This window comes from Mastigoproctus giganteus, chromosome 9 (assembly GCF_048544385.1).
Source record: "Mastigoproctus giganteus isolate SK-2022 chromosome 9, ASM4854438v1, whole genome shotgun sequence".
In the NCBI taxonomy this organism is placed as follows: Eukaryota; Metazoa; Arthropoda; class Arachnida; order Uropygi; family Thelyphonidae; genus Mastigoproctus; species Mastigoproctus giganteus.
The window spans coordinates 53,591,634-53,735,812 of NC_143583.1; positions in this window are offsets into that span (position 1 = coordinate 53,591,634).

Genomic DNA, 144,179 nt, shown 5'->3' on the forward strand with positions numbered 1-144,179 from the left:
TTGTCAGGGAAACGGGGAATATTTTTTGTAATAAAGATAGGTGGAGCAGAACCAGGGTATGTCTGCCGGGAGCAACTATTGATGATGTCACCAACAGACTGTCAGATTTTAAAGGGGGTAAAGAAAATATTATTATTCATGTGGTGACAAACGATATTAAACGTACACGATCTGACGATTTGTTGGAAAAATACAGGACCATGCTGAGGAAATATCGCGAGCTAGGCCATAATGTCTATGTGTCTGCAATTCTGCCCAGACACGATAGGAGGGATTATATGTTAAGAGCCTTGTGGATTAACTCAAGACTTGAAGGAATCTGCAAGGCTTTAGGGGGTAAATTTCTATCAGCATGGCCCACACTTGTAGGTAGAAGGAATTTGTTTTGTAGAGACGGGATACACTTAAACAAAGGTGGTGCAAAGGTTTTTGCCAGTATTATTGAGGATACCTTAAAGGCTCAGGGAAACTGCTAGTTAGGGGGGATGTGGATAATACTGACACGCGTTTATCTGATAATATTGGTCAATGTAACTCTTGCACATACCTTAAGAGTTCTTATCTGTTACCCCAACTGGACGTATTATCTAGATGTTCTGGGGGCAAAGACGTTTCACGTGAGCAGGTAGCTAATATCAGGGAAGAGAGCCTAAATAACTTCAAGGGTTGTGTTAGGGTTGTTAAATATACAAGAACAGTAAATCTTAATTGTTTATACAGTAACGTTAGAAGTGTCGTCAATAAAATGAGCGAATTCGAACTGCTGGTTAAAACAAGTAACGCGGACATAATAGGGCTTACGGAGACGTGGTGCCACCCGGAAATTGGGGATGATGAGTTTCAGTACGGCTTGTATAATGTATTTAGGAAGGATAGAGTAGATAGAAGGTGTGGTGGGGTAATGCTTCTTATCAGAAGCAGCCTGAGTGCGACGATAGCTTTCCCAGATTCAGACATTTCACATGCTAGTATAGAGTCTGTATGGTGTGAGATAGTTGGAAACAAAGGTACAATGCGAGTAGGCGTAATCTACAGACCAGGTGATTGTGAAGACTATGACAAAAGCCTCTACATGCAAATGGAATGGGCAAGTAAGCGTCAATGCCTTATTATGGGTGATTTCAATTTGCCTCTAATTGATTGGAGTAAATGGGAAGGAAACTCGACATGGGGAACAAAATTTTTAAATCAACTAGATGACTGTTATTTGTATCAACATGTCAGGGAAAGTACTAGAGAAAAGAATAGTGCTGACAGTAGAGGAACCAGTAGCAGGAAGTGAACACGGAGTTCTACGGTGGATGATGACGAGAGAGGTAGCAGAAGTAAAAGGCAAAGGAATGGGTTTTAATTTCAGAAAAGGAAATTACGATGCCTTAAGGTACGACATGGCCTCTATTAACTGGGTAGATATCGCGCAGAGAATGAATACAATTGAACTGTGGTACGCTTTTAAAACATTAATCACAGATGCCTTGAATGCGTATATACCATTAAAAAAATACTCCACGAGAAGGGTTCCAAGTTGGATGAATAGAGAAGTTGCCACATTACTTGAGCAGAAAAAGGTGGCATGGAAACGTTACAGAGCAATAAAAAGTACTGAAGCCTATAATAGCTATAAGGTGGTGTGTAATAGAGCCACAGAAAAGGTTCGACAGGCAAAGGCAGTTTATGAGAAATCACTAGCAAACAGAGCAAAGAGGGGGGATAAAGAATTCTTCACATATATAAATGCCAAGAAGAGCAGGACAAACCAGATCGGACCTTTACGTAAGGGAAAGGGGATAGTAATAAATACACCAGCTGCCGTTGCAGATGAACTCAACAGTTATTTTGCATCGATATTTACAAATGAAAAGCCTTTTGTGGCAATGGGAAATTGTGGGAGCAAAGTTAAAAAATATGTAATTAATGATATTGAAATTTCGCAAGATTATTTAATGAAAAAACTTTCAAGCCTACAGACTAGTAAGGCTCCTGGAGTTGATGGAATATACCCTATAATCTTGAGAGAGGCGGCAAGCGAGTGCATTGAACCACTGAGGCTGGTTATGCGAGCATCACTAGACTCTGGGGAGATTCCCTTGGATTGGAAAAGTGCAAATGTATCTCCCATACATAAGGGTGGCTCTAAAAGTGAAGTGGGAAATTATCGACCTGTCAGTCTGACTTCAGTAGTAGGGAAAATCATGGAGGCATTGATCAAGGGTGGAATTCAGGATCATTTGGATAGAATTGAAATTCTCAAGGATACTCAGCATGGTTTTGTAAAGGGAAAATCATGTTTAACAAATCTGGTTCGCTATTTCGAAAGGGTCACTCACGAGCTGGATTTAGGGAATAATTTCGACATTGTTTATTTAGATTTCAGCAAAGCTTTTGACTCAGTCCCACATGAGCGGTTGCTTTATAAGCTGGAACAGGTTGGAATCACTGGTAAAATCCTTAGATGGATAGAAGGATGGCTTCAGGGCAGGAGGCAGAGGGTTGTGATAAATGGCTATTCCTCAGATTGGGTTGATGTAAGAAGTGGGGTTCCCTAAGGATCAGTATTAGGACCACTGTTGTTTTTAATTTTCATAAACGACATTGATGAAGGGATAGAGGGCGTGATGTCTAAATTTGCAGATGATGTTAAAATTGGTAGAGTAGTTAATGATCACTGTCAAGCTGAGCTTCTTCAGAGAGACCTAGATAGACTTCAAGAATGGTCAGAAAAATGGCAGCTGTGCTTTAATCCAACAAAGTGTAAGGTATTACACCTGGGAAACAGTAATCCCAAAATAACTTATTCACTTGGTGGAGTTCAACTAAACCCAGTACTGGAGGAAAGGGACTTGGGTGTTACGATACGGTCAGACATGAAATTCTCTGAGCATTGTAAACAGGTTGCAAGGAAGGCCCATGGTGTCCTATCGATGATCTATCGAACTTTTGCAAGTAGAGATAGGGACGTGATAATCCCATTATATAAGGCCTATGTTAGACCACACTTGGAATACTGTGTTCAGGTATGGAGACCGCACCTAAAGAAAGACATCGAGCTTCTTGAAAGGGTGCAAAGAAGGGTAACTCGCCTGGTGAGATCGGCAAAAGGGCGTCCTTATGAAGAAAGACTTCGAATATGTGGGTTGCAGAGTTTGGAAACTAGACACCTTAGAGGAGATTTGATTGAGGTGTTTAAGGCTCTGAGAGGCATCAGTAAAATGAATGAGGACAAAATTTTCAAGATCATAAATGATGCTAGAACTAGGGGACATAAATTCAAGTTACGGGGGGAAATGTTTAGATTGGACTGCAGGAAGTTTTATTTTAGCCAGCGAGTTATAAATTACTGGAATAAGTTGCCTTCATGGGTGGTAGAGGCCGACAGTTTGGGGAAATTCAAGGTCATCTGGATAGTACTTTCGGGTAAGGGAAGCGCATAGGATGATAGGATTAATTTCCTTTTTATTTAATTTTTAATTTCATTTTATTATTTTTATTTCTTTATTAATTATTATTATTTATTTATTTAATTTTTGTTTTTATCATTGTTTTGTTCGGATTTTTTTTTTTTTTTTGGCTGGTGCAGCATAAGCCATAGGCTTTCTTGCACCATACGGCCGTTACTAATACTAATACTAATACTAATACTAATCTTAAGTCCTCTTCTCTTGGTCTTTACTACAAGTGTATCTTCATCCCCATCGTCTGCTATGGTGCTGGCGCTTGGGGCTTCAGAATTCTTAATTCACTGGTCCAAGAATACCTTCTGCAGGCGCAGCGGTCCTTCCTTCTCTATACTTGCAGGGCATGTAGAACTGTTTCTACTGATGCCCTGCTTGTTATTAATGGTCGTCTCCCTATCTACCTGGAAATTATATTGCATTTCTTGTCTTACCATAGGAAATCTCTCTCTCCTGCCTCGGTGAGAGATTTTGCTAATAATTATGAGAACTCTACAAATGTTGATCTGGCCAGACTTTCCAATCTTGTTTTGGAAGAGTGGCAACACTCTTGGGATGATTCCTCTCTCGGCAGAATCACATACGCTTTCTTTCCTCGTGTTTTTATTAAAGATAAAAATTTTAACTGGCTTCAACTTGGGTTATTTCCCACTTTCTTAATCACGGGACATGGAATTAATTCTCGTTTGTATAGATTTGGACTCGTCCCCTCTCCTCTCTGCTCTTGTGGCTCTGAGGAGACGGTTGAACATATTGTCCTACATTGTAATTTATATGTGGATTTAAGACAACAATTGTCTATCTGTACAAATGTATATAATTTAGATGATTTTTGGCGCCTGGTTGGGTCGGCGGACTATCTTTCTGCCTTCTCTTCTTTTGCTAATAGTGTCTTCCGGAGAAGAGCGGCTTTATCAAGGAATAACCATTGATTTCGTTATTTGTTCTTAAAAATGCGGAGATGGGAGAAATCCCAGGTGCCGTCTGACACGAACATACCTTACATACCTTATTTGTTCTTAATATTTATATATATTACTGTATTGATTTTTTTTTTTTTTTTTTTTGAGAGGAGTTTCTTCCTTGCCTAAATTGTCTTGTGTTTTGGACGCAGAGTTTTTGCGTCTTTTTCTGGAGACTTGTTTCAGGTTTTGCCTGGCCGAGTGGGAGAGATGGACCTCCCCTCTCCCACTTCGAACTCTGTCCGGGTTGCCTGAAATGATTTTCTGTGTTAAATTGTATGTATTTTGTAAATACTGTAATTATCTTGTTAATATCATGGTGCTTTTGTTTGATTTGCTGTTTGCTCTCAGAATTGAGAGTAACTGATTTTATTGTTTTTGAATCAGCAGTTAATCTTAAATGTTTGTATTGTACATTACTTGTGTAGTTAGCTCATTATTATGTTGAAGAGACAGTTTTTCTCTTCTTGCGTTGTCTGTTTGGCTCTGAGGAGTGGGATGGACCTCTCCCTGCTCCCTCAGATCCAACCTTCAGTTGGCTGTTATGGTTGAGTAAGATGATTTTCCTCTCTTACTGCTGGCTGCTTCTCTTGCTGCTTGTGTTTTGATTTAATTTTGTTTTCCTGCGGGGCTGATTATTTGTTGTATTTTCTTTCCTGCCTGATTGCAGCTGCAATCAGTTGGGTTTTTGCTAGTACCATATAGTTCTTGGTCTAGCATTTTTAGTTGTAAATGGGTTTTAGTTCTGAGGGGTGGGATGGACCTCTCCCCGCCCTCTCAGATCCAATTGCTTTGTTGGCAATTGCCATCCATTTTTTTTTAATGCTTACCTATGCATAATTGTTAATACTGCGTGTCTTATTTGAAACAAGTTTTGTTTTTCGCAGCTTGTGGTAGCAGCTTTGCACTTGCTGGTTATGTACATATGTTTATAGATTAGATTACTTGTGCAGAGACATTTTCTCTGCATATTCATTAATTATTGTTTAATACTTAACTTATTATTTTGATTTGTTATACTTAGATTTAAATTTAGAATTGCTTTTGATTCGGTTAACTAATTTATTTGTACAGTATTTATTGGTTTTGCCTTTGGCTTGGGTGAGTTCTGTTTGTCTCTTTGTGTTTTGTATATATGTTTCTGCATTTCTTCTGGTTGACTATTTCTGTTAATTTCTTGGTTGACTAATTTTTCAGCCAAGATTTTAATTACTTATTTTGCAAATATTGTATATTTTACTCTCTGCTTATGCAGTGTAATTTGTTAATATGTTTACTGTTATGTTTCATATCGGTGATATAAGTATTTATTATTTATCTTAATTTATTCTTTTAAGTGGCTATCTAATAGCCACTTGTACATTACCTATGTTCTTTCCTTGAGACTTTTCTTTTTCCCCCTTGTCGGTGCAAGTTGGGCTTCCTTCCCGGCTAGGGGAATCTTTCTTTCAAATGTACAAGCCTTCAGGCTTCAAAATTTTACCTCTTCAAGCTCTCGCTTGTTAGATTTTCCAACTAGTGTTTTCCTCTTTCTTCGTTTTCCTGAGAGAGTGTTTTGCTCTCTTTTCTTCTTCTACTTTCTTTTCTCCTACTTTATCCTTCCTATTCCTTATTTATTATAACCGGAATTCCACTTGTTGGAATCCCACTAAGTGTAATTTAGATAGTTCCTGGAGCGCCTCCACGTGGCTAGTCGGGACGCAGGTAGCTTGCTCCCTGTCTCCCGGCTGCTAAGACTCCAGGGCCGGCAAACAACAACCATCACAGAACACACACACACACACACACACACACACACACACACTTGCCGGCTATAAATAATCTACAGATGCTACAGCGGTATATAGGGGGTAATCCTGGAGGCCGCAATCAATACAAGAATACCTTGTCCCTTGAATACCTTGTAGTAAACTAATACGGATATAAGTTACGCCTGGGAGCCGTTTATATAACAAAAATTATTAAAAAGACGCCTGGTGAGTCAATAAAACGATACTCATATGAGGAGAGACATTGAATATATGGACAACACACTTCGTTAACTAGGTGCCTTTGTGGTGGGGGAATATGATTGAGGTCTACAATATTAAATAACATTAGACACGGTGCACTCAAATTCAAAATAACGGGAAAGAATTACTGGCTGTATTACAGAAAGTGTTCATACTTTCTAATTATTGGAATAACTTGATTTTGTACCGGTGCAGGGTGCGATGGCTTAGATAAATTCAACAGCTACTGGATGTATGCATTCGATAGCTGTGGAATTTCCCTAAACCGTAAGAAGCGGAAAGCCCATAATTAGAGGGTTTTTTTTTTCAGCTGGGCCAGAAAAGCATCTGGTTTGTTGTAGTGCCAATACTCTAATAATATGAGGGGTGTGTGAATACCTTCGTATTACAGTGAAAGGGGTCAGTGTGAGTTCCTGGTGTTAGCTTACAGTTCATATATTGCAGCGTGTGGGGCGGCATCCAATTTTAATCCAATATACATCAAGTATTTTGGATTAAAGTATCTATGGTATCTCATCCACTAGTTAATTTTTTGTTTAAGGATTTGCTTGGGAGTCACAGCCTGCCATAAAATTTATTAACAGGAATAAATGTTTTGTGAGCAATTATTTATAGTTCGACGTCGCAGAATTATTTAATTCTTCAAGTACTTGCTCTAGTTCACTAGCACTAAGAGTGTTCGCAGGATGATCCAGTGGTGTGCTCATCCCCCGCCATGAGTCTCAGCTGACATGAGAAATATTCTGCAGTCAGTCGATTAGATGTTTTTTTTTTTTTTTGTTGTTTTTTTCAATCATTGGGGCGGGGGGGGGGGGCAATTCGGCAAAAGGATTTTAAGTAGCAGGCCTTGTGGGGCATATCTCTGCGTAACTTGGGCAATCGGATGCTTGAGCAGATCCAAAAATAATGTTAAAAACACTACATGCGTATTAGGAATTTCACTAAATAGAAAAAATTGATTCCTTGTTACCAAACATTTATAAAATATTGTTTACTAAATACAATAGATAATAATTAAAATTAATATTTATGATTATTCAACTTAAATCAAGTTAACAGCTCCTAAGGTTCAAAAACTCCAAGGCCCCTAACGCATTTTCCAATGCGTAATATCATGTGCATATAGCCCTATAAACAGATTTTGATTGGTTCAGCTGTAGATACTCCCCTTGCTGGCACAAAAAAAAAAAAAAAAACAAAACAGGAATTTCTGACAAATACTGTATATTAACAATCCCTAGGGATCTATTTTTCACTTCTCCCGCTGACTTCAAGACTTTATCATAATATTTTGGTTCAAAAGCGAATTACATCTGATAATGGAATCCAAAATGCTGTCTTTTAAACTTGAGTAACTTTCTTTTGAAAGTTATTCTAGTTTATTTAAATAGACCTGGAGTAGGAAATTATTTCATAATTTAGATACCAATAAACTATAAAAGGTTTGTAATAATACGTGGAGTGAAATATTTTACTTTTGCTTCAAAACTATTTTAAATATCCACATATTTCCTCCCTCTCAGCAATTCAGAGATTAATTCGTACTCAGATCTTTTCATAGCAGTAAAATTTTATTCATACACTCAGATAATAAAATGCACATTGTAAATGAAAAAAAAAAAAAAACAATAACTAAAAACAATTACAGATGAAACATTTACATTAACAGATGTTCCAATCTATGTTTAACAATAAAACTGCATTAAAAATTATGAAATTACTTTGATGGAAAGGTCGCTATGTTAGAAGACATCAAACAAAGTTCTATAAGATGATGTTTCCTCATATTACAACATGGCGGTCTACAAGATCCAACTCTGATCGATTCATTTAAAACATCGAAATGGACTTTTTCGTGTTCCTCCACATTTTTATTCAATACGCTTAACTCCTCGAAAAGCTCCTTTCGATTACGATAATATGAACGAATGTGAAGAATCCTTAAGCTATTCATCATGGCAACTTGAGAAAAAATGTAAGAAGCATTTAGATGTACTGGTTTCATATCACTGACTCGAAGCAGCCTAATAGGTTTTGCTATTAGGCAGAGTCGAAATAAGTTGGGAAGACTACGGAGAGCATTCCATAACAGTTTTGAATTAAGGTTTAGTAGTTCATTCTGCACTACTAAGTTTGATAAAGATTTCATATTAACCAATGCATCCTCAAAGTCTCTTAGCAAATTTATATCACTGCCGCACAATAAGCGTTTGCGTCTATTAAGTACGCTACATCCATGAAAATCACCAACACGGAGGCTTTCTAAGAACTTGCAATGACGGGATATCAAGTGCCAAAAAAATCCAGAACTAACGTTTGAAAAGCGTAGGAGCGTTAAGGACTTCAAAACTCTCAGTTTTGATAAATTACAGAAATCCTCATGTATACACGCAACAGTTTTGGCTATTGTAATATCGTGTTTGATTTCACTATGACGACATCCTCTGAAATCACATTCTTCAACGAGGGAGCAGTTTTCCAGGATGGACACTAAAGAGGATTTAGTGGGAATACCAGACATTCCTTGATCTGTTATACGTGCGCATGCCTCTATGCCAGATGTCTCTTCCGGGGATTCAAAAATTTCTGTAAACGCACATGACGAAATCCCAAGCTTTTTCAAGAATTTCAAATGTGATATAGCAAAACATACTCCACTGTTTTCGAAGTGAGAACCGAGCAGGTTTAATTCAGTAATATTATAACACGCGTGAAAGAATACAGATAATGCATTGAAGTCAAGATTGGATTTCCACACACAATTAGAAACAGAGAGATTACACAGCTTCTCCCCACCAAATCTGGAAATGTCAGTTATAATATGAATAGTAATTTCGAATCCAACAATTTCAAAATACTCAACTGTTGATGGGAGAAATTTATCAAAGATAGATTCTGCTGGATCCTCATCGAACGCAAGTATTGGATCAAAGTTGTGAAGAGAGAAATGGGTGATACTTTCAAGACTTCCCAAAATTATGTCATTGTACGGAAACCCGTTCGTTCCATCTCGAAAAGAAGAAAGTTTCTTTAATTTCACGTCATTATTTTTCGATTTCAGAACGGCATCCATAATACCTCGCAATGAATGTTCTCTGTTGAACAAAGATCTCATTGAAGGTATTCCTTCTGAAGTAAGCATAAAACTATCTATAAAAGGTAAGCGGAATGGCATACAACGCCAATTTGAATATGAATCATCAAAATGAGCCTGTGAATTTTCTGTTACAACATGCAAATGTAAATTCCGTAATTCCTTAAATTTGAAAATAACGATCTCAAGAAATTTCATGTGCTGTAGATCTAGAACTATGTCCAAATGCAAGCAATGTATGTTTCGAAATCTATTCGTGGGTAATCTTTTGAAGGCATTCAGAATTGCACGATTATTACGAACCTCACATTGTACAGTCCATGAAACAGTTGTCAGCGAAGGCAAATCACTTATAATATCCGAAAGAGTTAGTAGTCCCACATCGCAATTAGTAATGTATAAAATCTGCAAGCTTTTGCAGTGCCTTATACACGCTTGCAGCAATGCAGGTTTAATCCAGTAACAGTTTGTCAAGTCAAGCAATGTGATATTCGTTGATCGTGCTTCAATTTTGAAATAGGATCTAAAGTCTTGCAATGATAATCTCCTCGTTGCAGGAAAGACTGTTTCACCAACAAATTGTCTACCACAAACCAAGGATCGAAATCTGCTATTTACTTCTCCGATATTGAAGAGATCGTAAAATTCCAAATAAGCGAAAATGTGGAGAAGTACTTCATCAGAAAAACATATTAATGTAAAATTTTCTTCATTATGTGCCATTCTCTTTCTCAAATCTTTAGTTCACAAATTACGATGTTACTACTAAAAACAGGCCGAAAACTATACCTACGGTTAATAGAATCTAAATGAAAACATTTCTGTATATGCTTAAAAACACTCGTGCACTACAATACGCATTGAAAAGGAAGAGGTGGACCACTAATACTATCGACGAGAACTGAACATTTAATTTGAAAATCCGAGATTACCCCAACACGTATAAATCTGACACGTGATATGGTGCATACTCACTAACATTTGGGGTAATGTTCGAGTAAGGAACTTCACTAATTCCTACAGGAATTCAATTGCATCCAGAAGGGAGGAAATGCTTCAAAATAAGAAGAAACAATCAAACCTCCGAATAATTAAAATCGTGGCTGATCTTGAAATTTTAGAGATATTATCGATCAGTAAAAGAAATTTAACAGTAAAATTCTAGATAATATATTAATAATATCAAAAATTTACGTAATAATGCTTCATTCGTGCGTTAAAAATGCCCAATTTTGACTGAATACGATTCCCCTCTTCAGATTCGTCGAATATATTCTTGTGAAAAGGGTTATTAAAAATCGTATTAAACTAAAATTTAAATTGTATTCAAAGGTGTTGGTACCTATGTTAACTTTGCCAAAAGCGCTTTAATCTAGGCTCTATTCCCCACTTATAATCATGCATCTGAACAGCAAAGGAGACACGATAGTGCTTTATAACGGTGATTATCTAAGAAGTCTATGGTGTATGACCCAGAAGAATACTTTGAGTTGACATTGAGAGTAAGAGCTGTTATATTCTGACAAAACATAATGAATTGAGGTTTACCACGAAACGTAGCAAATAGGGTAATACTGTATTCAAAAGTTTATTCTTCCACTTTTCTACCCTATAAATTGCACGCTATTTGTGGTTTGACGAATTCATGCTTATTCTCCGTGGAGTAAACACAAATGAAGTTGAATAAGCATATTTATTAAACTTGCTGAAATAATTCAAGTTGAATAAATAAAAATAGAGCATATGCAATTTTTTTTCAATTAAGTATTGCATTGTATTACTTTTGTATTTTTAGCACAGTGCATAGTGAGTAATTTTAATCCAATTTCTGTGATCGAGTTATTCGTGTGGGATTTACTTAGGATAAAAGGGGTCATAGATCAGAATTCCTGCCAGGAATATTTTATTTGTATATTATTTTCACTAATTTTATTACAAAAAATATTATTTCTTAAATCGTATAGGATTTAGGGCTGAAAAGCCTCCAACTGCGATAAGAGTTATTATTTACGTCGCTTGCTTCAAACGTTTTTGGGCAAAAAGAATAAAAGGAAACCCTCAGTATTCATACGTTTATTTGAAAATACATATCAAGAAACGCACGAAATCTATTTCTCAACGTATACTATTTGTTGCACAATTGCTAATAACACTCTTATTAAAATGTACTGCCACGACATTATAATGAATTGCCTAATTCAGAAACTTAACAAGAAAATAATTTATATGTTTAACATTTCATTCTGTTTTAAAATCGCCAACTCGAATCCTCGTCAGGACATTTCAAAATGTGTGGCTTGTATTTGCAAATGCAAAACTCAAAGATAAGATCCACGGTACACCCTATGTACAGCTTGTACATAGGGCGAGCCATGGGCCAGTGCGGTTTGACAGAAGTAAGGAGGTTGTTGTGGGTTCGAAATTCGAGATTCTGAAAATGTATAGTTGATTGATTGGGCACATTTAGGATTATGAGGCCATAAAAAGCCAAAAGTCCTTAACAAAAGAATCTCTAGCATTAGTGTTCGGGGTTAACCAGAGTGGGGACTTATCATTAGTATCCACAGCCAGGTTGATGTGCAGTTGTTAAGAAGAGAAAGCGCGCTGTCCAATCATGCAATGTGTGGGCAGATGTCCAGAGAATATTGGAAGTAAGCAGAGAGCACAGTGATTGCCCCAAATGAGACTTCCAAGGTGGTAGCGTAAGACGACAGGTACAGAGAGAGTGAATGCGGGTGACGCTATATCTGCATTCTGATAATGATGTTTGTTGTACTACGCTACCTCGCCTGAGACCGAATAACTCAGCCACGTTGTGAAAAAGGCCGTAAAAATTCTTCCCGTCTTTTTCACCCGGTGTGAGGAGGATGGCGATTTTACCGATTGTGCTACCAACAAAGAAAGCAGGTACAGAGGTGTGCGCATAGCCCAGGCAGTTGTAATACTTCATGACGAGCACAAAATCTCTGAATCTATGCGATCCTCAACCAATGAAGATCTGATCTACAACTACCTCCAATAACAATCAACAGCAATAACCTCCATTGAATATCTTTTTGTCTACACAAAGGTCTACACTGGCCACCTAATTCTCCAGATCTGGATCCAATTGAGACTATGTGATACGATGTAAAGGGCAGCTTGTCTTCGCATTACTCTACCGATTACAATATAACAGTGGACAAATATTCTGATGGAATAATGGTCAAACCTAGAGCTAGACTCCTTCGGATATCTAGTTGAATCATGGTACGCTGTGCACGGGCAAAAGGTGGCCCTAGTAAGATATTAAATAGAGGGTTTAATTTTATCGCCACAGAGAATAGGTTTGAGTTGGTATGGAAGTGGCATATCGCTTTGTTGACCTGGTTCAAGAAAATCAGGAAATGTTGGCAAATTAAGTCAAGTGTAAGAGGGAAAAAGTCCGGCAGATTTGTAGCAAGGATATCTTTGCAAGTGAACTGCCAATGGCTTTCTCAGTTCTTCTACAACTTTCATTTTTTACTGTTCGCGTTATGACTTTAATGATTTTGTTCTTTAGTACAGGCAATTATATTGCTCTGATAAATTTAATAATGCAATCAAAAATGAGATTCCATAACGTCAACGTTATGGAATCCCCTTTTTGCAATATGGAATATTAAAAAAAAAAAAGTTTGTGATCTGTATTTGAACGTATCTGGTGTAGGAAATCATTTACACAAACAAAACTGTCAACAGGCCATAACAATTTTCTTTTCTCACAATACAGCAATATTTAATTTTAAAACACATCTTTGTTACATTATTTCCTTTACACACTCGAATAATAATAAAAGTCACATTCAGATAAAACAAAGGGGATAAAACAAAGGGGATAAAACAAAGGGGATATAAACAAAGGGGATGCAATAATTAAACAAAAACCCTATTACACAAATGTACAATTTATATTAAAATATATCCAAAACCATATAATAAAACAATAAAACTATTCTAAAGATTAAGAAAGAGGTGATTTCGCTATATTACACGACATCAAACAAAGTTCTGTGAGTGTTAAGGACTTCAGTAGTTGCAACCTTGAAAAATTCGAAAAATCTTTATGTATACAAGCGACAATCTTGCGCGTTATAGGACAATTTATGCGTATAGTGTGACTGCATCCTCGAATATCGTATTCTTCAATGAGGGAACAGTTTTAGAGAATGGCTACAAAGGATGATTTAATGGGAATTAAAATCGTTCGATGCTTTTTCATAACTTCACATATTTCGTTGCAAGTCTCCGTTTCTAATATTTCAGTAAATGCACACGACGAAATTCCAAATTTTTTCAAGTATTTCAATTGTGATATAGGAAAAAAACATGCTCTATTTCCTTCAAAGAAATGAGAACCGAACAGGTTTAATTTTGTAATATTACAACATGTGTGAAAGAAAGCATTTAATATATTGCAATTAATCGCCAATTTGCAGAGAGAAAGACAAAAATGACGCAGCTTTTCTCCACCAATTCTACAAATGCTGCTTATAATCCGTGAAGTAACTGTGAATCCAACAAGTTCCAAATATTCAATTGTAGACGAGAGACGTTGCTCTAAGACAAATTTCTCTTGGAGGTTCATAGGTCTCAAGTGGGTATTGAAATCGCTCGAAGTTATAAAGAGAGAGATGGGTAATACTTTCGAGACTTCCCGAAATAGGATCTTCAGTGCGTAGAAACGTGTTCATTCCATCTTGAATGGTAGAATGTTTCTTCATCTTCACGTCCTCATTTTTTGTTACGAAAACGGTATTCAAAATACCTCGCAATGAATTTTCTCTTATAAGCCGTGATTTCAAGGAAAGCATAATTTCCGAAGTAAATGGAAAACTGTCTATAAAATGGAACTGGTACTGATTGATAACACTCTCAAAATGTCTAAAAAATGTTAGGATGATACCGCAGAATTGTACGGGTTCTGTCCCAATATGCAAATGCAAACTCCGTAATTCACTAAATTTTAAAATAAACTTTTCAGAATTATTATGTTCAAAGGATCTAAATTTACTTCCAAATACAAGGAATGTATGCTTCCTATCTTGTCAAAGGGTAATCGTTTCAAGAATGCAACTTTGCGAAACTATCACAAGAAACATCGCATTGAACAGTCCATGAAAGAGTTGTGAGCGAATGCAAACCAATGACAATTTTTAACATAGCTAGTAGTCCCATATCGCAGTTCGTAATGTGTAAAGTTTCCAAATTTTTGCATTTCATTATACATCGTTGAAGAACTTCAGATTTGATCCAGTAACAGTTTCTCAAGTCAAGAAGTTTGATATTTCTTGTTCGCGCTCCAACCGAGAAAAATGAATTAAAGCCTTGCAATGATAATCTCCTCGTTTCAGGGAAGACCGTTTTGCCAACAAATTGTTTATGACAAAGTAAGGAGTGAAACCTGGTATTCACTTCTCCAACATTCAAGAGATCGTAAAGTTCCAAATAAGAGAAAATGTGAAGTAATTCATTAGAAAAGCGCATTAAAGTAAAATGTTCTTTAATGTTTTCCATTCTCTCTCTCAAATATTTAACTTGCAATTTATGTACGTTACTGCTAGGAATAAGCTAAAATCTGTATTTTCATACTGGTTTCATACATTCATTTTCATAAATGAATGCGTTTCTGAATAAACTTTAAAAATATCAGTTCATTGAAAGAGGCGGTGGAAGGGAAAACAATGAAAAACTAATACTAGCCACCGTAACACCATTCAATATGGTAATAACTAGAGATTATCCAAACCCGTATATATTTGAACACGTGACCTGGAGTGGTCTCACTAACCTTTGTGCTAATGCATGAGAAGAGAAACATCCGTCCAATTTGGAGAGGAATTCAGTCGTGTCCATGAGGGAAAGAAGGAATCAAACCTCCAAATAAACGAGGTTTCGAATTGGCTGATCGTAGAATTTTCTATATTTTTTGTGGTTATATTTTAATCTTACTTCTTTGCTGGACGAAAAACCAGGGTTTACGGGGGGGAGGGAAAGGTGTCCAGTGTAATTTTTTTTTAAGTTACAGGGGTCCTAAGTCAGACTATGGATGACCTGCCACTTTTTTTTTTTTTGTATATTACTGTACCCACCCAGGCAGTTCTCTAGTGTTACACATCCGTATTCTGCTTCCATACACGGTATATAATCATGCATAAGTTAGTTACAGAATATACCCATCTATACAGAGTCACATTCAAGTTAGTTACATTCAATATAACTAAGTGACTTTCTTAATTGAAGTTTCGTGCAATCAAGCAGTACACGAAGATATGGCACCGGTCCATGCCTGCAGCACAATGAACTGCACCCACTTTCAGCTCATATAAGAAAAAAAAAGCTGACTGTTTAATTAATGGTCACTTGGACAGTTACTTTCAACTACCCATGTGTATTTTGCCTGAAAATTGCGTGTGTTCTCTGGTCGATTTGCCTGTTTTGCTGTACGAAAACCGATAGTCTTTTTCGGGAGTGTAAACCTTGCTATGTGCGCCTGAGCCGACTAACTCAGCGACGGAGTGGAAAAAAAAAAAAAAAAACCCATAAAGTTCCTCGCATCATCGACGGGATTCTAACCCGGGCATTATTTCATCCGGTATGGGGAGGACAGTGACGATACCACTATGCTACCAGCTCAGACTTTATCACTCCTGCTACAAGCGCATGAGTGATGTAGTTTTTATTGTCTTCGCAGATTTTGTGTTGCTCTTGCAGGGTTGGTATCGTCGGTTCCTTGAAGATTGTGTCTAGAATACTGCCCATCAACTGCTCCCAGGTGGTTGTTAGATTTCCATGCAGTGCTGATGACCTTCCCCCTGGGCAGTTTGTTTGTGGTTACCTTGTAAACCACACCCCAGGGGTCGGTATTTCCAGTAGTGGACACCAGGTTCTCCCAGAATCGCTTCTTACTTTTTTTGTATGGTGTCCGTGTAGTAGTTCCTGGCTTCTCGATAACGTTGTCTCAAAGGTTCTACTTCATTTATAGGCCATATCCTGCGGACTCTTTAGAAGTCTTTTCGTGCTTTGTGCATCTGTCTTCAGAGTACAGCTATCTCGTGAGTCGACCAGCGACAGCTCCAGATCTTTTGTTTTTTTATTTTGATTGCCCGGTCACTGATGCTTAGTATTAACTCTGTGGTTCCCCTCTGCAGATCATCCGTATCGCTCAGGGGGTTTATGCTCGCTGGATTGCTCTCAATAGCCGTGATTAACAGGTCTCTGTAAAGCGTCCAGTCTGCTTTGGCGACTGCTTATCTGTTTTGTGGTTGGTTTATTAGTATTGTTCTTGATATTGTAAAAGTTATTGCACGGTGGTCTGAAGTAGTCCACGCCTCTATCCTCCAGTCAGCCACGAAGCTGGCTATGTTCCTAGTGGCCAGGTCAACACTCTCCCAGAGGGTGTTGCAAAAGTTTTGCAAGTGGTGTGGTTGATTTAGAACTGTTAGCTGGGATCCTATCATGTAGTCTTCGAGGCGTTGTCTGTTTCGGGTTCCTCGCCTGTCTGGGGTTACGCTGTGCCATGCTGGGAAGCGTCAGTTTACATCTTCTCCTATGATGATTTTTTGGTTTGGTACGGTATCCTGCAGGCAACAAAGTTAGTCAATAGCAAAATCTATATCTTGCCCCGATCTACAGTAGAGTGCCACGACGTATAGGGATCCTAACGCTGTGCTGTGTTGGGCACAGGCAGTCCATGCAGTGCAAAGCTGCGGATTCTGGTTGCAGTGATGTTGCTGTTCCTTATCAGGACAGCTGCCCACGGGATATCATCATCCGTTCGTATTACTTTATAAGTGAGTGGGTATTGTGTGACCCGTTTCCCATTTGAGTGTTTTCCCATATGGTTCTTGTAGCAAAATAACATCCGCGTTTTCCTCTTCGGCTTTAACCCGAATCTGATCAGCCACTGCTCTGGCCTGTTGCGCGTTCATTTGGATTATCTTTAGCTTTGTTGTATTATACGTTTTAATTCTCGTTCCCATAGTTGATCCTGCTTTGGTATAAGCTCTTGGCTCGTTGGTACCTGGGGCATTTCTGGTCCCTAATTGAGTGCTTGTGGTCAAGTTTTAAATTCTTAGAGTTGACGCAAGTGGGTTCTCCGCCTTTGTGTGGGCAGGCGTTATACTCATGGCCCTTCTCAGAGCAGTGGCCACATGTTGAGGTAGTTTGTGTGCGTGGTGTGGCCGAACTTGCAGCAACGATAGCATTTCGGCACGACCACACGCTCATGGTAACGGCAGCTTCCCCATTCAGTGAACACCATTGTTTGGCCTTTTAGAGCTTGCCAGGCGTCCAGGTTGAATTCAACCCGGAGGCCTAGGTTGAACTCGACCCAACTCTTGTTAATTCCATCTCTCGCTTTGATGTGGTATTTAGGCGTTGCTATCTCATGTGGCTCTTTGTCTGGGATTTTACTCGGTAAGTTCCTGTGATGTGATAGAGTTTGTATGCTAGTTGGTTTGCTGTGACGTCTTTATCCACGTCGTAGATTATTATAGCTGGCTCTTTTCTTTTGGGTGGCTGAGCAGTTAGACCCAGGGAAGCTATTTTGGGGTTTTCAATTATCCCTTGCAACTTCTGCCTTGTCTCGGTTTCAATCACGAGTCCTGCTCTCCTCATCTTGCGTATTCCTCGAATTCGGGTCTGTTTGAAGTCTTCCTTCATGATACTTATTAGGTTGGACTTAATTTCTTCGCTTGTGCCTATTTCCTAAGCATTTTTAGGTCTTAGTATTATTACGAGGTTCGGCGTTGGGAGGAGTGTCCTTTTCTTTGGTTGTTCCCTTGCTGGTATCTTTCTCGCAGTTGGTTCCACAGTACGTTTGCATAAGTAGGGGCATGCTGTTGCATGTCCCTACACTCCAAGTAGGCCTCTAATTTGGCCGCATTTCTTTCTGACTCTCTGTGGAGGACCGTTTCCAGTTTGGTCCAAATTCCCACAATTTCGCCTCTAAGAACAGCTGTAATTCTACTTGTGGATTCTTTTAGTTTGTTCTCGAGTTCCATCCGAAGGGCCAGAACCTGATCCAGAACCGTGCTTTCTGGCAATCTGGGGTCTATGTTGGGCGATTCAGGCTCCTTGCTTATTTTTTCATTTATATCTGATCTTCTTTCTCGTCGATTTGGGATCTTGTCTCCCTTTCATTTTCCTGGGCGACATATTTCTTGTTCCTCTTTTTGTAGATTGGTTGTGACTGTTCATTGTAACTATATCCATTATATTCTATAATTTGCGGATCTTCATTTGGGTCCTGGTTGTGGTATTGTCCTTTTAGTTGTTTTTCTTTGTCCGCTGTATGGTCTGGCGTTTTCTGTCCAGGGTTGCTAATTTTATCGTAGTTTGGTATGACTTCGGATAATCGGACTGCTTAGGATTACCGAGATCAGAACCTTTCAGTCAGGAAGAGGCTGGGAAATGCTTGCATGTAGTGCCAACAGTAAGTCCGTGGCACAATTTGTTGTCTGGCAATATTCAGTCAACGTTTTGGGCCCTTCACCACTCGCAATTAGGGGGGGAGGGAAACACCCAGATGTGAAAATAGCCCGAGAGAGACGGACTACTTTCTGTGGGGGTTATCAGTAGTGCTAATGACGAAGGTGAACAGTTTTTCAACTTCTCATATAGTTGCAAAGATACGATCTGTTCATAGTAGGTATATGGCAGCGGGCGGGGGCACTGAAAGCATTGTTCCTTGCAGTACAAAACAGAGATAACGCTGAAATTTTTGGGGCAGGATCACTGTCCAAAGTTACACAGTATGGGGAACCTGCCCAGTCAAGTGCCAGGTGGAAACGTAGCAAGTACGTTATATCGGCTGCCTCTCTATTGCCTGTCGTCAGCCACATGATGACCATGCGGTCTGATAACAAAGGAAACAGATATTTACGCTTCAAACTGGCTGTACACCCAATAAAATAGCGAAAGTTTCTCACCAGGACAATCCTATGGTGTTTTCTTCTTGTAGGAATACATTGTGATACTTAAACTATAAATTAGACACATTTTTAAGGTAAAAGTGCTCGGAGCAATGAAACACGTCCAAACTGATCGGTAGTATTACTCCCTCTGGTTGCCGCTCGAACATATTTCTGTAGAAAAGTCATCCAATAAATCCATAAAAGTCTTGCTAGCGTACGAGTCTCCAACCCACAAGTTCCAGTCAATATCTGGAAGTTAAAATCCCCCATTATAAGACATTCTGTTTTACTGGCCCACTCTATTTCTGTGTACAATTGCTCATTATACTCACCAAATTCATTAGGCCTATAACACACACACCTACCCTCGTTTTTCCTTTCCCAGTGCTTACGTCGCACCAAATGGACTCAACATTGCATTGTCCACCAACATCAACTGGATGCACTTCCTTAGATTTAGATTTTATGTGTTTCTAAACTAACAGCATAACCTCTCCTCCCTTCCTGTCGTGTCTATCCTTTCTGTACACATTGCACTCCTCATCCAATTCTGCACTGCTTATATCTATGTGACACCACGTCTCTCATATCCCAACAATATCTGCCTTTGATGTCTTGACCAACACCTCAAATTCATCACATTTATTTACGAAACTCCTAGCATTGGTGTACATGCACCTGTTTCTACTCTTCGTTACCCGAACACAGCCTGCGTATTTACTTGTTCCACTATGACTCCCAGCAGTTCTAGAAATCTCCATTACCTTGCTTTCCAGGCTGCTTTTCAATCTAATCGAAGCACTGCAATAATCATTTTTGCCTCTGCCTGCGGCCACTGTTAACCTTTTTGTCTGTGTATTCCCCTAAGCTAGCAGTTTTCCGACCCACCTAACACTGCCTCGATAGCATCAGCAAATATTTTTGCACCCTCTCTATTTAATTGCACCCCATCCCTGTAGAAGCAGTCTCTCCTGACAACAAGCACAGACGAGGCTGAAAAAAATTCTACCCGTTGAGCCTTGAACAAACTCTCCAGGGCCGAATTGATCCCCAAGGTTCTCATCATATACACCCTCCTATTGTGCCTGGACAGAATTGCAGACACTTTCACATTCATCCGTAACCGCGACTTTTTTTCAACATTGACTTTTAATGGAACCAAAAAGGATATTCCGTAACATCACCCATTAAAAGCAGTTTACGGCATGCATTTAAACACATCCGGTTATTAACATGTGTGAAAACAATGGTCAATTTTATAGAAATATATTTTTATTTACACATTCGAGTAAAAATAAAAGTCACATTGAGTTAAAACAAATTAAACAAAATTACAGATGCAAAATATATATTAAAATATGTCCAAAACCATTTAATAAAACAATAAAATTGTTCTAAAATTTACGAATTAAGACAAAGGTGAATTGGCTATATTACATGACATTAAACAAAGTTCTGTGAGGTGATATTTTCGCAAATTACAACAGGGCCGATTAAAAGACTCAACTGAAACTGATTCATTTAAAACATCAAAGAAAAGCTTCTCGTGTTCTTCCAAGTTTTCATTCAAAACTGTTAACTCATCGAAAAGCTCCATCTGGTTAACACAATTCGAACGAATATGAAGAATCTTTAAGCTATTCATCATAGCAACTTGAGAAAAAATGAAAGAAGCATTTAACAGTACAGGTGACTGGAAGTCACTATTTTCTTCAGGTACTTCTATTATATCGTGACCGAAAATATTTAACAATACATGTGAATCGCTATTTTTTTCTGCAGGTTGTGCTATTAAGCAGAGTCGAAATAGGTTTGGAAGAGTACAAAGAGTACTCCATAACATTTTTGAATTAAGGTCCAGCATTTCATTCTGAACTACCAAGTTTGATAAAGATTTCATATTAACCAATGCATCCTCAAAGTCTCTTAAGAAAATTAAATTACTCCCGCACGAAGAGCGATTACATGAGCTAAATGCACCAACACGAAGACTCTCTAACAATTTGCAATGAAGGGATATTTGACGCCAAAAGTATCCACACTTAATATTGGGAAAGTTCACAAGCGTTAAGGACTTCAGCAGTTGCAACCTTGATAAGTAACAAAAATCTTTATGTATACAAGCGACAGCTTTGCGCGTTATAGAACAAATCATGGGCATAGCATGACTGCATCCTCGAATGTCGCATTCTTCAACGAGGGGACAATTTTCGAAAATGGTCACTAAGGATGATTGAATGGGAATTACAATTGTTCGATGATTTTTCATATCTTCACACATCTGCATGCAAGTCTCTGTTTTTAAAATTTCAGTAAATGCACACGACGAAATTCCAAATTTTTTCAAGTATTTCAATTGTGATATAGCGAAACATGCTCTATTTCCTTCAAAGAAATGAGAACCCAGCAGGTTTAATTCTGTAATATTATAACATGTGTGAAAGAAAGCATTTAATGTATTGAAATCAATCGCGCTCTTCCACTCGCAGTCAGAAAGACAAAAATGGCACAGCTTTTCCCCACCAAATCTACAAATACTACTTATAATTTCTGGAGTAACCGGGAATCCAACAAGTTCTAAATATTCAATTGTACACGAGAGAAGTTGATCTAAGACAAATTCTCGTGGAGGTTGATAAATCTGAAACAGTCCTTGATATCGCTGGAAGTTGTAAAGGGAGAGATGGGTAATACTGTCAAGACTTCCCGAAATAAGATATTCAGTGCGTGGAAATAAGTTCATTCCATCTTGAATCGAAGAAAGTTTCTTTATCTTCACGTTCTTATTTATTTTTTTGAAAACCGTATGCAAAATACCTCGCAGTGAATTTTCTCTTATAAGCCATGATTTCATTGAAAGTATCGTTTCCGAAGTAAACAGAAAACTATCCATAAAACGGAACTGATACTTTTGGACAGCATGCTGAAAATGTCTAAAAAATGGTTGGGCGATACCCCGGATTTGTGCTCTTTCTGTCACAATATGCAAATGCAAACTCCGTAATTCACTAAATGTTAAAATAAACTTCTCGAAAATTATTATATGCAAAGGATCTAAGTTTATTTCCAAGTACAAAGAACGCATGCTTGTTAACTTGTAAAAGGGTAATCTTTTCATGGAATACACCTTTGCGAAACTATCACAAAAAACGTCGCATTGAACAGTCCATGAAAGGGCTGTGAGCGAATGCAAACCAACGATAATTTTTGATATAGCTAGTAGTCCCATATCGCAGTTCGTAATGTGTAAAGTTTCCAAATTTTTGCATTTCATTATACATTGTTGAAGAACTTCAGATTTGATCCAGTAACAGTTTCTCAAGTCAAGAAGTTTGATATTTCTTGTTCGTGCTCCAACTGAGAAGAATGAATTAAAGCCTTGCAAGGATAATCTCCTCGTTTCAGGAAAGACTGTTTTGCCAACAAATTGTTTATGACAAAGTAAGGAGTGAAACCTGGTATTCACCTCTCCAACACTCAAAAGATCGCAAAGTTCCAAATAGGAGAAAATGTGAAGAAGTACTTCATTAGAAAAGCACATTAGTGTAAAACGTTCTTGAATATTTTCCATTTTCTCTCTCAAATGTTTAACTAGTGTTGCAAGTATAATATTACTGCTAGGAATAAGCCAAAATCTATTTTCCTTCCTACGGTTAACAGAATATAAATTAATGCATTTCACCTTACTGTTAAAAAGGGCGGGGGAACAATAAAAAACTAATGTCATCCACCACAACACCATTCAATATGACAACTGGAGATTACACAAACACGTATATATTTGAAAACGTAACCTGGAGTGTACCCACTAACCTTTGTGCTAATACTTGAGAACAGAAACATCCGTCCAATTTGGAGAGGAATTCAGTCGTGTCCACGAGGGAAAGAAGGAATCAAACCTCCGAATAAACGAGGTTTCGAATTGGCTGATCGTAGAATTTTCTATATTTTTTGTGGTTATATTTTAATCTTACATCTTTGCTGAACGAAAACCAGAGTTTACGGGAGGGGGGGGGGAATATCCATTGTAATTTGTTTTTTATTTTTTCAGTTAGGGCGGTCCGAAGCCAGAATATGGCTAACCTGCCACTTTTTTTTTTTTGTTTGGTACATTAATGTCACCAGACGAACAGTTCTGTATTCTTACTCATTCATATTGTCCACACACAGTATATATTCATTCATAAGTTACTTCCAGTCCATACTCATCTATATAAAGTCATATACATTCAATATAACTAAGTGACTTTCTTAATTGAAGTTTCGTGCAATCAAGAGTACACGAAGATATGGTACAGATCCATACGTACACCACAATGAACTGCACCTACTTTAATCATGTAAAAAAAACTAACTGTTCTATTAGAGTCAACTGGAAAGTTACTTTCAACTACCCATGTTTCTGCTAATTGCGTGTGCTCTCTGGTCGATTTTCTTATTTTGCTGTACGAAAACCCCCCGCTTTTTTTTACCGGGGTGAATAACTCAGCCACGGAATGAAAAAAAAAACCATTAAAGTTATTTTGGGGTTGCTGTTCCCCAGGTGTAAGACTTTGCATTTTGCTGAATTAAAGCATATAGCTGCCACTTTTCTGATCATTCTGGAAGTATATCTAAGTCACTTTGAAGAAGCTCTGCTTGGCGGCGATCATTAACTATTCTATTGGTCTTTACATCATCTGCAAGTTTAGATATCACACCCTAATCCATTTATAGATGTCATTTAAGATAATCAAAAACAACAGTGGGCCCAATACTGATCCTTGGGGAACCCCACTGCTTACATTAACCCAACTGAGGAATAACCATTTATCACAACCCTTTGCCTGGTGCCCTCAAGTCATCGTGCTAGCCATCTAAGGATTTTCCCTATGATTCCAGCCTGCTCCAACTTATAAAGTAACCGCTCATGTAGGACTGAGTCAAATGCTTTGCTGCTATCTAAATAAACAATGTGAAATTATTCTCTAAATCCAGCTCACGAGTGACCTGTCAAAATGGCTAACCAAATTTGTTAAACATTATTTTCCCTTTACAATACCATGCTGTGTATTGTACAGAATCCCATTTCCATCTAAATGATCCTGAATTCCATCCACCCTTGTTCATTTCCTCCATGATTTTCCCTACCACTGAAGTCAGACTGACAGGTCGATAATTTCCCACTTCACTCTTAGAGCCACCCTTATGAATGGGAGATACATTTGCACTTTTCCAATCCAAGGGAATCTCCCCAGAGTCTAGTGATGCTCGCATAATTAGCCTCAATGGTTCAAAGCACTCACTTGCCGCCTCCCTTAAGATTATAGGGTATATTCCATCAACTCCAGGAGCCTTACTAGTCTGTAGGCTTGAAAGTTTTTTCATTAAATAATCTTGCGAAATTTCAATATCATTAATTACATATTTTTTAACTTTGCTCCCACAATTTCCCATTGCCACAAAAGGCTTTTCATTTGTAAATATCGATGCAAAATAACTGTTGAGTTCATCTGCAACGGCAGCTGGTGTATTTATTACTATCCCCTTTCCCTTACGTAAAGGTCCGATCTGGTTTGTCCTGCTCTTCTTGGCATTTATATATGTGAAGAATTCTTTATCCCCCCTCTTTGCTCTGTTTGCTAGTGATTTCTCATAAACTGCCTTTGCCTGTCGAACCTTTTCTGTGGCTCTATTACGGATCACCTTGTAGCTGTTATAGGCTTCAGTGCTATTTGTCCGCCTTTGAACAACAAGAGGAACTCGCAATCACGTACCTGGATATTGAAGCTGCCTTTGACACTATCAACATGTTGGCGCTCCTCCACTTAATGGAAAACCACTATCTAATCCAAGGTAATATCCTCTTGTTCATAGCATCACTCCTCTATGATAGGGTACTACAAGTCGATGCCTATGGACAATAGTACAAGAAAGCGATCTCTGCTGGTGTTCCGCAAGGAGGAGTTCTATCCGGCTTATTATTTACAGCTATCATTGCGCCTCTTGTCCGTAACAATGAGAAAATCTTCACCTATGCAGATGATATAAAAATTCTAACGCCTATTCCTTCCAATAATTACCTTGAAGCTACAGAAAGCATTAGCAAATAAGCATTAGCAGAAAGCAAATAATAGTCTCATCAACGTCGGCTCGTACCTCAAACAGTATGGACTCTCGATCAACCCACAAAAAACAAAACTAATCGTGTTCTCTCTCAGACCAACCACTACAATAATAGCCCCAGCGCTCGATGGAATTGTAATATCTGCCACTCCTACACATGCGGATTTGGGAATAGTATTTGACCCAAAACTTAGGTTTCATGCTCATGTAGACAGGCTCACTTCCAGAGCAGCTTCTATCCGATGGGCAGCTAAACAACAACTATTTATTCTAAAGAGCCTCTTTTAATTAAGAAATTCATCAGAACAGTAATCTATTCTCCACTCCTCTAATCTGCTGAAGTGTGGACATCAGCAGCTACTACAACGAAGAAACCAATCCTCGCTGCAGAATTCTGGCTACTTAAATGGGCTAATCGGAAGATAGGACAGAACTACAGCCTTAGCTACTTCGCTGGAGATGCAGCGACTGCCTAATATCATTGAAATACAACGACTGATAGCTACAGTTAAAATGATCACGGATCAGATCTCAACACTGTCCATTTGGAATTCGTCTTACTGGCGAATTCCAAAGCCAGAACTTCGGTCAACCCCGATGCTCTGCTCGATGAATCGGAGGCTTCATATCTCAGACCGCTTCCTCCCAAACCAAATGCTACGGGAGGAACAGCACCTCGACGCTGACTTGCAGAGGTTTTGTTGCAATAAAACCTACAGGAAAGAAGTTTTAGCAGCTCGCTCCAATCCCTGAATCGAATAAGAACAAGTTCTTACGCCCTCCACACCATCTGCCAAGCACTCCTGTGCTACGACAAAATTCCTTTGACAGAGAAGTGCCATTCATGTATATTATAAAATTTTATTGTAAATATAACTATATGATGCAACTTGTAAATATACTCAATACTATGTAATGTGAAGAAGTGTAATAACATGTTTACATTTTTACTTTTTACATTTGTAATTTTACAGTGTGCATTATCTATTCTGATGTGAGCATTATCTATTATCTATTAACTAATTATCTATTCGGATGTGAGCTCCTGGCCATTGGCTGTGACGGGACAATTGCAACTTCATTTAAATATATGTACATTGTATTCCTTTAGTTGCAATAAAGATTTTCTCTCTAACTTTGCAAGTCACATGACCACAGTTGTGGATATAAATGTAGGCAGAACAACCTTTCTAGTATCAGTTAAGCGTACAAACCATAGCAAGAATGGGGAAGTGTAGTGATCTAACGGACTTCGACGGTGGCAGGGTAGTAGGTGCAAGACGTGCTGGACAAAGCATCTCTGAAAGAGCAGTTCTCCTGAACTTTTCACGCACCACAGTTTCAAGGGTGTATCGAGAATGGTGCAACGAACAGAAAACATCCTCTCAACGGCACTCCTGTGGAAGGAAGAAAATCGCTTATTGATGTGAAGTGAAAGTGTGAAAGTGAAGTGAAAGTGTGTTTAGGGTCCAACGGCACCAGGGGTTTCCCCCATCTCCGCGTAGTTTACATTGTGGGTGAACCAGTTGACTGGAAAAGCCAGAGATTTAAAAGTGTGTGGGAATTGTATTTGTGTGGTGTCGTGTACCGTTGTTCATCTGGTCATTTAGCCTCTGGACCCCTATTGAGGCCCAACGTTGCCCCACTTTCGCCCCGTGGAGGCAGACCAGGAACTCACTTGACTTAAGTTACTCTGGCAGGTCCTGCCGCTTAATTTCCTGAGATTTCGGCAGCTAGGACCTAAAAAAAAAAAAAAAAAATTGAAGATATATAAGTGTGTATACACACATGCAGTTGTAATTTATTTTTGAATGTTTGCATACAGCGCATAGCGTCCATGCATTCAAACGGCAAGAGCAGGGCAGTGGATATGATAGGCCGAGACTGGGCGAAAATTATTTTTGATTTGATTAATTTAGGATGTAGGGCGTTTACATCGTGTATAGATAGAGTGGGGGAGGAGAGGCAGAAGGCTGGGGGGTAAAGGTAGAAGTATGGGGGCGACAGAGTAGATGTCCCCAGGTGGTCAGTGAGGCATGTCCATGCCTCACCAGAAGGAAAAGGAGGGTCGGCGGAGAGAGGGGGGACAGGGTGTCTCCCCTCTTCCCGCCTGGGTTTGGGTTTAAAGTAATCGAGTCAGGTGCTCGATTTTGTTCGCCAAAATGGCTTGGTGGCAGTGAACTGCACGATCCAGGTCGGTGTGTTCCTTTGAAAAGTCCAGGGTTGTAGTCATTCTAATGGTTGTAAGCCGTGTCCTTTATTCTTAGTAGAATCCGTTTCCTTGTAGGGTCCACGATGCGGCAGTCATGACACTTTGTCGTTTTCAGTTCTCAGCTTGAATTAGTTTTGTTGCTGTTAGTCACGGTTTGGTTGTTGTACAATGAGGGTACGTCTCCTCTTGTAGAGGTCTTCTGCGAATTTGGAGAATGCAATGTATTGCTCTTTACTGTCGAGTAGGGGCTTTTCTCTGTCTCTGGGCAAGAAGGTGATCCTGGAGATGAGCTGGCAGCGAAGGTCATCGTAGAGCCGGCAATCGTACATGAGATGCTGCCAGCTCTCAGACTCTCCACAGCAGTAGGCAGGGTCCTCTGTGATGCCCAGGGCTGTGAGTTTTGCCTTGAATGCTCCGTGTCCGGTAAGTAGAAAGGTTGTATAGAGGCCCGGTGAGAACCACAGCGGGGCCTTCGGATGCAATTTCTCCACGTTGGGGAGAAATTTCCTAGTGATCTCCCCCTTGGAAGAGTTGTCCCATCTAGATTGCCATATTTGCGTGAGGTGGGCAGTGAGCCTTTTCTTTTCGGTCGCTCGGTTAGCAGTGGGATCTGCATTGAAGCCCATGAAGGTGCAGGCGTTCCCCTTAGAAATTTCATAGAGGATACCGATTCTGGCAACTTCCAGGTCGAGTGGAAGGGTTCCAGCCAGCACCTGCAGCGCATGTGTGCTTACTGTGCTGCAGGCACGTGTGATGGCTAATAGCATGGCTCTGTGAATGGAGTCGAGTAACCTGTGGTTTACTGCCATGGTGACTTTAGAGTACCATGCTCCCGATGCATAGGTTGCTAGCGGTATAAAGGCTGCTTTGTATATAAGCTTGAGGGTTTTGCTGTTTAGCCCCCAGTCCCTTTTTGCGACCCTGGTGATGAGGGCCGTGTAGCCCCTAATTTTCTTCCTGGTGTAGTTGAGATGCGTTTTAAAGGAAAGAGTGGCGTCAAGTATTACACCCAGGTACTTGAGCTCTTTTGATAGTCTCAGTGTGGTGGTACCAATCTTGATCTGAGGGGGTCTCCTCGGATCAAGGAAGCCCCTTAGGAGGATAGAATTAGTTTTTTCTTTGGAGATCCTGAGATTGTGCTTTTCGGTCCATTTCAGAAGAATTTGTAGGGCATGGTTTGCCTTTGTTTCAAGTTGTAGTCTGCTGTTTCCGGCGACCATAAGGATGAGGTCATCTGCGAAGGCTTGCGAGGATGCTTCACCAATGTCCGTATTAAGGAGTTCATCCATTGTGATGTTCCACAGTATTGGTCCCAGTACAGAGCCCTGTGGGCAGCCTCTGTGTATTTGTCTTGTAAGCGTTCTATATGGGGTGTTTATCGTGATACGTCTGTCAGACAGGTAGCTTTTTATTACGTTATATAAATTTTCTGGCATGCTGGTCTCCCGGAGCCGGGCCAGGACGCTTGGCCACCAGAGGGTGTCAAACGCCCCGGCAAAGTCAACAGAGATAGCTAGGAAGTACTTTTGATCAGTGGCTGCTGCTTGCACCAAGAGATTTCTCAGGGCATCCACCGTTGACAGCCCCCCGGATGGTTAGAATTGTTCAAGGAAACAGACGGGCCACAGTTTCGCACATCACGTCAGAATACAACCTTGGTGCGCAGAACAAAATATCGCAACTAACCACTAGTCGCACTTTGTCGTGAATGGGTTGCAACAGCCGACGGCCACATCGCGTATCTTTGTTATCAATGAAGAACAAGAGAGCACGCCTCCTGTGGGCACATCAACACCAGCACTGGACTATCGAGGATTGGAAAACAGTTGCTTGCTCTGACGAGTCGAAGTTTCTGATGCATCATGTTGATGGAAGGCTCAGAATTTGGCGAAAACAACATGAATCCATGGACCCGTCATGTCTGACGCCTACTGTGCAAGGTGGTGGGGGCAGTGTTATGGTGTGGGGAATGCTTTCTTGGCACACGTTGGGTCCATTGATACCCATAGATTCACGTCTGAATGCCACATCGTACCTAAACATCATTGCTGACGAAGTACATCCGTTCATGTTGACAGTTTATCCTCAGTCAGATGATTACTTCCAGCAGGATAATGCGCCGGTGCACAAAGCACGAATCGCTATGGAATTGTTCCAGGAATATGACAATGACTTCTTTGCTGCAGTGGCTCGCTCAATCCACGGATCTCAATCCTATTGAACATCTTTGAGATGAGCTGGAAAAGGCTGTTCGCTGGAGGCCTACACCTCCGTCAAATCTCAAGGAACTGCGTGACTCACTTGTCTGCATGGTACTCTATTCCTGCACAACGATTTCAGCATCTCTTGTTCAATCCATGCCTAGACGAATTCAGGCTGTATTGAAGGCTAAAGAAGGCTCAACACGCTACTAGGTAGGTGTACCTAATAAAGTGGCAGCACAGTGTATTTCATATTGTGAATACCTCCACAACTAGTTGCCAAGGTATTACACTATTTCCAATAAGTAAAGCTTCACCTATGCAGAAGACTAATGTGGAGTTATAGTTCATAACTGTGTTTTAACTATGGCAACATCCAGGGTACCTGCCTACCCACCGATGAGAAGCCAATAAGGTTCGAAACTGTGCCACCTGGAGGAGGGTTTTGTTGGGGCTCTCTTTACACCGAATAGGCAAAAACAGTCTATTCTAATGGGAAAGCGTTGCCGATTAAGTTGATTTATGAGTGGTTTAGTTCAGCGAGTGAGGGTGAAGAGTAACGGTTCCTTTGCTCTTTCAAAGGCATTTCTTCCTCTTCCTCTCCTACAATAATTTTGTGCTTTCCTAATTGGAATAGAGACAGGATGTGGATAACACAGTGATTTGTCCCATACCATTTTTCAAACGGTGTCGTTGGTGTGGTGCTGTCCACAAGGAATAAGTAACAGTAGTCTTCTCCTATGGGTATGTATTCTAGTAATACACATGATCATGGCCACTCGTTGCGAAGTTAATTACAATATGAGATATAATTAAGACGATGCCAATTTAGCTACTTTGATAGATGGCTACGAATTAAACTGATGCAATTGCACTAACCTCTACGTTAGTCAATTCTACCACGTAACGTGCAACTCTTGCCCTAAAATACTGTGTTACTTATTCTCGGCGGATACCACCACACAGACAGCACGGTTTCGACGTTTCTTGGCATTTCATCTGTGGCTGCGCATGTACCCTGGTGCTGCCCTAGTGACAACCCCCTCACTCATATTGCGGAGTATATGAGTGAAGTATTCTCATATACTCCGCAATATGAGTGAGGTCTGATGTGTGCGTGGTTTAACCTAAAATATATTTCTTGGATAAATGGCTAAGTGTATGAAAGAGTGTGCATTGCCCTTGCATAAGTAAACTCCTTCATACTCTTAGGCATTTAGCCAGTAAATATATTTTAAGTTTAATTTTCTATTTCAAGTATTTAACATGTTTTATAAAAAAAAAACCCTGCTAAAGTCAAAAACCCAAATATCTGACTCACCATGCATACCCCAAGAAGACCTATCCACCGCGTACGAGAGGTGGCCTGTTCAAACACAGCTTACTCTTTAGAAGCAGAACCGCGGTCTTTTCGTTGAAAATCTGTAGCATATGTAAAATTTAGCCAATTTGGGAGTTCCTGGTATGTGGAGTGATCGTTGTCCTCAATTCGTTTTCGAGACTCATCACTAACAAATAAACCTAAATCTTGTGCATAGGTGATGACACGTGTTGCTCATATATCACACTAAAAAACTCGTCGAAAACTGTTTCACATAAAAGGCTCGAAGTTCTACCCTGGGTACACTGCTCTCAAGAACAAAGAACTGCTCTTCTCAACGTGGCCGAACCATGAATTTGCGGTCAGAAAATAATCTTTAAAGATGTTAAACAGATCTCTGAGACAGGCGAAACGTCTAGCCTTGCGTAGGATATCACACGGCATCGAACTCACTGCTGAAGTCCATGAACAAACCGAGGACATGATCGCCGCGAATCTTCCAGAACGATTGAAATTAATTTTCTGATTGAATCAGAATGTGATATGTAGTTTTGGGTTGCGTTTTCCTTCTGGCCGTTTAGCACCACAGGGACATAGTGCAAGAATGGAGTTGTTGTTGTTGTTGTTATTTCGTTTTAGAAGCATTAGCAACTAAGGCCATATTGCTCCGGGAATATGCGGTGGTCATTCCCTGACCTTTCTCCATCCTCCGTATTTGGAGGTGACGAGCTCGAACCCCGGTCTAATCAAGAAGCGTGTGCTACGCACTGCTGCTCCTTCCCACCTGGCTACGGAGGTGCCCAAGAAGGGAGTAAAGCTGGCAGAAAGTATAGCGGTTGTAGAGAAGGCAGATGCCCGATTTCGGTGGAGAAAAATTGGTCCATCAGCCGAAAGATAAGGGAAGGGAACAATTCTCTGGAACGTGAAGAAATTCACACAGCAAGGGAGCCGTGTGATAATCGCCAAAATCGCCGGAGTAGCGGTTGAAGACCAACAGAATCCTGCGCTGTCTAAAGATTGGGTCAGCAAATCATATCCCGAGAAGTTCGGGATTAGCATATATATTGAAACTATGATCGGCCGAGTAGAACCTTTGAAGCATATAGTGGAAGCATTCAACTGGCTAAAGTCTAGACATCATCATCATGGTTCACAGTATGATTAGGCGGTAGGGTATTCCTTCTTGAGAACAGAACTTGGGCAAATTTATTGAACGCATGATAGAGCATTTCTTCTTCAATGAGCAAGTATTCATGTCCATGTGGTACATATTGGATCAAATTGTAAAAGCTGTTACGAAGGTCCTCAAAGAGTGAGAAGAGGTATTTTAGATTGTTGCAGTCCTTGATCTGTTTACAAGAACAATAAGGGATATCTATTATGGCCTTGGAAGTCAATTTGTAATGGTGTGTGTATTTTTGTAATCTGTTTGTTTGTGAATTTCTACAATCTCCTTTTGCATTTCTGTAATTTACGAATTTCTTTTGTATGAAAGTGAGAAATAATAATTGGAATTTCTATTTATCCGATTTTAATGAAACGAGATTTGGCTCGAAAAATATTTTTAGGAAGTCCAAATACCAAATTTCATGAAATTCCTACGCGTGGAAATTCCCCCTAGTTCATGCAGACGAACGAACGAACAAGGGGAGGACAAAACACACACTGCGATTTCTGCTGCACGGCCATCTTACTGACACTGAATGAGGCGGTGCTCGAAGGATTCATTACACACACTCACGGCATATCCAAGGTCATTGTTGAGGTGTCAAATGAAACTGAGTGAGTTACCACACAGTTTGCTGCTGCGATCACACCAATGCGCAGATGGGAGAAACCCCTGGTGCCGTTAGACTCTAAACACATGCACACCAATCCATCAAATATTTCCGAAGATAATTAAAAGGGAATTCATAGACACATTTTTCGAAGATGCTGTGTAATAATTTCTAATATTTATAATTGGAAAAGAGGCTGATGATTGCGCAATACTTTTATGAAATCACCAGTACATTACAGTGAGTACTTTTATGAAATCACCAGTACATTACAATTATGAAATCGCTATGTACATTACAGTGAGTGGACAGAAATCATGGGACACCTATCTACTAACGGGTAGGCCCACCTTTCTCCCGGATAAGGGCAGTTACACGGTGAGGCACTGAGTCCCATAGTTCACGGAAGCATTCCACAGGTATTTACATCCATGGTTGCTGCAGTGCTGTCTATAATTACGTCGCATTCCTGGGTGAAAGATCCAAAACTCGAACGGACGTTTACACAGCATCCCAAAGATGCTCCACTGAGTTCATGTCCGATGAACGGAGAGGCCATTCTTTGGTGGTAAATTCTGCGGAATGCTCTTCGAACCATGTTGTAGTCACCAAGGCTCCTCTCCGTTGGGAAGCGATTGTCCTTCTGGAAGAGTCCATTGCCCTGTGGATGCATGATGACCACAAAAAGATGCAGTTTGTCTGCAAGAATGGACATGTAATCTGGACCGTTCAGAGATCCGTCTAGACGTTTCAGAGGCCCCAACGTGTGCCAGTTAAACACGCCCCAGACCATTACCGACCGTCCACCTGCCTGAACAGTTACTTGTTGACATGACGGGTGCATAGCTTCGTGTGGTTTCCGACAGATATGAACCCTGTCTCCAATCATCCAAGGTCCAGTGCCGATGTTCTTTCGCCCAGTTGAGGCGTAGGGTCAGTGTCGTGGTGGTAGCAATGGAACTCTGGTGGTTGTTGTTGTTGTTATTTGGTTTTTAGGAGCATTAGCAACTAAGGCCATATTGCTCCGGGATATGCGGTGGTCATTTCCTGACCTTTCCGCATTGTCCATATTTGGTGGCTCACGGGCTCGAACCCCGCTCTGCTCAAGAAGCGTGTGCTACGCACAGCTGCTCCTGCCCACCGTCAGTAATTATACTGACGCCGAACCACCAGAGTAGGCTACGGAGGCGCCTACTCTGGTGGTTCGGCGATTCCCATAACCTATTGTGGCTAATGATAGCCTGAGGGTCTTGGTGGAGACGTTTGTGGCACCTCCCTGGTTGAAGTCAGCGATGATGTACCGTTTGACCCTCAACACACACACTCAACACTGATTTGTGCCACTGTCGCTCTCCGGTTGACTGAAACAATGCAAGACAAACGTCGACGGCCACATTCGTCCACCACCTTTCTCTGTCCACAGCGTTGTCAACGAGATGTTTTCCGGAAATGGAGTATTCCTGATACACCCTTTATACGGTCGAACGGGGACAGAGCAATTTCTGTACCTCCTCCGCGATAGAGTGATCCATACGAAGGAAATCCACTATCATCCCACTGGCAAAGTCTATTAATTCACGACGTTTATCCATACTGACATCGAATTACCGTCTACGTGAAAGCAGTGATGTAGTGTACATATATACCTGACATGCGGTGGGTTCGTCCACTAGCGAGAGGGCTGACAGCATCGCGTCCAGGAATCAGGTGTCCCACGACCTCAGTCCTGCCAGTGATTATTGGATTGTTATATGCTTGTGCGTAGCCTTTTTTGTCTCTATCTGCAAAAATCTTGCCAGTGTCCGTTGGCCTCTCACGCCAAAGACTGTCTCCGAGTACAGGATCGCCAGCGGCTGGATGTGACTCAGCTCATCGGTGTATATCCATTGAAGTGTTTATGGTTGAAACGTTATTTTTTATTAAATTTAATACTTTTATAATAATGACTTGTTTCTTATTTAATCCTCATACCGCACACACACACACTATAACTTAAGGCATAGCGTCAGTGCATGTTAACTCCCCACACCGCGTAATACGAACTTATGCATCTTGGGTCCTGACGGTCACCGTCATATCCTCCTGTTTACTCTTAGGTCTTTTAAACAAGAGAACTGCTCAGGCTGCGGTGAGACTCATGAGGGAGTTCGTAAAGCATTTATTAAGCTCTTTAAACTACACCTGTCGATAAAATTAACAGAACAAACGGAAACCGTTTGTTACTCGTGCAGCTTGCGAAAAAACAGCACAAATTTTGGTACGCTTGTGTTCCCTGATGAGGTCTCTTTTCTCCAATAAATAGATTCTTGATGTTATTTTATATGGAGGCAAAGATGAGTGCAATTCCATTCTTCTGACGTCAGAGAACAGATCCTCGAACCTTATGCGACTTTTAGGGGTGCAGTTGGTCCTGATTTTCAAAGGCACTTCGTATAGAGCTGAAGTGGTAAAGCAATATCTTGAAACTAAAGACACTGAACGACTGTTTTGGCCAGGATGACCACCAGAAAACTCGATCGAGAATGTGTTTGACTCCGTTTGGCGTCGCATTGCAGTGCGTGAGACAACTCCTCAGTCACTTATACAGGTAAGGTCTGCGCTCGTGGTGGAATGGGATTGGTTGCCACTGAATCTTATAGACACTCTTACATCAAGCATGGTTACTTTTGTCGGGCCTGTTTATTCTTTGGAATGTTCATACGATGTACTAATGTCCTGTGACCCCATTTTCGAGCATCTTGTATCCATTTCTGTAATGTCCCTATAAATAACTGTAACTATAAATATTTCGTATATCTGTCTGAAGTTTCTCACCCTCTCATCATTTCATCGTTATTCTATGGTACACCGCAATTCCAATTTCTTTTCTAGCTATAACGCAAACCGCACGAGGTACACCACATTTTCTTCGAGTTCCTTTAATTTTATCCACCAGTGTATCTGTTGTTGTAGGGTTCAAACGCCGATTGTACTGAGGAGATATTCCACCCATATTTACATGAACTTATTTGTGAAATTAGGAAATGAAAAAACACAGAGCATGCGGTTAATGAATTAATTATTAAGTTGATTTAATTATTTAATAAATAATTGTTAAAAGCTAAATATTATTATATAAATTATTAAGTTAGTCTTCTTATTATATTTGTATCTGCCGGTACACATTACCAAAGATTTCTGTCCTGTACATTTTGTCTGTACATAGTTTCTCTGGATCTATATTTAAATCATTAAAAGAATTCACAGTATTTGCTGGGAAGGATCTAACTAGAGAGTCCGATTGAGTCAATTCTCAATTGACACTTGATTCTTCCCTATTTATTCTTGGTCGTATCATCCGAGTGCGAGTGATCACGTTTCCCACTTTCGGCACATCTATTCTCTCCGTTAGTAGCTTTGCCAGAGTTAAGATGTTTCTGGTTGTGATGATATACTTCCAGGGTGTAATGTTCAGATTGCAGACAAGACCGCTCTAGAAATGGTAAACGGTTTCCCGGCGATCTTATTTAGCCATCTCAGGAGCCAGTATTCTACTCCTAAGAAGGTCTTGATGTTGTTCTCGGGGGGCCTATAACCAGATAGTAGATTTTACAACGGAATCGGTGTAACGCATTTAAGGATGTATTGAATCATAAGATGAGGGCTTCAGAGAACAGCGAGTTCTTGTCTAGTGCTCCAGAGTGCTGCGTATGTCTTTTTCCTAATGTGTTCGAAGTGAGGTATGAAGTTTAATCCTTCATCCCACTTAAGACCAAGGCCGAGATGTGCAGGAGATTTTTGGACTCTGGTATTGTTCACAAAAATCGTAAATTCATTTTTCTTCTTTTTGTTGGTGAAGGTCATTTGGGCAGTTTTATTTTCATTACCTTTCATTAAGTTTAATCCAATGTAGTGTAGATATTCTTTTAGCTTCCTGATTGTCTTGTTTGCTTCCTCTGATATATGGGGTGCAGTTTCTTGTTCCTTTGAGGTTACAAAAAATTTCAAATGGTCAGCATATGTAATAAATTGTTCACAGTTTTGAGTTAAAAATGGGGCTAGTGCTATTGCGAAGAAGGTGGCGGACAATACGCCCCCTTGAGGTACTCCTCTGGAGACACAGTAAGTTGCTGTTTGTTTCCCGTTTATTGCGACAATATGTCTTTCTTGAAGAGTCTTAGTCAGAATGCTTAAAGTGCTTCCTGAAATGTGAAACGCAGGTCCACCATTACCAACCTACTGCAAACCACCAACACCATTCTGGGGGCTCTACAAGGTAGGGCTGAGATGTAAATTGTTTATCTGGATATCCAGTCTGCATTCGACAGCATAGCCATCCAGCCCCTCCTGCAACTTTGTGAGGATAAAAGGCAATATACTGGAATTCTTGAATTCGCTACTTATGACCAGGGTTCTTCACTTGACTGTGAATAAAAAATCTTTCGCAAGGAAAGTTTATGTAGGTGTTCACCAGGGCGGAGTTCTTTCAGGGCTCCTCTTTACGGCTGCCATCCACTCATTCCTATGCCAGCAAACAGAATTCATCAGTTATGAAGACGACTTGAAGCTCCTCTATCGGATCAACGGGACCGCCCGACCTGACGCTGTTTCTGAAACCATTATCAACAGCCTTAAGAATCTGATTACATACTTGGCACAGTTTTCTCTTAAGATAAATCCAAACAAATCTGCACAAATGGTGTTTTCACTCAAATCAAATCCAACGCAACTAAACCTGTAAATTCACGAAACCCACATCACCCCAGTCACCAAGGACAGAGATCTCGTCGTTATATTCGACCCTAAACTCAGTTTCAAACACCATGTTGCAGACATTCACAATAAGGTCTGCAGATCAAGATGGCTTACCAAACAACACCTCCTACATGTCAGAGCCTGAGTACACGCTCCAATACATATACCGCTTTCTGCAGCCAGTCATCACCTACGGTTCAGAAATCTGGGCGTCGGCAACGAAACGACGCTAAAATCCATTGCAACCGATGAGTACTGGTTTCTTCGGTGGGTCCTCTCAAGCATAAACTGCCATCAATCAAACATACTTCAGATATCACCCAACTTCTAAAGTACAGAAAAGTCTCCAAATGGATATTCGCCCTCCGCTTGCTCGTGTCAATTAAAATGATAGCGGGTGAATCAATACGCCAAATGTTTGGCAGATGTGCAATTGGAGGATCCCACCGAAACCCTTAAGAGCCCTCCCCTCTCTGCAGTCTGTGGCGTAGAGGCTCAGGATAGGGGATAGATTCCTGCCCATGGAGATGCCCCACAATGTCCATGAGATGGATGTGGACTACAAATATTTCATAGAGGACAAATCGTACAGAAGACGCATCATCAGGGAACAGTTTCGTCTTCAACCGAATGACTGCTATCGTATTTTCATTTCCCATGTAAATATCAATTTTAAATGTAAAATATGTAATTATATATGTTATGTAATTTTTCCTCTATTAGTTATTTCATGTTAAATCCCTAGCATTGTCGCTGTTGTGGGTATTATTGCATCAGGCAATCATGTAACCAATCACTGCCTGCAATAAAGATATTTAAAAAAAAAAAAAAGAAATACTCCTTGAAGAAATACTCCTGGTATAGCTTGGACTGAGACGTTTTCGAAGGCTGCTGCTACATCCAGGAAAACGATGTCTTACCGTGATGTCCCCTTTCTACACTCTTGTGAGATGGAAGAGGAACGGGGTATTTCGGGGGAGCAATACGATGAAAGGAGAGTCATTTGTTGGCAACTGTACCAACCAAGGGACACCACCAAGCCGGGTTCTGCTGCAGTTTGTGAAGGACAATCGGAAGGGCGTCGAATTTTCTGCAGTGAGTCGTTGATTGCTGGAAGATGTTGCCTTCACATGTAGCTGAGTTTCACAGTTTGAATAAATTGAAAGGTCAACTGAATGGTTATCTATGTGAAGAAGGAAGAAAACAATTTGCATTTTCTTATCTACTACGTTTCTTTTCAGGGAAATGCAGCAAAAAAACCTGTGATTCCTTGCACTCTATGGCTATTTCTGTTATTATTACTATAAAACGGAGTTCAAAAACTTGTTGATGACAAATTTTTAATACTGCATTACAGTTTAAATACCATAATAGTCGCTCGTTGTATAAGATTTTTTATAAAATTGTATTCGAGTTTCTCTGTATTATAGAATTATGAAATAGAATGGGTTTCTCTGAATATAAATGACAAGGGGAAGCAAACAAACACGTGATGAACTAAAGAGGTTCAATACTGCTCCATCGTTGCATAATCCCAATTCCACTGAATGCCTCAACCACATGGTCCTTGGCATCACCATCTTACCAAACCAGGTTCCAATCCCTGCAATACTAGATTTTAAAATGGCTAAATAAGGACGCACGCCTATCACCAACAATCTCAAAATCTGTCATGCTTTCTAATCTAAATATGTATGCCCTGTTCAAACTCTAGATTATATAACTTTGGAGATTCTTTATTATGGACGTATTCTTGTATCTGTGTATCTACGATTATCTATTTATGTTATATTTATGCAATCGGATGCTGTTTTAAGCCATATGTTGAATCAACTCATTTGAGTACTCTGAACATGGATTGTAAATAGTATGGCAATATTTATTCGTGTACCCCCTGTCCTCTCCAGCTTGATAGCTGTAAAGGGACATTTCTTTGGAATTAAATTGATATTAATAAAAATAATGTTGACGTTGCCTTCCTCCTATCGATAAATTGTGTGATCCTACACTGCGAATGGCCAGCTTTTATTAAAAAAAATAAAAAATTCAGTTTTCAAACGGCATGTTCTCCATATTTATGAAGAAGGTATTCGGCGTATGTCAATGATGCTACGAACTGTGACACAAAATTACTTTAAAATTTTATTTATCTTAATCAGTACAGAGTCTTCACAGAGTTATCAAAATGTGAAAAATTAACAAAACAAGGTGAATTCCCCTTTAGGGGCAGCTACAATCAGCATTTCTTCCTTTATTATTGTCCAGTTGTCAAACCACAAAAGTATTACAAACACAACTTTTATTATATCGCATCGTTCGTAGATATGTTCTTCAAAGTCCTGCCCAGAATAAAGGAGTTAAAGAAAGGGTTCCCAAGAGAGGGAACCCAATCATAGAGGAGCTTTCGGAGGGCAGGACTGGAAAAGGGATTTTTATTCTTCACAAGATTAGCGTCGGAATGACAAAATCGAAAGATCAAGGTCCTCACTCAGCCTTCAGACGTCCATCTTGGTGACAGGTCAGGGCGCCCTGAATGTAAAGGTACCTGGGTTACCTGTGGGTGCAGGTTTCAGCTTGGAATTCTTAAAATTAGAACCCATTTGTTTCAACTCATTTTCTTTTTTCTTATCGAAATTCTTTCTTTTTTTTCTTTAAAAAAAAAAAATCCCACTTAAACGTTAACTGTTTTAGTAGGATTGACCCACCTTACGTGTGTTACATATCACCGCAAATTCCACCTTAGAATTCTTAATGAACCGATTTTTTTACTTTGCTTCATGCATGCCTTTTATTTTATTTACTTTTTTCTCTCTCGGGAAACCACCACCAGGATTTGATCCCATTTGTTTTAAATCATTTTCTTTTTTTCTCGTCAAAATTCTTTTCTTTTTTTTTTTTTTTTTTTTACGAGCTCCGCGTTTTTTTTTTGTTTTTTTTTAACAGCTGTAGCAAGGGGTCCCCCTATGAAAAAATGACCACCAGAGCAACCAGACCCACAACATTAAACGGGTCAGAATCAGTACATATATTACTGGGACTGGGCCACCTCACAGTTAGGACAGAAACACAGATTCTTCTCTGCACGTGACTGTTTCTTCTTGTAGCCAAATGACCAGAACACAACAAAAGAATACGCACTCTTCGCACAGAAACATACAGAAGTCACATTTGTGACCCCTTTACACTTGCTTCTATTGATCCTTCTTTTTTTTTTTTTTTCTTAAGAAACCACTACTGGGATTTCATCCCATTTGTTTCAACTCATTTTCTTTTTTTCTCATCATTTTTTTTTTTTTTTTTTTTAACAGCTGTAGCACGGGAAAACCCACACTGGAGGAATGGGCCCCAGAGCAGCCGTGCCCGCCTTCTGACAACACCAAACAGGTCACACGCAGTACCTGTTTTACAGGGACTGGCCCACCCTCTCGTATTGAGGAGAGAAACAGAATGATTTCTCTGCGTGACTGCTTCTTCACAGTTCACATTTGTGACTCGTTTACAGTTGCTTCTATTGATCCTGCGATGCTATTCACAGTGACACGAGGTGCAGTTACACACACGTTCCAGGTGCCTCCCTTTACATACCCAAATGTCACACAGAAACATTTCTCTCACAGCGAGAGCAGAATCTTCAAACGTCTATCATCAACTTGTACAGCAAGAGTGACAAACAGTTTTCTCACTCAATAATTCTCAATTAATTCCCAGCATTTGTCGTACACAGAAATTATAATGTTTAGTCACACGTTCGCCACAGCAATCGTGAATGTTCAAAAACACTTAGACATAAGTGTTTTCCTCCTACAAATGCTGCCATCATTTTCAGAACAGCAGCTATAGATCTTTTCTCCACTTTTCTACTTGTACAAATTATTCTAGTTCGTGTAGAAATATGCAATCATCAGCGTTCAGCACTACTGCAATTAGCAGAATCAGTGAAATATATACGACAGTAGCGATCAATGCTTTGCACTCTCAGAGGTAACTAGTTTTAAGAGATATTCAGTACTCATCTCCATAACGGCATCAACGGTTCATTCTGTAGATTTTGGTTGTGGAAATTGTAATTTGCAGCAGCAGTTCCATTCCGCATTCTATCCACAGTAAATTCCATATAAGTCCAGATCGTCGTGGGCAGAAAGTAACAGGTTCTTTGCGGTATTCGCGAATATAGCAAAGAATGTTCCTCACTCTGACATAACCTTATTTTTAAGACATATTCGGCAGCGACACTTCGTTCTCTAGGTTTCCGATTATGGAAATTGTCCAATTCTGGTGGAAATAGACATTCGCCTTCTTTCATTATAGGTGTCAAGCAGTAGATTCGCACGTGGCTTTACAACAGTAGTAGCAATTCTATTTCCCATTCTCTCCACTGTAAATTCCATATAACTTCAGATGTTCGTAGGAATCCAGTATTAGGTTCATTGAAGTATTTGCGAAGGTAGCAAACAATGATCCCGCTCGATGACGTACCTTTATTTTGAAGAGATATTCGCTAGGCATCTCCAGAATGGCAGCGACACTTCATTCTCTAGGTTTTTGTTAGAGGAAATTGTCCAGTTCAGGTAAAATAGGCAGTCGTCTTTATTGAGTATAGTTTGCGTCCAGTAGATTCGTAGATGGATTACTACCAGCAGCAACAGCAGCAGTCATGGTCTCCTTTTATTGCACAGTGACAGTAGATCAAGTTCAAATGCAGCATTAGGTTAAAAAGATTAAAATGTGAGAAAAGTATATATATAAAATGAAAAAATAAACAAATAATGTCCATTGAAATTTTCTGTATCATGGCAGAATTTTGATTGCAGATATATAGCTCTGCTTCTAAGTGTGTCAGAAGAGAGTTTTGAGCACGCAGGAAAGATGCTCCATTGTATTAAAAACAATTTTAAAATGCGTGCTCGATGCCGAAATCCCAATTTTTCTCACTACTGAAAAATCTTAAAAATTCTAGCAGAAATAAACTTTAGCCAGAACTTGGCCCTTGCCTTTTTCTTCTTTTCTTTCATTACAAAGTTTTCAGCGAAGAGTTCTGCAGGTTTATCCAACGTTGTTACGACCCGATGATCCTCAGATAATTGCTCTAAACATGAGATGTTTTCATCATTATATCTGAAATGGAAATCACCACAATTAAATTGGTTTGTATTTAATAAACAAAACAAGAAAATACATTATAACAAGCGGTAAATGTTTTACAGTGAAAGGCTTCCTCACGAATAGCAAAAGCGGTGCCAACAGCTACCTGTACCACCAACAGTTCGATTACTTCTTTTCTTTCTTTCATATTAGTGTTAGTGGTGGAAACGTGTACATGTATTCCTTGTGTTTTTTGATATTTCTTTGAACCTGGCGAATTTTGATGTAATTTGCTCAGAACAGCTTGGATTAAGAAGGTTTCCGTGCATATTTTTACTTCCAAATCATTTGTTAGATGAGTGTGAGTGTGCTTTATATGGTCTAAGTCTGTATGCAACTCCGTCTTTGTTCTAAAGATAAATAGATAGCTCTTCGCTAATGTCTTGATACGTAAGGTTTTATGTCGTTGTCCAACTTTCCAGAACTAAATCCCTCCTGATTTTGTCCGCAGTGAAAATAAAGGCAAAAGTACCACGAATTTGTTCCTATTTGATTTGTGCAATAAGTATAGCAGTTTCCTTCAGTGAAATGCTGCACCTGTTAGAACAGTAGCGAAATTTAATCTGCTGCTCAACACTACTCGCTCCTATCGCGCCCTCTAAATCCGTATTATAGAGATAGTCAGGAGTCATCACTGCTGGAGACACCATCCGTTGCTGTCTGCAAATTTTGACTCTAGAGAAGATAAAGGTCATTACCTCAGCCCGGTGAAGAAATCTAGAAAGTTTTACGAAAATATAGAAAGCTCTGGATATGTAGTAGATGTGTAAAACCCATGCTATTTTTAATCTGTACCAAATAATAATTAAAAAGGATTAGAAAGAGGTATTCCTTTTTAAATTTCATGTCTTTAGATTAAGATTAAAATGCAACTTTCTTTAAAGTCTCTTTGCAATTATTTCCTGAATTTGATTTTAAAAACTCAAAGTAAACGGATCATTCAATACTTACCCAATGAGATAAGACAGATCGATGACATCGGTATTCAACCTAATAAGTCTGAACTCTGAATCGACAGAGAGAACTTCATCATGGCCTGTTCTAAATTCCCCGTTGTTAAATAAATTTTGTTCCATGATGCTTGGACTATCTGTTATTCTAGGCTGAATTACATCGGCGTATTGGTTGTAACCAGAGGTTCCTGGAACTACTTCCAAAGCTATGTCCCGATAAATAGCTTTATCAGTTAACGTAGTCGGATCCTGTTGAATAGCGGAAATTTCTTTTTCAGAACCGTTCTTGTCCGGTGTTTTCAATAAGATTTCTTTCTCCACAGAAGGAGACTTTTTCCTTACTTCAAGATCTGATCCGACGCTGTTGCCCAGGTCCTCATCTGACAGAGTATATGAACCTCCAGTACGGTGAAAATCTGCAGTAACGACGAAAGTAGTTTCAGGTTTAACTGGAACGTTAACGGAGTACTCCACTTTGTCGTATTTGCATATGCAGTCTTTTCCTTGACTGTCTCCGTGTTCGTCGAACTGAAACTCTGTTTGGAAATCTGCATCTAAGCAGCCACAAGCCCCTGTAAGAAACAATGGAAGAATTACGTTGGTAAAACACAGTTTTGAGTGGGGCAGTTAAACAACAAACGTCGATTGTTCAGAAGGTTAATCAGAAAACTCCTTGCAATTTAACTCCAAAAAAAGTATTCTTTTTAATGAAAGGAAATTCGAGTAAATAAAGAAACAAATCAATTACAACCAGAGGATTCAATATGAATTATTTTGTGCAGTTACTCTGTACAAAATACTTATTCTGAAATAAGTTTCTCGTGATTCCAATTTTTCTCCTCTTTCTGTCGATTCTCTTACCTTTGAGAGCGTTCTTTCCTAATATTTCAAGTGGTTTGAAAACTATTCAGTTTTAAACCACTTGAAATGAAATGTAGAAGATCCCGTAACTCTTAGCGTCTCAGTGACAAACTGAATTTGTTGGCAGAGTGAACAACCCCAGTAAACAAATGTAATAATTATTTTTATTAAACCCTAACGAACAATTCTCTTTATTTCTTTGTCTTGGCAACAGCACTTGGTTTCAGTGTTAGAACGGGAGAATAATGTTTGTTTCACCTGCAGAAGAAATTAATGAAGAGAAATATCTGTAAGACCAAAATCATTCAACGAGTTTCCGCATAACATGTTCGAGAGGAAACCAGAAAGGTAATATACTGGATCTGGTAATCAGCAGTGATTATACGTGTATTAAGAATTTGCAGATAAAGGAACCACTAGGTGGCAGCGATCACAGTGTACTGATGTGGTATTTAATTAAACATATAATTACCATCAGTGATAAAGGGAATTTATAAACTGTCTGAGAGTACAGGGGTCTCAGACAGTTTTTAAATTCTGTACAGTGGGACCATTTGATGATGTTATCAAAATTAAATTAAAAATGGGAAGCATTCAAGGAACTAATCGTGGAAGTTATCAGGGTTTTCATTCCAACTAAGAAATACTGCTCTTGGTTCAAGCCTAGATGGATGTCAGATAAATTGAAGAGACTCCTGTGAGAGAAGAAAAATGCATGGGATGTATATTTAAATATCAGGTGACACAGATGTCTAAGGTAGATTTAATCTAATCTACAATGGATAAAAGGATGGTTAAGTGCGAGAAGTCAGAGGGTGGTAATCAATGGATTCTTGCACAACTTCTATTAGAATAAGTAGCGACCTGGAGCGAGGGGTGTTGGGGGTTTCAGGGACGGATGGCAGTCATCGTGAAACAGGTGGGTATATGGGATGTGTTAGAGTAACTAAGAATAAGAATAGGTGCATGTATACTTGCATGTATACCAATGCTAGAAGGATAGTAAATAAATTTGATGAATTTGAAGTGTTGGTCAAGACATCAAAGGCGGATATTGTTGGGATATCAGAGACGTGGTGTCACACAGATATAAGGAATGCCGAACTGGAATTTGGGGAGTACAATGTGTACAGAAAGGATAGACAGGATAGGAAGGGAGGAGGTGTTATGCTGTTAATTAAGAAAAACATAAAATCAAAAGAAGTGCATCCAGTTGATATAGATGAACAGTGCACTGTTGAGTCAGTTTGGTGTGACATAAGCACTGCGAAAACAAAAATAAGAGTAGGAGTGTGTTATAGGCCTAATGACTCGAATGAGTACAATGAACAATTGTACCGAGAAACAGAGTGTTCTAGTAAATCGGAATGTCTTATAATGGGGGATTTTGAAATCCCAGATATTGACTGGAACTTGTGGGTTGGTCACTCACACACTATTCAGACTTTTGTGTATTTATTGGATGATTGTTTTCTGCAGCAGCATGTTCGAGAGGCAACCAGAGAAAGTAATACTCTTGATCTGGTTATCAGCAGTGATCATTCATGTATTAGGAATTTGCAGATTAAAGAACCACTAGGTGGCAGTGATCACAGTGTACTAACGTGGGATTTACTGAAAGATTTAATTACCATCAGGGGTAAAGGAAAGGGTTTTCGCTTCCGTAAAGGCGAGTACAGTGGTCTCCGACAGTTTTTAAATTCTGTACAGTGGGATCAACTGACGATGTTACCAACAGTAAATTCTAAGTGGGAAGCATTCAAGGAATTAATCGTGGATGCTACTAAAAGTTTCATACCTATTAAGAAATATTGTTCAAGGTTTAGGCCTAAATGGTTGTCAAATGAACCAATGAGACTCGTAACAGAGAAGAAAAATGCATGGGATGCATATAAATTATCAAGCGACTCAGAAGCCTATGGCAGATATAAGCTAGTCTGTAATTAGGTCACAAAGGAGGTTCGGCAGGCGAAGGCAGATTACGAGAAATCCTTGGCAAAAGATGCTAAGAAAAACAGCAAGGATTTCTTTACTTATATAAACTCTAAAAGGAAGGGGATTAATCTGATTGGTCCACTTGATATCGATGGTTCGACTGTGGATAGCAAAGCTCAGATAGCAAACAAACTGAATGAGCATTTTGCATCTACATCTACACATGACGAATTATTAAGGTTTGAAAATGGCAGAAAGTTATCAAATTGTAGCGGGATACTTAATGATTTTGCAATAACTGAGAGCAAAGTGGAGGAGAAATTGTCGAAGTTAAACATAAGAAAAGCAACTGGGGTGGATGGGATCTATTCAGTTATATTAAAGGAGGCGGCAAAGCAACTAAGCAAACCCTTAGATATAATTATGAGGGCATTCTTGGACTCCGGGGAGTTTCCCACGGACTGGAGATGTGAAAATGTATCCCCAATTCGCAAAGGGGGATCGAAGGGTGACACGAGTAATTATCGACAAGTTAGTTTAACTTCTGTTCCGGGTAAAATAATGGAGTCGCTGGTTAAAGATGCATTGCAGGATCATCTAGACAAGACTGCAGCAATAATTCAGACACAGCATGGGTTTGTTAAGGGAAAGTCTTGTCTGACAAATTTGATAGGATATTATGATGTGGTTACAAAGGAACTGGATGCAAAAAATAATTTTGATATCATATATTTGGATTTCAGGAAAGCTTTTGACACTGTTGCGCATGGAAGACTATTGTACAAATTGGAGCAGAATGGTATTAAGGGTAAGTTGCTACAATGGATAAAAGGATGGTTAAGTGGGAGAAGACAGAGGGTGGTAATCAATGGGTGCTGCTCTTCTTGGACTAATGTTATTAGTGGAGTCCCACAGGGTTCGGTGTTAGGTCCACTGTTGTTTTGTATATTTATCAATGATATTGATGAAGGTATATCAGGCTTAATGTCGAAGTTTGCAGATGATACAAAGGTTGGCAGGGTTGTTAATGACAGTAATGGCAATGTGCTACTGCAACAGGATCTAGATAATTTGGGCACATGGGCTAAGAAGTGGCAACTGAAGTTTAACCTTGACAAATGCAAAGTACTACATATTGGTAGAAGTAACCCCAGAGAAACGTACCAACAGTGTGGTACTACACTTAAGGTGGTAGAAAATGAAGAAGACCTGGGAGTAATTGCGCAATCAGATATAAAGTTTTCTGAGCAATGCAGACAGGCTGCCAGAGCTGGTCATGGGGTTTTGTCAATGATATATAGGACTTTTGCTAGCAGGGAAAAGGAGGTGATTATCCCTCTGTATAAGGCAATGGTCAGGCCACGACTTGAATACTGCGTACAGGTCTGGAGGCCTCATTTTAGGAAGGATGTAGATTTACTTGAGCGTGTACAGAGAAGGGCAACAAGATTGGTGAGGGGAATGAAGGGATCCTCTTACGAAGAGAGGCTTACGTTCTGCAAATTGCAGTGGCTGGAGACTAGGCACCTGCGCGGTGATCTGATTGAGGTATATAAGGCCTTGAATGGGTTCAGCACGCTGAATTCTGATGGGATCCTTCCACTTGTTCAGATTACGAACCTAAGGGGGCATAAATTCAAATTACGAAAGAACAAATGTAGAATAGATGTGCGGAAATTTGCCTTTAACCAGCGGGTGGTTAATTGCTGGAACAAACTTCCATCTGTCGTTGTGGAAGTTGATAGGTTGAATAAATTTAAGGAGGAACTGGACAGGCATTTGGAGGGAATGGTGTGATTTTTTTTTTTTTTTTTTTTTTGACTGATGTTGCATAAGCTCATACATTTGCTTTCTTGCATCACATGCCACTACTACTACTACTACTACTACTAATAATAATAATAATCTGTAGTCAAGTCGCAAAGGGATTAGGCAAGCAAAGGCAGATTATGAGAAATGTTTCAAAAGGATGCTAAGAAAAAAGCAAGGGTTTCTTTTCTTATGTAAACTGTAAAAGGAAGGGGATGAATCAGATTGGTCCACTTGATATCGATGGTTCGACTGGTTGATGATCCTGCTCAGTTAGCTGATTTGAGCTAACTGAGCAGGAGTCAATGAGCATTTTGCACCTACATTCACGGATTAAGAGATATTAATGGAGGAAAATTCCAGGAGTTTATCAAACTGTAACAGGGTGCTTAATGATTTTTTAATAACTGAGAGCAAAGTGGAAGAGAAATTGTTGAAATTAAACATAAGAAAAGCACCTGGTGTGGATTGAATCTATCTAGTTATATTAAAAGATGCGGAAAAGGAAGTAAGCAAACCCTTAGCCATGATTTTGAGAGCATCCTTGGACTCAGAAGAAGTCATCACGGACTGGAGATGTGCAAATGTATCTTCAATTCACAAAGAAGGATCAAAGAGTAACACAAGTAATTACAGAAATATTAGTTTGACTTCTGTTCCGGGTAAAATAATGGAGTCACTGGTTAAAGATGCATTGCAGGGTCATCTAGACATGACTGCTGCAATGCAGGATTATCTATACATGACTGCTGCAATAATTCCGACACAGCATGGCTTTGTTAAGGGAAAGTTTTGTGTGACAAATATGATTGGATACTATGATGTGGTTACAAAGGAAGTGGATGCAAAAAATAATTTTGATATCATATATTTCGATTTGAGGAAAGCTTTTGACTGTGCTGCACATGGAAATTACTCTGCAAATTGGAGCAGAATGGTATTACGGGTACCTTGTTGTAATGGATAAAAGAGTGGTTGAGTGGATGAAGACAGAGAGTGGTAGTCAATGGAAGCTGCTCTTCGTAGACTAATGTTATTAGTGGAGTCCCACAGGGTTTGGTGTAGGGCCCATTGTTGTTTTGTATATTATAAATGATATTGAGGAAGGTATATTGATGAAAAGATCTAAATTTAAACCACTTAAATAACGCTAGGAATTCTATTGGGTCTTTTTAGCAATGTAGCTGAGTTCGTCCATCTCAGGCGAGGGTAATGTTGGTTTCTTTCTTCGAAATATCCCGTTTTTCGTCCAGAACAGACGAATCAACCAAAGAACACACGTCATTTTGGTACATATTGTATACGGTGCAACATGGCTCTAAGTTGGTGATGCGATTCTGGTCAACTCTTCGATACCCAATCGACAGTAAAGATTTTTTAATAAATAAATAGATTAATCATTTTTTTTATTTATTAAAAATCTAATAAACTGTGCATCCCAAAAGTATGTATTTCTTTTTTAAAATATTTTATATCGAATATGTCCTTTCTTTCTTTCTTTCTTTCATCTTCAGCGACATCCCTAAATAGACGGCTAATGAACTAAAAATTAAATAAATTAGGAAACGTTAATTAAGACTAAAAAAGGAAAAACTAAAAATAAATAAATAAATACGGGTAGGAAGAAAGAAAGAAAGGGAGACTACTTTTGTCTAAATGATAGTGTTAAATATCACTTAAATGAACGCAGAAGTACACACCAAATGAGAGAATTCAAATTGCTAAATAAATGGAATAATATTAATAATAAGAGCATTGCCTATTGAGAATGAAAGCAAAGGACGAAGTTTTCCTGCTACAAAGATGTGAGGACCAAAATCTCTATTTTACTTTTACTTTTATATTTAATTTGTTTTAATTTAGAGTTAAATCTGTAAAATATAATGCCTTGACAGCTGTATACACATCCCTCCTTAATCTACTGCAATAAATTCAATAAATATTTGCGAGAAACTCATAAAAGAAGTGACCTTTGATTCCTTTCTCAATGAATTAAGCACCATTTAAATCGACCAAAAGGTCGGGGAATTGCCAGTCAGAATATGCACTAGAAGACCGAACTAATAGACAACTCTTTAAAGATTTCTAAAATACCATTTCTTTAGAACTCTTTAAAAGTGAAATTTCTTCTCTCACTCTAATAAGAGAAAAATAAAAATTGACATTCGGGGAATTTCAAAAAAATGGAAGTTCGGAAACCCGAGTGATTTATCTTTCATTTTTATATAGTTTCCGATTGGAAACTATAAATTGATTCGGTCTGTTTACTTCCCTTATTACCGAATAACTGAGCCGACTTCTGTAGAAAGGCCATAAGAGTTGCTCGCGTCATTGGAGGAATTGAAACTCCCGACATTTTCACCTGTTTAGAGGACGATGATTACAATCTTTTGTAATCATCGCGCAAAGACGTCGGAGTGAAACGGTGTGTCCTTGCTACGACACGTTGCATCCATTAGAAATGAATTATCCGACTAGAGAAACATTAAAAACTCTGTAGAGAAAACCTTTAAGAAACACTGGCAGAAATCGATTTGATAAACTGCACTTTTGATTTGGGCGATGAAACACTAAACGTGGATTATATTCACGAATACTGAATTGGTTAATCCTCTCGCAATTTAACTATTAAAGGAAACTCGATTAACAAAACAACAACTGAATTATAATCAATAAATTGAACATTAGTGTTTATTCAGTGAAAAGACTTACTTTGAAAAAATGCTTTCATTTTACGCATCGTCTCCTTTTCTTCTAAAACAGATTGTCCTAATAATTACTTGATGAAAACTATTCAATCTTATTCCCGCTTAAGATAAAGAAGCCTTAACTGATTCAGTTGAGCTGTGAGAGTGAGAAAGTGCGATTGTTGGCAGAGATGAACAAATGAAGGAATTGTTGCTATCAAACCCTAATTAACAATTGAATTAATTCGGATTGTTGTCGTAATAGTGATTGGAGTCATCATTATTGGAATAGGCCAATCATACTAATAGTAATAGAGGCATGTGATTCAAGAAACCAAGCTTACGAGCTTTTGTATCATCAGCTAAAAAAAAAAAAAAAAAAAAAAAAAAAATTCACACAACCATTCCCTTTAAATTTTGTCCAGTTCCTCCTTGAATTTATTTAAGCTATCAAATTCCACAACGACAGATGGAAGTTTGTTCCAGCAATTAACCACCCGCTGGCTAAAGGCAAATTTCCGCACATCTATTCTACATCTGTCTTTTCTTAATTTGAATTTATGCCCCCCTTAGGTTCGTAATCTGAACAAGTGGAAGGATCCCATCAGAATGGTAAGAGAATTCCTTCATTCCCCTCAGCAATCTTGTTGCCCTTCTCTGTAGAGGTCCAAGCATCTCAACATTCTTCCTAAAATGAGGCCTCCAGACCTGTACGCAGTACTAAAGCCATGCCCTGAAGATTGCTTATACAAAGGGACAATCACCTCCTTCTCCCTTGCTAGCAAAATTCCTATATATCATTGACAAAACCCCATGACCTGCTCTTGCATCCTGTCTGCATTGCTCAGAAAACTTCATATCTGCCTGCACAATTACTCCCAGGTCTTTTTCATTTTCTACCACCTTAAGTGTAGTACCACACAGTTGGTACGTTTCTCTGGGGTTACTTCTTCCCATTTGCAGTACTTTGCAATTGCCAATGTTAAACTTCAGTTGCAACTTCTTAGCCCATCTGCCCAACTTTTCTAGATCCTGTTGCAGTAGCACACTGCCATTACTGTCCATTACAACTGTGCCAATCTTTGTATCCTCTGCAAACTTCGACACCAAGCCTGATATACCTTCATCAATATCATTGATAAATATACAAAACATACAAATTGAACCCTGTGGGACTCCACTAGTAACATTGATTCTGCAATGCATCTTGAACCAGTGATTCCATGATTTTATCCGGAACAGAAGAAGTTAAACTAACTGGTCTGTAATTACTCGTATCGCCCTTCGATCCCCCCTTTGTGAACTGGGGATACATTTGCACATTTTTTTTTTATAGTGTTAGGGTCAGGCGCCACTTGTGGTTTCCCACATCTGCGCCATATGTACACTGTGGAGAAATACTGTAGATGCCAGAAAAGTGTTGTGTGTTGAATGCGTAGTTTTGCGTTACGTTCTGTTGTGTGTCCTGGCATTTGGCCGCAGGCCCCCTGGTGGAACCCCACGTTGCCTGCACACACCACTAGGAGGGCTGCCAATAATTCTCTGGCTAGTCTCCGTCAGGGTCGCCTCACCTGCCTCAGCGGAGACCGAGTTAAAAAAAATACAAAAAAATAAAATAATAAAATAGCTGCAGTCCATGCAGACTTCCCCTGAGTTCAAGAATTGACTGCTCTCATAATTGTGGCTAAGGATTTGCTTACTCCCTTAACCGCCTCCTTTAATACAACTGGATAGATCTCATCCATCCCAGTTGCCTTTCTTATGTTTAACTTCAGAAATTTCTCCTCCACTTTGCTCTCACTTATTACAAAACCATTAAGCACCCTGTTACATAAACGTCTAGCATATTCTTCCCTTAACCATTCCTCATGTGTGAATATAGGTGCAAAATACTCATTCGGTTTTTTTTCTTTTTCTTTTTTTTTTGTCTTAGCAGTGTCATCAACAGTCGAACCATCAAGTGGACCAAATCTTTTTCACCCCCTTCCTCTACAGATTACATTAATAAAGAACGCTTCGCTGTTTTTTTTAGCATCCTTTGTCAAAGGTTTCTGGTAAGCTGTCTTCGCATGCCTAATCTTCTTTATGCCTTGATTACAGACTAAATTATATCTACCATACCCTTCTGGGTCACCTGTTAATTTATACGCATCCCATTGGACAACCATTTAGAGTTTAATATTCCTTAAAATCTACAATTTTCACATTCCCCGGTTATGCCAAGGTGTGTCTATTCCTGTGTGTGGAGCAACTTTTTTTTTTTTTTTTTTTTTTGCTAAATCCTTGATTTATGGGCGAGATCTTTTCAAGTTCCTCTGTGCGGTGTGTTTAATTTTGTGGAGCAATCCTTTAGAGCATTTGACAGTAGGGAATTGCAGGAATGCATTTTATTTTCTTTTTTTTTAATTTTATCCACATCAAACACTTATTCCGTGTTTGATCTTCTTCTGTTATGTTTGTCTTAAGTCTGTACACGCACCGATTTTGTTATATCTTCACCCGACATCGGCTAACAACAGCCTTGGCAGATGATTTATGAAATTCCTCCAATCAGAGACACGGAATGCCGGCCTATGGAAACAACAGGGAACATTTTCTTTCTTCTTTTAGCTCCCCTGTTTTCTTTTCGTTTCTCAGTTTTTCTCTTTTTCTGCGATTTTGAATACGGGAATAAAGCTCCTATCGCTTTCACCATGTTCGTCCGTTCGTCCGTCTGTTTGTCCACACGTAAGAACTGAACTCTAGTAAATTGAATTTCATAAAATTCTAAAATTACCGAGATTTATCGAAACTACAGATCAGCCGATACCTATTGCCATCTAAACGGCACTGCTCGCGCCTTATTCTCTCAAGCTTGCAGACATTCCAGGTAGGAGGAAACCAGGCGCACAGAGATTTCCAGAGTAAAAGCTGACCTAGTTAATTGTGGGCATCCAACCCATCTATTAGACAAGCACAACAACATGTGACTCAACCGAGACTGCCCCTTCCGTGGCAGTATCCCAACTCCCTATATTCCTTACAAGCAGTGCACGTCAGAAGAAATTTCTAAGATACTACGTGGGTACCGCATGAAATGCGTGCAAATCTCTGGTTGGAACTTACGTTCTCTGGTCTCGAACGTAAAAAAATATTCATCGCCCCTCTGTTACGTAGTGAAATAGTCTACCTCGTAACATGCCACCCACGACTGGGGCAACTGCTATATAGGGGGGAGCTCAAGACGCCTTTAGGACTGCCTCGCAGAGCATAATAGATCGATTCGCCTAGGTGCCACCGATCACTCTGCAATCGAAGAACATTTCTGGTCAACTCATAACGACCTTGACGCGACTGTGACGTGATCAACCAATCCAAACACTACCGTCACCGCCTTCGGTTAGAACCGTTAAATATATCGAGCTGTCCAAAAGCCTCAAATCGCTGCAAGTACAAGGCTACACGCTGTCTTAGAATCAACAATTTTGAAACTTGATAAACGCTGGAAGCAATCCCACACACGTCCGTGCACGAACTATAAGCGCCGATGTAGTGAATGAATGTTTGCGCAATCTCGCGGTGATGTGCGCGTTCTCAAAGTCAACCGAGCGCGCGCAGCTCATTTAATATTTATTTTTTTCCATCTCTAATGTCTGTATTTTGTTGGTATTCTGTATGCGTTTATTGCACTTGCTGAAGAAGGGATTCGTTACCCTGAAAGCTACTTGTATTAATCTTAACTTACTTATTAAAATCCAGTTACAGTTTCCACTAGATGTGCTGTATTATTCTCTTAAATCATGGAATCGTGTGCGGCAGACCCATCCTCCTTTGTACTTTAAACAATATTTACCATGTTAATTTCAATTAATCATCTTCTCAATCTCTATTTAAAACAATTGGATTGAGCAAGCTCAATATACATAAAAAGAGAAACAAGTCCATTGGCTAAATTGTTCCGCGAATATTTTACCCATACACATTACAACAACAAAAAAAATCTTAAAATTAGGGTGATTTACAAATAAAATTGGTAAATTATCTCTGTCTAGGGTACAGAACCCTTTCTCAAGCTGACTTCGTAGGTGAACATATTATGGACAGAGGAGAATGATATGCATACCAGCCTCCATCTCCACGCAAAAGCAAAGGCCAGAAGGGTACGAGCTCAATTCGTTTAATTACCCTACACCTTAGGCCGTGCTCCATCAGAAGGAAACAGGGATACAAACTGAATTGGTGCCAGGTAGGGCTTACAAAATCGAGATCCCAATATCCCGAATACTGGGATCCTGGTCATTTTTTCCGATATTCAAATATGGTCCTTGAGGTTGTCACAGACATTCTCTCAGATATGACAGACAAGCTGTACTTGTTACCTGGGAGTCTAAATGCTGATGGAACTAATATTCGGGTGACACTCAAGTCAAGTGGACCCAATTTCGGCGATGTCCGGACGGTCTGTGACAGCCAAATCCTCTGTTTCAACTTTCACAATGGTGGGACTAAGGTGTAAGGAATGTTGTTGTCATGCGGCACCAGGGGTTTCCCCCATTTCCGCGTTGCTTTCTTTGTGGGTGTACCAGTTTACTGGGAATGCCAGAGGTTTAAAAGTGTGTGGGTATTATGTTGTGTACCGTTGTTCATCTGGTCATTTAGCCGCTGGACCCCTGCTGGAGCCCAGCGTTGCCCCACCTTCGCCCCGTGGAGGCAGACCAGGAAACACCAGTAGACTAAGATTTACTCTGGCAGGTCCTGCCGCTTAATTTCCTGAGATTTCGGCAGCTAGGACCTAAAAAAAAAAAAAAAAAAAAACCTATGTACACATACACATACATGCACATATACACAACAGTGATACATAATATATACGCATCCATGCAATCGTAATTACTTTGGATGTTTGCATACAGCACGTGTGCATGCATTCATGTGGCAGGAGTAGGGCAGTGCGGAGGATAATTAGGCCGAGACTGGGCGAAGATTATTTTTGGGCTAGATTAAATTTTTTTATCTATCTTCATGGTTGCTTGGTAGGTCCTCTTTGGTGTTATGCATATTTTGGCTTCTAGCCATTATGTGGCTAGCGTGCATTCAGGTCCTGTCTTCTTCTGTACAAGGCTTCAGCGAACTTTGAGAAGGCAATATATTCCTGCCTTCTGTCCAGGAGGTGTTGTTCTCTATCTCTGGGCAAAAAAGTGATCCGGGTGATGAGCTGACAGCGGAGGTCATCATAAAGCTGGCATTCATGCATGAGGTGGTGCCAGCTCTCCAGCTCTCCACAGCAGCAAGTGGGTCATCTGTAATGCCCAGGGCTATAAGTTTAGCCTTAAAGGCACCATGTCCTGTTAGCAGGAAGGTCGCGTGGAGTCCCGGTGTGAACCATGCTGGAGCCATTGGATAGAGTTTTCCAACGTTGGGGAAGAATCGTTTGGTGACTTCTCCCTTTGGGGAATTCTCCCATCTGGTTTGCCAGGTTTGCATGAGATGATTTGTAAGTCTCTTTTCTCAGTCAAACGGTTTGTGGTAGGATCTGCGTCGAAGCCGGCGAAGGTGCAGGCTCTTCCCTTGGAGAGTTCAAATAATACTCCACATTTAGCTACTTCGAGGTCTAAAGGTAGGGTTCCCGCCAGCACCTGCAGCGCGTGGGTGCTAACTGTTCTGCAGGCCCGGGTTATAGCGAGCAGCATGGCTCTATGGATAGAGTCGAGGATTCTGCGATTTACAGCCATGGTGACTTTGGGGTACCATGCTCCGGAAGCATAGGTAGCTATCGGCAGGAAGGCGGCTTTGTAAAACAACTTGAGGGTCTTCTTTTTCAATCCCCAGTCCCTTTTTGCGATTCTGGTAACAAGGGCTGTATAGCCCCGTATCTTCTTACGGATATATTTCAAGTGTGCCTGGAAGGAGAGAGTGGGGTCCAGTATCACTCCCAGGTATCTAAGTTCCTTGGACAGTCGTAATGTGATACCATCAATCTTAATCTGTGGGGGTCGCCTGTAATCTAGGGAACCCTTGAGGAGAATGGAGTCCGTTTTGGTTGCAGAGATCCTAAGGAAGTGGATATTGGTCCACTCTTGTAGGATATTAAGGGCATGATTTGCCTTTCTTTCCAGCTGGATTCTGCTGTTTCCCTCTTTCATCAGGATGAGGTCGTCTGCAAAGGCTTGTGAAGACGCCTCTCCAATATTTGTATTTAGGAATTCATCCAAGACGATGTTCCATAACGTAGGTCCTAAAACGGAGCCTTGTGGACAGCCTCTGTAGATTTTTCTGGTGAGTATTTTATATGGAGCATTCACCATGATGAGTCTACTGGAGAGGTAGCTTTCGATTACTCGATAGAGGTTGCCCGGCATCCCACTCTCCCGGAGCCGGGCCAGGACGCTCGGCCACCAAAGGGTGTCGAACGCCCCAGCAAAGTCGATAGAGATAGCAAGGAAATATTTGTTTTCTGTGGCAGCTGCACGTGCAAGGACGTTCTTCAGGGCATCTACAGTCGACGTTCCCGGTCTAAAGCCGTACTGGTTTGGGGACATTGGGTTTGCCTGTAGGTAGTGAGCCTGTATTCTGGTTAACAGGAGTCGTTCCAAGAGTTTACTGCAGACTGTTAGTAGGGCTATTGGTCTGTAGGAAGTTGGTTGGTCTGGTGGTTTTGTCGGGTTTTTAATTATGAGTTTATTATTTGCTTGTTTCCAGTCCTTCGGTTAGGTCCCAGTTTGGAGACATAGATTGAAGAGGTTCAGTAGCATGTCAGGGGCTATCTCCACCACCTTCCTGATGATTTCCGGCTCCAAGAGGTCCGGACCCGGACATTTCTTACTTTTAATAAGGTGCGCAGCCGCTTGTAATTCCTCTATTGTGAAATCCGGTTCCCTGTCTTCTGTGCGGTAGTCGTCATTCTCTGTGCACATCTTGATTTGTTTGGGTGTCTGTGGGTCTACATGAGGGTGGAAGGTTGCGTCCAAAATATTGTTAACAGATGCCTCCCAAGAATTGGTAGCATCTCCATGTGGTGTTATGGTGGTTGAAATTACCTCTCCCCTGGGGAGTTTATTAGTGGTTACTATGGTGGGACTTACATTTTATTTATACACACAATTCTATATACATTCTCAAGATTTATATACATCCATTTATATATACATGATACAAGATTTATATACAATTTATATACATTCTCACATATATATCCATTCGCGACATGTATACAGATAAAGTGTATTTGTAAGTTATTAGCGGCTTCAAGGGTTTCCCCTATATCCGCCGTTTGTTAGGCTTTTTGCCAAGTTGCCGGCTTAGAAAAGAACTTAAAAGAGCATCAAAATTTCACGTATATATTTAACTCAAAACAAAAACAAAAAAAAAAAAAAAAAAAAAAAAAAAAAAATGCATCTGATAGATGAAATATGTAATTAGGTGTGCATTAGTGTTGTGTTTGCGTTGTGTGTTAGCCGGCACTGGTGGGACTATTTATTATTTATTTTTTATTTATTTATTAACACACAACTGTATATACATTCTCAAGTTATCTTAATCAATTTACATACAATATTAATCAATTTATATACAATATTTATATACAGATTTATATACATGCTCTTATATATACTGTAGTCTTTCTGTACATTGATTGTGTGTGTCCTGATATGAAGGGTGGCTCCTAGACACAAGCCCATCTCCACCTTTTACTCCTGAGAAAGCTCAGAACATCTGCAAGACAGGCCTGAAAAAAAGAGCATTATGTCAGGCCATTTCGCCACCAGGGATTAACTAACACCTGGATCCACCATTCTCTGTGTGCTGTAATGCACAAATCCTGCACCTACCGGAAGTAGTGCTATACTGGTAGGTGCCAGCAATCCCGCCCCCAAGGCTGCCCAAACTTGGAGGCCAGCGAAAAAAAAAATAATAAATAAAAAAAAATAAAAATAAAAATAAAATAAAAAATAAAAATAAAAATTTTCCAACTAAGAACAATGTACACTTGTTGAAAAAAAAAAAAGCAACATTATACGATTATTTACATGCAAATAGCAAATACATACACTTACATTAACTTAACACTTAGAAACATTAACATTAACATTTTCAGATACACTGTTAATGGTTACCTGTTGTGTATCTTTTTATTAATAAAATAAAAATAAAAATAAAATTAACATTATCTCCACTTTAGAGTCCATCCACAAATGCAAGCCTGAATTGGGTGTCCAGGAGCAGAAGATCATCTCGCTGTAGACAAGAAACATCCTATAAAGATGACATTACACGAAGTGTTCTGTCGTCAAATGTGCAGCACTTCCCTTAATTGGTATCCTGCAATAGATTTCTTAGCTCCTGTCTTCTTTTAAAAACTTTGGCCGAGAATTCCTGAAGCAAAGCAAAGATGTCCCACCTCTGAACCAAGAGAGGTAAATTATTCTCCGTGAGGTTTGGCAACCTATTTAGTAATTCCTGCCTGTCTGAAGTATACAGTCCGCATTCAAGGATGACATGTCTCCAAGATTCCACCTCACCGCACGAACAGTAGGGGTCAGGTTCTAATCCTCTTTCAAATAGTTTGGCCCTTAAGCCATGTCCAGTGATTAAGTAACTCGTTGTCATGGTGGGAGCAAACCAAGACGACACCCTCCTGTCCATTGCAAAGCTTACGGCTGGAATGAAGCCTCTTGTAATGGTTCCATACTCACTCAAATCCCAACGTTGCTGCCAGCAATTCACAAGCTCTCCCCAAATTCTACGTTTTTCCTCCTTTATGTTGTTATTTGGATTAGAGGTGATATTCAATATTTGTAACGCCCTTCCCTTCTTTAAGTTATATACAATACCTCGGAAAATAATGTGTAAATCCAAGGGGATGGTACCTGCAATAACCTGTAAGGCATTTGTCGACACTGTCCTTGGAGCGCGTATAACTGTAAGCAACATTGTACGTTGCAGGGACAGAAGCTTGGCTTTAGTTGTAACCTTGGTAGCAGCCGCAAACCAAATACCAGCACCATAATCTACAATGGGAAGAAATATCGTCTTGTAGTACAATACCAGAGTTTTTTTGGATAAACCCCATTCCTTGCGGGAAATTCTAACAACTGCAGCTACGAACGTTTTGATTTTTTCATTGATTTTAGTGACATGTACATGAAACCTGAGACGATCATCTAAAGTTAAACCCAGATATTTGGTGTTCTGTACATATGGAATTTGAGTACCATATAGGGTTACCTTTGGCGGCCTTCCATAATCGAAGTGGTGTTTAAACACCATGAAATTGGTCTGGGTGACCATCCAGGTGTGAACCAATGTAAGCAGGAGTCGAGGTGTGGCGCCAACACCATATGCAGGAATGCCGCCCCTCTGTGTTACCAGGCAATACTAGGTGGTAGGTGGTAGATGACTCTCATCAACAGGTGCAATACCACCACTTTGCTTATTAGAGGCTTGAAGTGGTGGAACCCATGTATAGTCTCCAGAGCTAAGTTCCGGTCAACCCTACCCCATCTCTTCCATCATGCAGTATAATTGATGACTATATTTGAGGTTATGATGAACATCGTGGCGAGATCCAATATTCCTTACATTTCGAGGGTACAGCTCTAAAACGGTGTTCGCAGGCCAGCCGCTAGTTAGTACACTGGACCGAACCTATTGGTAACTCTTTAGGAGGCTTCAGGATCACCTAGTGCTTAATCTTGCTACCTCTACTCTGCCAGACAGTGATTGGAGGGAGTTCGAGTAGTGTGTATGCAGAGGGCATTGTCGAGGCCACGTTATGTCAAGGGTCTGTGTATATTTTTACCATGTGTACACCATATCCAAAAATTTCATTACTTCATACAGCATGTCCCACTACTTTTTCTTACTATTGAATAAACCATGGATTGTCAAACTAATAGAGTATGTTTACCTGCGAAAAGATCTGAATCTCCCAAACACTTCCTAATTCATTTCACAAATATAAATGGTCTCAATTCTAATCCCAACGATGTCCATTTCCACTTGCAGTCTACCAAACCCCATATACCTTTACTGACAGAATCTCAGTTATCGGTTGATTCAACTACTGCTCATCTCAATTTCCCAAACTATTCGCTGTATGATTCCTTTCACCTCAAAGGTGGTACTTCTGTATATATATCCGTTCCGTTATTCCCTGTCAGAGACTTGGTAATTTGGAATCTCCTCTTTTCCATCTTTCTGGCTTAAAATCTCTCAATCTCATTGTGTCAAATTCATCTGTGGTCTCTAACGTTCTCCCAACTTCACTAATCACTTGGAGCTCTTCGACTTCTTCTCTTTACAACTTGACATTCTCCAATCCAACTTTCCTAACAGTGAGGTAATTTTCCTTGGTGATTTTAAAGTTCACAACTTCAGCTGGCTTCCGATTTCTAGTCACACCGACCCAACTTGTCGACATGCTGAGGGGGTTTTGCAATTAGCATTAGCATTAGTAGAGGCATATGATGCAAGAAAGCAAGCTTATTCAGCATCAGCCAAAAAAAAAAAAAAAAAAAAACAACCACTACTCCCATTTCACCCCTCCGTTCGTTCGAAATACCTGTCCAGCTGAGCCTTAAATTTATTTAGGCTATCAACTTCAACAACAAGCGATGGGAGTCTATTCCACAAACCAACTGCCCGCTGGCTAAAGGCAAATTTCCGCACATCTATCCGATATCCGTCCTTCCTCAATTTGAATTTATGCCCTCTCAGGTGATTATTCTGAGCAAGAGGAAGAATCCCATCGGCATTGAGCATGCTCAAGCCATTCAAAGCCTTATACACCTCTATCAGATCACCTCGCCGATGCCTAGTCTCCAGGCTCTGTAATTTGCAAAACTTAAGCCTTTCTTCGTAAGAGCAACCCTTTGTTCCATTCACTAATCTTGTTGCCCTTCTCTGTACTCGTTCTAGCAGCTCTACATCCTTCTTGAAATGAGGCCTCCAGACCTGTATACAGTACTCAAGGTGTGGCCTGACCAATGCCTTATACAAGGGAATAATCACATCCTTATCCCTGCTAGAAAACTTCCTGTATATCATTGACAAGACACCATGAGCTACTCTTGCAGCTCGTCTGCACTGCTCAGAGAACTTCATATCTGCCTGCACAACTACCCCCAGGTCCTTTTCATTCTCTACCACTGTCAGCGTAGTACCACAGAGTTGATACGTTGATCTGGGGTTACTGTTTCCCATATGTAGTACTTTACATTTGTCAATGTTAAACTTCATTTGCCACCTCTCAGCCCATCTGCTCAACCTTTCCAGATCCTGTTGCAGCAGCATAGTATCAGTAGTGTCCTTAACAACCCTGCCAACCTTGGTATCGTCTGCAAACTTGGACATTAAGCCTGATACACCATCATCAATATCATTTATAAATACAGAAAACAACAAAGGACCCAACACTGAACCCTGAGGAACTCCACTAATAACATTAGTCCACGTTGAGCAGTGTCCATTGATTACCACTCTCTGTCTTCTGCCACTCAACCATCCCTTTATCCATAGCAGCAATTTGCCTCCAATGCCACACTTCTCCAATTTGTGCAGCAGTCTTCCATGCGCAACAGTATCAAAAGCCTTTCTAAGATCCAAATATATAATATCAAAGTTATTCCCTGCATCCAGTTCTTTTGTGACTACATCATAGTATCCAATCAAATTGGTCAGATAAGACCTGCCCTTAACAAAACCATGCTGTGTCTGAGCTATAACTGAATTCTTGTCCAGATGATCCTGCAGTGCTTCTTTAACCAGTGCCTCCATTAATTTTCCTGGAACAGAAGTTAAACTAACAGGTCTATAATTACTTGTGTCAGCCTTTGATCCTCCTTTGTGAATTGGGGTTACATTTGCACATCTCCAGTCCATAGGTACCTCCCCTGAGTCCAAAGAAGCTCTCATAATTATGGCTAGGGGTTTGCTTACTTCCTTTGCTGCCTCCTTTAATATAACTGGATAGATCCCATCCACCCCTGGTGCCTTTTTTATGTTTATCCTCAGCAATTTCTCCTCCACTTTCCTCTCAGTTATTAGAAAATAATCTAGCTCACTGCCAATGTTTACTTCACCTACGACATTCCCCTTCCTGAATAACTCCTCATGTGTGAATGTAGATGCAAAATACTCGTTTAGATTGTTAGCCACCTGAGCAGGATCCTCAACTGTTGAACCATCAACATCCAGTGGACCAATCTGATTCATCCCTTTCCTTCTTGAGTTTAAATAGGTAAAGAACTCTTTTCTGTTTTTCTTTGCGTCCTTTGCCAAGGATTTCTCATAATCTGCATTTGCCTGCCTAATCTCCTTTGTGACTTGGTTACAGACCAACTTATATCTATCATAGGCTTCCATGTCACCCATTAATTTGTATGTATCCCATGCATTTTTCTTCTCTGCCATATGTCTCATTAGTTCATCTGACAACCATTTAGGCCTGAACCTTGAACAATATTTCTTGGTTGGTATGTAAAGCCTGGTAGCTTCCAAGATTAGTTCCTTGAATGCTTCCCATTTTGAATTTGCTGTTGGTAACATCATCAGTTGGTCCCACTGCATAGAATTTAAATACTGTCTCAGACCATCATAGTCGCCTTTACGAAAGCAAAAACCCTTCCCTTTGCCTCTGATGGTAGTTACCTCCTTGAGTAAATCCCACTTCAGCACACTGTGATCACTGCCACCCAGTGGTTCCTTTATCTGCAGATTCCTAATGCATGAAGAATCACTACTGATAATCAGATCAAGAGTATTACTCCCTCTATTTGCCTCCCGAACATGCTGGTGTAGAAAACAATCATCCAGTAAATCCACAAAAGCCCTGCTAGTGTGTGAGTGACCAACCCACAAATTCCAGTCAATATCTGGGAAATTAAAATCCCCCATTATAAGACTCTCTGATTTACTGGCCCATTCTATTTCCCTGTACAGTATCTTATTATACTCATCAGAGTCATTAGGCCTATAGCACACTCCTACTCTCAATTTTGATTTACCTATGCTTATGTCACACCAAACTGACTCGACACTGCCCTGTCCATCAATGTCGACTGGCTTCACTTCCTTGGATTTTATGTGTTTTTTAACTAATAGTATAACCCCTCCTCCCCTCCTGTCCTGTCTATCCTTTCTATACACATTGTACTCCCCAAATTCCAGTTCTGCATTCCTTATATCTGTGTGACACCACGTCTCTGATATCCCAACAATATCTGCCTTTGATATTTTGAGCAAAACCTCAAATTCATCAAATTTATTTACTAAACTCCTAGCATTGGTGTACACGCAAGTATACCTGCACCTGTTTCTATTCTTAGCTACCCTAACACAACCCATGTGTTTACTTGTATCACAATGACTTCCAGCAGTCTCTGAAATATCCTGCATCTTGATTTTCAGGCTTCTGCTCATTCCAATAGAAGCAGTGCAAGAATCTCTTTCACCTCTGCCAGTGGCTACTGTTAATCCATTAGTCTTTGTCTCCCCCCAAGCTAGCAGTTTTCCGACCCACCTAACACTGCCTCGATAGCATCAACAAATATTCTTCCACAATTACTAATGACCTTGCACAGATTGTTCATTTACCTACAAGAATACTGGACTATCCTAACCATAAAGCCAGCACGCTTGATCTTTTTCTCACAAACAATCCTTCTAAGTACACGGTCGAAGTGAGTGGTCCTTTAGGCACCTCAGACCACAATTTGGTGATTGTCTCTTCTCCAATGGAGCCTTTATGTCATGGCAATTCCCAACCTCGTGTTGATTGGCATTACAAGAATGCAAAATGGGATGACCTGCGAGACTTCTTTTCCTTGGTCGGACTACTGTTTCAAAACTTCTGATATCGACGTTTGTTTAGATCGTGTCAGTGAAATATTTCTTGTAGGAATGGAATCCTTAATGACATACACGTATAAGTTATAAATCCAGTTTAATGTAAGAATACAAATATATACTAACAGTAGCTTTCGAGATACACTTATTCGTTGTATTTTGTATTTAAATGTCAGTTGATGAAGAGACACGCGTCTCGAAAGCTACTGTTAGTATATATTTGTATTCTTACATTAAACTGGATTTATAACTTATACGTGTATGTTATTAAAAACCATGGACCCCAGTACACCAGGCCCATTCGTTACTAATGGAATCCTTTATTCCACACTCCACTTTAAAATCTCGTCCTTTATCTAAACCTTGGTTTTCCAATAAATGTGCTAAGGCTGCTCAGGAGATGAACGTTGCATATCGCAATTGGCTTGTTTACAATTCTTCAGTTTCATTTTCTACCTGCATCAAAGATCTAAACAATTGTAAAGCAGTTATCAATCAGTCCAAACTATATTTTGAACAGGCTAAGAGTAGAAAACTTGCTTCTTGCCCTAATGGTAGCCGAGCATTCTGGTCTCTTGCCAAAGCTATTGGCCGCAACTTTTGCCCGTCTCTGCTCCCACCTCCGTCCAAACAGATGGTTTTGTTGTCACTTCAGTCAAGGATAATGCTGACCTGCTAGCAATCCATTTTTCTTCCAACTCGTCTATTAATGATCTTGGTAGAGCACCTCCCACCATTCCCATCACGTCCCATTCAATTTTTCCTGTGTTCTTCCGTCGAAAGATGTCAGAAGGATTTTGACGAATCTAGATGCTAAGAAAACTCCAGATTCTGATGTTATTTCTCCACTTGTTTTCAAAACTTGTGCTCCTGGACTTACTCCTATTCTTTGACGCCTTTTTTCACTTTTTTATTCCAAAGGTGTTTTTCCTTCTGCTTGGAAATTTGCCCATATCCAGCCAGTTCCTAAAAAAACGGTGACAAATCCCTTCCATATAATTATCGGTCCATTGTAATTACTTCTACGTTTCCTTCTGCTTGGAAATTTACCCATATCCAGCCAGTTCCTAAAAAAAGGGTGACAAATCCCTTCCATATAATTATCGGTCCATTGTAATTACTTCTACTCTTTCTAATCTAATGGAGAAATCAATTAACCGCCAACTCTTAAACTACTTAGAAACCTTCCGTCTGATCAACGATCGCCAGCATGGATTCCGTCAGTGTCCATCCACTGGTGATATTCTAGCTTATATTACCCATTTATGGACTAATCCAATGGAAAGGTTCGGTGAAACACAAGTAGTTGCTCTTGACATCTCAAAGGCTTTCGATCGTGTCTGGCCTAAAGGTCTTCTAAACAAGCTTCCATCTTATGGTTTGCCAACTGTTTTTTGTAATTGGTTATCCAGTTTTCTTTCTGATCGCTCACTGAGGGTGATGATTGAAGGCTCTCTGTCTTCTAAGTTCTCCACTAATGTTGGTGTTCCCCAAGGTTCAGTTCTTTCCCCAACTCTTTTCCTCTTGTGTATTAATGACCTTCTTCCATTGACCGGAAATCCTATCCATAGTTTTGCTGATGATAGCACATTGCATTCCACTTTCCATTTTGTGAAACCTTGTCCTGCTCAATCAGCTTCAACTTCTCGAATATCCGCTACCAGTTCCTTAAATGGCGATATCCAGGTAATTCTCCAGTGGGGCAAAGCCAACTTTAAAACTTGAATATAAGTAATTACAGCACTTATTTTTACCTTAATTTATTAACTGTCATTAAAATTTATTGAGAAAAACGTACGCTTCTGGAATACCGGTATCCCGGTTACATAAATTAAAAATACTGAAATATCGGTATTACGATTTTGACCGGTATTGTAAACCCTAGGTAGGAGTATCTTCCTCCGGATCGTCTTCTAGAAAAAGCCTTCAAGTAATAGCCTCCACAGTGGAGAACCAGTCAGTAGTAATCAAGCCGTCAGTTTGGACAGTGGTATGTATTTCTGGACAAATTATCTTATCTCGAAAGATTTTATATATTAGTCCACATGGGTTGGAATTGCTTGCTTGAGATACAAGCCTCTGCCATGAAGACTTTTCTTTTTACTTTCAGTTAGAGCTTTAAAATACTCCATATGCTTCAGGCGAAAATGTTCCTTCAAGCGTGCAGCATCGGAATCAATAAGTTATGTGTGCCGTTGAATATTCGTCTGGCACCAATATCCAGGTGTCTTAAAACTTCAAGTTCAGCCGTCCACCAAGGGGTTGAGACCGTTCCCCTCTTTACTTTTCTTTTAGTAGAATTTGACAAAGCCCTAAACAAGGTGTCCTGTAATATATTTGCATATTCAAGAGCAGAGAGAGACAGTTAAGTTGTAAAGTTCTTTCTTCAGCAAACTCAAATTGCAAAGTTTCTTTAAATTTTGACCAATTAATATTTTTCATTGAGGAATCTTAACGGTTCCTCAAAGAGAAATATTTGATTAGTACATATACCTCTGAAGATTAGTAGATATACCTCTTCCTTTGCAATTTACTGTTAAATCCAAAGCAATGGTTGGACGTTTGTAATTAGAAACGTCAGGACAAACTCTCCAATTTTCCACATGTTGGGAAAAACTAACAGAGGTCAGCGTAAGATATACACTGAATTATGACCACCCCTATGAAAATAGAATGCGATCCGTTGACCACGTGAGGTACGAGAATGCCGAGTTAGTGGACCTACTTAGCATAGATAAGGTGTCAGTGGTTCAGTAGGTAGTAAAATTCCAAGCGTAATACGTAAAAGGAAGGATTTATCAGACCTTGATAAAGGACAGATTGTGGGTGCTCGTTCAGTTGGTGCCTCTATTTCCCAAACAGCTGAACTGGTGGGATGTTCGATATCCGCTGTAGTTAAAGTGTACCAGGACTAGTGTTAAAATGGTCAAAGAACAACCCGACGGCAAAACTGTGCAATCTAGCGAAAGGTTGATTTTATAGGTGAGCGCCCGGTACGATGACTCGTACAGGCAAACAGGCGCAGCACTGTTGAAGAGTTGACTACCTAATGTAACATGGGCCAACCCGAAACAATATCTGGCATGACCATGCGTCGCAAGCTCGCACCTATGGGGTATACCAGCAGACGACCCAAACGGCATCCTCTACTGACTAAGTTTCGTCGGCGTTAAAGACTTGCATGGTGCAAAGAGCATGCCAGCTGTGCAAGTTAGACCTTAGAAGACTGGAAGAAGGTGTGCTGTCGGATGATTCACGTTATTTACTCCACACCGTGTATGGTCATGTACTGATTTGGCGTCAACAACATGAGGCTCTTCGTCCATCATGGCATGGAATCAAAGGTGCAGGCCGGTGGAGGCGGTCTTATGGTGTGAGGCATGTTTCACTGGCAGGAACGTCGATCCCTGGTGCATGTGGAACAACGTATCAGTGGTCTCCGCTATCGTCAACTGCTTGCTGACTGTTTACAGCAAGTTCCTCTCAACTACATGGATACACTAACCTCTCAACTACATGGATACACTAACCTCTCAACTACATGGATACACTAACCTCTCAACTACATGGATACACTAACCTCTCAACTTCCTCTCAACTATATTGATACACTAAATGCATTCGAAATCAACCAAGCAGAATTATTCAGCACAATCCACAGAATGAAAAAGGACCTCACACGAGGCCCGGACGGTATCCCTACTGTCATATGGAAAAAATGTGGAACCACACTTGGAGAGCCAATACTTCACTTAATAAAATTGGTATTTGAGAGTGGAATCTATCCAGCTCAACTGAAAAAGGCCTTTGTTACCCCTTTTTTACAAAAAAGGAGACCCATGTTCACCCAACAATTACAGACCAGTTTGTCAATTGAATACACTCTCAAAAATAATTGAATCCATTGTAATGAAGCAGCTATTTAACTTTATGAAACTTAATTTGTCAGATTACTCACACGGATTTCTCAAGGGTCGTTCCACCTGCACAGATATGATTTCGTTTGTTTCGAATATATCCCAGGCGCTTGACGAAGGGGAACAAGTCGACTCCATCTTCCTTGATTTAAGCAAAGCCTTCGACAAGGTAGTCCATCAGAGACTGATAAACAAACTGTATCACTATGGTCTCAGAGGACAGGCAATAAACTGGATTGAAAACTACTTTGAAGGTAGAGAAATGTCCGTGACATTTAAAGGTAAAACCTCATATCCTTTAAAGCCTGAAATTGGTGTCCCACAGGGTTCATCCTTAGGCTCGCTATTATTTCTTATCTACATCAACGGCCAGCCAAGCACCCTTGGAGACTACCAAATCAAAATCAACATATTTGCAGTCGACATAAATATCTATAAAGCAATTCGCGGTACCAATGACTGCATCATCCTAAACGAAGCTCTTCAACGAGTTATTCAGTGGCTGAAGGAGAACAAAATGGCAGTCAATGAAAACAAGTGTGAGCTGATGAGCTTTGCTAATGCACACAAGAAAAACAAACTAAATTTTTGTTATTGTATCAACAACAAGGAAATCAAAAAAGTCAGTACAGCCAAAACATTTATGTATCTTTATTAAAGAATCATTTTCCTTTGATGTCCATGTCTCTAACATCGTGAAGGCAGCTAGCAAAAAACTAGGTTTCCTGAAAAGAATTATCCGAGACTTCAATCAGTTGGCACTTTTCATCTTTCTGTACAAAATCTGTTAGGCCAGCCCGAGAATTTGCCTCACAGGTCTGGTCCCCACATGTTGCTTACCAAAAATTAGAAATTGAAAATATTCAGAAAAGAACAATCCAGTACGTTTGCTTTAAAAGTGGCCTTGACTACAATGGGAAATCCTACCAAGAGTCGTGTGTATTCTTTGGACTCGAAACGCTGGAAAAAAGAAGAGATAAAGACGACTTACTCCTTCTTAACCAGCTGTTAAATGGTACCCTGAATTGCCCTCATCTCGTCTCACAAATAAATTTAAACACACCGACAAGAGCGTTAAGAAACCATCCTATGCGAGAACAAATTATGGATACTACAACTTCTAAAACAGGACTGCAAGATCAATGAACAAAGGAAATGTGGAGATATTTGACACCTCTGGACACTTCAAGAGGCAACTTAAATTGCTAACCTCATCCGTTACCTGACTTAAAATGGACTCTCCTTGCAAGTTCTAAGACTCTGATTGTGTAATGTGTGTGAAGAAATACCAGTGCTCTGCCTTACCGCTACCTGTTCACTTAAATAGGACGGAAGAGTTCTACTTTTATTTATTTAGTTTTATTTTATCTGTACATTTACTTTTTTCTTTACTTTGGGAAATGTATTCTCCAAGCTTCTGCTTTGAAGCTGTGTAAAAATGCTTTGCAGCTGCACCCTCAGGCACGTTTCTTTGCTGTTTTGTAGCTGTTAACAATAATAATAATACACCCCGCTATGTTAAACGTTTTCCCGAATGGCGATGGTGTCTTCCAAGATGACAATGCACCGAGCCATCGGACACTTGTTGTTCAGGAATGGTTTGAGGAACACAGTTCTCACTTCCAGAATATCAATTGGCCTCCGAACTCGCCCGATATCAATCCCATAGAGCACTTGTGGGACACTATGTAAAGGTATATCAGGCGTTTGGATACACTCATCACCTCCATACCTGGATTGCTGACCGCATTACACACAGTTTGGTTGGCCGAACGCTTCCGACATCTCGTTAAATCAATGCCACTTCAGATAGCTGCGGTACTGAGGGCAAAAGGAGGACCTACGATGTATTTGGTAGGTGGTCATAATTCACTGATCACTCAGAGTATATCAGACTGTCCGTGAGCGTTCCAACAGGTCAAGGGCATATGGGAACAATTTTCCCATATGTTCCCCGAGAACCCCGAGCGTCGTTTCCATCTCTGAAGCAAAGACGATATTTTGAATTTGAATCAGTGGAAACCAATACATTTGAATTACGAAAGGTGTTGTTAATTTCCTCCAATAAATGCATCGAGTTCTCTATATCCTCCGGAGGAGTATAGAGTAGTGTAATGGGACTAGGTAAAAGTCCAAAAATTAAGTGTAAATATGGACGCAAGAAGAGAAAGAATTAGAAAATCGGGTTGTGATTATTACTGTAAGTCCACGATTGAAAACCACAATGGCGGTTTTCGGCTGTTTTTACTCAAAAGCGACAACTCTGGTGACCAAAGGATATTCGACCACGTGATAATTTGTCCGTATGCCTAAGCATCGTATAAGGCTCTTGCAAAACTGAGATATCATATTTATCCTGCAGGCAGGAAACCCTCAACTTGTCCGCGACACATCTGTAACGCTGTGCTTTCACCTGCATTATTTTTAGATAATACTTATTTTCAGAACCGTTGTACAAAATTTTTATTACTCATTTATAATTTTCTGACTTGCAATTTCAACTGCCCTCAGATATTCAGGCACGCGTGGGCGTCTGACCGAGTGGGCATTGTCCCTGTTTCTCCTCTTACAATTTATACACTTCGGAGATTCTGCCTTATGAGGACATTCTGCATAAATATATCCGCCTTTCGCGCAGTGACCGCATGTCATGGACTTATGAGTGCAAAATTGTGTAAGATGGCCAAAGGTCAAAAAACGGAAACATTTTGTTACAATTGTAAATTGCTTAAATTTATGGGCTGAAAATCCCAAGAAAATCCTGTCGTTCTCTATAACACGTGTAAGCACTCTTGGCGAAAAGCCTATAAGCGGATTGGTGACCCTTGTCTTATTCCCAAAAAAACTGCATCACTGGTGAATTTTGCAAATAATGTGTTTTGCGCTGCATTGTGGGATGCAGAAGTGTTAGAAATGCATTTCTTGGATGAGATGTATATCTCTGTGAACGAAATCCAATGAAATCACTCCATCTGGTATACCTAATTGCCATAAATATTTCTCCAAAGGGTAAAATGCGTAATAATTGAAATATGAGAAATCATACAAATAGCAATCATGACAATCAAACATACATTTACGTGTACAAACTGAAATGACAAGTTAACGTAATAGTATTATGTACTGTAAATCAGAAAAATAAGTCCTCAATATTTTGTTGTTTCTCTTCGAGCTGCAATTACAGCCTTGCAACAATCTGGCATACAGTTAATCAACTTCTGGATATACGGTTGCCCAATGTCGTGGTATTACACCCCAGCAATTCTGTCCTGCAGTTGAATCTTGCTTGTTAGCTTCTTCCGAGCAAATTTAGACGATATCAATCCCATACTGCATCTTAAGGAAGAAATTCGAGGAAAAACATTGATATAAGTACGTTTTAAGCCTTGTGAGTCAAGAAGAAAACCTCTTCTTTAAATCTAAATAGCATAAAACAAATTTTGCTGTGTGGTAAGGTGCTGAGTCCTGTTGAAAAGTGCAGTTTTGGACGTCTGCGTGGTGATCCCTAATAACGTGTTTTAGGCATTCCTCCAAGATAGCAGTGTAGGTTTCTTGCATTCACCGTTCCATTAATAAACTTAATTCGCCCCATGCTTTGCTTTTTGTGCATCCCCAGACCATCTGACCAGCGGGGAATTTTACAGTCCGTGTTATGCAATCAGGATGGTATGCCTCCGATTTTCGTTTTCCATTTACATATCGCTTCCCATCCGAGCCAAGCAGGTTGAATTTCGATTCGTCAGAAAACATGACGGCGTCCCATCGGTCTTTTGTCCATGAAAAATGGGTTTTAGCCGAAGCAAGTCGCTTCCTTCTCATTTGTTGGGTCAACAAAGGCTTCTCGTGGGCCGATAGCCATGCAGACCACATTCCGAAAGCCTCTATGGACAGTTTGTGCATTTGTTTCAACACCAGTGGCCATCTCAAATTCCGGTTTTAGATCAGGAGCACTAGTATGGCGATTATGAAGGCCTAGCCGTTTCAAATATCGATCTTGGGAAGGCGTAGTCACTTTCCTACGACCTGATCCAGGTCTTCTCTTCACGTCACGGGTTTCAAGCTTTAATTTCAGCATACGGGATACTGTTGACTGGTAGCAGCTTATTTTATCAGCGATCGTACACGTAGAAAGTCCTTCCTGGGACAAAGCAACAGCTACACTTTTTTTCTTGGTGTCAACTGAACATATGGAGCCATGCCCTCTGCAAAAGAGGATACTATTGAGCATGTATACCCTTCCAACGCTGTATTTATAGAAATGGCTGATTCGATTCCTTCCAATTACTGTCTGATGCAATAGAAGCGTTATCTGACGCAATACCTTTGCTTTGCGACAAACAAAATGACTGTAATCAAACAATACCTTATAGGTTTCACTATAAATGTTACTTTTTTAAGTTGATAAAGTTTTTTTGTCGGCCACTGCAAGTCCTTTGACCCGTCATATACTAGAATTGCAGGGAAAGTCATTTTAGGTTTATCTGACTGCAATCCGACAACACTAAAAGTAGGAGATTGTCTGAGAAAACCTAAGTACTTCCTTCCTTATTAGTAGTCTCGACTAAAATTCCATCGTTATGAACTCTTCTGACAAAAATTTTGATTTTTAAATTTTTATATTCTGATCGCAAAGATTTATTTATTACATCTTTTATATCCGAATCAGAGGACAGCTTGAGTCCTTCCACCGGTCTGAAGACCGCCATGTGTTGAGGGATAGTGTACTGTGTTGAAACAAGTCTAGCCTCTTTAGGAGCCTCTCAGCAGTGTCAATAGCATCAAAATCCTTCTTGCGTTCTATTCTATCACCCTCAAAAAATGACTGCTGCTGTCGATTCAACCTTGACTATCAGCATAAGATGTCTGTATTAGTGGTATAAAGCCAACATTTCCTTTCATAATCTTGTAAAACATGTTGGCTCTCACTTGCAATTCTTGCAATTCCTCTGTTTTAACTTTCAATTTCTCATTTTCTATAATCAGTGATGTAGTGATCGTTTCCAGATCAGCCCAGAGGCTGTGCATAATATTTGAGGATGTCTTGGTTGTTTTATTAGACTCGACCGCCATAAATTCGCTCAACGGTTTCTTAATTTTCGTCATGGCAACACGTACAGTTGTGCCCTTAACATGACATTCTGCTTCTATCTTAATAACCGGATCTGAATTCGGTTTGACTTTATTACCTTTTTCACTGCATCACACGAGTTAACTTGCAAGGATGAGGCAGAAAGCTCAGAGTCACTATATACAATATTTACAGCAGAAGCTATATTATCAGCTTCAGGATCCTTTTCACTAGACTCCAGATTTGGAATTTTACGTGAGCAGGAAGTAGATTTCATTCCTTCCTCAGCCAAGTTCTGATTAACTCTAATTAGTGTAAAATTTAACTTTTTCCGTTTAGTTTTAGACGGTTGCAATGAACTTCCTGAGTGTCTAGTCGACTGACTGACTACTACACTGGCTTGAAACGGTTGCCGAAATTGGAGAAAAGTCCGATTCAACCTCATGTCCGGCTGACGATGAATGTGATAAGTATTTTTCCTCGTGTATTGAATACAGAACTTACCAGTTCTGTATTCAATGTTTTCTTGTTTCTGCAAGTGTATTATAAACTACAGAATACAAAAAAGTCTGCTGACGAGGCAACTAGAGACGGTCGTGTTCCAAGCCGCTAAGTGGATTTTTCTTATTTATTGATTTGAAATTATTGTTTTTCTAAAACTTTTGATTTAAATTTAGTAGTATAACATTATTTTGTGATTTTCTGATTAATTTGGTGTATTTATTCTTTACTCGGCCTTGTAATTGCATAAACGTATCGGTAAAGGTTTCCACGTGTTTCAACTCCGCTACCGTTCGTAATTTTCCCCCCTTTGTGATACGATAGTTATATACCGTACTAGATAGCGATAGTTGAACTCCGTTAGCAGTTAAATTGTACGTTTAAATAAATACATATAACGACTTAGATTACAAACGTAATATAATTAATTATATTTAACATAATTAATAACATAACATAATTAATTAATAAATTAATAAAATCATGATTCAGACCAGAGCGGCAAAGCAAAAGGCTCAAGCTAATGGAAGTGCTGTGGCTCACAGCAGAACTGAGGGGGGCAGTTGTCCTCTGACTCACAGCCTTATAAAATGCACTGTTTGCTTGATGTTTGCTGAGCAATCGGGTACGGGACATGATACTGCCAAGGGGGATGTCTTTGTGTGTGCGCGATGCAAGGAGTGTATCGATATCAAGGAACAACTCGGCGTTCTTGTGGGCCTATATGAGAGCTTGAAGGACAGGGTGGATGCCCTCGAAGAAACTAAATTGAGGGGCCCATCAAGCTCTCAGCTGCCCACATCAACGCCAGAGCTTGCACTTGGGCATCGCGTGACACAGAGACAACCCCCAAGGCAGAATGCGCTGGTCCCGAAGGAACTAGTAGTTGTTGGTGACTCTATTGTCAGGGAAACGGGGAACATGCTTTGTAAAAAGGATAGGTGGAACAGGACCAGGTTATGTCTTCCAGGGGCAAAGGTTGATGACGTTGTAGAGCAGATATCATCTTTTAAGGGCACAAAAGGTGATATAGTTGTACACGTTGGCACTAATAATATTAAGAGTAGGAGACTGGCAGAATTACTTAACAAGTACAGGTCACTGTTGAACAAAAGCCGAGAATTAGGGTTGAATTTGAAAGTGTCTGCAATTCTGCCCAGACACGATAGGAGGGAGTATATGATGAGAGCCTTGTCGATCAATTCGGCCCTGGAAAGATTGTGCAAGGCTCAAGGGGTAGAATTTTTTTCAGCCTGGACTGTACTTGTTAACAGGAGAGATTGCTTCTACAGGGATGGGATACACTTAAATAGAAAGGGTGCAAGAATATTTGCTGATGCTATCGAGGCAGTGTTAGGTGGGTCGGAAAACTGCTAGCTTGGGGGGAGACAAAGACCAATAGATTGACAGTAGCCACTGGCAGAGGTGAAAGAGATTCTTGCACTGCTTCTAATAGAATGAGCAGAAGCCTGGAAAACAAGATGCATGGTATTTCAGAGACTGCTGGGAGCCATTGCGGTACAAGTAAACACATGGGTTGTGTTAGGGTATCTAAGAATAGAAACAGGTGCAGGTATACTTGCGTGTACACCAATGCTAGGAGTTTAGTAAATAAATTTGATGAATTTGAGGTATTGCTCAAAACATCAAAGGCAGATATTGTTGGGATATTAGAGACGTGGTGTCACACAGATATAAGGGATGCAGAACTGCAATTTGGGGAGTACAACGTCTACAGAAAGGATAGACAGGATAGGAAGGGGGGAGGGGTTATGCTATTAGTTAAGAAACACATAAAAACCAAGGAAGTGAAGCCAGTCGACATCGCCGGACAGTGCAGTGTTGAATCAGTTTGGTTTGACATAAGCATTGGGAGATCAAAATTGAGAGTAGGAGTGTGCTATAGGCCTAATGACTCTGATGAGTATAATAAGGAACTGTACAGCGAAATAGAGTGGGCCAGTAAATCAGAGAGTCTTATAATGGGAGATTTTAATTTCCCAGATATTGACTGGAATTTGGGGGCTGGTCACTCACACACTAGCAAGGCTTTTGTGGATTTATTGGATGATTGTTTTCTACATCAGCATGTTCGGGAGGCAACTAGAGGGAGTAATACTCTTGATTTGATTATCAGCAGTGATTCTTCATGCATTAAGAATCTGTAGATAAACGAACCACTAGGTGGCAGTGATCACAGTGTGCTGAAGTGGGATTTACTCAAAGAGGTAACTACCATTAGGGGAAAAGGGAAGGGTTATTGCTTCCGTAAAGGCGACTACGATGGACTGAGACAGTATTTAAATTCTATACAGTGGGACCAACTGATGATGTTACCAACAGCAAATTCAAAATGGGAAGCATTCAAAGAACTTATCTTGGAAGCTACTAGGCTTTACATACCAACTAAAAAATATTGTTCAAGGTTTAGGCCAAAATGGATGTCAGATGAACTAATGAGGCATATGGCAGAGAAGAAAAATGCATGGGATACTTACAAATTAACACATGACACAGAAGCCTATGATAGATACAAGTTGATATGCAACCAAGTTACAAAGGAGGTTAGGCAGGCAAAGGCAGATTACGAGAAATCCTTGGCAAGGGATGCAAAGAAAAACAACAAAGAGTTCTTTACTTATGTTAACTCTAGAAGGAAGGGAATGAATCAGATTGGTCCACTTGATATTGATGGGTCAACTGTTGATGATCCTGCTCAGGTAGCTAACAAACTAAATGAATATTTTGCATCGACATTCACACATGAGGAGTTATTCAGCAAGGGGAATGCCAGAGGTGTATCCAACTCTAGCATTAAGCTACAGAATCTTGAAATAACTGGAAGTAAAGTGGAGGAGAAACTGTTGAAGATAAACACAAGAAAGGCACCCGGGGTGGATGGGATCTATTCGGTTATAATAAAGGAGGCAGCAAAGGAAGTAAGCAAACCCTTAGCCCTAATTATGAGAGCTTCCTTGGACTCAGGGGAGGTACCCATAGACTGGAAATGTGCAAATGTAACCCCAATTCACAAAGGAGGATCAAAGGCTGACACAAGTAATTATAGATCTGTTAGTTCAACTTCTGTTCCAGGAAAATTAATGGAGGCACTGGTTAAAGAAGCACTGCAGGATCATTTAGACAAGACTTCAGTTATAGATCAGACACAGCATGGTTTTGTTAAGGGGAAGTCTTGCCTGACCAACTTGATTGGATATTATGATGCAGTCACAAAAGAACTGGATGCAGGGAATAACTTTGATATTATATACTTGGATCTTAGAAAGGCTTTTGATACTGTTGCACATGGAAGACTGCTGCACAAATTGGAGCAGTGTGGCATTGGAGGCAAGTTGCTGCTATGGATAAAGGGGTGGTTGAGGGGGAGAAGACAGAGAGTGGTAATCAATGGACACTGCTCATCGTGGACTAATGTTATTAGTGGAGTCCCTCAGGGCTCAGTGTTGGGTCCATTATTGTTTTCTGTATTTATAAATGATATTGATGATGGTATATCAAGCTTAATGTCCAAGTTTGCAGATGATACAAAGGTTGGCAGGATTGTCAAGGACACTACTGACACTATGCTGCTGCAACAGGATCTGGAAAGGTTGAGCAGATGGGCTGAAAGGTGGCAAATGAAGTTTAACATTGACAAATGTAAAGTACTACACATGGGAAACAGCAACCCCAGAGCAACGTATCAACTCTGTGGTACTACACTGACAGTGGTAGAGAATGAAAGGGACATGGGGGTGGTTGTGCAGGCAGATATGAAGTTCTCTGAGCAGTGCAGACGGGCTGCAAGAGTAGCTCATGGAGTATTGTCAATGATATACAGGAATTTTTCCAGCAGGGATAAGGAGGTGATTATTTCATTGTATAAGGCAATGGTCAGGCCACACCTAGAGTACTGTATACAGGTCTGGAGGCCTCATTTCAAGAAGGATGTAGAGCTGCTGGAACGAATACAGAGAAGGGCAACAAGATTAGTGAATGGAACAAAGGGGTGCTCTTACGAAGAAAGGCTTACGTTTATCAGAAATGACGTATTTCTGATACACACTTCATACGGTCGAACGGGGACAGTGCAATTTCTGTACCTCCTCCGCGATAGAGTGATCCATGCCAAGGAAATCCACTATCATCCTACTTCCAAAGTCTATTAATTCACGACGTTTATCCATACTGACATCAAATTACCGTCTACCTGAAAGCAATGATGTAGTGTACGTATATACCTGACATGCGGTGGGTTCGTCCACTAGCGAGAGGGCTGACAGCGTCGCGTCCAGGAATCAGGTGTCCCACGAACTCAGTCCTGCCAGTGCATTTTATTGGGTTGTTATATGCCGGTGCGTAGCCTTTATGTCTCTATCTGCAAAAATATTTCCAGTGTTCATTGGCCTCTCACATCAAAGACTGTCTCCGAGTACACGATCGCCAGGGCTGGATAGGACTCAGCTCATCGGTGTATATCCATTGAAGTGTTTATGGTTGAAACGTTATTTTTTTATTAAATTTAATACTCTTTTATAATAATGACTTGTTTCTTATTTAATCCTCATACCGCACGCACGCACACACACACACACACACACACACACACACACACACACACACACACACACACACACACACACACACACACACACACTATAAATTAAGGCATAGCGTCCGTGCATGTTAACTCCCACACCGCGTATTACGAACTTATGCATCTTGGGTCCTGACGGTCACCGTCATATCTCCTGTTTACTCTTAGGTTTTTTAAACATGAGAACTTCTCAGGCTGCGGTGAGACTCATGAGGGAGTTCGTAAAGCATTTATTAAGCTCTTTAAACTACACCTGTCGATAAAATTAACAGAACAAGCAGAAACCGTGTTGTTACTCGAGCAGCCTGCGATAAAACAGAAAAAGTTTGGTACGCTTGTGTTCTCTGATGAGGTCTGTTTTCTTCAATAAATAGATTCTTGATGTTATTTTATATGGAGGCAAAGATGAGTGCAATTCCATCCCTCTGAAGTCAGAGAACAGATCCTCGAACCTTATGCGACTTTTAGGGGTGCAGTTGGTCCTGATTTTCAACGGCACTTCGTATTGAGCTGAAGTGGTAAAGCAATATCTTGAAACTAAAATATCTTGAAACTAAAGACACTGAACGACTGTTTTGGCCAGGATGACCAACAGAAAACTCGATCGAGAATTTGTTTAAGTCCGTTTGGCGTCGCATTACAGTGGGTGAGACAACTCCTCAGTCACTTATACAGGTAAGGTCTGCGCTCGTGTAGGAATGGGATTGGTTACCACTGAATCTTATAGACACTCTTACATCAAGCATGGTTACTTCTGTAGGGCCTGTTTATTCTTTGGAAGGTTCACACGATGTACTAATGTCCTGTGACCCCATTTTCGAGCATCTTGTATCCACTTCTGTAATGTCCCTATAAATAACCGAAACTATAAACATTCCGTATATCTGTCTGAAGTTTCTCACCCTCTCATCATTTCATCGTTATTCTATGGTACACCGCAATTCCAATTTCTTTTCTAGCTATAACGCAAACCGCACGAGGTACACCACATTTTCTTCGTGTTCCTTTAATTTTATCCACCAGTGTATCTGTTGTTGTAGGGATCAAACGCCGATTGTACTGAGGAGATATTCCAACCATATTTACATGAACTTATTTGCGAAATTTGGAGATGAAAAAACACAGAGCATGCGGTTAATGAATTAATTATTAAGTTGATTTAATTATTTAATAAATAATTGTTAAAAGCTAAATATTATTATATAAATTATTAAGTTAGTCTTCTTATTACATTTGTACCTGCCGGTACACGTTACCAAAGATTTCTGTCCTGTACATTTTGTCTGTACATAGTTTCTCTGGATCTATATTTAAATTATTAAAAGAATTCACAGTATTTGCTGGGAAGAATCTCCCCAGAGAGTCCAATTGAGTCAATTCGCAATTGAGACTTGATTCTTCCCTATTTATTTTCGGTCGTATCATCCGAGGGCGAGTGATCACGTTTCCCACTTTCGGCACATCTATTCTCTCCGTTAGTAGCTTTGCTAGAGTTAAGATGTTTCTGAATATGATGATATACTTCCAGAGTGTAATGTCCAGATTGGCAGACAAGGCCGCTCTAGAAATGGTAAACGGTTTCCCGGAGATCTTATTTAGCCATCTCAGGAGCCAGTATTCTACTCCTAAGAAGGTCTTGATGTTGTTCTCGGGGGGGCCTATGACCAGATAGTAGATTTTACAACGGAATCGGTGTAACGCATTTAAGGATGTATTGAATCATAAGATGAGGGCTTCAGAGAACAGCGAGTTCTTGTCTAGTGCTCCAGAATGCTGCGTATGTCTTTTTCCTAATGTGTTCGAAGTGAGATATGAAGTTTAATCCTTCATCCCACTTAAGACCAAGGCCGAGATGTGCGGGAGATTTTTGGACTTTGGTATTGTTCACAAAAATCGTAATTTCATTTTTCTTCTTTTTGTTGGTGAAGGTCATTTGGACAGTTTTCTTTTCATTAAGTTTCAGGCCAATGTAGTGTAGATATTCTTCTAGCTTGCTGATTGTCTTGTTTGCTTCCTCTGATAGATGGGGGTGCAGTTTCTTGTTCTTTAGAGGTTACAAAAAATTTCAAATGGTCAGCATATGTAATAAATTGTTCACAGTTTTGAGCTAAAAATGGGGCTAGTGCTATTGCGAAGAAGGTGGCGGACAATACGCTCCCTTGAGGAACTCCCCTGGAGATACAGTAAGTTGCTGTTTGTTTCCCGTTTATTGCGAAAATATATCATTGTTGAAAGGTGTTAATCAGAATGCTTAAATTGCTTCCTGAAATGTGAAACGCAGGTCCACCTTTACCAACCTACTGCAAACCACCAACACCATTCTGGGGGCTCTACAAGGTAGGGCTGAGATGTAAATTCTTTATCTGGATATCCAGTCTACATTCGGCAGCATAGACATCCAGCCCCTCCTGCAACTTTGTGAGGACTGAAACCAGATAAAAGACAATATAGTGGAATTTTAGGCGCCTCAGTAGCCAGGTGGGAAGGAGCAGCAGTGCGTATCACACGCTTCTTGATTAGACTGGGGTTCGAGCCCGTCACCACCAAATACGGAGGATGCGGAAAGGTCAGGAAATGACCACCGCATATCCCGGAGCTATATGGCCTTAGTTGCTAATGCTCCTAAAAAAAAAAAAAAAAAACTGGAATTTTTTAATTCGCTACTTACGACCAGGGTCCTTCACATGACTGTGAATAAAAAATCTTTCACAAGGAAAGTTTGTGTAGGTGTTCCCAAGGGCGGAGTTCTTTCAGGGCTCCTCTTTACGGCTGCCATCCACCCATTTCTGTGACAGCAAACAGAATTCATCAGTTATGCAGACGACTTGAAGCTCCTATATCGGATCAACGGGACCGCCCGACCTGATGCTGTTTCTGAAACCGTTATCAACAGCCTTAAGAATCTGATTACAAACTTGGCACAGTTTTCTCTTAAGATAAATCCAAACAAATCTTCACAAATGGTGTTTTCACTCAAATCAAACCCAACGCAACTAAACCTGGAAATTCACGGAACCCCCATCACCCCAGTCACCAAGCACAGAGATCTCGGCGTTATATTCGACCCTAAACTCAGTTTCAAATACCATGTGGCAGACATTCATAACAAGGTCTGTAGATCAAGATGGCTTACCAAACAACACGTCCTATAGTCTGCGCGGGTTGCACAGTGGTATCGTCATCGTCCTCCCCACACCGGGTTGAAAAGGCCAGGGTTCGAATCCCGACGATGACGCGAGGAACTTTAATGGGCTTTTTTCACTCCGTGGCTGAGTTAGTTGGTTTCAGGCCTAGATAGCAAGGTTTTTCTCCTCAGTAACTGGGGTTTTTTCGTCCAGCAAAACAGGCAAATCGACCATAGAACATACGCAATTTACAGACACAAACACGGGTTAATGTATTTAATTACGGACAACCCTAAAATAATAATAATAATAATAACACGTCCTATATGTCAGAGCCTGAGTACACGCTCCAATACATATACTGGTTTCTGCAGACAGTCATCACCTACGGTTCAAAAATCTGGGCGTCGGCAACGAAACGATGCTAAAATCCATTGCAACCGATAAGTACTGGTTTCTTCGGTGGGGCTTCTTCAAGCATAATCTACCACCACCGAAACATACTTCAGATATCACCCAACTTCTAAATTACAGAGGAGTCTCCAAATGGATATTTGCCCTCCGCTTGCTTGTGTCAATTAAAATGATAGCAGGCGAAGTCAATACGCCTAGTTTTGGCAGATGTACAATTAGAGGATCCCTCCGAAACCCTTAAGAGCCCTCCCCTCTCTGCAGTCTGTGGCGTAGCGGCTCAGGACAGGGGATAGATTCCTGCCCATGGAGATTGTCCACAACGTCCATTAGATGGATGTGGACTACAAAAATTTCACAGAGGACAAATCGTACAGAAGTCGCATCAACAGGGAACAGCTTTCGTCTTCAACCGAATGATTGCCATCGTCTTTTCATTTCCCATGTAAATATCAATTTTAAATGTAAAATATGTGATTATATGTTTTATGTAATTTTCCTCTATTAGTTATTTCATGTTAATCCCCCAGCATTGTCGCTGTTGCAGGTATTATGGCATCAGGCAATCATGTAATTATTCACTGCCTTCAATAAAGATATTTAAAAAAAAAGGAAAAAAAAGAAATACCCATTTGAAGATTACTGTTATAGCTTGGATTGAGACGTTGTCGAAGGCTGCTGCTACATCCAGGAAAACGATGTCTTACCGTGATGTCCCCTTTCTACACTCTTGTGAGATGGAAGAGGAACGGGGTATTTCGGGGGAGCAGTACGACTAAAGGAGAATCATTTGTTGGCAACTGCACCAACCAAGTGGCACCACCAAGCCGGGTACAGCTGCAGTTTATGAAGGACAATCGGAAGGGCGTCGAATTTTCTGCAGTGAGTCGTTGATTGCTGGAAGAAGTTCCAGCAATCAACGACTTCACATGTAGCAGAGTTTCACAGTTTGAATAAATTGAAAAGTCAACGGAATGGTTATCTATGTGAAGAAGGAAGAAAACAATTAGAAGTTTCTTATCTACAACGTTTCTTTTCAGGGCACTGCAGCAAAAAACCTGTGATTCCTTGCACTCTATGGCTATTTCTGTTATTATTACTATAAAACGGAGTTCAAAAACCTGTTGATGACAAATTTTTAATACTGCATTACAGTTCAAATACCATAATAGTCGCTCGTTGTATAAGATTTTTTATAAAATTGTATTCCAGTTCCTCTGTATTTTAGAATACAGAGGAACTGGAATACAATTCCATATTCCATTGAATACCTCAACCACATGGTCCTCGGCATCACCGCCTTCCCATACCAGATTCCAATCCCTGCAATACTCGATTTTAAAATGGCTAAATAAGGACGCACGCCTATCACCAACAATCTCAAATTCTGTCTTGATCTCTAATTTAAATATGTATGCCCTGTTCAAACTGTAGATTATATAACTTTGGAGATTCTTTATTATGCACGTATTCTTGTATCTGTGTATCTACGATTATCTATTTATGCAATCAGATGCTGTTTTAAGCCGTATGTTGAATCAACTCATTTGAGTACTCTGAACATGGATTGTAAATAATATGGCAATATTTATTCGTGTAACCCGTGTCCTCTCCAACTTGATAGCTTAAAGGGACATTTCTTTGGAATTAAATTGATATTAATAAAAATAATGTTGACGTTGCCTTCCTCCTATCGTTAAATTGTGTGATCCTACACTACGAATGGCCAGCTTTTATTAAAAAAAATAAAAAATTCAGTTTTCAAACGGCATGTTCTCCATATTTATGAAGAAGGTATTCGGCGTATGTCAATGATGCTACGAACTGTGACACAAAATTACTTTAAAATTTTATTTATCTTAATCAGTACAGAGCCTTCACAGAGTTATCAAAATGTGAAAAATTAACAAAACAAGGTGAATTCCCCTTTAGGGGCAGCTACAATCAGCATTTCTTCCTTTATTATTGTCCAGTTGTCAAACCACAAAAGTATTACAAACACAACTTTTATTATATCGCATCGTTCGTAGATATGTTCTTCAAAGTCCTGCCCAGAATAAAGGAGTTAAAGAAAGGGTTCCCAAGAGAGGGAACCCAATCATAGAGGAGCTTTCGGAGGGCAGGACTGGAAAAGGGATTTTTATTCATCATGAGATTAGCGTCTGAATGACAAAATTGCAACGTCAACGTCCTCTCTCAGCCTTCAGACGTCCATCTTGGTGACAGGTCAGGGCGCCCTGAATGTAAAGGTACCTGGGTTACCTGTGGGTGTAGGTTTCAGCTTGGAATTCTTAAAATTAGAACCAATTTGTTTCAACTCTTTTTCTTATCGAAATTCTTTCTTTTTTTTTGTTTTTTTTTTAAAAACAAAATCGCACTTAAACGTTACCTGTTTTAGTGGGATTGACCCACCTTACGTGTGTTACATACCACCGCAAATTCCACCTTAGAATTCTTAATGAACCAATTTTTTTTTTTTTTTACTTTGCTTCATGCATGCCTTTTATTTTATTTATTTTTTTCTCTCTCGGGAAACCACCGCCAGGATTTGATCCCATTTGTTTCAAATCATTTTCTTTTTTTCTCATCAAAACATTTTTCTTTTTTTTTTTTTTTAACAGTTGTAGCAAGGGGTCCCACTCTGGAAAAATGACCACCAGAGCAACCAGACCCACCTTCTTACAACATTAAACGGGTCAGAGTCAGTACATATATTACTGAGACTGGACCACCTCACAGTGAGGACAGAAACACAGATTCTTCTCTGCACGTGACTGTTTCTTCTTGTACCCAAATGACCAGAACACAACAAAAGAATACGCACTCTTCGCACAGAAACATACAGAAGTCACATTTGTGACCCCTTTACACTTGCTTCTATTGATCCTTCTTTTTTTTTTTTTTTTCTCTCAGAAATCCACTACTGGGATTTCATCCCATTTGTTTCAACTCATTTTCTTTTTTTCTAATCAATTTTTTTTTTTTTTTTTTTTTTTAACAGCTGTAGCACGGGAAAACCCACACTGGAAGAATGGGCCCCACAGCAGTAGTGCCCGCCTTAGAACACAACAACAGAATATGCATAGTTCGCAAAGAAATATACACAGTTCAGATGACTCGTTTACAGTTGCTTCTATTGATCCTGTGATGCAATTCACAGTGACACGAGGTGCAGTTACACACACGTGCTTCCCTTTATATACACAAATATCACACAGAAACATTTCTCTCACAGCGAGAGCAGAATCTTCAAACGTCTATCATCAACTTGTACAGCACGAGCGACAAACAGTTTTTTCACTCAATAATTATCAATTAATTCCTAGCATTTATCGTACACAGAAATTATAATGTTTAGTCACACGTTCGCCACAGCAGTCGTGAATGTCCAAATACACTTAGACATAAGTGTTTTCCTCCTAAAATGTTGCCATCATTTTCAGAACAGCAGCTATAGATCTTTTCTCCACTTTTCTATTTGTACAAATTATTCTAGTTCGTGTAGAAATATGCTTTCATCAGCGTTTAGCACTACGGGCAATTAGCAGAATCAGTGAAATATTTACGACAGTAGCGATCAATGCTTCGCACTCTCAGAGGTAATTTGCAGCAGCAGTTCCATTCCGCATTCTATCCACAGTAAATTCCATATAAGTCAAGTTCGTCGTGGGCAGAAAGTAACAGGTTCTTTGCGGTATTCGCGTATATAGCAAAGAATTTCCTCACTCTGACATAACCTTATTTTTAAGACATATTCGGCAGTGACACTTCTTTCTCTAGGTTTCCGATTGTGGAAATTGTCCAATTCTGGTGGAAATAGGCATTCGCCTTCTTTCATTATAGGTGTCAAGCAGTAGAGATTCGCACATGGCTTTACAACAGTAGTAGCAATTCTATTTCCCATTCTCTCCACTGTAAATTCCATATAACTTCAGATGTTCGTAGGAATCCAGTATTAGGTTCATTGAAGTATTTGCGAAGGTAGCAAACAATGATCCCACTCGATGACGTACCTTTATTTTGAAGAGATATTCGGTAGATATCTCCAGAATGGCAGCGACACTTCATTCTCTAGGTTTTTGTTAGAGGAAATTGTCCAGTTCAGGTAAAATAGGCAGTCGTCTTCATTCAGTATAGTTTGCGTCCAGTAGATTCGTAGATGGATTACTACCAGCAGCAACAGCAGCAGTCATGGTCTCCTTTTATTGCACAGTGACAGTAGATCAAGTTCAAATGCAGCATTAGGTTAAAAAGATTAAAATGCGAGAAAATTATATATATAAAATGAAAAAATAAACAAATAATGTCCATTGAAATTTTCTGTATCATGGCAGAATTTTGATTGCAGATATATAGCTCTGCTTCTAATTTTCACAAGAGAGTTTCGAGCACGCAGGAAAGATGCTCCATTGTATTAAAAAGAATTTTAATATGCGTGCTCGATGCCGAAATCCCAATTTTTCTCACTACTGAAAAATCTTAAACATTCTAGCAGAAATAACCTTTAGCCAGAACTTGGCCCTTGCCTTTTTCTTCTTTTCCTTCATTACAAAGTTTTCAGCGAAGCGTTCTGCAGGTTTATCCAACGTTGTTACGACCCGATGATCCTCAGATAATTGCTCTAAACATGAGATGTTTTCATCATTATATCTGAAATGGAAATCACCACAATTAAATTGGTTTGTATTTAATAAACAAAACAAGAAAATGCATTATAACAAGCGGTAAATGTTTTACAGTGAAAGGCTTCCTCACGAATAGCAAAAGCGGTGCCAACATCTACCTGTACCACCAACAATTCGATTACTTCTTTTCTTTCTTTCATATTAGTGTTAGTGGTGGAAAAGTGTACATGTATTCCTTGTGTTTACTGTGTTTTTTGATATTTCTTTGAACCTGGGCGAATTTTGATGTAATTTGCTCAGAACAGCTTGGATTAAGAAGGTTTCCGTGCATATTTTTACTTCCAAATCATTTGTTAGATGAGTGTGAGTGTGCTTTATATGGTCTAAGTCTGTATGCAACTCCGTCTTTGTTCTAAAGATAAATAGATAGCTCTTCGCTAATGTCTTGATACGTAAGGTTTTGTGTCGTTGTCCAACTTTCCCGAACTAAATCCCTCCTAATTTTGCTCGCAGTGAAAATAAAGGCAAAAATACCACGAATTTGTTCCTATTTGATTTGTGCAATAAGTATAGCAGTTTCTTTCAGTGAAATGCTGCACCTGTTAGAACAGCGAAATTAAATCTGCTGCTCAACACTACTCGCTCCTATCGCGCCCTCTAAATTTGCAGACACCATCCGTTGCTGTCTGCAAATTTTGACTCTAGAGAAGAAGGTCATTACCTCAGCCCGGTGAAGAAATCTAGAGTTTTACGAAAATATAGAAAGCTCTGGATATGTAGTAGATGTGTAAAACCCATGCTATTTTTAATCTGTGCCAAATAATAATTAAAAAGGATTAGAAAGAGGTATTCCTTTTTAAATTTCATGTCTTTAGATTAAGATTAAAATGTAACTTTCTTTAAAGTCTGTTTGCAATTATTTCCTGAATTTGATTTTAAAAACTCAAAGTAAACGGATCATTCAATACTTACCCAATGAGATAAGACAGATCGATGACATCGGTATTCAACCTAATAAGTCTGAACTCTGAATCGACAGAGAGAACTTCATCATGGCCTGTTTTAAATTCCCCGTTGTTAAATAAATTTTGTTCCATGATGCTTGGACTATCTGTTATTCTAGGCTGAATTACATCGGCGTCTTGGTTGTAACCAGAGGTTCCTGGAACTACTTCCAAAGCTATGTCCCGATAAATAGCTTTATCAGTTAACGTAGTCGGATCCTGTTGAATAGCGGAAATTTCTTTTTCAGAACCGTTCTTATCCGGTGTTTTCAATAAGATTTCTTTCTCCACAGAAGGAGACTTTTTCCTTACTTCAAGATCTGATCCGACGCAGTTGCCCAGGTCCTCATCTGACAGAGTATATGAACCTCCAGTACGGTGAAAATCTGCAGTAACGACGAAAGTAGTTTCAGGTTTAACTGGAACGTTAACGGAGTACTCCACTTTGTCGTATTTGCATATGCAGTCTTTTCCTTGACTGTCTCCGTGTTCGTCGAACTGAAACTCTGTTTGGAAATCTGCATCTAAGCAGCCACAAGCCCCTGTAAGAAACAATGGAAGAATTACATTGGTAAAACACAGTTTTGAGTGGGGCAGTTAAACAACAAACGTCGATTGTTCAGAAGGTTAATCAGAAAACTCCTTGCAATTTAACTCCAAAAAAGTATTCTTTTTAATGAAAGGAAACTCGAGTAAATAAAGAAACAAATCAATTACAACCAGAAGATTCAATATGAATTATTTTGTGCAGTTACTCTGTACAAAATACTTTTTCTGAAATACGTTTCTCGTGATTCCAATTTTTCTCCTCTTCCTGTCGATTCTCCTACCTTTGAGAGCGTTCTTTCCTAATATTTCAAGTGGTTTGAAAACTATTCAGTTTTAAACCACTTCAAATTAAATGTAGAAGATCCCGTAACTCTTAGCGTCTCAGTGACAAACTGAAGTTTTTGGCAGAGTGAACAACCCCAGTAAACAAATGTAATAATTATTTTTATTAAACCCAACCCTATCGAACAATTCTCTTTATTTCTTTGTCTTGGCAAGAGCACTTGGTTTCAGTGTTAGAACGGGAGAATAATGTTTGTTTCACCTGCAGAAGAAATTAATGAAGAGAAATATCTGTAAGACCAAAATCATTCAACGAGTTTCCGCATAACATGTTCGAGAGGAAACCAGAAAGGTAATACACTGGATCTGGTATCAGCAGTGATTATACGTGTATTAAGAATTTGCAGATAAAGAATTTGCAGAACCACTAGGTGGCAGTGATCACAGTGTATTGATGTGGTATTTAATTAAACATATAATTACCATCAATGATAAAGGGAATTTAAAAACTGTCTGAGACTACAGGGGTCTCAGACAGTTATTAAATTCTGTACAGTGGGACCATTTGATGATGTTATCAAAAGTAAATTCAAAATGGGAACCAATCAAGGAACTAATCGTGGAAGTTATTAGGCTTTTCATTCCAACTAAGAAATACTGCTCTTGGTTCAAGCCTAGATGGATGTCAGATAAATTGAAGAGACTCCTCTGAGAGAAGAAATATGCATGGAAAAATGCATGAAGAAAAAAATATAAATTATCAGATGACACATATGTCTAAGGTAGATTTAATCTAATCTGTAATCAAGTCGCAAAGGGATTAGGCAAGCGAAGGCAAATTATGAGAAATGTTTCAAAAGAATGCTAAGAAAAAAGCAAGGGTTTCTTTTTTTATATAAACTGTAAAAGGAAGGGGATGAATCAGATTGGTCCACTTGATATCGATGGTTCGACTGGTTGATGATCCTGCTCAGTTAGCTGATAATCTCAATGAGCATTTTGCACCTACATTCACGGATTAAGAGATATTAATGGAGGAAAATTCCAGGAGTTTATCAAACTGTAACAGGAGGCTTAATGATTTTGTAATAAGTGAGAGCAAATTGGAGGCGAAATTGTTGAAATTAAACATAAGAAAGGCACCTGGTGTGGATGGAATCTATCTAGTTATATTAAAAGATGCGGAAAAGGAAGTAAGCAAACCGTTAGCCATGAGTTTGAGAGCATCCTTGGACTCATAAGAAGTCATCACGGACTGGAGATGTACAAATGTATCTTAAATTCACAAAGAAGGATCAAAGAGTAACACAAGTAATTACAGAAATATTAGTTTGACTTCTGTTCAGGGTAAAATGATGGAGTCACTGTTAAAGATGCATTGCAGGATCATCTAGACATGACTGCTACAATGCAGGATTATCCAGACATGACAGCTACAATGCAGGATTATCCAGACATGACTGCTGCAATAATTCAGACACAGCATGGCTTTGTTAAGGGAAAGTTTTGTGTGACAAATATGATTGGATACTATGATGTGCTTACAAAGTAACTGGATGCATAAAATAATTTTGATATCATATATTTGGATTTCAGGAAAGCTTTTGACACTGTTGCGCATGGAAGACTATTGTACAAATTGAAGCAGAATTGTATTAAGGGTAAGTTGTTGGAATGGATAAAAGTGTGGTGTGGTTGAGTGGATGAAGGCAGAGGGTGGTAATCAATGGAAGTTGCTCTTCGTGGACTAATGTTATTAGTGGAGTCCCACAGGGTTTGGTGTAGGGCCCATTGTTGTTTTGTGTATTATCAATGATGTTGATGAAGGTATATTGATGAAAAGATCTAAATTTAAACCACTTAATTGACGCTAGCAATTCTATTGGGTCTTTTTAGCAATGTAGCTGAGTTCGTCCATCTCAGGCGAGGATAATGTTGGTTTCTTTCTTCGAAATATCCGGTTTTTCGTCCAAAACAGACGAATCGACATATTGTATACGTACATATTGTACGTATACAATATGTACCATCATTTTGGTACATATTGTATACGGCGCAACATGGCTCTAAGTTTGTGATGCGATTCTGGTCAACTCTTCGATACCCAATCGACAGTTAAGATTTTTTAATAAATAAATAGATTAATCATTTTTTATTTATTAAAAATCTAATAAAGTGTGCATCCCAAAAGTATGTATTTCTTTTTAAAATATTTTATATCGAATGTGTCCTTTCTTTCTTTCTTTTATCTTCAGCGACATCCCTAAATAGACGGCTAATGAACTAAAAATTAAATAAATTAGGAAACGTTAATTAAGACTAAAAAAGGAAAAACTAAAAAGTAAATATATAAATACGGGTAGGAAGAAAGAAAGAAAGGGAGACTACTTTTGTCTAAATGATAGTGTTAAATATCACTTAAATGAACGCAGAAGTACACACCAAATGAGAGAATTCAAATTGCTAAATAAATGGAATAATATTAATCATAAGAGCATTGCCTATTGAGAATGAAAGCAAAGGACGAAGTTTTCCTGCTACATAGATGTGAGGACCAAAATGTCTATTTTACTTTTATATTTAATTTGTTTTAATTTAGAGTTAAATCTGTAAAATATAATGCCTTCACAGCTGTATACACATCCCTTCTTAATCTATTGCAATAAATTCAATAAATATTTGCGAGAAACTCATAAAAGAAGTGACCTTTGATTCCTTTCTCAATGAATTAAGCACCATTTAAATCTACCAAAAGGTCGGGTAATTGCCAGTCAGAATATGCACTAGAAGACCGAACTAACAGACAACTCTTTAAAGATTTCTAAAATACCATTTCTTTAGAACTCTTTAAAAGTTAAAAATCTTTTCTCACTCTAATAAAAGAAAAATAAAAATTGACATTCGGGGAATTTCAAAAAAATGGAAGTTCGGAAACCCGAGTGATTTATCTTTCATTTTTATGTAGTTTCCGATTGGAAACTATAAAATTGATTCGGTTTGTTTACTTCCCTTATTACCGAATAACTGAGCCGACTTCTGTAGAAAGCCCATAAGAGTTGCTCGCGCCATTGGAGGAATTGAAACTCGCTGTCATTTCTACCTGTTTAGTGGACGATGATTACAATCTTTTGTAATCATCGTCCTTTAAGAAACCTTTAAGAAACACTGGCAGAAATCGATTTGATAAACTGCACTTTTGATTTGGGCGATGAAACACTAAACGTCGATTATATTCACGAATACTGAATTGGTTAATCCTCTCGCAATTTAACTACTAAAAGGAAACTCGATTAACAAAACAACAACTGAATTATAATCAATAAATTGAACATTAGTGTTTATTCAGTGAAAAGACTTACTTTGAAAAAATGCTTTCATTTTACGCATCGTCTCCTTTTCTTCTAAAACAGATTGTCCTAATAATTACTTGATGAAAACTATTCAATCTTATTCCCGCTTAAGTTAAATTAGCCTTAACTGATTCAGTTGAGCTGTGAGAGTGAGAAAGTGCGATTGTTGACAGAGATGAACAAATGAAGGAATTGTTGCTATCAAACCCTAATCGACAATTGAATTAATTTGGATTGTAGTCGTAATGGTGATTGGAGTCATCATTATTGGAATAGGCCAATCATACTAATAGTAATAGAGGCATGTGATTCAAGAAACCAAGCTTACGAGCTTTTGTATCATCAGCCAAAAAAAAAAAAAAAAAAAATTCACACAACCATTCCCTTTAAATTTTGTCCAGTTCCTCCTTGAATTTGTTTAAGCTATCAACTTCCACAACGACAGATGGAAGTTTGTTCCAGCAATGAACTATCCGCTGGCCAAATAAAAATTTCCGTACATCTATTCTACAACTATCTTTCCTCAATTTGTGTCTGTGGCCCCCCCGAGGTTCATAATCTGAGCAAGAGGAAGAATCCTATCAGCGTTCAGCTTGCTGAACCCATTCAAGGCCTTATACCCCCTAAATCAGACCACCTCACAGGTGCCTAGTCTCCAGCCACTGCAATTTGCAGAACTTAAGCCTCTCTTGGTAAGAGGATCCCTTCATTCCCCTCACCAATCTTGTTGCCCTTCTCTGTACACGCGCAAGTAAATCTACATCCTTCCTAAAATGAGGCCTCCAGACCTGTACGCAGTACTAAAGCCGTGCCCTGAAGATTGCTTATACAAATGGACAATCACGTCCTTTTCCCTGCTAGCAAAATTCTTATATATCATTGACAAGACTCCATGATCTGCTCTGACAGCCTGTCTGCATTGCTCAGAAAACTTCATATCTGCCTGCACAATTACTCCCAGGTCTTTTTCATTTTCTGCCACCTTAAGTGTAGAACCACACAGTTGGTACGTTTCTCTGGGGTTACTTCTACCCATATGCAGTACTTTGCATTTGTCAAGGTTAAACTTCAGTTGCCACTTCTCAGCCCATCTGCCCAAATTATCTAGATCCTGTTGCAGTAGCACACTGCCATTCCTGTCCATTACAACTGTGCCAACCTTTGTATCCTCTGCAAGCTTCCACACCAAGCCTGATATACCTTCTCAATATCATTGATGAATATCATCAATATCATAGAGTTTAATATTCCTTAAAATCTACAATTTCCGCACTCCCCGGGTTATGCCAAAGTGTGTCTATTCATGTGCGTGGAGCAAGTTTTTTTTTTTTTTTTGCTAAATCCTTGATTTTGTTTTGCTAATCCTTGATTTCTTTTTTTAATTTTAGACGCATCAAACACTTATTCCGTGTTTGATCCTCTTCTCTTATATTTGTCTAAGTCTGTACACGCACCGATTTTTATATTGTCTGCATTGAAAATCCTGGAATATTTCTTGTTACATCTTCACCCGACATCGGCTAACTACAGCCTTGACAGATGATTTACGAAATTCCTCCAATCAGAGACACGGAACGCCGGTCTATAGAAACGAGAGAAAGTGAAGAAACCACTTTAATATCACAGGGAACATTTTCTTTCTTATTTCAGCTCCCCTGTTTTCTTTTTGTTTCTCCGTTTTTCTCTTTTTCTGCGATTTTGAATACTGGAATAAAGCTCCTGTCGCTTTCACCATGTTCGTCCGTTCGTCCGTCTGTCTGTCCACACGTAAGAACTGAACTCTAGTAAATTGAATTTCATAAAATTCTAAAATTACCGAGATTTATCGAAACTACAGATCAGTTGATGCCCCTGCCATCTAAACAGCACTGTCGCGCTGTATTCTCTCGAGCTTGCAGACATTCCAGATAGGTGAAAACCAGGCGCACAGAGATTTCCAGAGTAAAAGCTGACCTAGTTAATTGTGGGCACCCAATCCATCTATTAGACAAGCACAACAACTTGCGACTCAACCGAGACAGAAATCTCCAACATAGGACTGAAGGCGGAAACACCAAAACGAAAAGGACCTTCCATTATCCTCTTCGGTCTGGACAAGAGTACTACTCCTCAAGAGCTAAAGGAGGAAATATACTACAAAAACCTTAGCGCGCATACAGCAGAGGACGAAGTTGATGCTGACCTTATACAAAAACATATCACGAAGTCTAAGTCAGCTGCTACAGTTAACTGGGTAGTCGAACTTTCTCCCAGAGCGTGGAAGGTTATTAGCCAACATGAGAGAATCTACATCGGATGGGGAAGCCACCGATTCAAGGAGTACGTTCCAGTTCACAAATGTTTCAGGTGTCTGCAATTTGGGCACACATCGCACACCTGCAACCAACGGGTCCCAACGTGTGGTCACTGTACCCAGCAGGGACATGAGTTCAAAGACTGCCCTAAAAGGGAGGAACAAGCAGCTTGTGCACACTGCAAACGGTCTAAAATACCCCACCTGCACTCCGTCAGGGATGCAAACTGCCCTGTATATATAAAATTTAAGGGAATATACCAGGATAGAACCAATTATGGATAGACGGTCCACCCAACCACCAACACAGAAGAAGCTGAATTTTTTGCAGATTAATGCACAGCATGCCAGAGCAGTGGTTGAACAAATTAAATTAAAAACAGAGGAAGAAAATATTGACATAATTATGCTCCAGGAGCCTTATGCCTACAAGGGTAAGGTCACAGGTTATCCAGCTTCATACAAAATCGTTCAAGGTACTACAGATGCACCACGGGCCGCAATCCTAGTCAGTAACACTGAAATCTCTGTAACTAAAGTAGCTCCACTTTGTACATCCTTTAGTGCCTGTGCTCAAGTTCTTACTGCCATGGGATCCTTACATCTGCTCTCACTCTATAGCAGACCTGGTGAAGACATCTCAATTGCGATCGCCATAATACAAACAGCACTTGACCTACTCCCAGGGGGTAAGCTACTCATAGCCATGGACGCGAATTGTCGCTCCCCCCTGTGGCATAGTCAAACACCTGATCGTACGGTCACTCGAAATGGGGAGGAACTTGAAAACTTCATCCTTGCCTCCAGACTACAAGTACTCAACCAGCCTGGAAATCTCCCCACATACAGTAGCACCCTCTGGGGAAGTACCATCGACATCACCCTGACCACGCCGACTATTTCTGGAAAGTTCAGCAAATGGAAGGTTAATAACCAGAGCAATCACCTATTCTCTTGGCCGCTCCGTGGATCGCAATCCCCCAATACCAAGGGATGTAGTGCGATTCTGCACAAAGAAAGCTGACTGGCCACGCTTTCAAGCCGAACTTGTAAGAAGACTTCATGAAGATTCTTCACAACTGAATCACATCACCTCTGAGGACTGTGCAGTTTCCCTCTCCAAGACCATCAAAGAGGCCTGTGCTATGGCAATCCCCAAGAGAAGGCCCTTCAAAAACGCAGTCCCTTGGTGGAATGCTGAACTACAAGATATGAGGAAGAGAGTCCACCAAGCTCGTAAAACTTTTCAGAGAGCCCGTGCCCACCTCCCACCCTTGGAGGTCGAAGCCGCAAAAGACAGTTACCGATTCTTAAGGAACAGTTACACTGCCATGATTAGACGCTGCAAAAAAGCCTCATGGCAGAATTTGGTCTCGATCACAGGAAATGATAATCCCTGGGGAGTTGTCTATCGTATCGTTGTGAACAAACTCCCTAGAGGTGAAGTCCTCAGTACAACTGTAAAGCCTGATGGTTCTTCCACCTTCACGTGGGAAGACTCTGTCCATAACATGCTAAATGCCCTCTTTCCAACAGATGATGAAGAGCACTACAGCGCAGCTGTAGAGCACAGAAGAGCACAGCTAACTGAAGAGCAACTACAGATTGTTACCGCTAACGATTCTTATACAACAGAAAATACTGAAGAACCATTTACAAATGACGATCTAAAAGCTGCACTGGACAAAACTAAAGAAAATAAAACTCCTGGAAATGACCCTCGAGGTGGATGTTATCAAGAAATTTGCAACCTACTTCCCTAACACCATGCTCGCCACTTTCAACAGATGCCTAATGGAAGGCCACTTTCCTGCTATCTGGAAGGAGGCATGCCTTAAACTCATCTTGAAGAACCCAGACAAACCACCTGAAGAGCCAAAATCTTACAGGCTAATTGCTCTCTTGCCAGTCCTAGGCAAACTTCTGGAAAGGCTTCTGCTCAGCAGGTTGTCAAAATGCTACTCTAAAGAAAACCTCATTTCTCCACTTCAGTACGGTTTCAAAGCTGGTTGCAGCACTGAAGATGCTCTTCTTAAATTAATATCTACTGTTTCAAGCACTCAAGGCAAGTATGTGCTAGCCATCACAGTTGACTTTGCTGGAGCGTTTGATCGGCTGTGGTGGCCAAGTATTCTCAGAAGACTCCGACAAGCCAAAGCACCACTCAACCTTTATAGCTGTGTCAAGGAGTACCTGAGACACCGCACTGGCCATGTTAGTACCAGGTACAAATCTGTCAATAGCCAGGTCTCCCGAGGCTGTCCCCAGGGCTCGGTCCTGGGGCCTTTCTTTTGGTCCATCGTCCTGGACGAGTTCCTTGGGATGGACTTGGGGATGACTCAACCCCTTGCGTTTGCTGACGATTTGGTTTTGGTGGTGCATGGTGACACAAGAGCTGATTTAGAGGAGAGAGCAAATTGTGCACTAACTAAGCTCCAGGATTGGACAGTCATTCACCGACTAAAGATCTCGGGAGAGAAAACCAAATCTATATTGCTCAAGGGAACGCTCCAACTACGAAGACCACCGGTTATCAAAATTGACAACACCTCCATAAAATTATACCTAGAAATCAAGTATTTAGGAATCGTCTTAGATATGAAGCTAAACTTCCATCCTCACTTGAAATATATGTCACAGAAAATAAAAAAATACTCGGCCATGATCATCCGTATAAGCCGTGCAGACTGGGGCCTTAAGCGCCGGGCTCTGGCCCTCATCTATAATGCCATATTTGTGCCAATAGCTTGCTATGGAGCCTCAGTATGGTGTACTAGGGCCTCCCTCGACCGAAATCGCCGTAAACTAGACTCCATACAGCGTTCTATGCTCCTTGCCGTAACAAGGGCGTGCCGTACAGTAAGCACCCCAGCTCTACAGGTGCTAGCTGGATGTATACCTCTACACCTAGAGGTAATAAGAAGAGGATTATATCAACGATTGAAGAAGAGTATTCCCACCGAAACAGCAGGCATCACTTTTAACCTTGATAACAACCCCAAACAGGAAAGGAAGAGAAAATCTGAAATTATGTACAGGACCTGGCAAGAGACATGGGACACCACCAACAAAGGATTGATAACCACAAAAAGTTCATTCCCTCTGTGAACCTCATCAGTCCAAAGCCTCCTCCCTGGTACTCACCAGGCCTCCACACTACATTTCTATTGACAGGCCACGGATCCTTTAAAGCGAAGCTAACATCCCTAGGCATAGAAGAAGATCCGCTGTATCACTGCGGGGCTGAAGAAACGTGGGATCACGTGATGTATGATTGCCATGAATATGACGAGTTCCGGCTAAGGTTTGCCACTAAAATGCAAGAAAATCCCCGGCATTGTGAGCACCTGATTATAATGGACGAGCAGCGCTATGCCGCCTTTACAGAATTTGCGCAGTCTGTCTTCACTGCTAGACGGGTTAGGCACCCAAACACCACCCATTGAAGATCAAAGTAAGAAACTTCCTGGATATGACAGTCCTCTCAGGAGAAGGAAAAGAAAAAAAAAAAAAAAAAAAAACACTCCTTACTTCCTTCGTCCCAGGAGTGACAGAACCTACACCAGCACAACTCAGCTGCTGCCTTTAGGCCTCCCTAGCCACGCTCCCTTGCGTGGTCCTTTGCCTCCACTCCCTGGCGGGGGGGGAGTTCATCCCTGGTGTCCTCACCCCTCGTATTCTCATCTAACATATTCTCATCTAATTCAGAAAGCGATAGCTCAATGTATGAAGATGAAGTAGGACTTACTGATATAGAAGAAAGGGTTCTTGATGAAGTTAAACGCCAAAGAGGCGAGAACAGTAAAGGAATGTCTAAGGATTCTGTCCCTAAGGAAAAGAAGCAAGGAAAGGAGAAAGGTAAAGAACAGAAGGTTAAAAGTTGTCAATCTGTGTCCAAGGAAGAATTTGCATTAAGATCTAAGATGTCCCCTGAAAAGAGACGTGATGTTTTGCAGAATATGAAGATAGTTTTAAGCTCAATCACTGAAAGTGATGAGGCACCTGATGGAAGGACGGTAAGTCTAGATAAAGTGGTTGATGCAAGGGGAAGACTGAGACATATTCTATTTCAAAGTGAGAATAGAGTATCAGGAAAGGTGGCTAATAAAATCTTAGAGATTTGGGACGAGCTCGAGATGACCATCATAGAGCTGGAAGTAGATATACAAGTGTGTAAAGCTGAAAAGAAAAATTTCCAAGAATCAGCTTTGAAGGATGTAGTCCCTAAAGGTTATGCGACTGTTGTTAAGGCAGGTTCAAGTAAACCAAAAGTTGCAATAATTAGCACCAAGAATGATAACCATAAGAGCAGTGAAGATGTGAGAGTGGATTTGATTAAAAAGGTGAGACCAGCCTTGCAAAATGTAAAAGTCCATAAACTTAAAGCTGTGAGAGACAAGAAAGTGGTGATCGAAGCAGAGACGGACAAAGATATTGAAGATATAATGCAATGTGAGAAATTTAAAGAATTGAAGCTGTGTGTGGACAAAGTAAGGAAACAGAATCCAAAAGTTCTCATATATGACGTTGAGCAAGACGTGGACAAAAATGAACTGTTAGAACAGTTATGGCTGAAGAATCTGAAAGATTACGGAGTGGAACAGAAGTTGTTCCAAGAAAGTGTAAATATCATTTCCGTAAATAAAGCCAAGAATAAGAAGCTAAATAATTGGATTCTTCAGGTGGATGGCTTGATCCATAAGCAATTAGTAAATGTTGGACGAGTGTTTGTCCATTGGTCCGCTTGTCGAGTCCGCGATATCGTCACTGTTACACAGTGTTATAAGTGTATGACTTATGGCCATATTGCCAAGTTCTGTAAAGGTGGCGCATGTTGTGGGTACTGCTCGGAAGAAGGTCACTCATATAAGGAATGTCCAAACAAGGAGAAAGCTCCTCGCTGCATAAATTGCTGGCGTGCCCAGTGATCATACTGCAGTTGATCGAGTATATCCCGAATATAAGAGGGCAAAAGAGTTAAGTCAAAAGCGAACAGATTATGAAAAGTGAAGAGTTCTCTCGACGGTAAACATGGATGCGCAGCCTGAGTGGGTACTGTGGCGATTGTTGCGGGCTTGACTTGCGGTGATTTTGATGTAAATATTGTATAAAGTTTTTTGGGAAGAGACTCAGTGTGAGACCAGTCTTTTGAAAGTCAGACAATAGTAAGGTAGTATTTTAAAGTTTTACCTTCTGAACGAGTAGAGGTCTTCCTCCTCGAGGAAGGGGCGGTAACTGAAATCACATGGAATATTAATTTATTTCATGTGACGACAGGCTAAAGACCGTTAAAATTGTAAGTCATCTAATTAACAGAATGAGTAAAGATATTTTCGGCCTAAATATCATAGTGGTGATCGATCACTAAAAATAAAGAATGGTAAGTTTTCAAAAATATTTAGTCATTAGTGCATATGGGCAAATTTGCCGAGGTGGCACAATGGAGTTCTGTTACTTATATGATGATGATGATGTCCTGCCCCCTCGCCACCCCTCTCTTTCACTCTGGTGGGGCATGGGCCTGCTCCACTGACTTGGGGTCATCTTCCCTATGGACCCCGTATCTCTGTCTTTTCCCCCCAGTCTTCAGTCCCTCTCCCCTTCTCTAACTTACAACTAGTGTCTGAATGAACTCCAAATTGTTTGAGCCCTACACCCAAAAACTTAACATCAAATCGCCCAACTAGTACTCCCTTTGTTTTGGCTGACCCCTATCTATAGCGTTTTTTTTTTTTTTTTTTAGATCATTGCCACTGAAATCTCAGGAAATTAGGTGGCAGGACCTGCCAGAGTAAATAACTAAGTAGTGTACCTGGTCTGCCTCCACGGGCGGAGTGGAGCAACGTTGGGTCCCATTAGGGGCCAGCGGCTAAATGACCAGATGAACAACGGTACACGACACTACACAAATACAAAATCCATATACTTTTAAACCTCTGGCATTGACAGTGTTCTGTTTCACACCCACAATGTATAGCACGCGGAGATGGGGGAACCCCTGGTGCCGTTTGACACTAAACACACTCTACACTCTACACTCAACCGAGACTGCTGTCACCCCCGTGACAGTATACCAATTCCCTATATTCCTTACTATCAGTGCACGTCAGAAGAGATTTCTAAGATACTACGTGGGTACCGCATGAAATGCGTGCAAATCTCTGGTTGGAACTTACGTTCTCTGGTCTCGAACGTAAAAAAATATTCATCGCCCGTCTCTTACGTAGTGGAAGCGTCTACCTCGTAACATGCCACCCACGATTGGGGCAACTGCTATATAGGGGGGAGCTCAAGACGCCTTCAGGACTGCCTCGCAGAGCATAATAGATCGATTCGCCTAGGTGACACCGATCACTCTGCAATCGAAGAACATTTCTGGTCAACTCATAACGACCTTAACGCGAGACGTGATTGTGACGTGATCAGGCCGCCGTAGCCTAGTGGTCAGGCGCGCGGGTGCATAAGTACACGTGCCTTGAATGACCGGGGTTCAAGCCCGTGACTGCTGAATACGATGCTGTTTCTTGTATTCTGTGTATCTTGTAAACTCCTCTGACCGTTTGGTCGTCGCGGAGTATAAACAGAAAATTTATTTTATCAACCATTCCCGACACTACCGTCACCGCCTTCGGTTAGAACCGTTGAATATATCGAGCTGTCCAAAAGCCTCAAATCGCTGCAAGGGAACAAGGCTACACCTACAACAGTTTTAGAATCAAAACTGTTGATTCTAAGCCTACATCTTAGAATCAACAGTTTTGAAACTTGACAAACACTGGCAGCAATCCCACACACGTCCGTGCACGAACTATAAGCGCCGATGTAGTGAATGAATGTTTGCGCAATCTCGCGGTGATGTGCGCGTTCTCAAAGTCAACCGAGCGCGCGCAGCTCATTTAATATTTATTTTATTCCATCTTTAATATCTGTATTTTTTGTTGGTATTCTGTATGCGTTTATTTCACTGGCTGAAGAAGGGATTCGTTACCCTGAAAGCTACTTGTATTAATCTTAACTTACTGATTAAAATCCAGTTACAGTCTCCAGTAGATGTGCTGTATTATTCTCTTAAATCATGGAATCGTGTGCGAGAGACCAACCTTTGTACTTTAAACAATATTTGCCATGTTAATTTCAATTAATCATCTTCTCAATCTCTATTTAAAACAATTGGATTGAGCAAGCTCAATATACATAAAAAGAGAAACAAGTCCATTGGCTAAATTGTTGGGCGAATATTTTACCCATACACATAACAACAACAAAAAATCTTAAAATTAGGGTGATTTACAAATAAAATTGGTAAATTATCTCTGTCTAGGGTACAGAACCCTCTCTCAAGCTGACTTCGTAAGTGAACATATTATGGACAGAGGAGAATGATATGCATACCAGCCTCCATCTCCACGCAAAAGCAAAGGCCAGAAGGGTACGAGCTCAATTCGTTTAATTACCCTACACCTTAGGCCGTGCTCCACCAGAAAGAAACAGGGATACAAACTGAATTGGTGCCAGGGAGGGCTTACAATATCGAGATTACAGGATCCCGAATACTAGGATCCTGGTCATTTTTTTCCGATATTCAAATATGGTCCTTGAGGTTGTCACAGACATTCTCTCAGATATGACAGACAAGCTGTACTTGCTACCTCGGAGTCTAAAACGCTGATGGAACTAATATTTGGGTGATACTCAAGTCAAGTGGACCCAATTTCGGCAAAGTCCGGACGGTCTGTGACAGCCAAATCCTCTGTTTCAACTTTCACGATGGTGGGACTATTAGTAATCCTGGGTACAACCTACAAGCACACTGTGGGTGACCATCCAGGTATGAGGTATGAGGTATTGAGGGTCTAGCGGCTCCTGGGATTTCTCCCATCTCCGCGAATGTTCTATGTATCGGTGACAGTACCCTGTCAAAGCCAGAGATTTAGAAGTGTGTGGGTCAGATAAAGTATTTGTAAGTTATTAGCGGCTTCCAGGGTTCCCCCTATATCCGCCGTTTGTTAGGCTTTTTGCCAGGTTGCCGGCTTAGAAAAGAACTTAAAAGAGCATCAAAATTTCACGTATATATTTAACACAAAAAAAAAAAAAAAAAAAATTCTTTAAATTTTTTAAGTTTTTTGAATTTTGAGAAGAAAAAAAAAAAAAAAAAAAAAAAAATGCATCTGATAGATGAAATATGTAATTAGGTGTGCATTAGTGTTGTGTTTGCGTTGTGTGTTAGCCGGCACCTGGCAATTAGCAGCAGGGGGCTGTGGCAGGTTTGTGTCACAGCCCCTCACTCCCATCCCTAGCCACATGGAGGCAGCCAGGATCTACTTTATCTTAAGAGGACACGGACTGATCCGGTCCTGTGGTTAAGTTTTTGGACGTCTGATGTCCCATCAAGTTAATCCTGTGTGGCCGGGTAATGCATCAGGGAAGGTCCCCTCAGAATTACCAGGGCACACGTTTTTGGTTTTATTTCCCCTTAGATATGAAATAAAATAAAATAAAATAAATAAAACAATTAAAATAAAGTAAAGTAAAATAAAATAAATAAAACAATTACAATAAAGTAAAGTAAAATAAAATAAGATAATTAAAATAAATAAAATAAAGTAAAATATATTAAAATAAAATAAATAAAATAAAATAAATTAAACTATAATAATATAAGGACTATCATTTACTTTTCGATATCCCTATACCCCATCTCTCACAGGGCTCAGTCCTAGCCAAGAGTGGGAGGGATGTACTATTCTATCTCTTGCAGGGCTCAATCCTGACCAAGAGTGGGAATGATGTGATCAGTTCATATTGGTACGCAATCTGGCATGGTAGTGTCCATTTCTTCTTGTCTTTCTTTTTCCCCTCTCTTCCATTTTCCTTCTTCTTCTTTCTTCCCTTCTTCCCTCCTTCTTCCCTCTCTTTTCTTTCCTCCTGGATATGTCCTTGTGTGTACCTTTTCCTATGCAGTCTTAAGCATGGGCACTGGGTATGTTGTTCAGTGTTATGCCCCTTGGTATTAGTCTTTTCTTTCCCTTTTCCTCTTGTTCTCCTTCTTTCCCTTTCCCTCCTTTCCCCTTCTTCCTTCTCTTCCCTTCTTCCTCTTTCTCCTTCTCTTCCCCTTCCCTTCTTCTTTGTTGTTGTTCATGTCTCAATCTTTGCTTGTTGTCCATGTCATACTATTGTGACCTGGGAATTTCACCCCATTACCTCTGCTCACTTGATGTGCCTTTGGCTTTGGCAATGTTAGGGTTAACTGGCCTTATTGTGCCTGGTACTGTTGATGTGAGGTACAAAGTTTTTGGCCCTTGGTGTAATTTGTGATGTCAGTGTTGCAGTCAACCTGCTTTGTTCTCATTGGCACTTAACTGCTTGCAGGGTGAGATGTCTGAGGCATGGGCACTGGGAATGTGATTCAGTGACCTGCCCCTTGATTTTATTCTGTCTCTCTTCTTCCCCTTTTCCTTCTACTCTCTTTCCTTCCCTTTCCTTCCCTTTCCTCCCTTCTTGTTGTCTTCTATGCCTCAATCATTCCTTCTTGTTCTTGCAGTGCTACTGTGATCTGGGACAAATATTTACTACTTCCTATACCTACCAGATGAGCCTTGGGCCCAGGCACTGGCAGGGTTAACTGGTCTTAGTGAGCTTGGCACTAATAGTTTGTGGTTCATACTGTGATCTAGGACACTTATTCACTACTACCATGATCTAGGACAATTATTCACTGCTACCTATACCTACCAGATGTGCCCTAGGCCCAGGCACTGACAGGGTTAACTGGTCTGAGTGAGCCTGGTACTGATAATTTGTGGTACATATAAGGTTTATGACCGTTGTTGAGGTTCCCTAAGAAGGTACTATTGTAGTCAACATGTATTTTCTTAATGGTGCTAAACTACTTGTGTGGTAAGTGCACCGTGTTGTCTGAAACATGGGCACTGAGGATGTAGTTCAGTACCATGCCCTTGAATTTATTTTTGTTGTTTTCCATGTTGCAATCATTACTTCTTGTTATTGTCATATTTCTGTGGCATAGGGTATACTCTCCATTTCCCTTACTCACTTGTTGTGTCTTAGACTTTTGCCATGTTGGGGTTGACTGGTCTTTTGTTCCTGGTACTGTTTATTATGGTACATGTACAGTTTATGTCCATTGTTATGACTATCTGAAATGACAGTGCTGCAGTCAGCATGTATTCCTTTTTATTGTGGTATTTTAGCAAGGGTACTGAGAATATATATCAGTCCCTTTCCGTAGGTTAGTCTCCATCCATGCTGTGTCCTCTCTCCCAATTTTAGCTATGGGCTTGTGTGTTGCCTCTTGCTTTACTCCGGCATACCGAGGAGGGTTCTTCTTCTTTTGAATGCACTTGTTGCAAAGTTTACTAATGCTTGAAAGTTATCTGGTGATTCCAGCACTTTGGGGAAATCCTCAGTGTGATACACTTCTGTTACAAGCTGGAATGGTTGTCTCAGGTCTGTGTAGTTTATGCATTCGAGCATTATATGTTGTACGGTTTCCAGTGACCCGCATCTGCAGTTGGGGGAATCAGCCAGCCCCAGAGCATGCAGTCTTGCATTTATGCTTCCATGACCCGACAGGAGGAAGGTAGTATATAAATCTGGGCTCAACCAGGGTTTATTGTTTTTATTTATTTCCTGTGCCAGGGGGATGAACTGGTATGTTGTTCTCCCTTTGGTGTCTTCTCTCCATTCTCTTTGCCAGTCTGTAATGAACATTTCTCTTAATCTTCTTTTTTCTTCCTTATCTGTCTCATTTGGATCTGTTGTATATTCTCCTAGGGAATGTGGGGTTCCTTGTCTTCTATAGTATTTTAGATATACCTGTATAATTTCATATGTTATTGGTATTTTACCACATATTATCTGGAGTGCTGATGTAGAGATGGTTCTACATGCTCTGGAGGAGGCCAGCAGGAAAATTCTCTGTGCCTGCATTAAGTATTTTTTTACTAGGCTGTGTGTAATGCTGGGTGCCCAAGCACCTGCTCCGTAGCATATAATGGGTAGGAATAGACATTTGTAATACATTGCCAGTGTAGATGATTTTATGTTCCACTTTTTCCGGGCAATTCTCAATAATTTTCCTGTTAATCGTTGGGTTTTATTTCTTAGATATTTTGCGTGCTCTACAAAGTTTAGTTTCTCATCTAGTATGACTCCTAAATACTTGTAAGTGGATTCCCTACCTATACTCTGTTCATTGATTTTTATTAATGGGGGCCTGTTTCTGTTGAGTTTTCCCTTAAAAAGGACTTGTTTTGTTTTTTCTGCAGACAATTCTAGTTTGTTTGTTGCACACCAGGAGATTAGATCATTTAAGGCCTCTCTTGCTCTGGTTTCCAGCTCATGCCGTGTAGGAGCAGAACTGCTCCTACACGGCTTGAGCCTGTAGGAGCAGAACAAGGTCGTCTGCATACCCTATTTTAGTTATTTGGGGGAAATCTTTTGCGAGCCACTCATCAAGGACCATGTTCCAGCAAACTGGGCCAAGAACAGATCCCTGTGGGCAGCCGCGGGTCACCGGTCTTGTTACGGAGCATGCTCCACTTGAGACCACAAGGTGCCTGTTTGAGAAGTAGTCTGTAATTAGACGATAGATCGGAATTGAGACCTCTGCCTCTCGAAACCTTGCCAGCACACTTTGCCACCATAAGGTGTCAAAGGCACCTTTAAAGTCTACAAAGAGACCTAGGACATATTTAAATTCCGATGAAGTGATAGTATTAAGAACTTGTTTGATAGCTCCCACAGCCGACTTGCCAGGGGTGAAGCCGGATTGGCAGTGTGAGGAAAGATTTTTTTTGGTATAGTATTGTAGGAATCTGCCTACTATTAGTTTTTCTAGGACTTTGCCTATGACAGGAAGTAGGGCAATGGGGCGGTAGGAGGAAGCTAAGTTGGGGGGCTTATCAGGGTGTTTAATGAGGACTTTAAGGTTTGCTGTTTTCCAGGGGGCAGGAAAGGTGCCCTCATGTAGACATGTGTTGAAGAGGATTTCCAGTACTGTGCTATTTGTTTTCCATAGTCTCTTCATTATTGCTACCTCTATCAGATCTAATCCTGGGTCATGAGTAGTGTTATATGTTTTGCCCATTGTTTATCCGGCTTATTGGCCGCCAGGCCCCTAATGGGACCAGACGTTGCCCATACCTCGCCACGTGGAGGCTAGCCGGGTGTTACCATTGAGTCAATTGTACTCTGGTAGGTCCTGCCACTTACGTTCCTGGGATTTTAATGGCTAGGACCTAAAATAAAATTGGAACGACCGCGGTTGATTTTAAATCACTTACATTAAAGCACTAATATGGGGTTTGACGCTGAAAGCCTGTTTCTAAAGTGCCTAAAAGGTTGGGCGAAATTTTTTGGTGTATTTTAAATTTGACCATCCAGGTGTGAACCAACGTAAGCAGGAGTCGAGGTGTGAACCAACGTAAGCAGGAGTCGAGGTGTGGCGCCCACACCATATGGAAGAATGCCGCCCCTCTGTGTTACCAGGCAATACTAGGTGGTAGGTGGTAGATGACTGTCATCAACCGGTGCAATACCACCACTTTGCTTATTGGAGGCTTGAAGTGGTGGAACCCATGTTTAGTCTCCAGAGCTAAATTCCGGTCAAACCTACCCCCATCTCTTCTATCATGCAGTATGATTGATGACTTTTGAGGTTATGATGAACATCGTGGCGATATTCCTTACATTTCGTGGGTACAGCTCTAAAACAGTGTTCGCAGGCCAAGCCGCTATTTAGTACACCGGACCGAACCTAACCTATTGGTAACTCTTTGGGAGGCTTCAGGATCACCTAGTGTTTAATCTTGCTACCTCTACTCTGCCAGACAGTGATTGGAGGCAGTCCGAGTAGTGTGTATGCGGAGGGCATTGTCGAGGCCACGTTATGTCAAGGGTCTGTGTATATTTTTACCATGTGTACGCCATATCCAAAAATTTCATTACTTCATACAGCATTCCCCCCCCTCACTTTTTCTTACTATTGAATACACCATGAATTGTCAAACTAATAGAGTAATTTTACCTGCGAAAAGATCTGAACCTCCCAAACACTTCTCCCAACTCCATTAATCACTTGGAGCTCTTCGACTTCTTCTCTTTGCAATTTGACTTTCTCCAGTCCAACTTTCCTTACAATGAGGTAATTTTCCTTGGTGATTTTAATGTTCACAACTCGAGCTGGCTTCCGTTTTCTAGTCACACCGACCCAGCTGGTCGAGATGCTGAGGCTTTTGCAATTACTAATGACCTTGCACAGATTATTCATTTACCTACAAGAATACTGGACAATCCTAACCATAAAGCCAACACGCTTGATCTTTTTCTCACAAACAATCTTTCTAAGTACACGGTCGAAGTGAGTTGTCCTTTAGGTATCTCAGACCACAATTTGGTGATTGTCTCTTCTCCAATGGAGCCTTTATGTCATGGCAATTCCCAACCTCGTGTTGATTGGCATTACAAGAATGCAAAATGGGATGACCTGCGAGATTTCTTTTGTTCTTTTCCTTCGTCCGACTACTGTTTCAAAAATTCTGATGTCAACGTTTGTTCAGATCGTGTCACTGAAATTATTCTTGTAGGAATGGAATCCTTTATCGCACACTCCACTTTAAAATCTTGTCCTTTATCTAAACCTTGGTTTTCCAATAAATGTGCTAAGGCTGCTCAGGAGAAGAATGTTGTATATCGCAATTGGCTTGTTTACAATTCTTCAGTTTCATTTTCTGCCTGCATCAAAGATCTAAACAATTGTAAAGCAGTTATTAATCAGTCCAAACTAGAGTTTGAACAGGCTAAGAGTCGAAAACGTGCTTCTTGCCCTAATGGTAGCCGAGCATTCTGGTCTCTTGCGAAAGCTAGTGGCCACAACTTTTGCCCATCTCTGCTCCCACCTCTGTCAAAACCAGATGGTTCTGTTGTCACTTCAGTCAAGGATAAAGCTGACCTGCTAGAATCCCATTTTCCTTCCAACTCGTCTATTAATGATCTTGGTAAAGCACCTCCCACCATTCCCAACACGTTCCATTCAATTTTTCCTGTGTTCTTCCGTCAAAAGATGTCAGAAGGATTTTGACGAATCTGGATGCTAAGAAAACTCCAGGTCCCGATGGTATTTCTCCACTTTTTCTCAAAACCTGTGCTCCTGAACGTACTCCTATTGTTTGCCGCCTTTTTTCACTTTCTTATTCCAATGGTGGGTTTTCTTCTGCTTGGAAATTTGCCCATATCCAGCCACAAAGGGTGACAAATCCCTCCCATCCAATTATCGGACTATTGTAATATTGAGAAATCAATTAACCGCCAACTCTTAAACTACTTAGAAACCTTCCGTCTGATCAACGATCGCCAGTATGGATTCCGTCAGTGTCGATCCACTGGTGATATTCTGGCTTATGTTACCCATTTGTGGACTAATTCAATGGAAAGGTTCGGTGAAACACAAGTAGTTGCTCTTGACATCTCAAAGGCTTTCGATCGTGTTTGGCATAAAGGTATTCTAAACAAGCTTGCATCTTATGGTTTGCTAACTGTTTTTTGTAATCGGTTATCCAGTTTTCTTTCTGATCGCTCACTGAGGGTGATGGTTAAAGGCTCTCTGTCTTCTAAGTTCTCCACTAATGCCGGTGTCCCCCAAGGTTCAGTTCTTTCCCCCATTCTTTTCCTCTTGTGTATTAATGACCTTCTTCCATTGACTGGAAATCCTATCCATAGTTTTCCCGATGATAGCACATTGTATTCCACTTTCCAGTTTGAGAAACCTTGTCCTGCTCAATCAGCTTCAACGTCTCGAATATCCGCTACCAGTTCCTTAAATGCCGATCTCCAGGTAATTCTCCAGTGGGGCAAAGACAACTTTAAAACTTGAATACAAATAATTACAGCACTTGTTTTTACCTTAATTTATTAACTGTCAATAAAATTTATTGAGAAAAACGTTCGTTTTTGAAATACCGGTATCCCGGTTACATAAATTAAAAATACTGAAATATCGGTATTACGATTTTGACCGGTATTGTAAGCCCTACGTAGGAGTATCTTCCTCCAGATCGCCGTCTGGAAAAAGCCTTCATGTAATAGCCTCCACAATGGAGAACCAGTCAGTAGTCATCAAGCCGTCAGTTTGGACAGTGGTATGTATTTCTGGAAAAATTATCTTATCTCGAAAGATTTTATAAATTAGACCACATGGGTTGGAATTGCTTGCTCGAGATACAAGCCTTTGCCATGAGGGCTTTTTTTTACCTTCAGTTAGAGATTTAAAATACTCCATATGCTTCTGGCGAAAATGTTCCTTTAAACGTGCAACATCGGAATCAATAAGTTATGTGTGCAGTTGAATATTCGTTTGGCACCAATATCCGGGTGTCTTAAAACTTCAAGTTGAGCCGTCCATCAAGGGGTTGAGACTGTTTCCCCTCTTTACTTTTCTTTTAGTAGAATTTGACAAAGCCCTAAACAAGGTGTCCTGTAATATATTTGCATATTCAAGAGCAGAGAGAGACTGTTAAGTTGTAAAGCTCTTTCTTCAGCAAACTCAAATTGCAAAGTTTCTTTAAATTTTGACCAATTAGTATTTTTCATTGAGGAATCTTAACGGTTCCTCAAAGAGGAATAGGCACCTCCGTAGCCAGGTGGGAAGGAGCAGCAGTGCGTAGCACACGCTTCTTGATTAGACCGGGGTTCAAGCCCGTCACCACCAAATACGGAGGATGTGGAAAGGTCAGGGAATGACCACCGCATATTCCCGGAGCAATATGGCCTTAGTTGCTAATGCTCCTAAAAACCAAATAACAACAACAACAAAGAGAAATATTTGATTAGTACAAGTACCTCTGAAGTTAGTAGATATGCCTTTTCGTTTGTAATTTACTGTTAAATCCAAAGCAATAGCTGGACGTTTGTAATTACAAATGTCAGGACAAACTATCCAATTTTCCACATGTTGCGAAAAACGAACAGAGGTCAGCGTAAGATATACACTGTATGATCACTGAATTATGACCACCCCTATGAAAATTGAATGCGATCCGTTGACCACGTGAGGTACTAGAGTGCCGAAGTAGTGGACCTAAAATTCCGTAATGGATAAATAATGGATAAAAGGAAGGATTTATCAGACTTTGATAAAGGACAGATTGTGGGTGCTCGATGAGTTGGTGCCTCTATTTCCCAAACAGCTGAAGTGGTGGGGTGTTCGAGAGCCGCTGTAGTTAAAGTGTACCAGGACTAGTGTCAAAATGGTCAAAAAACAACCCAACGGCAAAACTGCAAAAGTTAGGGAAAGGTTGATGTTAGAGGTGAGCGCCCGGTACGACGACTCGTACAGGCGAACAGGCGCAGGACTGTTGAAGAGTTGACTACCTAATGCAACATGGGCCAACCCGAAACAATATCTGGCATGACCATGCATCGCACGCTCGCACCTATGGGCTATACCAGCAGACGACCCAAACGGCATCCTCTACTAACCAAGTTTCGTCGGCGTTAAAGACTCACATGGTGCAAAGAGCATGCAAGTAGTGCAAGATGAACCTTAGAAGACTGGAAGAAGGTGTTCTGTCGGTTGATTCACGTTATTTACTCCACGCCGTGTATGGTCATGTACTGATTTGGCGTAAACAACATGAAGCTGTTCATCCATCATGCATGGTATCAAAGGTGCAGGCCGGTGGAGGCGGTCGTATGGTGTGAGGCATGTTTCACTGGCAGGAACGTCGATCCCTGGTGCATATGGAACAACGTATCAGTGGTCTTCGCTATCGTCAACTGCTTGCTGACTGTGTACAGCAAGTTCCTCTCAACTACATTGATACACTAACCTCTCAACTTCCTCTCAACTACATTGATACACTAACAGAATTCGAAACCAACCAAGAAGAATTATTGAGCACAATTCACAGTATGAAAAAGGACCTCATACGAGGCCCGGACGGTATCCCTACTGTCATACGGAAAAAAATGTGGAAGCCATTACTTCACTTAATAAAATTGGTATTTGAGAGCGGAATCTATCCAGCTCAACTGAAAAAGGCCTTTGCTACTCCTCTTTACAAAAAAGGAGACCCGTTCTCTCCCAACAATTACAGACCAGTTTGTCAATTGAATACACTCTCAAAGATAATTGAATCCATTGTAATGAAGCAGCTATTTAACTTTATGAAACTTAATTTGTCAGATTTCTCCCATGGATTTCTCAAGGGTCGTTCCACCTGCACAGATATGATTTCGTTTGTTTCGAATATATCCCAGGCGCTTGACGAAGGAAAACAAGTCGACTCCATCTTCCTTGATTTAAGCAAAGCCTTCGACAAGGTAGTCCATCAGAGACTAATCAACAAACTGCATCACTATGGTCTCAGAGGACAGGCCCTGAACTGGATTGAAAACTACTTGGAAAGTAGAGAAATGTCCGTGACATTTAAAGGTAAAACCTTATATCCTTTCAAGCCTGAAATTGGTGTCCCACAGGGTTCATTCTTAGGCCCGCTATTATTTCTTATCTACATCAACGACCTGCCAAGCACCCTTGGAGACTACCAAATCAAAATCAATATATTTGCAGTCGACATAAAAATCTGTAAAGCAATTCGCAGTACCAATGACTGCATCATCCTAAACGAAGCTCTTCAACGAGTTATTCAGTGGTTGAAGGAGAACAAAATGGCAGTTAAGGAAACAAGTGTGCGCTGATGAGCTTTGCTAATGCACACAAGAAAAACAAACTTAATTTTTCTTATTGAATCAACAAGAAGGCAATAAAAACAGTCAGTACAGCCAAATATTTAGGTAGCTTTATTAAAGAATCATTTTCCTTTGATGTCCATGTCTCTAACATGGGCATCCTGACTACTGCAACAGGATCTAGATAATTTAGGCAGATGGGCTAAGAAGTGGCAACTGAAGTTTAACCTTGACAAATTCAAAGTACTGCATATGGGTAGAAGTAACCCCAGAGAAATGTACCAACTGTGTAGTACTATACTTAAGGTGGTAGAAAATGAAAAAGACCTGGGAGTAATTGTGCAGTCAGATATGAAGTTTTCTGAGCAATGCAGACAGGCTGCAAGGGCAAGTCATGGGGTTTTGTCAATGATATATAGGAATTTTGCTAGCAGGGAGAAGGAGGTGATTGTCCCTCTGTATAAGGCAATGGTCAGGCCACTCCTTGAGTACTGCGTACAGGTCTGGAGGCCTCATTTTAGGAAGGATGTAGATTTTCTTGAGCGTGTACAGAGAAAGGCAACAAGATTGGTGAGGGGAATGAAGGGATCCTCTTACCAAGAGAGGCTTAAGTTCTGCAAATTGCACTGACTGGAGACTAGGCACCTGCGAGGTGATCTGACTGAGGTGTATAAGGCCTTGAATGGGTTGAGCACACTGAATTCTGATGGGATTCTTCCACTTGTTCAGATTACGAACCTAAGGCGGCATAAATTCAAATTAAGAAAAGATAGATGCAGAATAGATGGGCAGAAATTTGCCAGCCAGCGGGTGGTTAATTGCTGGAACAAACTTCCATCTGTCGTTGTGGAAGTTGATAGGTTGAATAAATTTAAGGAGGAACTGGACAGGCATTTGGAGGGAATGGTGTGATTTTTTTTTTTTTTTGGCTGATGCTGCATAAGTTCATACACTTGCTTTCTTGCATCACATGCCACTACTACTACTACACTGTGAAGGCAGCTAGCAAAAAACTAGATTTCCTGAAAAGAATTAACCGAAACTTCAATCAGCTGGCACTTTTCATCTTTCTTTACAAAATCTATGTTAGGCCGCCAGCCCTAGAATTTGCCTCACAAGTCTGGTCCCCACATGTTGCTTCCCAAAAATTAGAAATTGAAAATATTCAGAAAAGGGCAATCCAGTACGTCTGCTTTAAAAGTGGCCTTGAATACAATGAGAAACCCTACCAAGAGTGGTAAAAAAGAAGAGATAAATCCGACTTACCCCTTCTTAACCAGCTGTTAAATGGTACCCTGAATTGCCCTCATCTCGTCTCACAAATAAATTTCAACACACCGACAAGAGCGTTAAGAAACCATCCACTGCTGAAACCATCCTATGCGAGAACAAATTATGGATACTACAACTTCTACAACAGGACTGCAAGATCAATGAACAAAGAAAATGTGGAGATATTTGACATCCCCGGACACTTCAAGAGGCAACTTAAATTGCTAACCTCATCCGGTACCTGACTTAAAATGGACTCTCCTTGCAAGTTCTAGGACTCTGCTTGTGTAATGAGGAACAGGTAGGAGTAAGGCAGAGAAATACCAGTGCTCTGCCTTACTCCTACCTGTTCACTTAAATAGGACGGATGAGGCCTACTTTTATTTATTTAGTTTTATTTTATCTGGATATTTCAATTTACTAGTCTTCTTATGTACATTTACTTTTCTCTTTACTTTGGAAATGTATACTCCAAGCTTCTGCTTTGAAGCTGTGTAATAATAATGCTTTTTTAGCTGCACCCTCAGGCACGTTTATTTGCTGTTTTGTAGCTGTTAACAATAATAATAATAATAATAATAATAATAATAATAATACACCCCGCTATGTTACACTTTTTCCCGAATGGAGATGGTGTCTTCCAAGATGACAATGCATCGAGCCATCGGACATTTGTTTAGGAATGGTTTGAGGAACACAGTTCTGACTTCCAGAATATCGATTGGCGTCCGAACTCGCCCGATATCAATCCCACAGAGCACTTGTGGGACACTATGGAAAGGTATATCAGGCGTTTGGATACACCCATCACCTCCATACCTGGATTGCTGACCGCATTACACACAGTTTGGTTGGCCGAAAGCTTCCAACATCTCGTTAAATCAATACCACGTCAGATAGCTGCTGTACTGAGGGCAAAAGGAGGACCTACGATGTATTTGGTAGGTGGTCATAATTCACTGATCACTCAGAGTATATCAGACTGTCCGTGAGCGTTCCAACAGGTCAAGGGCATATGAGAACAATTTTCCCATATGTTCCCCGAGAACCCCGAGCGTCGTTTCCATCTCTGAAGCAAAGACGATATTTTGAATTTGAATCAGTGGAAACCAATATATTCGAATTACGAAAGGTTTTGTTAATTTCCTCCAATAAATGCAATGAGTTCTCTATATCCTCCGGAGGAGTATAGAGTAGTGTAATGGGACTAGGTAAAAGTCCAAAAATTAAGTGTAAATATGGAGGCAAGAAGAGAAAGATGTAGAAAATCTGGTTGTGATTATTACAGTAAGTCCACGATTGAAAACCACAATGGCGGTTTTCGGCTGTTTTTACTCAAAAAGCGACAACTCTGGTGACCAAAGGATATCCGACAACGTGATAATTTGTCCGTATGCCTAAGCATCGTATAAGGCTCTTGCAAAACTGAGATGTTCACCTGCATTACTTTTTGATACTTATTTTCAGAACCGTTGTATTTTAATTGGTTTAAATTTTTATTACTCATTTACAATTTTCTGTCTTGCAATTTCAACCGCCCTCAGATATTCAGGCACGCGTGGGCGTTTGACTGAGTGGGCATTGTCCCTGTTTCTCCTCTTACAATTTATACACTTCGGAGATTCGGCCTTATGAAGACATTCTGCATAAATATATCCGCCTTTCGCGCAGTGACCGCATGTCATGGACTTATGAGTGAAAAATTGTGTAAGATGGCCAAAGGTCAAAAAACGGAAACATTTTGTTACAATTGTAAATTGCTTAAATTTATGGGCTGAAAATCCCAAGAAAATCCTGTCGTTCTCTATAACACGTGTAAGCACTCTTGGCGAAAAACCTATAACCGGATTGGTGACCCTTGTCTTATTCCCAGAACTAAAACGAAGTATAACCTCATCCTTTATTTCCTCAAACGAGAAACCATAATCCCCAAGATAGATTTTGTGCTCAATAATTTCATCCTTAGTTAGTTACAGTAAGTTACACTTAGTTACAGTGGCGGACAAAAAACTGCATCACTGGTGAATTTTGCAAATAATGTGTTTTGGGCTGCATTGTGGGTTGCAGAAGTGTTCGAAATGGATTTGTTGGATGAGATGTATATCTCTGTGAACGAAATCCAATGAAAACACTCCATCTGGTATACCTAATTGCCATAAATATTTCTCCAAAGGGTAAAATGCGTAATTAATGGAAATATGAGAAATCATACAAATAGCAATCATGACAATCAAACATACATTTACGTGTACAAACTGAAATGACAAGTTAACGTAATAGTATTATGTACTGTAAATAAGAAAAATAAGTCCTCAATATTTTGTTGTTTCTCCTCGAGCTGCAATTACAGCCTTGCAACAATCTGGCATACAGTTAATCATCTTCTGGATATACGGTTGCCCAATGTCGTGGTATTACACCTCAGCAATGCTGACCTGCAGTTGAATCTTGCTTGTTAGCTTCTTCAGAGCAAATTTAGACGATATCAATCCCATACTGCATCTTAAGGAAGAAATTCGAGGAAAAACATTTGTGTAAGTACGTTTTAAGCCTTGTGAGTCTTACACCTTGTGAGCCATGCTTACACTTCTACAAAACAGGATACTATTGAGCATGTATACCCTTCCAACGCCGTATTTATAGAAAAGGCTGATTTAATTCCTTCCAATTACTGTCTGATACAATAGAAGCGTTATCTGACGCAATACCTTTGCTTTGCGACAAACAAAATGACTGTAATCAAACAATACCTTATAGGTTTCACTATAAATTTTACTTTTTTTAAGTTGATACAGTTTTTTTGTCTGCCACTGCAAGTCCTTTGACCCGTCATATACTAGAATTGCAGGGAAAGTCATTTTAGGTTTATCTGACTGCAATCCGACAACACTAAAAGTAGGAGATTGTCTGAGAAAACCTAAGTACTTCCTTCCTTATTAGTAGTCTCGACTAAAATTCCATCGTTACGAACTCTTCTGACATTTCTGATTTTTAAATTTTTATATTCTGATCTCAAAGATTTATTTATTACATCTTTTTATATCCGAATCAGAGGACAGCTTGGGTCCTTCCACCGGTCTGAAGATCGCCATGTGTTGAGGGATAGTGTACTGTGTTGAAACAAGTCTAGCCTCTTTAGGAGCCTCTCAGCAGTGTCAATAGCATCAAAATCCTTCTTGCGTTCTATTCTATCACCCTCAAAAAATGACTGCTGCTGTCGATTCAACCTTGACTATCAGCATACGATGTCTGTATTAGTGGTATAAAGCCAACATTTCCTTTCATAATCTTGTAAAACATGTTAGCTCTCACTTGACTTGCAATTCCTCTGTTTTAACTTTCAAATTCTCATTTTCTATAATCCGTGATGTAGTGATTGTTTCCAGATCAGCCCAGAGGCTGTGAATAATATTTGAGGATGTCTTGGTTGTTTTTTTAGACTCGACCGCCATAAATTCGCTCAACGTTTTCTTAATTTTCGTCATGGCAACATGTACAGTTGTGCCATTAACATGACATTCTGCTTCTATCTTAATAACCGGATCTGAATTCGGTTTGACGTCAATACCTTTTTCACTGCATCACACGAGTTAACTTGCAAGGATGAGAGAGAAACCTCAGAGTCACTATATACAATATTTACAGCAGAAGCTGTATTATCTGATTCAGGATCCTTTTCACTAGACTCCAGATTTGGAATTTTACGTGAGCAGGAAGTAGATTTCATTCCTTCCTCAGCCAAGTTCTGATTAACTCTAATTAGTGTAAAATTTAACTTTTTCCGTTTAGTTTTAGACGGTTGCAATGAATTTCCTGAGTGTCTAGTCGACTGACTGACTACTAGACTGGCTTGAAACGGTTGCTGAAAGTGGAGAAAAGCCTGATTCAACCTCATGTCCGGCTGACGATGAATGTGATAAGTATTTTTCCTCGTGTATTATATACAGAACTTACCAGTTCTGTATTCAATGTTTTCTTGTTTCTGCAAGCGTATTATAAACTACAGAATACAAAGACAACAATATGATCCAGTTAGTCCACTTGATCCGTAAGAAAGGTTTCTTTTATTTAAGAAAGGGTAAATTTTCAAACCGACGTATCCTCGTTGATCCACTGCACTGCTTCTGAGGCAATGGATAGAGTACCTACCTGATACCTAATGTAAGCAAAAACAGATTTTTATTGTGGCCCACTTGTAAGAGATGAGACCCCTTTGCATAGAAGTTATCAAGTTTCTAAATTTAAGGAATTTGTATCTTGCCAACAAGCCACAAGGGGCGTAGTAAAATTATGTATAAGATAAGTAAATCAGTGGGATTGGTTAAGATTATTGGAATGGAATTATAGGAATATTGTTCCCACATCTGGGGTGGGGCCCCCAAAACCTCCCTCAAGCTTCTTGATTCCATTCAGAAGAGGGCAGTCAGTTAGGTTAATTAATGATTCATCTCTAACAGAGTCTCTCCACTCGCTTTCTCATAGACGCACTGTTTCTGCTGCTTGCCTCTTTTACAGATACTTCCATGGGCACCGTTCTTCTGAATTGGCTTCTATAATTCCCGCTCTCTCTTTCAAAACAGTCCGAACACGTGCCGCCACCAGCCAACATCCATTTACTGTCCAACTTCAAACCCACAGAACCAACTTTTCATCTTCCTCATTTATTCATTCAACTGCCGTTTTCTGGAACAACCTTCCTTCATACGTAAATCCTGAAAATTACAATCTACAGAAGTTCAAGTCCAATGTCAACAAATATCTTCTTTCATCTTCTCAACCTCTAACCCAAGCACGGTACTAAGTACTATAGGTTATAATACCTCTCGTGTTTGGGGTTTACATAAAAAAAAAAAAAAAAAAGATACCTGAATTTGGTCTTGATATCCAATAGGAGAGCCGCAAAAGAGTTAAAGGCAAGCCCAATATCAAAATTATTTCTATGTATTGGCAAGTTCACTGAAACGACTATATACACTTCACACCTTACCCCGATGAAGGTTTAGTCATATATTAACCACTATTAGTCGACGACCAACGCCTCCTAGCAACAGTCAAGATGATAACAGGCATCATTGCAACACCTTCATTCTGGGATACCTGTGGCTGGAGGATCCCCCCCCCCCATTGCCCTTAGGGCCAATCCCGAGCTCTACTCGCATTCAGCACGACTCCATCTCTCGGACAGGTTCTTCCTTCAACAGATGTTCAAGCAAACTCGCACTTGACGCCGACCTGAACAAATTCGCTGTTGACCGGACTTACCGGAAAAAAATTATGACTAGTAGGACTAATCAGCAATGACTGATGTGTACGTTGCATGTGTTCCTGTCTGATTGAGCTGGTGCTCTTATCTCGATGTTAAGTCAGCTTAATCAAACTTAACTCTCATAAGGAATTCTCTCCTTTGTATCAAAATATGTTTTTATTTGTAAAATTACCTTTTTTGTAAATAATTGTTAGATTATTCAAAATAATCTTGAAAGATGTTAAGCAGATCTCTGAGACAGGCGAAACGTCTAGCCTTGCGTAGGATACCACACGGCATCGAACGCACTGCTGAAGTCCATAAACAAACCGAGGACATGATCGCCGCGAATCTTCCAGAACGGTTGAAATTAATTTTCTGATTGCATCAGAATGTGATGTGTAAGGTTAAATGTGTAGTTTTGGGTTGCGTTTTCCTACTGGCATTTTAGCACCACAGGGACATAGTGCAAGAAGGGAGTTGTTGTTGTTGTAATTTCGTTTTTAGGAGCATTAGCAACTAAGGCCATATTGTTCCGGGAATATGCGGTGGTCATTCCTTGACCTTTCCGCATCCTCCGTATTTGGTGGTGACGAGTTCGAACCCCGGTCTAATCAAGAAGCGTATGCTACACACTGCTGCTCCTTCCCACCTGGCTACGGAGGTGCCCAAGAAGGGAGTAAAGCTGGCAGAAAGTATAGCAGTTGTAGAGAAGGCAGATGCCCGATTTCGGTGGAGAAAAGTTGGTCCATCAGCCGAAAGATAAGGGAAGGGAACAATTCTCTGGAACGGGAAGAAATTCACACAGCAAGGGAGCCGTGTGATAATCGCCAAAATCGCCGGAGTAGCGGTTGGACACCAACAGAATCCTGCGCTGTCCAAAGATTGGGTCAGCAAATCATATACCGAGAAGTTCGGGATTAGCATATATATTGAAATTTGATCGGCCGAGTAGAACCTTTGAAGCATATAGTGGAAGCATTCAACTGGCTAATGTCTAGATATCGTCATCAAGGTTCACAGTATGATTAGGCGGTAGGGTATTCCTTCTTGAGAACAGAACTTGGGCAAATTTATTGAACGCATGATAGAGCATTTCTTCTTAAATGAGCAAGTATTAATGTTCATGTGGTACATATTGGATCAAATTGTAAAAGCTGCTACCAAGGTCCTCAAAGAGTGAGAAGAGGCATTTTAGGTTGTTATAGTCCTCGATCTGTTTATAAGAACAATAAGGGATATCTATTATGGCCTTGGAAGTCAATTTTTAATTGTGTGTGTATTTTTGTAATCTGTTTGTTTGTGAATTTCTACAATCTCTGTTTGCATTTGCATAATTTACGAATTTCTTTTGTATGAAAGAGAGAAATAATAATTGGAATTTCTATTTATCCGATTTTAATGAAACGAGATTTGGCTCGAAAAATATTTTTAGGAAGTCCAAATACAAAATTTCATGAAATTCCTTCGCGTGGAAATTCCCCCTGGTTCATGAAGACGAACGAACGAACAAGGGGAGGACAAAACACACACTGCGATTTCTGCCGCACGGCCATCTTACTGACACTGAATGAAGCTGTGCTCAAAGTGCTCATTACCACACTCACGGCACATCCAAGGTCATTGTTGAGGTGTCAAATAAAACTGAGTGAGTTACCACACAGTTTGCTGCTGCGATCACACCAATACGAAGATGGGGGAAACCCCTGGTTCCGTTAGACTCTAAACACATGCACACAAATCCATCAAATATTTCCGAAGATAATTAAAAGGGAATTCATGGACACCTTTTTCAAAGATCCTGTGTAATAATTTCTAATATAAGAAGAAGAAGAATTCTTTATTATATACAGAAAGCACATTGCTGTATACAACTCCCTTCATGGCTACAAGCCAGGGGTTTACATAAAAGAAATCATATAATACAATAAACACAAAAAAAAAAGAAAAAAGAGCATTATGACTCCTGAAAAGTTTGTACACTGAGATGATGGATTCAGGGCAGTGATGAATAGGTCTCCGGGAGCAGGGTCTACTGTCCTCTAACGTGGTCCTGGGAAGGAAGTCGACCGAGTACTTTCTGCCTATATTCCTTGTCGACTGCGAATTTGTAGAGGTCGCCGTCCAAGGACTGTATGTCTTGCAGCATTTGCACGGGTAGGAACCGCTCAGTTAGCTTTAATTTATAATTGGAAAAGAGGCTGATGATTGCACTATACTTTTATGAAATCAACAGTTAACACAATCGCTATGTACATTACAGTGAGTGGACAGAAATCATGGGACACCTATCTACTAACGGGTAGGCACACCTTTCTCCCGGATAAGGGCAGTCACACGGTGAGGCACTGAGTCCAATAGTTCACGGAAGCATTCCACAGGTATTTACATCCATGGTTGCTGCACTGCTGTCTATAATTAAGTCGCATTCCTGGGTGAAGGATCCAAAACTCGAACGGATGTTTCCACAGCATCCCAAAGATGCTCCACTGAGTTCATGTCCGATGAACGGAGAGGTCATTCCTTGGTGGTAAATTCTGTGGAATGCTCTTCGAACCATGTTGTAGTCACCAAGGCTCCGTTGGGAAGTGATTGTCCTTCTGGAACAGTCCAGAAGGACAATCACTCATGATGACCACTCATGATGACACACCAGAAGGACTCATGATGACCACAAAGAGATGCAGATTGTCTGCAAGAATGGATATGTAACCTGGACCGTTCAGATATCCGTCTAGACGTTCCAGAGGCACCAACGTGCCTCTGGAACGTCTTAATTCAGGCTTAATGTCGAAGTTTGCAGATGACACGAAGGTTGGCAGGGTTGTTAATGACAGTAATGGCAGTGTGCTACTGCAACAGGATCTAGATAACTTGGGCAGATGGGCTAAGAAGTGGCAACTGAAGTTTAAGCTTGACAAATGCAAAGTCCTGCATATGGGTAGAAGTAACCCCAGAGAAACGTACCAACTGTGTGGTACTACACTTAAGGTGGTAGAAAATGAAAAAGACCTGGGAGTAATTGTGCAGTCAGATATGAAGTTTTCTGAGCAATGTAGACAGGCTGCTAGGGCAGGTCATGGGGTTTTGTCAATGATATATAGGAATTTTGCTAGCAGGGAAAAGGAGGTGATTGTCCCTCTGTATAAGGCAATGGTCAGGCCACGCCTTGAGTACTGCGTACAGGTCTGGAGGCCTCATTTTAGGAAGGATGTAGATTTGCTTGAGCGTGTACAGAGAAGAGCAACACGATTGGTGAGGGGAATGAAGGGATCCTCTTACCAAGAGAGGCTTAAGTTCTGCAAATTGCAGTGGCTGGAGACTAGGCACCTGCGCGGTGATCTGATTGAGGTCTATAAGGCCTTGAATGGGTTGAGCACGCTGAATTCTGATGGGATCCTCCCACTTGTTCAGAATACGAACCTACGGGGATATAAGTTCAAATTAAGAAAGGATAGATGTAGAATAGATGTGCGGAAATTTGCCTTTAGCCAGCGGGTGGTTAATTGCTGGAACAAACTTCCATCTGTCGTTGTGGAAGTTGATAGGTTAAATAAATTTAAGGAGGAACTGGACAGGCAATTGGAGGGTATGGTGTGATTTTTTTTTTTTTTTTTTTGGCTGATGCTGCATAAGCTCCTACACTGCTTTCTTGCATCAAGTGCCACTACTACTACTACTACTACTACTACTACTACGTGTGTCAGTTAAATACGCCCCACACCATTACCGACCGTCCAACTGCCTGAACAGTTACTTGTTGACATGACGGGTGCATAGCTTCGTGTGGTTTCCGACAGATACGAACCCTGTCTCCAATCATCCAAGGGCCAGTGCGGATGTTCTTTCGCCCAGTTGAGGCGTAGGGTCTGTGTCGCGGTGGTAGCAATGGGACTCTGGTGGTTGTTGTTGTTGTTGTTGTTATTAACTAAGGCCATATTGCTCCGGGATATGCGGTGGTCATTCCCTGACTTTTCCGCATCCTCCATATTTGGTGGCTCACGGGCTCGAACACCGGTCTGATCAAGAAGCGTGTGCTACGCACTGCTGCTCCTGCTCACCTGGCAACGGAGGGGCCTACTCTGGTGATTCGCCGATTCCCATAACCTATTGCGGCTAATGATAGCCTGAGGGTCTTGGTGGAGACGTTTGTGGCACCTATCTGGTTGAAGTCGGCGCTGATGTACCGTTTGACTCTCAACACACACACACACACACACACACACACACACACACACACACACACACACACACACACACACACACACACACACACACACACACACACACACACACTAAACACTGATTTATGACACTGTCGCTCTCAGGTTGGCTGAAACAACGCGAGACAAACGTCGACAGCCACATTCATCCACCACCTTTCTCTGTCCACAGCGCTGTCAACGAGATGTTTTCCGGAAATGGCGTATTCCTGATATACCCTTCATACGGTCGAACGGGGACAGTGCAATTTCTGTACCACCTCCGCGATAGAGTGATCCATACGAAGGAAATCCACTATCATCCCACTTCCAAAGTCTATTAATTCACGACGTTTATCCACACTGACATCGAATTACCGTCTACCTGAAAGCAGTGATGTAGTGTACGTATATACCTGAGATGCGGTGGGTTCGTCCACTAGCGAGAGGGCTGACAGCGTCGCGTCCAGGAATCAGGTGTCCCACAAACTCAGTCCTGCCAGTGCCTTTTATTGGGTTGTTATATGCCCGTGCGTAGCCTTTTTGTCTCTATCTGCAAAAATCTTGCCAGTGTCCGTTGGCCTCTCACATCAAAGACTGTCTCCGAGTACAGGATCGCCAGCGGCTGGATGTGACTCAGCTCATCGGTGTATATCCATTGAAGTGTTTATGGTTGAAACGTTATTTTTTTATTAAATTTAATACTTTTATAATAATGACTTGTTTCTTATTTAATCCTCATACCGCACACACACACACACACATACACACACACTATAAATTAAGGCATAGCGTCCGTGCATGTTAACTCCCCACACCCCGTATAACGAATTGTGCATCTTGAGTCCTGACGGTCACCGTCATATCCTCCTGTTTACTCTTAGGTCTTTTAAACATGAGAACTTCTCAGGCTGCGGTGAGCCTCATGAGGGAGTTCGTAAAGCATTTATTAAGCTCTTTAAACTACACCTGTCGATAAAATTAACAGAAGAAACAGAAATTGTGTTGTTACTCGTGCAGCCTGCGATAAAACAGCACAAATTTTGGTACGCTTGTGTTCTTTGATGAGGTCTGTTTTCTCCAATAAATAGATTCTTGATTTTATTTTATATGGAGGCAAAGATAAGTGCAATTCCATCCCTCTGACGTCAGAGAACAGATCCACGAACTTTATGCGACTTTTAGGGGTGCAGTTGGTCCTGATTTGCAACGGCACCTCGTATAGAGCTGAAGTGGTAAAGCAATATCTTGAAACTAAAGACACTGAACGACTGTTTTGGCCAGGATGACCACCAGAAAACTCGATCGAGAATTTGTTTAAGTCCGTTTGGCGTCGCATTGCAGTGGGTGAGACAACTCCTCAGTCACTTATACAGGTAAGGCCTGCGCTCGTGTAGGAATGGGATTGGTTGCCACTGAATCTTATAGACCTGGATTGCAAGTCACCTTCCTGCTTACAGGCCATGGACCGTTCCAGCAAAAATTAACAGCCATGGGAATAGAAAATAACCCATATTGCCACTGTGGTGAAGAGGAGTCCTGGGAACACCTTATGTACGAGTGTCTCACTTACGACAACGCCAGACTTCAATTTCTCACAGAGATTCAAGGAAACCCCCGCAATCAGGAGTCAACTTTACTTCAAGAAGAGACCACATACCTAGCCTTAACACGCTACGCCCAGGCTGTTTTCAATTGTAGAAGAGCAAGACTTGCGGAACTCAGGGCAGAACAGAATAACGAGCCACCCCAGCGATCCCCTACTGGGATAGGATAATGCAATTTACCCTGGGTGCAGGATACTCACAGGACCACCTGCCCCTGTAATTTTCAACTCCCTTCTCCATCCTCTTTCTTAGAGTGGACTGCCTTCCCTCTTTGGTCCACTCCAACTACTGTTCCCCACTTTTGACCTCTTCTTCTTCTCTTACTCCCCCCCATATGCTCTCTTATCTTTTTATTTTATTTATTTTTATTTATTTATTATTTATTTTTTTTTTTTTATTATTATTTTTTTTTTTTTTTTTTACAGCCTCAACTTTTTATTTTTATTTTCACTCTTAATTTTTTTTATTATTTTTTATTCTATTTTTTTATTTTTTTTTTTTATTTTATTATAACTTTTTTTTTTTCTTTTTTTTTTTTTTTTTATGGCTTCTGTCAGGTAGCTTAGGCAACCCTGGCAGAGGCAGCCAGAGTATAATGGGCAGCCTGGCTCACCTCCCAGTGGTTGTGGCGGGCAACGTGGAGTCCCAGTAGGGGCCCCGCGGCCAAGCAGCCAGACACAACAACAGAACATAGCACAATACTACATTACCAGACATTACACTTTTTTTTTCTGGCTGTGCAGTAGTTCTGCATTTCATCACAGAGTACACATGGTGCAGATGTGGGAAACCACCGGTGGCGCCTGAACCTAAATACTATGCCACTATGCCACTATGAATCTTATAGACACTCTTACATCAAGCATGGTTACTTCTGTAGGGCCTGTTTATTCTTTGGAAGGTTCATACGATGTACTAATGTCCTGTGACCCCATTTTCGAGCATCTTGTATCCACTTCTGTAATGTCCCTATAAATAACCGAAACTATAAATATTCCGTATATCTGTCTGAAGTTTCTCACCCTCTCATCATTTCATCGTTATTCTATGGTACACCGCAATTCCAATTTCATTTCTAGCTATAACGCAAACCGCACGAGGTACACCACATTTTCTTCGTGTTCCTTTAATTTTATCCACCAGTGTATCTGTTGTTGTAGGGATCAAACGCCGATTGTACTGAGGAGATATTCCAAGCATATTTACATGAACTTATTTGCGAAATTTGGAGATGAAAAAACACAGAGCATGTGGTTAATGAATTAATTATTAAGTTGATTTAATTATTTATTAAATAATTGTTAAAAGCTAAATATTATTATATAAATTATTAAGTTAGTCTTCTTATTATATTTCTACCTGCCGGTACACATTACCAAAGATTTCTGTCCTGTACATTTTGTCTGTACATAGTTTCTCTGGATCTATATTTAAATCATTAAAAGAATTCACAGTATTTGCTGGGAAGAGTCACCCCAGAGAGTCCAATTGAGTCAATTCGCAATTGAGACTTGATTCTTCCCTATTTATTCTCGGTCGTATCATCCGAGGGCGAGTGATCACGTTTCACTTTCTTTCTGTGCATCTATTCTCTTAGTTAGTATCTTTGCCAGAGTTAAGATGTTCCTGGTTATGATGATATACTTCCAGGGTGTGATGTCCAGATTGGCAGACAAGACAGCTCTAGAAATGGTAAATGGTTTCCCGGCGATCTTATTTAGCCATCTCAGGAGCCAGTATTCTACTCCTAAGAAGGTCTTGATGTTGTTCTCGGGGGCCGATGACCAGATAGTAGATGCATACGACGGAATCGGTGTAACGCATTTAAGGATGTATTGAATCATAAGATGAGGGCTTCAGAGACCGGCGAGTTCTTGTCTAGTGCTCCAGAGTGCTGCGTATGTCTTTTTCCTAATGTGTTCGAAGTGAGGTATGAAGTTTAATCCTTCATCCCACGTAAGTCCAAGGTCAACATGTGCGGGGAATTTTTGGACTCTGGTATTGTTCACAAAAATCGTAAATTCATTTTTCTTCTTTTTGATGGTGAAGGTCATTTGGGCAGTTTTCTTTTCATTAAGTTTCAGGCCAATACAGTGTAGATATTCATCTAGCTTCCTGATTGTCTTGTTTGCTTCCTCTGATAGATGCGGTGCAGTTTCTTGTTCTTTAGAGGTAACAAAAAATTTCAAATCGTCAGCATATATAATAAATTGTTCACAGTTTTGAGCTAAAAATGGGACTAGTGCTATTGCGAAGAAGGTGGCGGACAATACCCCCCCCCTTGAGGTACTCCCCTGGAGACACAGTAAGTTGCTGTTTGTTTCCCGTTTATTGCGACAATATGTCTTTCTTGAATAGTGTTAGTCAGAATGCTTAAAGTGCTTCCTGAAATGTGAAACGCAGATCCACCATTACCAACCTACTGCAAACCACCAACACCATTTTGGGGGCTCTAAAAGATAGGGCTGAGATGGCAATTGTTTATCTGGATATCCAGTCTGCATTCGACAGTATAGACATCCAGCCCCTCCTGCAAATTTGTGAGAACTGATACCAGATAAAAGGCAATATACTGGAATTCTTGAATTCACTACTTATGACCAGGGTCCTTCACTTGACTGTGAATAAAATATCTTTCACAAGGAAAGATTATATAGGTGTTAACCAGGGCGGAGTTCTTTCAGGGCTCCTCTTTACTGCTGCCATCCACCCATTCCTATGCCAGCAAACAGAATTCATCAGTTATGAAGACGACTTGAAGCTACTCTATCGGATCAACGGGACCGCCCGACCTGATTCTGTTTCTGAAACCATTATCAACAGCCTTAAGAATCTGATTACATACTTGGCACAGTTTTCTCTTACGATAAATCCAAACAAATCTGCGCAAATAGTGTTTTCACTCAAATCAAACCCAACGCAACTAAACCTGTAAATTCACAAAACCCCCATCACCCCAGTCACCAAGCACAGAGATTTCGGCGTTATATTCGACCCTAAACTCAGTTTCAAACACCATGTTGCAGACATACAACAAGGTCTGCAGATCAAGATGGCTTACCAAACAACACCTCCTACGTGTCAGAGCCTGAGTACACGCTCCAATACATATACCGGTTTCTGCAGCCAGTCATCACCTACGGTTCAGAAATCTGGGCGTCGGCAACGAAACGACGCTAAAATCCATTGCAACCGATGAGTACTGGTTTCTTCGGTGGGTCCTCTCAAGCATAAACTGCCACCACTCAAACATACTTCAGATATCACCCAACTTCTAAATTACAGAAAAGTCTCCAAACGGATATTCATCCTCCGCCTGCTCGTGTCAATTAATGTGATAGCGGATGAAGTCATTACGCCAAATTTTTGGCAGATGTGCAATTGGAGGATCCCTCCGAAACCCTTAAATAAGAGCCCTCCCCTCTCTGCAGTCTGTGGCGTGAAGGCTCAGGATAGGGGATAGATTCTTGCCCATGGAGATGCTCCACAACGTCCATGAGATGGATGTGGACTACAAATATTTCATAGAGGACAAATTGTACAGAAGGCGCATCATCAGGGAACAGCTTTCATCTTCAACCGAATGACTGCCATCGTCTTTTCATTTCCCATGTAAATATCAATTTTTAAAGTAAAATATGTAATTATATGTTTTATGTAATTTTCCTCTATTAGTTATTTAACGTTAAACCCCTAGCATTTTCGCTGTTGGGGGTATTATTGCATCAGGAAATCATGTAACCATTCATTGCCTGTTAAAAAAAAAAAAAAGAAATACTCCTTGAAGATTACGATTATAGCTTGGATTGAGCCGTTGTCGAAGGCTGCTGCTACATCCAGGAAAACGATGTCTTACCGTGATGTCCCCTATCTACACTCTTGTGAGATGGAAGAGGAACGGGGTATTTCGGGGGAGCAATACGACGAAAGGAGAATCATTTATTGGCAACTGCACCAACCAAGTGGCACCACCAAGCCGGGTGCTGCTGCAATTTGTGAAGGAGAATCGGAAGGGCGTCGAATTTTCTGCAGTGAGTCGTTGATTGCTGAAAGAAGTTGCCTTCACATGTAGCTGAGTTTCACAGTTTTAATAAATTGAAAGGGTCAACTGAATGGTTATCTATGTGAAGAAGAAGAAGAAAACAATTTGCATTTTCTTATCTACTACGTTTCTTTTCGGGGCACTGCAGCAAAAAACCTGTGATTCCTTGCACTCTATGGCTATTTCTGTTATTATTACTATAAAACGGAGTTCAAAAACCTGTTGATGACAAATTTCTAATACTGCATTACAGTTTAAATACCATAATAGTCCCTCGTTGTATAAGATTTTTTATAAAATTGTATTCGAGTTCCTCTGTATTATAGAATTATGAAATAGAATGGGTTTCTCTGAATGTAAGTGACAAGGGGAAGCAAACAAACACGTGATGAACTAAAGAGGTTCAATGCTGCTCCATCGTTGCATAATCCCAATTCCATTGAATGCCTCAACCACATGGTCCTCGGCATCACCATCTTACCAAACCAGGTTCCAATCCCTGCAATACTAGATTTTAAAATGGCTAAATAAGGACGCACGCCTATCACCAACAATCTCAAAATCTATCATGCTTTCTAATCTAAATATGTATGCTCTGTTCAAACTCTAGATTATATAACTTTGGTGATGTTTTATTATCCATGTATTCTTGTATCTACGATTATCTATTTATGTTATATTTATGCAATTAGATGCTGTTTTAAGCCATGTGTTGAATCAACTCATTTGAGTACTCTGAATACGGATTGTAAATAGTATGGCAATATTTATTCGCGTAACCCGTGTCCTCTCCGACTTGATAGCTTAAAGGGACATTTCTTTGGAATTAAATTGATATTAATAAAATTAATGTTGACGTTGCCTTCCTCCTATCGATAAATTGTGTGATCCTACACTGCGAATGGCCAGCTTTTATTAAAATAAATAAAAAATTCAGTTTTCAAACGGCATGTTCTCCATATTTATGAAGAAGGTATTCGGCGTATGTCAATGATGCTACGAACTGTGACACAAAATTACTTTAAAATTTTATTTATCTTAATCAGTACAGAGCCTTCACAGAGTTATCAAAATGTGAAAAATTAACAAAACAAGGTGAATTCCCCTTTAGGGGCAGCTACAATCATCATTTCTTCCTTTATTAGTCTCTAGTTGTCAAACCACAAAAGTATTACAAACACAACTTTTATTATATCGCATCGTTCGTAGATATGTTCTTCAAAGTCCTGCCCAGAATAAAGGAGTTAAAGAAAGGGTTCCCAAGAGAGGGAACCCAATCATAGAGGAGCTTTCGGAGGGCAGGACTGGAAAAGGGATTTTTATTCATCATGAGATTAGCATCTGAATGACAAAATTGCAACGTCAACGTCCTCTCTCAGCCTTCAGACGTCCATCTTGGTGACAGGTCAGGGCGCCCTGAATGTGGGTTACCTGTGGGTGCAGGTTTCAGCTTGGAATTCTTAAAATTAGAACCCATTTGTTTCAACTCATTTTCTTTTTTCTTATCGAAATTCTTTTTTTTTGTTTAAAAAAAAAAATCCCACTTAAACATTAACTGTTTTAGAGGGATTGACCCACCTTACGTGTGTTACATATCACCGCAAATTCCACCTTAGAATTCTTAATGAACCGATTTTTTTTTTTTTTTTTTTACTTTGCTTCATACATGCCTTTTATTTTATTTTATTTTTCTCTCTCGGGAAACCACCACCAGGATTTGATCCCATTTGTTTCAAATCATTTTCTTTTTTTCTCGTCAAAATTCTTTTTTTTTTTTTTTTAACAGCTGTAGCAAGGGGTCCCCCTATGAAAAAATGACCACCAGAGCAACCAGACCCACCTTCTTACAACATTAAACGGGTCAGAGTCAGTACATATATTACTGGGACTGGACCACCTCACAGTGAGGACAGAAACAGTTTCTTCTCTGCACGTGACTGTTTCTTCTTGTAGCCAAATGACCAGAACACAACAAAAGAATACGCACTCTTCGCACAGAAACATACAGAAGTCACATTCGTGACCCCTTTACACTTCCTTCTATTGATCCTTCTTTTTTTTTTTTTTTTTTTTTTCCTCTCAGAAAACCACTACTGGGATTTCATCCTATTTGTTTCAACTCATTTTCTTTTTTTCTCATCAATTTTTTTTTTTTTTTTTTTTTTTTTAACAGCTGTAGCATGGGGAAACCCACACTGGAAGAATGGGCCCCACAGCAGCCGAGCCCGCCTTCTGACATCACCAAATAGGTCACACGCAGTACATGTTTTACAGGGACTGGCCCACCCTCTCGTATTGAGGAGAGAAACAGAATAATTTCTCCGCGTGACTGCTTCTTCTTGTAGCCAATTGAGCAGAACACAACAACAGAAAATGCACAGTTTGCAAAGAAATATACACAGTTCAGATTTGTGACTCGTTCACAGTTGCTTCTATTGATCCTGCGATGCTATTCACAGTGACACGAGGTGCAGTTACACACACGTTCCGGGTGCCTCCCTTTACATACACAAATGTCACACAGAAACATTTCTCTCACAGCGAGAGCAGAATCTTCAAACGTCTATCATCAACTTGTACAGCAAGAGTGACAAACAGTTTTCTCACTCAATAATTCTCAATTAATTCCCAGCATTTATCGTACACAGAAATTATAATGTTTAGTCACACGTTCGCCACAGCAGTCGTGAATGTCCAAATACACTTAGACATAAGTGTTTTCCTCCTACAAATGTTGCCATCATTTTCAGAACAGCAGCTATAGATCTTTTCTCCACTTTTCTACTTGTACAAATTATTCTAGTTCGTGTAGAAATAAGCTATCATCAGCGTTCAGCACTACTGCAATTAGCAGAATCAGTGAAATATATACGACAGCAGCGATCAAGGCCTCGCACTCTCAGACGTAACTAGTTTTAAGAGATATTCAGTACTCATCTCCATAACGGCATCAACGGTTCATTCTGTAGATTTTGGTTGTGGAAATTGTAATTTGCAGCAACAGTTCCATTCCGCATTCTATCCACAGTAAATTCCATATAAGTCCAGTTCGTCGTGGGCAGAAAGTAACAGGTTCTTTGCGGTATTCGCGAATATAGCAAAGAATGTTCCTCACTCTGACATAACGTTATTTTTAAGACATATTCGGCAGCGACACTTCGTTCTCTAGATTTCCGATTGTGGAAATTGTCCAATTCTGGTGGAAATAGGCATTCGCCTTCTTTCATTATAGGTGTCAAGCAGTAGATTCGCACGTGGCTTTACAACAGTAGTAGCGATTCTATTTCCCATTCTCTCCACTGTAAATTCCATATAACTTCAGATGTTCGTAGGAATCCAGTATTAGGTTCATTGAAGTATTTGCGAAGGTAGCAAACAATGATCCCACTCGATGACGTACCTTTATTTTGAAGAGATATTCGCTAGGCATCTCCAGAATGGCAGCGACACTTCATTCTCTAGGTTTTTGTTAGAGGAAATTGTCCAGTTCAGGTAAAATAGGCAGTCGTCTTTATTGAGTATAGTTTGCGTCCAGTAGATTCGTAGATGGATTACTACCAGCAGCAGCAGCAGCAGCAGCAGCAGCAGCAGCAGTCATGGTCTCCTTTTATTGCACAGTGACAGTAGATCAAGTTCAAATGCAGCATTAGGTTAAAAAGATTAAAATGTGAGAAAAGTATATATATAAAATGAAAAAATAAACAAATAATGTCCATTGAAATTTTCTGTATCATGGCAGAATTTTGATTGCAGATATATAGCTCTGCTTCTAAGTGTGTCAGAAGAGAGTTTTGAGCACGCAGGAAAGATGCTCCATTGTATTAAAAACAATTTTAAAATGCGTGCTCGATGCCGAAATCCCAATTTTTCTCACTACTGAAAAATCTTAAACATTCTAGCAGAAATAAACTTTAGCCAGAACTTGGCCCTTGCCTTTTTCTTCTTTTCCTTCATTATAAAGTTTTCAGCGAAACGTTCTGCAGGTTTATCCAACGTTGTTACGACCCGATGATTCTCAGATAATTGCTCTAAACATGAGATGTTTTCATCATTATATCTGAAATGGAAATCACCACAATTAAATTGGTTTGTATTTAATAAACAAAACAAGAAAATACATTATAACAAGCGGTAAATGTTTTACAGTGAAAGGCTTCCTCACGAATAGCAAAAGAGGTGCCAACAGCTACCTGTACCACCAACAATTCGATTACTTCTTTTCTTTCTTTCATATTAGTGTTAATGGTGGAAAAGTGTACATGTATTCCTTGTGTTTACTGTGTTTTTTGATATTTCTTTGAACCTGGGCGAATTTTGATGTAATTTGCTCAGAACAGCTTGGATTAAGAAGGTTTCCGTGCATATTTTTACTTCCAAATCATTTGTTAGATGAGTGTGAGTGTGCTTTATATGGTCTAAGTCTGTATGCAACTCCGTCTTTGTTCTAAAGATAAATAGATAGCTCTTCGCTAATGTCTTGATACGTAAGGTTTTATGTCGTTGTCCAACTTTCCCGAACTAAATCCCTCCTGATTTTGTCCGCAGTGAAAATAAAGGCAAAAGTACCACGAATTTGTTCCTATTTGATTTGTGCAATAAGTATAGCAGTTTCTTTCAGTGAAATGCTGCACCTGTTAGAACAGTAGCCAAATTCCAACTGCGGCTCAACTCTACTCGGTCCTATCGCGCCCTCTAAAAACCGTATTATACAGATAGTCGGGGGGTCATGACTGCTGGAGACACCATCCGTTGCTGTCTGCAAATTTTTACTCTAGAGAAGATAAAGGTCATTACCTCAGCCCGGTGAAGAAATCTAGAAAGTTTTACGAAAATATAGAAAGCTCTGGATATGTAGTAGATGTGTAAAACCCCCATGCTATTTTTAATCTGTACCAAATAATAAGAAAAAAGGATTAGAAAGAGGTGTTCCTTTTTACATTTCATGTCTTTAGATTAAGATTAGAATGTAACTTTCTTTAAAGTCTGTTTGTAATGATTTCCTGAATTTGATTTTCAAAACTCAAAGTAAACGGATCATTCAATACTTACCCAATGAGATAAGACAGATCGATGACATCGGTATTCAACCTAATAAGTCTGAACTCTGAATCGACAGAGAGAACTTCATCATGGCCTGTCCTAAATTCCCCGTTGTTAAATAAATTTTGTTCCATGATGCTTGGACTATCTGTTATTCTAGGCTGAATTACATCGGCGTATTGGTTGTAACCAGAGGTTCCTGGAACTACTTCCAAAGCTATGTCCCGATAAATAGCTTTATCAGTTAACGTAGTCGGATCCTGTTGAATAGCGGAAATTTCTTTTTCAGAACCGTTCTTGTCCGGTGTTTTCAATAAGATTTCTTTCTCCACAGAAGGAGACTTTTTCCTTACTTCAAGATCTGATCCGACGCAGTTGCCCAGGTCCTCATCTGACAGAGTATATGAACCTCCAGTACGGTGAAAATCTGCAGTAACGACGAAAGTAGTTTCAGGTTTAACTGGAACGTTAACGGAGTACTCCACTTTGTCGTATTTGCATATGCAGTCTTTTCCTTGACTGTCTCCGTGTTCGTCGAACTGAAACTCTGTTTGGAAATCTGCATCTAAGCAGCCACAAGCCCCTGTAAAAAACAATGGAAGAATTACGTCGGTAAAACACAGTTTTGAGTGGGGCAGTTAAACAACAAACGTCGATTGTTCAGAAGGTTAATCAGAAAACTCCTTCCAATTTAACTCCAAAAAAGTTATTCTTTTTAATGAAAGGAAATTCGAGTAAATAAAGAAACAAATCAATTACAACCAGAGGATTCAATATGAATTATTTTGTGCAGTTACTCTGTACAAAATACTTATTCTGAAATAGGTTTCTCGTGATTCCAATTTTTCTCCTCTTCCTGTCGATTCTCTTACCTTTCAGAGCGTTCTTTCCTAATATTGAAATGTTTGAAAACTATTCAGTTTTAAACCACTTGAAATGAAATGTAGAAGATCCCGTAACTCTTAGCGTCTCAGTGACAAACTGAATTTGATGGCAGAGTGAACAACCCCAGTAAACAAATGTAATAATTATTTTTATTAAACCCTAACGAACAATTCTCTTTATTTCTTTGTCTTGGCAACAGCACTTGGTTTCAGTGTTAGAACGGGAGAATAATGTTTGTTTCACCTGCAGAAGAAATTAATGAAGAGAAATATCTGTAAGACCAAAATCATTCAACGAGTTTCCGCATAACATGTTCGAGAGGAAACCAGAAAGGTAATATACTGGATCTGGTAATCAGCAGTGATTATACGTGTATTAAGAATTTGCAGATAAAGGAACCACTAGGCGGCAGTGATCACAGTGTATTGATGTGGAATTTAATTAAACATATAATTACCATCAGTGATAAAGGGAATTTAAAAACTGTCTGAGACTACAGGGGTCTCAGACAGTTTTTAAATTCTGTACAGTGGGACCATTTGATGATGTTATCGAAATTAAATTCAAAATGGGAAGCATTCAAGGAACTAATCGTGGAAGTTATTAGGCTTTTCATTCCAACTAAGAAATACTGCTCTTGGTTCAAGCCTAGATCGATGTCAGATAAATTGAAGAGACTCCTCTGAGAGAAGAAATATGCATGGAAAAATGCATGAAGAAAAAAATATAAATTATCAGATGACACATATGTCTAAGGTAGATTTAATCTAATCTGTAATCAAGTCGCAAAGGGATTAGGCAAGCGAAGGCAAATTATGAGAAATGTTTCAAAAGAATGCTAAGAAAAAAGCAAGGGTTTCTTTTTTTATATAAACTGTAAAAGGAAGGGGATGAATCAGATTGGTCCACTTGATATCGATGGTTCGACTGGTTGATGATCCTGCTCAGTTAGCTGATAATCTCAATGAGCATTTAGCGACCTGGAGCGAGGGGTGTTGGGGGTTTCAGGGACGGATGGCAGTCATCGTGAAACAGGTGGGTATATGGGATGTGTTAGAGTAACTAAGAATAAGAATAGGTGCATGTATACTTGCATGTATACCAATGCTAGAAGGATAGTAAATAAATTTGATGAATTTGAAGTGTTGGTCAAGACATCAAAGGCGGATATTGTTGGGATATCAGAGACGTGGTGTCACACAGATATAAGGAATTCCGAACTGGAATTTGGGGTGTACAATGTGTACAGAAAGGATAGACAGGATAGGAAGGGAGGAGTGGTTATGCTGTTAATAAAGAAAAACATAAAATCAAAAGAAGTGCATCCAGTTGATATAGATGAACAGTGCACTGTTGAGTCAGTTTGGTGTGACATAAGCACTGCGAAAGCAAAAATAAGAGTAGAAGTGTGTTATAGGCCTAATGACTTGAATGAGTACAATGAACAATTGTACAGAGAAATAGAGGGGACTAGTAAATCGGAATGTCTTATAATGGGGGATTTTAACTTCCCAGATATTGACTGGAACTTGTGGGTTGGGCACTCACACACTAGTCAGACTTTTGTGGATTTATTGGGTGATTGTTTTCTGCAGCAGCATGTTCGAGAGGCAACCAGAGAAAGTAATACTCTTGATCTGGTTATCAGCAGTGATCATTCATGTATTACGAATTTGCAGATAAAGGAACCACTAGGTGGCAGTGATCACAGTGTACTGACGTGAGATTTACGTAAAGATTTAATTACCATCAGGGGTAAAGGAAAGGGTTTTTGCTTCCATAAAGGCGAGTACAGTGGTCTCCGACAGTTTTTAAATTCTGTACAGTGGGATCAACTGACGATGTTACCAACAGTAAATTCTAAGGTGGGAAGCATTCAAGGAATTAATCGTGGAAGCTACTAAACGTTTCATACCTATTAAGAAATATTGTTCAAGGTTTAGGCCTAAATGGTTGTCAAATGAACTAATGAGACTCGTAACAGAGAAGAAAAATGCAAGGAATGCATATAAATTATCAAGCGACTCAGAAGCCTATGGCAGATATAAGTTAAATCTGTAATCAGGTCACAAAGGAGGTTCGGCAGGCGAAGGCAGATTACGAGAAATCCTTGGCAAAAGATGCTAAGAAAAACAGCAAGGATTTCTTTACTTATATAGACTGTAAAGGGAAGGGGATGAATCTGATTGGTCCACTTGATATCGATGGTTCGACTGTTGACGATCCTGCTCAGATAGCAAACAAACTGAATGAGTATTTTGCATCTACATTCACACGTGAGGAATTATTAAGGTTTGAAAATGGCAGAAGGTTATCAAATTGTAACAACATACTTAATGATTTTGTAATAACTGAGAGCAAAGTGGAAGAGAAATTGTTGAAGTTAAACATAAGAAAAGCACCTGGGGTGGATTGGATCTATCCAGTTATATTAAAGGAGGCGGCAAAGCAACTAAGCAAACCCTTAGCCATAATTATGAGGGCATCCGTGGACTCAGTGGAGTTTCCCACGGACTGGAGATGTGCACATGTATCCCCAATTCACAAAGGGGGATCGAAGGGTGACAAGAGTAATTACAGACCAGTTAGTTTAACTTCTGTTCCGGGTAAAATAATGGAGTCACTGGTTAAAGATGCATTGCAGGATCATCTAGACAAGACTGCAGCAATAATTCAGACACAGCATGGGTTTGTTAAGGGAAAGTCAATGGTCAGGCCACGCCTTGAATACTGCGTACAGGTCTGGAGGCCTCATTTTAGGAAGGATGTAGATTTACTTGTGCGTGTACAGAGAAGGGCAACAAGATTGGTGAGGGGAATGAAGGGATCCTCTTATCAAGAGAGGCTTAAGTTCTGCAAATTGAAGTGGCTGGAGACTAGGCACCTGCGCGGTGATCTCATTGAGGTGTATAAGGCCTTGAATGGGTTCAGCACGCTGAATTCTGATGGGATCCTTCCACTTGTTCAGATTACGAACCTAAGGGGGCATAAATTCAAATTACGAAAGACAGATGTAGAATATATGTGCGGAAATTTGCCTTTAACCAGCGGGTGGTTAATTGCTGGAACAAACTTCCATCTGTCGTTGTGGACGTTGATAGGTTGAATAAATTTAAGGAGGAACTTGACAGGCATTTGGAGGGAATGGTGTGATTTTTTTTTTTTTTTTTGACTGATGCTGCATAAGCTCATACATTTGCTTTCTTGCATGACATGCCACTACTACTACTACTACTAATCTGTAATCAAGTTGCAAAGGGATTAGGCAAGCGAAGGCAGATTATGAGAAATGTTTCAAAGGGATGCTAAGAAAAAAGCAAGGGTTTCTTTTCTTATATAAACTGTAAAAGGAAGGGGATGAATCAGATTGGTCCACTTGATATCGATGGTTCGACTGGTTGATGATCCTCCTCAGTTAGCTGATAATCTCAATGAGAATTTTGCACCTACATTCACGGATTAAGAGATATTAATGGAGGAAAATTCCAGGAGTTTATCAAACTGTAACAGGGTGCTTAATGATTTTGTAATAACTGAGAGCAAAGTGGAAGGGAAATTGTTGAAATTAAACATAAGAAAGGCACCTGGTGTGGTAGGAATCTATCTAGTTATATTAAAAGATGCGAAAAAGGAAGTAAGCAAATCCATAGCCATGATTTTGAGAGCATCTTTGGACTCAGAGAAGTCATCACGGACTGGAGATGTGCAAATGTATCCCCAGTTCACAAAGGGGGATCAAAGGGTGACACGTGTAATTACAGACCAGTTAGTTTAACTTCTGTTCCGGGTAAAATAATGGAGTCACTGGTTAAAGATGCATTGCAGGATCATCTAGACATGACTGCTGTAAAGCAGGATTATCTAGACATGACTGCTGCAATTATTCAGACACAGCATGGCTTTATTAAGGGAAGGTTTTGTGTGACAAATATGATTGGATACTATGATGTGGTTACAAAGGAACTGGATGCAAAAAATAATTTTGTTATCATATATTTCGATTTCAGGAAAGCTTTTGACTGTGCTGCACATGGAAATTACTCTGCAAATTGGAGCAGAATGGTATTACGGGTACGTTGTTGTAATGGATAAAAGAGTGGTTGAGTGGATGAAGACAGAGAGTGGTAATCAATGGAAGCTGCTCTTCGTGGACTAATGTTATTAGTGGAGTCCCACAGGGTTCGGTTTAGGGTTCATTGTTGTTTTGTATAATATCAATGATATTGATGAAGGTATATTGATGACAAGATCTAAATTTAAACCACTTAAATGACGCTAGGAATTCTATTGGGTCTTTTTAGCAATGTAGCTGAGTTCGTCCATCTCAGGCGAGGGTAATGTTGGTTTCTTTCTTCGAAATATCCGGTTTTTCGTACAGAACAGACGAATCAACCAAAGAACACACGTCATTTTGGTACATATTGTATGCGGCGCAACATGGCTCTAAGTTGGTGATGCGATTCTGGTCAACTCTTCGATACCCAATCGACAGTAAAGATTTTTTAATAAATAAATAGACTAATCATTTTTTTATTTATTAAAAATCTAATAAACTGTGCATCCCAAAAGTATGTATTTCTTTTTTAAAATATTTTATATCGAATGTGTCCTTTCTTTCTTTCTTTTAACTTCAGCGATATCCCTAAATAGACGGCTAATGAACTAAAAATTAAATAAAATTAGGAAAAGTCAATTAAGACTAAAAAAGGAAAAACTAAAAAGTAAATAAATAAATACGGGTAGGAAGAAAGAAAGAAAGGGAGACTACTTTTGTCTAAATTATAGTGTTAAATATCACTTAAATGAACGCAGAAGTACACACCAAATGAGAGAATTCAAATTGCTAAATAAATGGAATAATATTAATCATAAGAGCATTGCCTATTGAGAATGAAAGCAAAGGACGAAGTTTTCCTGCTACAAAGATGTGAGGACCAAAATCTCTATTTTACTTTTACTTTTATATTTAATTTGTTTTAATTTAGAGTTAAATCTGTAAAATATAATGCCTTGACAGCTGTATACACATCCCTCCTTAATCTACTGCAGTAAATTCAATAAATATTTTCGAGAAACTCATAAAATAAGTGACCTTTGATCCCTTTCTCAATGAATTAAGCTCCATTTAAATCGACCAAAAAGGTAGGGGAATTGCCAGTCAGAATATGCACTAGAAGACCGAACTAATAGACGACTCTTTAAAGATTTCTAAAATACCATTTCTTTAGAACTCTTTAAAAGTTAAATTTCTTCTCTCACTGTAATAAGAAAAAAATAAAAATTGACATTCGGGGAATTTCAAAAAAATGGAAGTTCGGAAACCCGAGTGATTTATCTTTCATTTTTATGTAGTTTCCGATTGGAAACTATAAAATTGATTCGGTCTGTTTACTTCCCTTATTACCGAATAACTGAGCTCACTTCTGTAGAAATGCCATAAGAGTTGCTCGCGTCATTGGAGGAATTCAAACTCGCTGTCATTTGCACCTGTTTAGAGGACGATGATTACAATCTTTTGTAATCATCGCGCAAAGACGTCAGAGTGAAACGGTGTGTCCTTTCTACGACACGTTTCATCCATTAGAAATGGATTATCCGACTAGAGAAACATTTAAAACTCAGTAGAGAAAACCTTAAAGAAACACTGGTAGAAATCGATTTGATAAACTGCACTTTTAATTTGGGCGATGAAACAATACACGTGGATTATATTCACGAATACTGAATTGGTTAATCCTCTCGCAATTTAACTATTAAAGGAAACTCGATTAACAAAACAACAACTGAATTATAATCAATAAATTGAACATTAGTGTTTATTCAGTGAAAAGACTTACTTTGAAAAAATGCTTTCATTTTACCCTTCATCTCCTTTTCTTCTAAAACAGATTGTCCTAATAATTACTTGATGAAAACTATTCAATCTTATTCCCGCTTAAGATAAAGAAGTCTTAACTGATTCAGTTGAGCTGTGAGAGTGAGAAAGTGCGATTGTTGGCAGAGATGAACAAATGAAGGAATTGTTGCTATCAAACCCTAATTAACAATTCAATTAATTTGGATTGTAGTCGTAATAGTGATTGGAGTCATCATTATTGGAATAGGCCAATCATACTAGTAGTAATAGAGGCATGTGATTCAAGAAACCAAGCTTACGAGCTTTTCTACAATCAGCTAAAAAAAAAAAAATTCACACAACCATTCCCTTTAAATTTTGTCCAGTTCCTCCTTGAATTTATTTAAGCTATCAAATTCCACAACGACAGATGGAAGTTTGTTCCAGCAATTAACCACCCGCTGGCTAAAGGCAAATTTCCGCACATCTATTCTACATCTGTCTTTTCTTAATTTGAATTTATGCCCCCCTTAGGTTCGTAATCTGAACAAGTGGAAGGATCCCATCAGAATGGTAAGAGGATTCCTTCATTCCCCTCACCAGTCTTGTTGCCCTTCTCTGTAGAGGTCCAAGCATCTCAACATCCTTCCTAAAATGAGGCCTCCAGACCTGTACGCAGTATTAAAGCCATGCCCTGAAGATTGCTTATACAAAGGGACAATCACCTCCTTTTCCCTGCTAGCAAAATTCCTGTATATCATTGAGAAAACCCCATGACCTGCTCTTGCATCCTGTCTGCATTGCTCAGAAAACTTCATATCTGACTGCACAATTACTCCCAGGTCTTTTTCATTTTCTACCACCTTAAGTGTAGAACCACACAGTTGGTACGTTTCTCTGGGGTTACTTCTACCCATATGCATTTGTCAAGGTTAAACTTCAGTTGCCACTTCTTAGCCCATCTGCCCAACTTTTCTAGATCCTGTTGCAGTAGCGCACTGCCATTACTGTCCATTACAACTGTGCCAATCTTTCTATCCTCTGCAAACTTCGACACCAAGCCTGATATACCTTCATCAGTATCATTGATAAATATACAAAACATACAAATCGAACCCTGTGGGACTCCACTAGTAACATTGATTCTGCAATGCATCTTTAACCAGTGATTCCATGATTTTATCCGGAACAGAAGAAGTTAAACTAACTGGTCTGTAATTACTCGTATCGCCCTTCGATTCCCCCTTTGTGAACTGGGGATACATTTGCACATTTTTTTTTTTTTTTTTTTTTTTTATAGTTTTAGGGTCAGGCGCCACTTGTGGTTTCCCACATCTGCGCCATATGTACACTGTGAAGAAATACAGTACTACTGTAGATGCCAGAAAAGTGTTTTGTTTTGAATGCGTAGTTTTGCTTTGGGTTCTGCTGTGTGCCCTGGCATTTGGCCGCAGGGCCCCTGGTGGAACCCCACATTGCCTGCACACACACCACTAGGAGGGCTGCCAATAATTCTCTGGCTAGTCTCCGTCAGGGTCGCCTCACCTGCCTGAGCGGAGACCGAGTTAAAAAAAAATACAAAAAAATAAAAGAATAAAATAGCTGAAGTCCGTGCAGACTTCCCCTGGTTCAAGAATAGACTGCTCTCATAATTGTAGCTAAAGATTTGCTTACTCCCTTAACCGCCTCCTTTAATACAACCGGATATATCTCATCCATCCCAGTTGTCTTTCTTATGTTTAATTTCAGAAATTTCTGCTCCACTTTGCTCTCACTTATTACAAAACCATTAAGCACCCTGTTACATAAACGTCTGGCATATTCTTCCCTTAACCATTCCTCATGTGTGAATATAGATGCAAAATACTCATTCAGTTTTTTTTCTTTTTCTTTTATTTTTGTCTTAGCAGGGTCATCAACAGTCGAACCGTCAAGTGGACCAAATCTTTTTCACCCCCTTCCTCTACAGCTTACATTAATAAAGAACGCTTCGCTGTTTTTTTTTAGCATCCCTTGCGAAAGGTTTCTGGTAAGCTGTCTTCGCGTGCCTAATCTTCTTTCTAACTTGATTACAGACTAAATTATATCTATTATACCCTTCTGGGTCACCTGTTAATTTATACGCATCCCATTGGACAACCATTTAGAGTTTAATATTCCTTAAAATCTACAATTTTCACTCTCCCCGGTTATGCCAAAGTGTGTCTATTCCTGTGTGTGGAGCAAGTTTTTTTTTGCTAAATCCTTGATTTATGGGCGAGATCTTTTCAAGTTCCTCTGTGCCGTATGATTAATTTTGTGGAGCAATCCTTTAGAGCATTTGACAGTAGGGAATTGCAGGAATGCATTTTATTTTCTTTTTTTTTAATTTTATCCGCATCAAACACTTATTCCGTGTTTGATCTTCTTCTATTATGTTTGTCTAAGTCTGTACACGCACCGATTTTTATATTGTGCGCATTGAAATCCTGGAATATTTCTTGTTACATCTTCACCCGACATCGGCTAACAACAGCCTTGGCAGATGATTTACGAAATTCCTCCAATCAGAGACACGGAACGCCGGCCTATAGAAACAACCGGGAACATTTCTTTCTTCTTTTAGCTCCCCTGTTTTCTTTTTGTTTCTCCGTTTTTCTCTTTTTCTGCGATTTTGAATACGGGAATAAAGCTCCTATCGCTTTCACCATGTTTGTCGGTTCGTCCGTCTGTCTGTCCACACGTAAGAACTGAATTCTAGTAAATTGAATTTCATAAAATTCTAAAATTACCGAGATTTATCGAAACTACAGATCAGCCGATACCTATTGCCATCTAAACAGCACTGCGCGCGCCGCATTCTCTCAAGCTTGCAGACATTCCAGGTAGGAGGAAACCAGGCGCACAGAGATTTCCAGAGTAAAAGCTGACCTAGTTAATTGTGGGCATCCAACCCATCTATTAGACAAGCACAACAACATGTGACTCAACCGAGACTGCCCCTTCCGTGACATTATACCAACTCCCTATATTCCTTACTATCAGTGCACGTCAGAAGAGATTTCTAAGATACTACGTGAGTACCGCATGAAATGCGTGCAAATCTCTGGTTGGAACTTACGTTCTCTGGTCTCGAACGAAAAAAAATATTCATCGCCCCTCTGTTACGTAGTGAAATAGTCTACCTCGTAACATGCCACCCACGACTGGGGCAACTGCTATATAGGGGGGGAGCTCAAGACGCCTTCAGGACTGCCTCGCAGTGCGTAATAGATCGATTCGCCTAGGTGACACCGATCACTCTGCAATCGAAGAACATTTCTGGTCAACTCATAACGACCTTGACGCGATTGTGACGTGATCAACCAATCCAAACACTACCGTCACCGCCTTCGGTTAGAACTGTTGAATATATCGAGCTGTCCAAAAGCCTCAAATCGCTGCAAGTACAAGGCTACACCCTGTCTTAGAATCAACAGTTTTGAAACTTGACAAACGTTGGAAGCAATCCCACACACGTCCGTGCACGAACTATAATCATCTGTTGTCTCTACTGTTCTCCCAACTCCACTAATCACTTGGTGCTCTTTGACTTCGTCTCCTTGCAACTTGACTTTCTGCAG